This window comes from Eucalyptus grandis, chromosome 7 (genome assembly GCF_016545825.1).
Source record: "Eucalyptus grandis isolate ANBG69807.140 chromosome 7, ASM1654582v1, whole genome shotgun sequence".
Lineage (NCBI taxonomy): Eukaryota > Viridiplantae > Streptophyta > Magnoliopsida > Myrtales > Myrtaceae > Eucalyptus > Eucalyptus grandis.
This window is the reverse complement of record NC_052618.1, coordinates 48,450,543-48,591,428: the sequence shown is the minus strand read 5'-3', so window position 1 is coordinate 48,591,428 and position 140,886 is coordinate 48,450,543. Positions and strand designations below refer to the sequence as shown.

At 39.9% G+C, this 140,886-nt stretch overlaps 14 protein-coding genes, 1 long non-coding RNA gene and 2 other non-coding genes across 24 annotated transcripts; 7 read left to right on the top strand and 10 right to left on the bottom strand.

Annotated features, from left to right (window-relative positions):
- Window positions 1-33,096: 33,096 nt before the first annotated feature.
- Window positions 33,097-34,944, top strand: LOC104455752 (probable serine/threonine-protein kinase PBL3). The gene is made up of 5 exons (XM_010070488.2): window positions 33,097-33,336; window positions 33,553-33,688; window positions 33,828-33,964; window positions 34,294-34,417; window positions 34,583-34,944. Exons 1-5 carry the CDS (start codon window positions 33,097-33,099, stop codon window positions 34,942-34,944), a joined length of 999 nt encoding a protein of 332 aa, XP_010068790.2.
- A 763-nt stretch (window positions 34,945-35,707) lies between these two features.
- Window positions 35,708-39,431, top strand: LOC104453967. Its single transcript, XR_727194.3, has 2 exons — window positions 35,708-35,891; window positions 39,095-39,431. It is a non-coding gene; the product is annotated as an uncharacterized LOC104453967 (long non-coding RNA).
- LOC104453968 (transcription factor MYB124) lies at window positions 36,096-41,561 on the bottom strand. 4 transcript variants are annotated; one of them, XM_018859837.2, is made up of 14 exons: window positions 41,343-41,561; window positions 40,898-41,006; window positions 40,275-40,674; window positions 40,108-40,154; window positions 39,962-40,018; window positions 39,773-39,845; window positions 39,578-39,633; window positions 39,322-39,501; window positions 39,105-39,241; window positions 38,751-38,899; window positions 38,260-38,399; window positions 37,956-38,176; window positions 37,701-37,849; window positions 36,096-36,827 (listed from the first exon to the last, which is right to left on the bottom strand). In XM_018859837.2, the coding sequence occupies exons 3-14, from the start codon at window positions 40,359-40,361 to the stop codon at window positions 36,717-36,719; spliced, it is 1,407 nt and encodes a 468-aa protein (XP_018715382.1). In that variant the 5' UTR covers window positions 40,362-40,674; window positions 40,898-41,006; window positions 41,343-41,561; the 3' UTR covers window positions 36,096-36,716. The 4 variants fall into 4 exon arrangements, with proteins under 4 accessions (XP_018715382.1, XP_039174158.1, XP_010066939.1 ...); XM_039318224.1 differs by lacking the exon at window positions 41,343-41,561 and having other exon boundaries at window positions 40,898-41,161; XM_010068637.3 differs by lacking the exon at window positions 41,343-41,561 and having other exon boundaries at window positions 38,751-38,896; window positions 40,898-41,161.
- Window positions 41,562-52,540: 10,979 nt separating this feature from the next.
- LOC104455751 lies at window positions 52,541-53,491 on the bottom strand. Its single transcript, XM_010070487.3, has one exon. It carries the CDS (start codon window positions 53,437-53,439, stop codon window positions 52,822-52,824), a length of 618 nt encoding a protein of 205 aa, XP_010068789.3. The 5' UTR covers window positions 53,440-53,491; the 3' UTR covers window positions 52,541-52,821.
- Window positions 53,492-56,875: 3,384 nt separating this feature from the next.
- LOC104453966 (homeobox-leucine zipper protein ATHB-13) lies at window positions 56,876-59,032 on the bottom strand. The gene is made up of 3 exons (XM_010068631.3): window positions 58,521-59,032; window positions 57,997-58,400; window positions 56,876-57,499 (listed from the first exon to the last, which is right to left on the bottom strand). Exons 1-3 carry the CDS (start codon window positions 58,636-58,638, stop codon window positions 57,140-57,142), a joined length of 882 nt encoding a protein of 293 aa, XP_010066933.1. The 5' UTR covers window positions 58,639-59,032; the 3' UTR covers window positions 56,876-57,139.
- A 10,295-nt stretch (window positions 59,033-69,327) lies between these two features.
- Window positions 69,328-70,492, bottom strand: LOC104453965 (transcription factor PRE6). The gene is made up of 2 exons (XM_010068630.3): window positions 70,361-70,492; window positions 69,328-69,480 (listed from the first exon to the last, which is right to left on the bottom strand). The coding sequence occupies exons 1-2, from the start codon at window positions 70,490-70,492 to the stop codon at window positions 69,328-69,330; spliced, it is 285 nt and encodes a 94-aa protein (XP_010066932.1).
- Window positions 70,493-79,440: 8,948 nt separating this feature from the next.
- On the bottom strand, window positions 79,441-83,903 carry LOC104453964 (peptidyl-prolyl cis-trans isomerase CYP23). Its single transcript, XM_010068629.3, has 8 exons — window positions 83,749-83,903; window positions 83,535-83,648; window positions 83,264-83,412; window positions 82,074-82,146; window positions 81,885-81,974; window positions 81,200-81,239; window positions 79,939-80,021; window positions 79,441-79,856 (listed from the first exon to the last, which is right to left on the bottom strand). Exons 1-8 carry the CDS (start codon window positions 83,860-83,862, stop codon window positions 79,836-79,838), a joined length of 684 nt encoding a protein of 227 aa, XP_010066931.2. The 5' UTR covers window positions 83,863-83,903; the 3' UTR covers window positions 79,441-79,835.
- A 5,347-nt stretch (window positions 83,904-89,250) lies between these two features.
- Window positions 89,251-92,062, top strand: LOC104453963 (F-box/kelch-repeat protein SKIP11). 4 transcript variants are annotated; one of them, XM_010068626.2, is made up of 2 exons: window positions 89,251-89,508; window positions 90,115-92,062. In XM_010068626.2, exon 2 carries the CDS (start codon window positions 90,127-90,129, stop codon window positions 91,654-91,656), a length of 1,530 nt encoding a protein of 509 aa, XP_010066928.2. In that variant the 5' UTR covers window positions 89,251-89,508; window positions 90,115-90,126; the 3' UTR covers window positions 91,657-92,062. The 4 variants fall into 4 exon arrangements, with proteins under 4 accessions (XP_010066928.2, XP_010066930.2, XP_010066929.2 ...); XM_010068628.2 differs by having other exon boundaries at window positions 89,251-89,744; XM_010068627.2 differs by having other exon boundaries at window positions 89,251-89,757.
- An 8,449-nt stretch (window positions 92,063-100,511) lies between these two features.
- Window positions 100,512-106,645, top strand: LOC104455750. Its single transcript, XM_039317874.1, has 2 exons — window positions 100,512-101,001; window positions 106,465-106,645. Exons 1-2 carry the CDS (start codon window positions 100,670-100,672, stop codon window positions 106,643-106,645), a joined length of 513 nt encoding a protein of 170 aa, XP_039173808.1. The 5' UTR covers window positions 100,512-100,669.
- A 1,904-nt stretch (window positions 106,646-108,549) lies between these two features.
- Window positions 108,550-108,622, bottom strand: TRNAA-AGC. The gene has a single exon. It is a non-coding gene; the product is annotated as a tRNA-Ala (tRNA).
- A 123-nt stretch (window positions 108,623-108,745) lies between these two features.
- On the bottom strand, window positions 108,746-108,818 carry TRNAA-AGC. The gene has a single exon. It is a non-coding gene; the product is annotated as a tRNA-Ala (tRNA).
- Window positions 108,819-111,319: 2,501 nt separating this feature from the next.
- LOC104453962 (40S ribosomal protein S13-like) lies at window positions 111,320-113,430 on the bottom strand. The gene is made up of 5 exons (XM_010068625.3): window positions 113,286-113,430; window positions 113,113-113,185; window positions 112,881-113,019; window positions 112,298-112,484; window positions 111,320-111,653 (listed from the first exon to the last, which is right to left on the bottom strand). Exons 1-5 carry the CDS (start codon window positions 113,306-113,308, stop codon window positions 111,620-111,622), a joined length of 456 nt encoding a protein of 151 aa, XP_010066927.1. The 5' UTR covers window positions 113,309-113,430; the 3' UTR covers window positions 111,320-111,619.
- Window positions 113,431-115,353: 1,923 nt separating this feature from the next.
- On the bottom strand, window positions 115,354-117,429 carry LOC104453961 (40S ribosomal protein S13). Its single transcript, XM_010068624.3, has 5 exons — window positions 117,281-117,429; window positions 117,114-117,186; window positions 116,875-117,013; window positions 116,271-116,457; window positions 115,354-115,631 (listed from the first exon to the last, which is right to left on the bottom strand). Exons 1-5 carry the CDS (start codon window positions 117,301-117,303, stop codon window positions 115,598-115,600), a joined length of 456 nt encoding a protein of 151 aa, XP_010066926.1. The 5' UTR covers window positions 117,304-117,429; the 3' UTR covers window positions 115,354-115,597.
- An 837-nt stretch (window positions 117,430-118,266) lies between these two features.
- LOC104453959 lies at window positions 118,267-119,146 on the top strand. The gene has a single exon (XM_010068623.3). It carries the CDS (start codon window positions 118,279-118,281, stop codon window positions 118,864-118,866), a length of 588 nt encoding a protein of 195 aa, XP_010066925.2. The 5' UTR covers window positions 118,267-118,278; the 3' UTR covers window positions 118,867-119,146.
- A 3,360-nt stretch (window positions 119,147-122,506) lies between these two features.
- On the top strand, window positions 122,507-125,891 carry LOC104455749 (protein GAMETE CELL DEFECTIVE 1, mitochondrial). The gene is made up of 3 exons (XM_039316450.1): window positions 122,507-123,117; window positions 124,707-124,896; window positions 125,476-125,891. The coding sequence occupies exons 1-3, from the start codon at window positions 122,567-122,569 to the stop codon at window positions 125,683-125,685; spliced, it is 951 nt and encodes a 316-aa protein (XP_039172384.1). The 5' UTR covers window positions 122,507-122,566; the 3' UTR covers window positions 125,686-125,891.
- Window positions 125,892-126,433: 542 nt separating this feature from the next.
- LOC104453957 (pentatricopeptide repeat-containing protein At1g26900, mitochondrial) lies at window positions 126,434-129,015 on the top strand. Its single transcript, XM_010068620.3, has one exon. The coding sequence runs from the start codon at window positions 126,832-126,834 to the stop codon at window positions 128,506-128,508; it is 1,677 nt and encodes a 558-aa protein (XP_010066922.2). The 5' UTR covers window positions 126,434-126,831; the 3' UTR covers window positions 128,509-129,015.
- A 245-nt stretch (window positions 129,016-129,260) lies between these two features.
- Window positions 129,261-139,126, bottom strand: LOC104453958 (PH, RCC1 and FYVE domains-containing protein 1). 2 transcript variants are annotated; one of them, XM_010068621.3, is made up of 9 exons: window positions 138,380-139,126; window positions 137,466-137,552; window positions 136,953-137,042; window positions 136,547-136,627; window positions 136,243-136,401; window positions 134,059-136,158; window positions 131,089-131,235; window positions 130,235-130,524; window positions 129,261-129,662 (listed from the first exon to the last, which is right to left on the bottom strand). In XM_010068621.3, the coding sequence occupies exons 1-9, from the start codon at window positions 138,428-138,430 to the stop codon at window positions 129,572-129,574; spliced, it is 3,096 nt and encodes a 1,031-aa protein (XP_010066923.2). In that variant the 5' UTR covers window positions 138,431-139,126; the 3' UTR covers window positions 129,261-129,571. The 2 variants fall into 2 exon arrangements, with proteins under 2 accessions (XP_010066923.2, XP_039173085.1); XM_039317151.1 differs by having other exon boundaries at window positions 129,638-129,765.
- Window positions 139,127-140,886: the final 1,760 nt, after the last annotated feature.

The following is a 140,886-nucleotide window of genomic DNA, read 5'->3' as shown; positions in this document are numbered from 1 at the left end:
TTGGGATTTGAATCCCATATATATATATAAAGGAAAAGAAACCTGGAAATATTAATGACCAAAATTCAATTTGAGTCCCATGAATGATTGCGATGACGCAATATGATATTCGGTTGCAACGGTTTTGGGAACAATCATCTCGCCAATTAAAATTGAGGAGTATAAGCTTTTTGACAATAAATCTTAAAGCATATTAATGGATTATGAAATGGCAGTGGGATGTGATGACTTTCTAACTGAAAGCATTTCATTTAAAGAGATAACTGTATCAAGGTAACAAAGAGACTCCGGTGAAAAATCAAGTCCATGGCTCACCTTTTGATGATGATGATGATGATTAAAAAAAAAAAAACAGAAAAAATTGAAAGTCCATTCCATCTATATTACATGCATATTAGATATCTAATATTGTTCATCTATGACTTCATGTCATTTGTTTTATTTTGAACCGGTACCCCACCATTTAATTGTAGTTAATCACATCATGGATTTCCTTTTCTTGAGCGATGTCATTGGATTTGTTTCTTTAAATATTAAACTTGCAAAACCATTGATTTTTTACTGTTCCAGTTGCCCATAGTAAGCACAATGGAATTAATGGTTCAAATTGCACCGTCACTCCGTCGTGCAAGCACTACTCGCTTAGTCAATAACGAAACTTGCCCAAGTGGGGGATCTTGCCATTCATAACGGTTTGACTGAGAAGTGGAGCAACTGGACATCGACCGTCCTAAGAAATTTGGTCTCGTGCGTGGCCAACGCCCAATGTTGTGATAGACCTACCACGTCGATGTATCTGAATATCAAGGAGTCAAACTTACCGATTTGTTTGCCTGGATTTTCGACGGGTTAAAATTTAATTCTTTTACTTCCCTGTTGAAGTTGAAAATATAAAATAAATTTAATAAGCCATGAAAGAATTACAAGTAAATGTACGTATTGTTGTAAAATATTGTCTTGCAAATATATAATAGATGGAGATTAAGTAGAGAAAGCAGATAAATACAAAATATAGTAGAGAAAGCCAGATACCAAATATGATAGAGAAAGCTAGAGGAGAAATTTTTATTTTCAATATTTTATTTTCATTTTCTTCACTCTATCACAACTATGACAAAACTAAGCTCCTATTTATAATAAAACAAAAATGCACTTATTATTAACGTCAATGTATTGAATAATACATATAGTGGATAGAGAGATGAACATTCATTGGATAAGAAGATGTACTTAGAATGTATAATACAAATGTACCATAATAGGTATATTAGATAAGATGAATATAATGAATAGACATTCATGTATTTCATAACACATATCAATATAAGACAATTTTTAAAGATTTTTCAAGCACTTAAAATTAGAAAAAAGTCGGTGCGTCTTAAAAAAAAAATGTAAAAGTGACTCTAAACATACCATTCTTACTTTCCAAATATGTTGAAATAAAAAATCGTGCATCTATTTTGGCTAACTGAGTTCATAGAATCTTCCATTGCATTTTTGGGTATGCTAGCCTAGGAGTACAAAAAGTTCATAAAAGGATGGATATAATCATGCCGCATAAACATAATAAACAAGGCACATTGAAAATGGTTCATAAACTTTTATACACTCATTTGGTGGTGCGCATTGTGAACAATTTTTGCATATTGCATAAATCCACAACTCCCCTACCGCTCTCTCCCTCTCCCTTCCTCTCTTAGTTGTAACCTTTCTTGGCTTCTCCAATTACTGGAGGGGAGGGTTTAACCTAAATCTCTCCCTCTCCTCTCTCTTTGGTTTTTTTATCTTCTTTTTTTATCTTGTTTCTTGCTTTACTCTCTTGATCTAAATCTTCGTCTAGGAGCTCTACTCTTCCAATTTTAGATTTGGGAGCTTATCTCTCCCAATTTAATTTTAGATCTAGGAATTCTAATGAATAAGTACTTTGCTTCCAATTTCGAGGTGTTCGCAATAGCTCTAGTATCATATTTGTGCTCGTTTAACACGTTTTTGCTAGAAGTGTTGGCAGATTGCATTCACTAAGGGTCCATTTGTTAACGTTTCTATTCATTTATTTTTCTGTTCTTTTGCTCCTTGAAATAAATAAAACAAAAAACAAAAATCCATTTGGTAATGTTAATTAATTTTTCTATTCCTCAAAATAGAAAAGTAGCTGGGGAATAGATTTAAGACAGAAATAAAAAGTAGAAAAAAGTAATTTGTTTTCGGGAATAATTTGTAGAAATAAATCTATTTTTTCTTTTCTTTCTTTATTTTCTTCTTCTTCCTTGCCACCTACGGCTGCTCACCGTCATCCAAAAATTATTAAAAAAATAAAAGAAATACTAAGTGATAAAATATATATGTATATATATATATTCATACGATTCGTACCAAACACATTCCTATTCTTTTTATATTCCGAAAATAGAAATTTTATATATTTACCAAATACGTTATTTTACTCAGAAATTATTCCAATGAATAGAAATAGAAAAAGAATATTTTTGAAAAGAAATTGTTTCTTGGAATAGAAGTATTACCAAACGGATCATAAAAGGCTAGCTCTCCTAGGTGTTAGATCTGACTTTGTTCAATAAGATTCTATTGTCTCCATATAGTGATGATATTGTGGACGCGAAACCCGAATGCACATTACGGAAAGGTAAAGCCGTAGCTATGGATAAAAAGTCCGACGTATGCTCATCTCTAATGATAAAGTGTGACTTGGTGATCAACCCACCATCTTTTTGCTTGTATGCAATAGTCACGGGCTTGTTCTTAAAGGATGAGCATGTGCTTACCTCTGCCAATCATGCTTCGATAATATACCTTAAATTCTAGATTTTTGTTTGTCTTGCAGCTTTATGGGCTTGCTTTGTTGTGGTGATTTCTGGGATTTTTTTATGGATCTTTTCATGTATCATTTTAATAATAATGAAATTTTCCTTCTTTTTTTTTTTTTTTATTGATCCTATTTACTCCTACTCTAACTCTCACTTTTAGACTTTGGCCATATCCTATTGTAAGATATAAGAGTCGAAACCCACACCTAATGCTAAATCGTCTCCACACTTACCCCCTAAGAAGTTAGGGATTTGAATCCCCCACCTCCCCCCTTCTCACATGGGAAGGGTAACCACTAAGACAAATTCCGAGGTGAGGACACTTGGAGTGCCATAACTTGGCACGGAGGGACACTTAAGTGCCATAACTTTAAAATGGTACACTTAAGTGCCATCATCGGAGTAAAATAGAACACTTAAGTGCCAATCCGGCCAAAATGCAAACGTGGCATTTTCCAGCGACATGCTTAACTGATGTGGCAATTTTTTTTTTTTTAAAAGCACACGTGGAGGAGGAAAACGACGTCGCCCATCCACTGTGCATTTGGCCAAACTAAACGACATCGTTTTTTCTTAGTGTTAAACGACGTCATTTGGTTTATTTGGATTTTAACCTTTCGTCAGTTCACACTAGGTCTGACGTCCTCTCCATCCATCGCCGTTCACAGCTCGCCGCTCGCAAGTGATCGCTCGCCGTCGTCACTCGCCATCATCAATTTGCTCAGGTTTTTTCTCTTCTTCCTCTCCCCGTGGTGAAATTAGGGCTCCGACTCGTTTATTAGGGCTCGGACTTCAAATTTGGGGGTCGGCTGGGAAAGGTCAAGCTTGATGTGAGATTTATGGCTCAGATGTGGTGCTACAATCCTATTGGGGGGTTCGGATTGACAGTTTAGGAGCGGCATTGAAATATAGGCTCGGTGTAGGGCTCGGCGGGGGGAAAATTAGGGCTCGGTGTAGGGCTCGACGTCGCCTCATCCACTGTGATGTGTGATTCATTCAGGGTGTTGAATTGTGATGTGCGAAAGTAATTTGTAGTGGTCGGATGTGAAATGTGCGATGATTGGTGATTGTTAGGGTTCAGAGTATTGGACTTTGGACATGTTTGAATCGAAGGTTATGGGGATGGGGACTTCTGGATATTTTTTTAATAAATTGCATTGTTGAGGACCCATGCTGAGGAATCTTTCCATATTTTAAAGGAATGCGACGGCATAATCAAAGCAATTGTCGGGTCCCATCTTTATTTTTATTTGTCCTTATCCTGAGGCCTCTTGTTTTCAAGCTGCAGTTGTCATCTGACCGCATCTTCCCTCTCTCTTCTTCTTTTCTTTTCTTTAATAAAGAGTGTAGGGACCTCCACTTGCAATTGTCTATTCTTTGTGAATGTGGTCCCAAAATTTAATTGTATATTTGTCATCTTTTGTTGCAAAAATGGCGCATAAAGACTATGTTGCTATCATCGTTTACTACGGTGGAGATTTTGTGATTGGGGAGGATGAGTGGGAGTATGAGGGGGAATGAGGGTACTATCTTTGTAGATATAAAGAAGGCATCTTATATTGGATTTGTTAGGGATATAGTGACATTTTTGCCTTGTAGAGTACAAAAGTTCTTTGTCTTGTGTTCTGGAAAGGCTTGAGAGATGGTTTGAGAGTTTTGGAAGATGATAATGGTTTTAGGGATGTCTTATATCATTATCTTCATGGCGAAGAGGCGAAAGTGTTTGTTGAAAACAATAGTGATAGTGAGGACGAAGATGATGATAGAGATAACACCCAAGTAGGAGAAGGAGGAGATGGTATTCAAGCTAGTACTGAGATTAGGGATGAAGTAGGTCATGATGGACAGGATGGGGAGGAGAGGGGCGCAGATGCTGTTCACCAGAGCAATTGTGACATGGGTGATGTCACCATCACTGAATTAGATTGGGAAGTAGCTGAATCCAGTGACGGTGATGATGACAATGACGATGAAGGGTTGGCTGCTGAAGCTGAAAATTTGTTAATCTTAAGTGACACCGACGATGAGGAGCTTACACGAGTCAAGGAAAAACAAAGGGACTTTTTGTCGAGATAGATTTGCAACTTTGCATGTAACTGTTCATCCAAACAGACGAAGGCCCCGCAGATGTTGGTGTTGCTGGCCAAGTCCGGAGACAGATTATGAAGAAAGCATCGACACCGCAACTTCCCAGGACGAAGTTGAAGAAGATCAACGAGCTGTGCGTAAAAGGAAAAGTAAGTTTCCTTCCTATGATCCATCTATTGCGTCTCCTACTTTGTCGGTAGGTATGAAATTCCATGATGCGATACAATTTAGGGAAGCTATCTTGAAGAACTCCATTGCTGCACAAAGAAATGTTGATTTCATTAGAAATACCAAGAAATTTGTAAGAGCTAGGTGTTCGCAGCAAAACTGTCCATGGAAGATTTACGGTGCGTTTGTTAAGAAGAGTGGGTCTTTTCAGATTAGAGCCTACCAAGAGGAACACACTTGTTCCATTAATTTTCAAAACAAAAGGGTAACAAGTGCATGGTTGTCCAAGCACTTCTTCGATCTGATCAAGGTGATGCCCAACTTGAAACTTACTAACTTTAGGATGCTGGTGAAGGAGCGTGTAGGCATCAATGTATCTAGGAATTAGTGCAAAAGAGCAAAGCAAAAGGTGATAAAGATACTTATTGGTTAGTATGCTAAGGAATATGGGCAGGTGTGGGAGTATGCTTGGGAGTGTAGGCTGCAAAACCCTACAAGTAGTGTATGTAGAGGTGATTGAGAGACCTCTTCCTGATCATGGGACCAAGTTTGATAAGTTCTATGTGTGCTTTGATGCATGTAGACGAGGATTTTAGCTGGTTGTAGACGGATTATAGGATTGGACGGCTGTTTCTTGAAGGGCTTGTGCAAGGGAGAATTGTTGGCAGCGATTGGAAGAGATGCAAATAACCAAATGTTCCCACTAGCTTGGGCTATTGTAAAGATTGAGAACAAGGACAATTGGTCCTGGTTCTTGAAAAATCTGATGGCTGACTTGGAGATAACAAATGGGGAAGGGTGGGCATTCATGAGCGACCAACAAAAGGTAATGCTTGCTTTTTGAAAAATTTAGTCAATAGTTTGCTTTGCTTTGTAATATGAACATGTAATTTGCTCTAGTATTTCTTACTTTGAATTATTACGGGGATTGGTTCGCAAGTAGCCGAGTTGTTGCCCCATGCTGAACATCGAATGTGTGCGCGGCACATATACGGAAATTGGGCAAAGAACTATAAAGGGGATAAGCTGCAATTGCAATTTTGGCAATTAGCAAAGAGTGCAAACATGGCTGACTTTAGAATAGCCAAAGAAGGACTGCTTCAGTTGACAAAGGAAGGTTGTGCTACCCTATTTCAACTAGAACCGAAGCATTGGTGCAGGGCATTCTTCAGTGAGGAGTTCAAGTGCGATAACGTTGACAACAACATTTGTGAAGTATTTAATTCAAAGATAATAGATGCCAGATGCAAACCAATCATCTCAATGCTTGAAGATATACGAGTTGCGGTTATGACTCGGCTGCAGAAACAAAGAGATGAGGCTGCAAAGTGGACAAGACAATATGGTCCTAGGATTGTGAAGAAATTGGATGAGAACTTGGCTACAAGTACGCATTGTCATCCCATTTGGAATGGAGATGACGAATATGAGATAATGAAGGGTGCAGATAAGTATGTTATCAATCTAGGAAGTAAGAAGTGTTCATGTAGAGCATGGCAAATAAGTGGAATTCCATGTGCACATGCCATATGTGCCATCCAGTTGAAGGGCGACAATACAGATGATTACATCGATGATTGGTACCATAAATCAAAATATCTTACTTCCTATCAGTTCATGATGCAGCCAATTAGAAGTAGCAAGTTTTGGGAGCCCACGGATCATGAAGCACCTCAACCTTTGCCACTGAAGAAGAAAATTGGAAGGACAAAACGAAGACGAAGAATGGCGGAGGGAGAGGTCTCGGGTCGCAAAAGAATGAGCGGGCGGGGTGCAAAGATCATGTGCTCTTATTGTCGCCTAATAGGCCACAATATTAAAGGTTGTCAATTGAGGAAGCAACAACAACCATTGAGGCAAGGTGAAGGGCCTAGTGAAGAGACAGTTCGAGAAATGCACACAGCAGGGCCAAGTGAGTCGACTGTTCTTCAATCAACAAGTAGAACCCCAGTAAGTCATGAAATTTATTTTATGTTTATGTTGCTTTCTTGTTGTTTATCATAAAAATGTACATAATATTCTATTTGGCCTTGTATGTAATGTGTTTGTTAGGTCACAAGAAGAACCTCAGTAAGTCATGAAACTGAATAGCCTGTTCGAAGAAGGCAAGGTAGAACACGGCCCGGGTGAAGGATTGGCCCAAGCAGCATCTCGGCCAGCTGAAGGATTGACCCAAGCAGCATCAGGGCCAGCTGAAGGATTGACCCAAGCAGCATCAGGGCCAGCTGAAGGATTAGCCCAAGTAGCATCACGGCCAGTGCAGTCGACTGTTCTTTAGCGGCGAAAGAATTACCCATGAAACTGAACAGCCTGTTCGAAGAAGGCAAGGTAGAACACAGCCAGGTGAAGGATTGGCCCAAGCAGCATCACGGCCAGCTGAAGGATTGACCCAAGCAGCATCACGGCCAGCTGAAGGATTAGCCCAAGCAGCATCACGGCCAGCTGAAGGATTAGCCCAAGCAGCATCACGCCGGCCGGTGCGAGTGTTGTTCTTCAAGAAACGAAAGAAATACCCAGTGGAAAATTCAACCAATTTGTATTCAGTTTTTATTATTATATGTCTCGATATTATATTTATGGTATCTTTTGGCCTCTTTCTCAGGTTCGAAGAAAGCAAGTTGGAACTCAATGCCAAGCGAAGGGCCATCACGAGAGCCACCTCAAGGATCATCACGGGAGCCACCGGAAGAATCACCGCAAGGGGCACCACAATTACCACCACCGTACCACCGAAGGCCCAACGAGAATGAGGTGTCACTTTGAAGTTGAAGGGCTACACGAAGGACAACTAGAACAAGGCCAGGTGAAGGGGCGGTACACAAAGGCCATCTAGAAGACGCCTAGCACAATTGGTCGAAGAAGCCCATTTTTTGTAGTTAAAGGGCCCAAGAAAGCAATAAAAAGGGGCAACAAATCATAAGTTCTGAAAGTGACGCCCCTATTCAAACAAGAGGGGCACTTGGGAAGAGGTTAAGACAATATGGCTATGGCCTTTATACAGATTAGCGTCTTTGGAGCAGTCATTCTCAATGTAAGTTTTATTGGCTGCATTTAATTTAATTTATGCTGTAGATTTTTGCTAACAATTTATTATTTTTTGTAGCTGGGAGAAGTTCGAAGTTCTTATCTCGGGCCCAACTCAAGAATCGACGGCTGCACCAACAAAAAAGAAAACATCAACATCAACTGTGCCAACAAAAAATAAGAGAAAGAACCCGGCTCCGGCTCCGGTTGCACGTCCGGTTAGAAAGAGTGCCGAATTATGAATCAAGTGAAAGGCCCATCGAAAGGAGCACGAACAGGGGGTGTCGTGCATATTGATTGATGAGATGAGATGTGATAGGATTTGTGGAGCTTAGGAGTCAAAACATTATGTAAACGTTGATGTTGTCGTGCATATAGAAAGTCTATGGATGGTTATCTTTTTTTTTTTTTTTTTTTTTTCTTTAGTTTGTCATTCATTGATGTTGTCGGACTCGAGACTTGATGAAATATCAATGAAATGATCTTGCGCTGCTTGTCAATTTATGTTAGTGTTTATCATGGATTCTGCTTTTACTTGTTCTTCTTCTTTGTTGGTGTTTGTGGTGATAGCCGGAGTGCTTTGGTGTATCCGGTGATGGTGGATGGTGATGTTTGGTGGTAGTCAGTTTGTTGTTGGGGTGCTAATGTGGTGGATGGGGTGCTGGTGTGGCTGGTGGTGATGCCTGGTGATTATCGGTTTATGGTGGGGGTTATAGGCTTAAGCAGCTGCACCTACACCTGGTACAAGTGTGCAGTTTGTACATCTTACACCATGTGTACTGGTGCAAACTAGTGCAAAGCTCAGCTTGCACTAGTATCTTGTGCAACAACACCACCAGCATGGTGGTGGCTGGAGCACCTAGTGTGTAGTGTGGCTAGTGGTGATGGTTGGTGGTGCCGCCGGTCTGGTGGCTGGCGCAATTTTTACAGAAAACCCACAAAAATTTTGGCACGTAATGGCGATCCTATTCTAAAAAAAAACTTGGCACTTAACTGTTCACTTTTAACTACAAGTAACACTTAACCGATCACTTTAACAATAACTTGACACTTAAGTGATCCTTTTTTCATCGCGACTAGCACTTACGTAATTACTAAATACAACTTATGGCACTCGAGTAATCACTCATATTTGTCTTGTGTATATGTTGGTCTGCATCAAAACAAAGAAGATGATTCTGCATCAAAACAGAGAATATGATGGTAAACTTATGGCAAGTCCATACGACAGCACAAACAACAACAAAGCCACAATGATCTTGTGGAACAACACAAACTTCTTTGCATCTTTCAAAAGAAAAAACCCTACGTTTAATCCAGAACAACACCATTTTTAACTATGGCAGTCGGAGAAACTTTTTCTCATTTTCAAGTACTTTACATTTCATTATAAAGTACAATAGACAACAAAACAACACCATAATACACGCTTGGTAACACTTTCGTTCAATTTTCATCATTGAAACTTCATTCTTGAAAGGTTTAGTTGAAGATGCTTGAGCGTGCATTGAGACTTCATTCTTGAAAAGTTTAACTGAAGACACTTGAGCTTGCATTGAGTCAACATTGTCCAAGTCGTCCACGAACACAGATGGAGATTGCTGTCTTTTATGAAGTAGATCCAATATCACCTCGTGGCTCGGTCGAGAACTTCTCATCGATCCATTTGAAGTATTTGCACTTCGACGCTTCTTTATATCGGGCGCATCCATAAAATCTTCTCCCAGGATTGATTTGAGTCCATGATGTTCTTCTTGGACTCGGTAACCCACAAAAACAGAAACGCTGGCCTTCTCCTTCGCTTCGGTGAGAGGAAATTGTGCGCCGCTGCGAGTCCTGCTCTCCATTTCCAAGATTCGACGAAGGAATTTTGGGCAAATGAAAATTAGGGTTCGAGACTTCAATTCGAGCACTTCAATAGGGATTTTGGCCGATTTAGGGTTTTAGATTTGGGGCATTTGGGGAGACGACGTCGTTTTTGTAAGATTTGGGGCTTTTATTATGCAAACGACGTCGTTTCTGGTGAGTTAGAGCCGACTCAGCTCTCCGGCGAGCCACGTAGGCAAAAAATAATAATAAAATATTGCCACGTAGGATTTCCGGCAAGGGTCGCCGGAGGTGGCACTTAAGTGTCCCACTAGAAAAAAAAAGTGGCACTTAAGTGTACCGTTTTGAAGTTATGGCACTTAAGTGTCCCCCCGTGCCAAGTTATGGCACTTGTGCTGGACTTCTGCCGACAAATTCCAGTGGTTAATGGAAATTTCCTTTGACCAAATAATGTTTACACACATCTTTAGCATTTCTCTCAATTTTCTTAAAGTTTTGGAGGATCTTACTCCTATCTTACTTGAGAAAGTAAGCGTAAGCTAGTTTATTGTTGAAACTTCAAAGGAATTGAATCATATCAAATATACAAATGAGAGAATAGGTCTCACATAAGGCGAGTAGTTCCAAGTTCCGTCCAAGTTACATCTAAAACCTAAAACCTACTCATTAAAATAGGCTCCTTAATTTTTGCAACTCGAAACCTATTCTACATATGCAAAAACATGGAATCTACCATGTCACAGGTTTCAAGATCATTTTTAGGGTTTACCCAAGTTCCACATGTGCTCTTAATTAACTATTGTAGTAAATCATCACATATGATTACTACCATTTGCTAAAATCTACTGATCATAGCTTATATTTAAATACACAAAGATTATGAAATATTAATAAATTAAAAGTCTCAATCATTGATATCGCCAGAAATAGAAGCTCAGATTAGTGGTTTCAAGACATCATGGAATGCTGCAGAATCACTCGAAGACATAAAACAAAAAATTTGTTCCAAGTCACCTATCCGTGGAAACAAGTTCCCCAATTTTTGGAACTTATAACCTACCACACATATCCTAAATTTTGGAAGGGGACCGGTTTCTACCAGCCCAGTTCTCAAATTTCTAGTTCTACCCTAAAACCATCGTCATCCCTAGGCGCGCATGACAAAATTTTTGTTTCTCGATTTCTCTATTTCTGTTCCTCGAACAGGTTTGGAACAGAAATCCATTTGGTAACGCAATTTGATTTCTCTATTTCTAAAACAGATTTATATTCCAGAAATAGAGAAATTGAAGAAATCAAAAGCTGAAATTGAAGAAATCGAAGCTGAAATTTTTAACTTCTCGGTTTTTGAAATAGAAATCAGAAACTAAAATCAAACTATATAAAAGAATCTTGCGCTTTCTTGCTAACTTAATTCACTCATAACCACAACTTCACAAACTAATTTTCTTTTTCTTATATTTGCTTGTGTTTTTTTTTTTTTTTTTGCATTTTTTTTTAATAACTTCCTCTTTAGGACGAAAGGCAATCGAATGGGTCCCCAATTTTCAAAAACAACCAAAGTTCTTAAATGCCTACTTAAAAACAATGGGGCTCTTTCCTCCTAGAAAAGGCACGCGCATGGCCAGTTGAAGAAAAAATTCTTACGTAATAGATAAATAAAAAACATGCCTAGAAATTTAACCTTATTTTTTTACGGATTCAAAATTCTTGCAAAATCAAAATAATTAGATTGTTACACAATCTTGAATTTTAATTCAAAGGCAATAGATTCAAGAGAATATCTCTCTTTGCTATGCAAGGGCCATTAAAGGTTCATTGAGCAACAATAAAGAAATTAGGGATGAGCAACTGGACTGATTCAATTCGAGAATCAAAATAAACCGACCTTCCCCCAATTGGTTCCTAACCATAAACGTTACTTTAAGGTAGAATTCTTATATATTCCTTTACACCATTAATTTTATTTTGTTGATAATCTTGTATAATACTAGTTTTTGATAAAATGACAAGGCTGTATAGGCGCCATTGATGGCACCCATATTCATGCTTCCACAGTACTTGTCTGAACCTATGCAGGATGAGCTTGCAAACGATACATTGACCGAGGAAGAAAACCAAATAAGTACGCTTAGGAAAATAATTGCTAATAAAATGGCAAGGGATAATAATATACCGGAAATTCCATAAAATTGCATTTTCAGCTTTTGTAATGTATTAGTATTATTTCGACTATTATTTTGTATTTGAGGATTTCCTATGTTGTTATCTAATTAATTTCTATTCCTAGAAATAGAAATTTTGTTCTGTTATCAAACGGATTTTGTTTCAGAAATAGAAATTTTGAGTCATTATCAAACGGGTTTCTTTGCTCAGAAACTTGTCCGGGAATAGAAATTAAAAAATTAATTTCTAGCCATAAATCAATTTCTATTTTAGAAATTTTGTTATGCGCAGCCCTAGTCTCACATCCTACCAAATCATATATACACACTATTTCGGCTAATATATGGTGGACCCACCCACTCAATTTCAGATGCACCCTCCACTCAGAATTTGACACTTGTGCAGACGTCATCAACTAAATAAGAAAATATTCTCACTTCGACCCACGAACCATTTCGGAAATGTAATGTCAAAATGGAAGAATTTGCCTATCGTAAAAGCAGGCAAGTTTTTGCCTCAAACTATCAATTGGAAAGCTTGTACTGAAAGTGTAAAGGGCATCGCCTAAGGGAGAGGGGGGGCTTCTTACCCCAATGGAAGTGGTAAGAGGAACTCCAAGTATCTCCAAGTGACAGGGATACCGCGAGGCCTTTGCAAAAAAAAAGAAAAAAGGACCTTACAGAGGGGGGAAAAATAAGCAAAAAAAGCTACGAGAACCAGACAAACGTCCATGAAGTGATCAATGCCAAAGCATAACGAACCTGGTCAAGTTCAATGGGAAGGTGAAAGGAGAAGAATATGGTATCCTGGCGTGAGATGTGGACATCAACCATCCCTTTATGTTTGTGTCCTTTTTCTTTTTTCTCTCTTCTCGATACGACCTGTCCTCTTGAGTTCTCGTTTTTCTCGGTTGCCAACAGTTCAAGAAACCAGCTTAGAGGTACTTGTGGATTGTGCAATAATTTCTACGCCCGTGCACATGTTGATTTTAACCTTGATCATAGAGCCGGCATTGCTCTAGGTAATAAGAAAGTCTAAAGAAGTACATATCAATTTGAATCCATACACTTTGTATCGATAAGTGACCCATGTCTATACGGAAGGGCATGATTCGAACTTTTCTTCCTCAGCTTCCAAGTACAGTAAAAAAAGATGTATATATTAGGTGCACTGGCTCATGGGCTCATTTAGCATCATACACACTAGCTTTTAGATTTGGCAGGCTTCACGTGGGGCTAGTTTGATCTAATAGCTCGCATGCATTCGGCTCATAAATTGAGCCATGTATATTAATATGTAAGTGTTCCGACATTGTTGTCCACCTTCATGTGGTGAATATGGAAACTCATTGGCAGAACAGTTCATGTATAAACCAGGGAAAAGGTTACTAACAGAGCATCCCACTTGAAAAGTTCTTCAAAGTTAAGCCTGGATTTGAAAATCCCCTAGCTATCATCATAAGCAGTGTTGAAGATAAATTAAAAGACTTACTGTGCTGTGCAATATTGTTTACTAAACTATAGAGCTAGCTAAACATCTTCAATATAAATCAGAATCTCCTTTAGAAGTTCTAACAAAGTTCGTGATGCTTTTGTGGTCACAAGAAAAGCTGAAAAAGAAGGTATGAGGTCAAAGCATATAACCGACATTGCCGCTCTCGTGCCCACAATGCCCACAATAATTATTCTCTGAGGAGTCATCTGGCACAGAAATGAGGCTAGGTTCGAGGTCGAGGTGCGGGTGACTGAGCTTTCAAGCCTTTGCCGGTGATTATTCTGAAAGCTTCTAAAGTAGAAAATCAACTTATATATAAATATAGTAGGAAGTTGGTTGCTTAGCCCACCAGACCAAGCACACAAAAGGAAATTGAAGTTTTGAAGCTGGTTCAATTTCTTTCGAGGCCAAACAAGGCCACGCACTCATCAAGTGTCCCCTAGAATTCTCCTGAACACTTCAATGGGGATTTGAAAATGAAAGAAGAAAATACAAGCCAAGCTCCTACTGAAGTGTTTGGGGGAACTCCTGGTGCCACATGATATATATCTTCACAATAATGCGGCCTTCAAGTGCTTGAGTATGTACTAACTTTGTAATGAGGTTTGTTCTTTTTTGCCGTGTATGCCCATTGGAACACCAAGTTATATATGACTTACTTATGTAGAATTTCGTGAGTTTCGAGTGAATTAATTTCATAGACGGCCATCACATTTCACGATAATTAGGAACTAATACTTTGACATTTCAATAAGCAATACGAATCGCCCTGATGGATAGCATTCAACTTCTGAGGAACCAATTTTTTATTTCTTGATACTTGAATAGATTCATTTTGGCTTGAGAATGAAATGAAACATTTACTGTATAACCAACTTATTTCTATATAGTTTGTGACCCAAGAAACTAACTATTATCTCCCTTACTTGACACACAGAGCATAAAGGTCAGTCCCTCCGATCCAAGTTGGATGCAACTGGGCCACTGCTCCCAACTTATACCCATTCCCATGATAAATGCACCCATAACTTATTGATATCCCTCCATACACTGTGGCTCCTGAATTGTATGACCACATTGCCCGTCTCGGCGTCCATTGCATACACGGGCCCTCCAGAGCCACCGAACCCGCGAACACAACCCCACTCGCCACAGAAACCAGCGTAGGTGCGGTTTCATTGCTCGGGTTAGCCGTGGACCATAGTATTTCTCTGGAACGCACATCCAGGGCGACCCATGCGCCTGCTGTCGTCATTCGGGTCGAGGGAGCAAGGGTGAAGTTCTCTCGATTGCCATTGGCAATGTTAGTGTAGACCTTTTAGTGTAGACCTTTTGCCATCTGTGGTCGTGCCCCATGTGCCTCCCCCTTCAATGCTACCAGGTCCTGCCAGCTATCACATCAAGAAGAATTATATTTGAAAAGAAAAATAGTGAACTTCTCTGTTAAATTTGTTTCACTTAGTTCATTGATTGGGCTAAAAAATTTCTTCCCGCAATTTCTTGATAGAAAAGAATGAAAACCGTAATACTTACTCTTAACTATACTATATCCCCAGAGTCACGGTCCACAACCCAAGCAAACCCACTCTTTTGTACGGCGACTGCAATGTCACGCTCAGTTCCATTTGTGGAGATCGTGATCAGCATCGGAGCCTCCCTGAAATTGGCATCTAAGTTAGGCCCTGTCGGGCAGCCGAGACTATTGGGCACCAAACTGAGAGTGCTAGTATGAACACCTAGAGGGGGTGAATAGGTGTTTAAAATAAACCTTGGCAAATATATGCGGAATAAAATAAACTTCAAGTAAAATAAAGGAGTTAAGGAAGAGAATAAAAACACGAGATTTATAGTGGTTCGGCTTAATCCAAGCCTACGTCCACTCTCCCACGATAACAGCCTTCTTGGCTGGATTCCACTATGCAATCAACAAGAGATTACAACTTCGAGTGCAAACACTTAGTAGTAGATCACATTATCTCACTAAGTCACTCTCTTGGTATTTCTCTCACGATTACAAACGTTTAAGCTCTCAAGAGACAAGTATATGATCAAAAGTCGCTTAGACTTTGGAATTATAAATTCTACGCTCCGTCTCTTACTTGCTCATCGGTCCATGATCTCCTTAAATACTCCTCCACTTCCAAACTACCCGTTGGACAGTATCCCGGAGAATCGTCTTCCAATATACCCATTGGACAGCTTTGTATCTAGAAGATTTGGTAGCCGTTGAGTGACAAAGGTAAAATCCCAAATTGATTCCGATCGCCCATACAAACGAAATCTTGGTTTCCATAAGTAAAGCTTCTTCGTATAGAAAGATCTTGTCTTCAACATCCAATTGTCAATCAATTAGATTGAATCAATCAAATCAATCTTGATGTGGAATCCAAACCAGATCACTAGTTGTTATATGATTGGGCTTGAGTTACGTCCTGTCGAATCTGGATGTAAAGTCTGAGAGCAATAGACTTTACAATCTAAGTCTTGAGTTTGGCAGTCTTCAGACTTTGAGTCTTGAGTCTGGCAGTCTTCAGACTTTGACAATATCCTTTACATATTCTATTATCTGCATGGTCTATTATTCAACCATTAAACATGTTAGTAGCCTTTGATTTATTCTGTCATCTTCAAAACATCATAAGGGATTTCCCTAACACAAACAAGCCAGGTACCACACGTCGTACCCTCCTAACTGCCACGCCTACCTGATCCTTCCTGACTCCATCTCGAATGCTATGATCGAATTGAAGTTAACATTAGGCCCGATGCACTGGTCGGGCTCGGTTGGCGGGGTCGTCTGATTGTTTTGCCTCTCTTGGCATTCTTCCGCTTCGGGCGGGGCTGTGTAGAGGCCGTAGCTGCGTAAGCGAGCCTCCTCTTGGGGTCTATCGCGGGGCTACTGCCCCATATGGCGGCTCCAGCATAGCCTCCCGTCCACCACCATTATCGGGGGAGCTTGTGTGGTTTGCCATAGGATCGGTCCGGACAGAATATTTAGCTTAACCAAACTGCCTCTAAAGGTGCAACATTGCTCAGCAGGCAAGGTCTCTTCTAGCGACGATACTCCAACGTAAAATGCCATCTGAAGAGAGAGAGAGAGAGAGAGAGAGAGAGAGAGAGAGAGAGAGAGAGAGTCAAATGGAAGAGATATGAGACCACTGACCACCAAATTGCACGCAAGTCAAATCCGTACATGAATATATTGGATTATTCGAGTTTTGTGATAAATATTGACTTGGATTCGTCCACTCTGCCTGCATTTTCTGATTAAATAGTCATGAATAATTATTTCTTGGGACGTGCCAAAATATGGAGCACAATACGGTACACTATGTAGAGTCGAGACTCATCCAATCAATTAAGCAAATCATAATAAAAAAGAATAGTATGATCCATTCTAGACTTCTCATTAACGATTCACAAAACATCTATCGCTGATGATTAATCTTTCTCCAATGGCCATGAACAAGCACATGAAAAGATTCAATATGGTGTAAGATGCTTGTGTAAAATTTCTCTCTCCATCAACGGTGAACCTATGTTTCTTGGTTAGAAAGTTCAGCCTAAAAGATTAAATTAATAGATGGAGATAGACTAAATGTAAATAAAAAGCATATAAATCATATAGTAAAGTGATGTGACATTTTGCAACACCTATCTTATGTGCAAGTCAGATTAGGAACAGGTGTGAAATTTGATTGACGAAATATACGCACAAGCGAAATCAACTTGAGCAAAACTAACTCTAATACTATATTAGAAATTCCAACCCAAACACTTAAGCTAATAGGTAAAAGGAAATCACACGTATGTAAAAAGTATATAAATCACATAATCAAACAATGTAGGATATTTCAATATTTTTTATTAAATGACCAACTCAAAATAACGTCCTATCAAATTCAAATAAATTTACTAAATGATATTTCTTTAAGAAGCATTGGACTAACCCCGAGTAAGCTGTGCCGGAGGCTGTGATCACAGCTAGAGGATTCGAATCAAGTCGGGTCAACCAAACTAGCCCCCCATTTGATCGGTTCACGGCAATCACGGCCGCCGGTCCATAAATCTGGACAATCAGGAGCTTCCCAGCAATCGTCAGGACCAACCTTGACATCTCACATTCACTAGAGTCCCCGTGCCTATGAGTCCCGTCAGCTTGCTCAAGTTCTGCTTCCAAATCAGAACGCTGCCGAACGTGTTCACTGCGTACAACTAACCGTTCCACGAGGGGAAATACACCACCGCGTCAGCCACCACCGTCGTGGCCGATATGTCTCATGTTGCTTGGGTCGCTTCCATGATTTAACCACTACATGGCACCATTAAATTTAAGCTCATGGAACTAGTGATAGAACAAGGCATACGCAACCTTTCGTATATATTGGATGTGCTTGCCAAGGCGTCTGATTTTGGTCCAACATATTTTATATCTCATCCTATAAGGAGTAAGTTAAACTTCGGAATAATAACTTTTCAAATATGTGATGATATCTAATGTGTTTAATGACAAATGAAAAGAGTATTGAGTAAACATCTTCAAGTAACTTGAGAGGATATATTCAACAATCTTAGACTTCTTCGAATATCAAATACTCATAAGAAATCATTCAATTCAAATAGTTATTGAATTGCACATGTTCACATACTCGAATTTGTTATCTCTGGCTACTGGAGAGGGTATGTGCTCTACATATGAACTATGAAGAATCGTGCGTTGGAGCTACAGCTTACCTCTGCAACAGCAATGTTTAGTAAACAGACGGTTACAAGGACGACAAAGATGCCGTGACTAATTCTCTGGATATGGAGGCGATGAGCCATGCGTATATATGGGGATTGAAGCTCACATCTCTTTTCCTTTGTGTTGGGCATGTTTGAGTAAATCCTAGAACAGATTGTGCTATATATATATGCACACTAATGCCCTCTTGGTTTGCCGCAAAGATGAAAAGAAAAAAATCTGTTGGTTTGACTTTGGAGTTGGGATAACCAATTCAGTTTCAGTCAACAAACAAGATGAGAAGCCAAGTCGCATGTTGATTGGTGGCATGACGATATACAATTGACAACCAAAATTGAATGGATTAAAATAATAATTTTAGATGGATCAATTTGGTGGGATTTTCATGTTCACTAATGGAAAATTTAAATGTGTATCGCTACGTAAGAGTATATATTCTTCATAGAAAACATTAAGCAAAATGGAAAATTGCAAAAACCATCCTGAGATAGCGCTCGCGTGTAAGGGACCATCGTCACTTCTAAATACATCTCCGGACGGAGACTGCATGGACTAGGCTAGGCTAGGGGTGGTAGTCGGCGGCGATTGGGTAGGAGAGAGAAGCGCGTGTTAGAGTTTGGGGGTTTTCTAGCAAGGCGATTTGGGAATGAGAAATGAATTTTTTTTTTTTAAATAAGTGGAGGTGTCAGGATGCAAATTAATATGAAAGTGATAAAAATTAAATGAAATTTCCACATTTCCAAAGTGAATTTGACCACTGAAGAATTGAAAGATCCATATAACTAAAATATAATTATTTTTGTATTCGATTTTAGGCTTTTTTTTTAATATAAACAGACTTATATTTCTTTATACAGAAAGGAGGGACCCTGTTGGAGGAGGCAAAAGCCAGGACGTGGTCAGATTTTAGCCACTGAATATATAATATGTTTTCTATTTGGCATCCACCTTTAGCCGTGACATTGGCCGGTAAAAGAATTAACAAATTCTAATTTTTATTTAAAGCAAATCCCCCAAATGACTATGATAGAGGAAAGCTAATAAAATATTTGAACTTCTCACGCTAAAGTCAACTCAATCTAGATCTTTAAGCGGGGCCCTATAAAACATTAGCATCTAAAACTTGGAAAAAAAAAAAGGAAAGAAAAAAAATCCAGGTCGTGGACATTCTGAGATGGTTAACTTCATTCATTTTTTTCTGGCAAAAAAAAAGGCAATGAAATCAAACCGTTGTCTCGATTTTGAGTTTGATCACAATCATTCGCGCAAATCCTTTTCAAGCCAAGTTAGGCTAACATAATTTTAATTTGGCCCATTTACTCTATTTTAGATCTCCTCCCGAAAAAGAAAAGCAATAGCAATAGCGCCCCAATTGCTAATAATAGATTTAATCGTCTGAATTTCTAATCAAGATAGGACGGTATATCATAGGATATGAAATTTAAAGGATTTTGTCATATCTTATTTATTATTTGGTAATTACAATAATAATGTTGGATATATTCACATCATATTATGTATATTATTTAGTATAAATGTTTATATGAATCACAAATTTTACAAATGGAGATAATAAAAATCTCTTGCGACAATCTTGTCTACTTTATTTTTATTTATTTTCCCCTCTTTTTAATTAATTTCTTTTTTTATTTCTTTCTTCCCCTTCCATCGTTCTCTAATAAAATTTTATTAAATAGAAAATTATACTAATATACCTAAAATACTAAAACACCTAAAAATATGTAATAAATATGTATTTATATATTGAATTTACATTATAAGATAGAATTAAATTCGAATATATAAATAAAAATTAAATTAAATTAAAAATAAATTTTATTTTTTGTTATTTTGAATTTTTATATGAGAATTCAAATATTATTTATATTGAAATATAATTTTAATTTGTTAATTTAATAAAAATTTTATTTGAGAAAAAAAAAAAACTTTCATATTATGGATATTTAAAATCCTATCCGTCTTTATCACAACTCTCTCGTGAGATCATTTTATCTAGACTATATCTCGTTTATATATAAATTTATCCTATCTTGAGCAGACACCAAATATAAGATAGAATAAATTTTATTCAATTATAAATTTTATCATAACCACCAAACGCTACCTAAGTATTCACAAGATAGAGTTAGCAATTGACTAAGGCCCGTTTTGCAAAAAATGTGACAATTTTGAAAAATGTTTTTCAAGAAACTATTTTTCAAGAAAATGACAATATTTCAGGTCATCAATTGAAGAAAAAAGATAAAGAAAGAAAGGAAATAATAATTAATTGTTGGATTTTTAAAATGAAAATAATTAAAAATTTTGATTTTTTAAGAAAACAAAAAACAATTGAATTTTCGAATTTAAACAAATATGTTTATAAAAAAAAAAAAATTGTTCCATTAATCAAGGACTTGAGCCTAAGCACCGACAACTCATGCATGGCCTTTGTGGACCAGAACCTAAGTGCAGGGGACTTGAGCTCGAGTGTTGGGGCCCAAGCTTGACCTTATGAATGTGGGAATAAGCACCAGGGGCTTAGGCCTAGGCACCAAGGGCTAGAACCCGACCTCAACAGGTCCGGTCTTAATGGACCCATGCCTAGGCATCAAAAACCTAGTCCCAACCTTAATGGACCCAACTTGGGAATTGGAGACTCAGGAAGCAACTTTGGGATTCCTATATTCAAACATAGAATTTTAAGTCCAAGCGCCAATACTTAATCATATTTTGAAATATACTTTCTGAATTTTTCAAAGAAGAAATCAATTTTTTGAATTTAAGCATAGCTTTCAGTTGGCTCGTTTTTTTAAGGTAATCAAATACCGGAAAATAGGGCAAATGTTTTCCCAAAAAAAATTTCCTTCACGAAAAAAATCCAAATATCCAATTATTCAACCCATAAAATAAGTTGGACTCAAGGAGAGCATATTATCAAGACTTTATTTCACTGGTTTGTCAGGTCAAATGAACATCATATCATGTGGCTTAGATTTTTTGTAAAAAAATGTAAAAAAGTATTGCACAAGTAATCGTAGACACTTATGATGAAAGATTGGGTAGTCATAATCCTGAAATTAAGGGTAGATAGGGAGGAAAAATTTTAATAGTAGCGGTACTTACAATGATTTTCCTCGGTATATTGGATGTGATTGCGTTTATTTTCTATTTCTTTCCTTGGTTATAGAAAAAGCTGACTTTTTGTGTGTATCGAACTACAGCTATACGCCAATAATAGTTTCTCCAACAAGTATCCCTTGTGTCTTTTTCTTCTTTTTTTTCAATGTAAGGAAAAGAAAAAGATCAAAAGGTTTATTGATGTTGATCAGGTACACCGACCGTGAAAAGGAACATTAAAAAAAAAATTAATAATAACAACAACAACAACGTCCATGGAGTATACTTGCGCTTACCATTGACGCAACTTTTTCAATTGATGCGCTGCACAAAAAAAAAAAAAAATTATGGGACAATTACTAAAATAAAATTTTGAAATCTTATATATACATATTAATTTAGTTCGAAATCTTTTAATTTGATCAATTTAGTTCTCAACTTTTTGACAATTTGTCAATTTAGCTATTCTAGCCAATTTGGTTGGAAATCCCTGCCATGGATATCGATCGTCTTATATAACATAGCAGGTGCTAACGTGGATGATTTTTGCAATTTTTATTTTTTTTCATTTTCTTTTTTTAACAGCTAAAAAAATGCAAATATTGTCCGCATTAGTATCGGCTGTACCCCATAAGATGCCAACTCTCACATTAATGATTTCCAACAAATGTTGATTAGAAAAACTATATTAGCAAATTGTCGTAAAGAATATTAGTAAATTTGCCAAATTTGGAAATTTTAATATTGAAATGACATATGTATAATAAAGTTAAAATATTTTCATAGTTTTCTTTATAAATGATCTAATCTTTTTATAGCAGGCGGTTGGTTTTGAGATTTGTGATGGTTGATTGATAATGAATATAATTTCTCATCTCCAAAAATAAAACAAAAACAAAAAAAAGAAAACAAAGATTTTTTTTTTCAGAGGGAATGATTTATGAAAAGATGAAATGTAGATAGATAGTGAACCTAGCCTGAATTGTGGGTGTATTAAAATGGGCTGACGAGAGAATCTTTGTGGTGAGTGGATGAAAATTCTCCTTTGCTCTTCTTCTCAAATGTCCCAAGCCCTATCCCTCCACATCCTCTTCAATCCACATCCTCTTCGATCTTTTTCGGGGATGCTTTCTCACTCTCTTTTTGAGCACCCAATGTAGGCATGGTATCTCAGGCTTCATTGTTTTGCAAAAATTGGATGGTTTAGAAAATATTTTATCAAAAATGACCACTTGTATTGCTTGAAATGATTAATTAATGAAAAATATTTTCATTATCCACAATAATTTATGTCTAAACATTTTCATGAATGATAAAAATATTTTTCATTAATTAATTTTTATAGATGATGCAAAGGATCATTTTTAAGAAATTTGTTTTCCAAAGCATTCATCTTCCATGAAATAAATATGCCCTTAAAATTACTACATGATAGTTCAAATGTAATTTGTACCGTGTGGTCTAGTTCTTGACATCATTACAAGTGTTTTGCTCTTGCTGTACAAGGCTTCTTGATGCCTTATGCTATTAGGCATGATTATTTGAAATAGTACGAGATCAATGTTCTTTCGCTCGCCTGTTCACTATGCGCATGGAAGTCTAACCTTCTATTGCCTTTGTCAAATACAAAGGATTGAATAGGATTCGCGTGAAATATGTAGGTCTTTTCTTTTATGTATACGTCAAGCATTCGAAGTGAATAATCAAACACATCTTTAAGTAGGAAAACTCAATTTTATCATACAAATGGCGCATAAGCACAAGAATTTATTAGGACCAAGTAAGAGGTTTGATTTGTATCTACGAGGAAAATATTGAAAGCGAAAGGACCAGAGAGAGAGACGTATCAAAGGGCGATACGTTCACTTCATCAAAACCTCCCACTTAGCCTATAGTTGCGTCCATGTTCATTTGCCCTCGCACAATTTTCTTTTTCTTTTCTTTTTTTTTTTGGTAAAAGGTAAGAAATATATTGAGGAAAGGCCAAGTATACAAAAGATCTCATCACCAGAAACTTACATCCTAAATATAGGAACAAAAGGAGTGGAAGGGTGACGAGATGAAAAAGCCGCAAAATGCAGCACAAACACTACCTCGCACAATTTTCTTTTTCTCCATAAAAAGTAATATGAGATATCCGAAATCCGGTGGTCTCTACCATCATAAGCATTTAAAAAATGTATCATATTCTTCATCAATCAACAAAATTTTGTTGTATCACTAGTATGTAAATTAATATTACAGCCTTTTTTTTCTCTAAAATAGTGTTAGATGTACTAAGGCGATCTTCACAATTAGTACATGACAGATTATAAGCAAGGAAGTTACCTCGTGTTCTTCAACAATCAACCAAAAATTTATCACATCACTCATACACCGATTTCATAGGCCAATCTTAGTGCATCTAGCATTTATAATTGTAGCATCAACAACAACAATAATTTAAATCATTACTATTGCCATTATTATTAGTAGTATTGTTATTTCTATTAGTAGTAGAAGAAGAAAGATTTCGTCTTGTCACTTTCACACCACTTGCACATTGATACAGGAAGCAGACGAAGGCATCCACGCGAGGGGAAGGAAAGAATAAAGGAGAGCCCTCTATAAATAGTAGGGCAAGAAACCCTAAGATGAGCAAGCAACAGATGATTGAAAGAGCAAAAACAGTGGAAAAGAAAAAAGAGGTCAAGTCGCCTCTAGAGTTCTCCTGAGCACTTCACTGGGGAGTCTTTGAGAATTTTCTCTCATTGGCTTATTCATAAGTTTCCTACTGAAGTGTTTGGGGGAACTCCGGATGCTGCTTGACAATAAACTTCACCTCCGTCGATGCCTGCAACTCAAGGCAGAGCTAATACAAGGGAGGTAACCGTTGGTTCATGGGTTGCTATTACGTGAACGCAATTCTTGAATATGTTCTTGGTGTGTGACATCTGATTGTTCACATTGCCCGCATAGGTTTTATGAAGGGCTTGGTGTCCGGTTGGTAGGGCGCTCTGGAAACATATACCATACTCTATTGCGAGAAGGGTTTAATCAGCTCATCTTAATTCATTGTTACCCTCAGAAGCACTAGCCCTTAATTGGTTAGAGCAGGAACCCTCTAATTCCCATCTGGTCTACATGGCGATACTCGACTCCCGAGCATGCAGCAAAATCATCTGCTTCATTGGAAGCGTCAAGTGAATCCTAATATTATTATCATTAATTTTACGTGGTTTCACCATTTCCTCGCTTTTTTCAACTCACAAGTGTCATAGCTTGCTATACTTGTCAAGCTAATCTAGCCTTACCCATCGAATGGAAGAAGTTTGGTAGTCGTTGAAGCTAGACAAACTCTGAATATTTAGTGTCACTCTATCTGTTTAAGTTAATTTAGGGAAACCCTAGATGGCAAAGGCAAGAATCATCAAGTTGGAGTTCATCATTATGGTTAAAGAAAGTTGGTTTGCTGACAACAAATCATCTTTATTCTCTTTCGACTGTCGCAGGATGATCTTCATTGACTGAAGTTAGAGAAATGGCGGTACCGCACGGGAAATTGCTAAGGCGGAGGATGAATTCTACTTTTGTCTATTTAAATTAACGCCATGGGACAGTCCACAGCTTCAGATCACTTGCTAATCTAAGATAATGTTATATCTATCCATTTGTTCAATTCGCTCAATTTATTTTGGCAGCAGAAAGGTCACCCGACATATTTAATATGTTCATTTCTCTTTGTTTTTGTCATTCTAACAGGCTTCTTTCATAGCCTTTGACGGAGCTGCAAATCGATAATTGTTCGGATATGCTGATTGAAGATTGAATGTAGTCTTGGATCAATCGTTGCAATTGATATGGATGTACCTTAGGTCTTCGCACATTTTATGGCAACATGTTTAAGCAATTTATTCATTCATGCCCGCTACTTTGTACGCTCGAGCAGTGGAATCACGTCCTCGATAATTAATTTTATTGATTCTCCTCATCTTCTGGTTCACTATTATTTTAGAGTATGAACATACATTGACTCTAATTCCCCTAAAGTTTAGTTGTATATCACATTATATGACTTGTACGAGAAGATTTTTGAAAAATTAAACTAATGAGAGGAAAGGCACATACCAGAAATTTTTACAACACCCCTTTGGAAACGGAGTCTAATTAATGAAGGGTAAAAGCAAAAATTGAACTTTCATTTGTTCTTATTTATAGAAGTAAAAATGTATGGTAAAACCCTTATTTATATATTGTTAAGAATCATGTGGAAGCAGAGCTCATGGAAGCAGAGTCTGCACAAGCACACTCTGTTGATGTTGTTGTTTTATCAAAGAAAAGGAAGGAAGATGCTGTTGCTACAACGAAGATCAGAAGAAGGGAAGTGAGCAATGAGTCGTCAGCTATGTTAGCCACACGTGTACATGATGTCACTAGTTCGACTAGGAAGAATGGAGTCTGTGGCACAACTTCTAGCTCCACATGTCCAATTACGAATGGAGCTTTATTACTGAAGAATCGTTATTCTGTTTTGCAGAATTAACAGAATAAGCAACGGATTGTTCTTTCTGTTAGTTCTGTTTTCTTCTTCGTTTAGATCATGTAACATAAATAAGAGAAGCAGAGAAAATATGGATAGGGCTCTAAGATGAATGTTTCTTCTTTCGTTGATTGAATACAGAGAAGAGAGAATCCAAAACTCTTCATTCATCTTCATCCTTCTCTTCTGTTCATTCTACTTTTCTTCACATGGTATCAGAGCCTACCTAAGAGCACAAATCATCTTTGCTAGCTATTCCATTCTAGCGACTAATCACTCGGAAATCCAATCGAAGATGCTGAAGTCGTGGCAGATCGAAGCCACTCCCGAGCTTCACTGATTGCATCTCTCTGTTCTACTCTGTTGGTTGTTCGGAGATCTCGCAGTGCCTTGCACTTGCTTAATCCTTCTTAGTCAAATCCAATCATCATCGGTGATGCGCCTAGGACTCCGTCTTGTAAGTTCAACAAGTGATCGCGACTGCAATCGCACATCATCAAGGCCCTAAGAGCATGAAAATGGCAGCAAGAACACAGAAATACAATTTCCCAATCCATGTTAATATTTCCAACTTTATCACGATAAAGTTATTTGAAGACAACTTCCTTCTTTGGCAAGCACAATTCCACAGATTCTTGCGAAGTTAAGAGCTCTTTGGCTTCATCAATTGTGAAACACCACCACCTACTCAAACATTGCAGATTGAGGTTGAAGGTCATGAAGTTGAAACTGTGAATCCCGATTATACAGATTGGGTAAGAACTGATCAACTTGTATCATCATGGATCAGTGGAGCCGTATCTGAGAACATCTTGAGTTTGATCATCGGGTTGGAAACTTCACATGAGGTATGACAAACGCTACTTAATCGTTTCACACAAAAATCAATAGCTAGAGAATTTGAACTAAGAGGGAAGTTACAAGCTTGCCAGAACGAGATCGAACATTATCTGTTTACCTCAGGGAATATAAATCAATTTGCGATCAGCTTAATGCGATTGGGAAGCTTGTAGATGAGATAACTAAGATGTTTGGTGTTCTAGAGAGGTTAGGATCAGAATATGAAAGTTTTAGAATTACTGTGTATTGCTTGAAACCTCAACCAAAATATGATGAAGTAATCTCTCAACTTGAAAGGTTTGAAACAAGGTTGCAAACCTATTCTTCAAGCCAATACAATCCTAATCTAGCCTACTATGGACGAAGAAAGTCTGAGGTTCTGCAGAATTCAAGTTTCAGAAGTCAAAAAGATAGTAATCGCGGGGGACGCGGTTATGGCAAAGGACGTGCAATGAACAATAGGAATCGTGGTTATGGTTATTCTAGAAGAAGTCAAAATTACAGGCTAAATAACTTGAACCAAAATCAAGAGGATCAACGTTTTAAGCAGTCAAATAATTGGTCTAGCTCTGGACGGGGATTTTGACCATATGCAAGTTCTTCCCAAAGGTATCAAGCTACCAAATCATATCCATCCCAAAGCTTAACATCTAACAAATATGTGCAGGATGAGAAAACAACAAATAATGTTCCTTTGGAGTGTCAAATTTGTAAACGTCCAGGACATGATGCACTTCGTTGCTGGTATCGCTTCGATAACTCTTATCAAGTTGAAGAGATTCCAATTGCCTTAGCAGCAATGCATCTTGAGGATTCACAAGGCAATGAATGGTATCCAAACACTAGTGTGACAGCTCATATCATTGCAGATTCGGGTATTCTTCATAACTATTCTAAGTACAATGGGACTGATACAGTTATAATAGGAACTGGTTCATGCCTATCCATTGCTTATATTGGTGATGCTTTATTACATACAGAAGTCAATTCTTTACCTCTAAATGATGTGCTGATAGTCCCTGAAATCAAGAAAATCTTCTTTCAGTTTCAAAACTAACAGATGATTATCCTTACTCATTTGTTTTTTATAAAAATGGGGTCTATATAAAGGACAATCACACCAATACAATAGTGAGGCTTGAAAGGAAAGTAAGAGGACTCTACCGAGTGGATCCACAAACCACAAAAGCCTTCTCCACTCAAATATAGAAAGTTGTAGGAGAAGATGTGTAGCACCAGCGGTTAGCTCACACCAACTTAAAAATGTTGAAGTATTTGCAGAATTAGCACTTAATTCACTGCAATACAAGAACTCAAACTATATGTAGAAGCTATCAAATTGTGAAGAGTTCTGCATTACCATTTCCCTAATCAAAATCTGCATCTACTATTCCTTTAGAAAAGATACATTGTGATGTCTAGGGTCCTTCACCAGTTAAGTCATTTCAGAATTTTAAATACTATGTCATCTTTGTGGACAACTTTTCTCGTTACAGTTGGATATATCCAATGAAATTGAAGTCAAACCTTTATGACATCTTTGTCACATTTCAAAAACAAGTAGAGAATCAATTTGATCGTAGAATCAAAAATTTTCAATGTGATGGTGGAGGAGAATTTTCTAGCAATAAGTTTTAGAGTCACTTACAGCAGTGTGGCATCAAACAATATGTTTCCTATCCCTATACACCAGAACAAAATGGGATCTTTGAAAAGGAAACATCGCCATGTGGTTGAGTTAGGCCTAGCTATGCTCTATCATGCTAGAGTTCCACTAAAGTATTGGGTGGATGCCTTCATGACAGCCAACTACATTGTCAATTTACTTCTCACACCAAAGTTACACATGCACTCACCATACAACAAAATTTATCAACATAAGCCAAGTTATGAACATCTAAGGGTCTTTGATTGTGCATGTTACCCCTGTTTCAGACCATATGCACAACATAAATTTAATCAACGATCACTCACATGTGTATTTTTGAGATACAATGAATGCCATAAAGGATATCGTTGTCTTCTGCCTACTAATGGTCATATATATATTAGTCAACATGTGGTGTTTGATGAAAGTTTCTTTCCTTTCACTAAGAAACTAACAACAGAGTACAATCAGTTTACTGCTTTGTATCAATAGTGGATAGAAGAAGTTAATCTTCCAGACTCCACAAGTGCAGAACAAGTGAGGTATCACTCAAATGAACATATAGGACATTTACAAGATAGTGGAATTTTGGAAGCTGCCTACACCAATACATCATATCCTATTATAATGTCACAAAATTCATCTCTCTTACAATCGCAATCTAACTCAGCTTCTGGAGAACAAGCAAATCTTATTCAAACAACTGAAACACCAACTAAAATCACTACTAATCAAACACAGCTAAATTCTCCACCTAATACACAAGGTACACTCTTTGTTCACCCTATGCAAACACGACTAAAATCTGGGATTATGAAGCCAAATCCTAGATATGCATGTTTGGCTTAATATAAGGTTCCTCTTGAACCACAATCAGTTAAGTCGGCCTTAGCAGATGAAGGCTAGTATAAAGCAATGCAGGATTAAATGAATGCTCTGTATAAAAACCAAACTTGGGTATTAGTTCCCCGAACTAATAAAATGAATGTCATAGGCTGTAAATGGGTGTTTAAACTAAGCTAGCACCTGATGGGAGTCTTGACAAATTAAAGACTTGGTTAGTGGCTAAAGGGTTTCATCAAGAAGAGAGAGTTGATTTCACAGAAACATTCAGTTCTATTGTTAAACATGCCACTATTCGCATAGTACTCTCTGTGGCAATGATGAAGCATTGGTCAATACATCAACTTAATGTAAAAAATGCCTTCCCACATGGAACATTAAATGAGATAGTGTATATGGAGCAGCCACCTAGTTTTACACATCCTCAAAAATCTCAATATGTGTGTCTTCTCAAGAAATCCTTATATGGTCTTTGTTAAGTACCGCATGCTTGGTTTGACAAGTTTAGCAATTTTCTTCTTGAAACCGGTTTCTTCTACAGTACAACTGATCCTTCACTCTTTGTACTTCATAATGGATCAGATACAGTGCTTTTGCTACTCTATGTAGATGATATTGTGTTGATTGGCAGCTCAAATCGGCTACTAGCTAAACTGATCAAGTCCCTAAGTCTTCACTTCCACATGAAATACATTAGGTGCCTTCATTATTTCTTAGGTATTGAAGCCAAATGCACCTCTCGAGATCTTTTTATATGTCAAACCAAGTATGCTCTTGATCTTCTTACCATAGCTAATATGAAAGAGTGTAAACCTATCTTAACTCCTCTATCTCTGAGATCAGCCAACATGACAAATGATGACATACTCTTGGCCAACCCACTTGAGTACAAAAGCCTAGTTGATGGTCTCCAATATCTAATAATGATCTTGCTTATGCAACAAATCTGTTATGTCAGAAAATGTAGCAGCCAACACTTAGAGATCTTCATAGGCTGAAAAGGGTTCTTAGCTATGTTAAAGGAACTATTAATCTTGGTATTTTTATTCATTCTAACAACTCAATGACCTTATATGGATTTTCCGATGTTGATTGGCTGGATGTGTCGCCACCGGGCATTCAACTACTGGTTTCTGCACTTATCTTGGTTCTAATCTCATTTCCTGGTCAGCTAAGAGACAACCTATTGTGTCTCGTTCCTCCACAGAAGCTGAATATTGAGCACTTGCATCTACTACTGCTAATCTTACATGGATCAGCTTTGTTCTCCGTGACATTAGTATATGTCTGTCCACACAAACACTTGTTTTGTGACAATCAGTCTGCTATTTCTCTTACTGCCAATCCTATCCTACATGCTCGCACTAAACATATTGAAGCGGACTTCCATTTTGTTCGGGAAAAAGTTTCCTCAAGCTCTCTAGTTGTTCGTTATGTTCCCAGTACTCATCAACTTGATGATATCTTTACTAAATCATTATCCTGTTTAGCACACTCTGCTCTTAGAACCAAATTGGGTATGGGCTATTGACCCCTTCCCAATTTGCGGGGGATGTTAAGAATCATGGGGAAGCAGAGCTCGTGGAAACAGAGCCTGCACAAGCACACTCTGTTAATATTGTTGTTTTAACAAAGAAAAGGAAGGAAGATGCTGCTGCTACAACGAAGATCAAAAGAAGGGAAGTGAGCAGTGAGTCGTCAGCTATGTTAGCCACACGTGTACATGATGTCACTGGTTCAACTAGGAAGAATGGAGTCGGTGGCACAACTTCCAGCTCCACATGTCCAATTACGAATGGAGCTTTATTACTGAAGAATCATTATTCTATTTTGCAGAATTAGTAGAATAAGCAATAGATTGTTCTTTTTGTTAGTTCTGTTTTCTTCTTCATTTAGATCATGTAACATAAATAAGAGAAGCAGAGAAAACGTGGATAGGGCTCTCAGACGAATGTTTCTTCTTTCGTTCATTGAATATAGAGAAGAGAGAATCCAAAACTCGAATCCTTCTCTTCTGTTCATTCTACTTTTCTTCACATAGATATGCATGAATTAGACGTTCCTATCAATTACAAAATGCCTCAATTGCGGGCACTCACATGACCATAAAATGACGTGCCATCTAGGGCTTAAACTACAATTTAAAGAAACGAAACGAGGAAAATTAGAAGGTTTTGATGTTAACTCAATGAGTAATAGAAGTATAATTTAGATACACATACCATGCTAATTATTATTAGCTTAGACTAATTAAATGAAACGACACCAATTTCCTATTAGCATATAGTCAAGAGTAAATTATTTCGCCCCCGAAAAGATAGTAGATTATTCTTTCAAGTAGGAGTTTGAAGATGGATATGCTTATTGTCGAAATATGTTTATGGAACAATAGCTTTCCGATAATTGGTCGATATTTCGACTGCGAATGCACATGTCGGTCTCCTCTTACGCGCTACTCGTCAAAAATTAATTTTTTTTTCTTTTTTAATGTTGACAGCGTAATAGAAACAATGGGAAGGACTCTTAGCAGAACCCAGACTTTGGGCAATCAATCGGACGACAAATCAATCTCCTAGTTTGCAACTCTCAATTTCCTCAACATTTTGTCGTTTCTTGTTGTACTTCTTCGAACTACGGTAACAAGCAACACAAACAAAGTAGCCATCTGTTGCTTCATACCCAGAGAAGAAGCGTAGCTGATCATTTTGATACACGTCTACTCAAAATTCTTGGAATGACGTGAGGAAATTCCCACAACGCAGCCTCGAATGATTGCGAATATATCATAAAATTAATCTCGATCCATTCCTTCCTTCACAAGATTCCGGGATTCATTCGTTTCTTTGGTATGGTCGTCCATAACACCCGCAGCTCAATGCCTTTGTGCGCTCTACTAAGCTCCACATAGTCGGTTTCGCAGAATCATTTGTCACCAAAGCTCTGGATATCAATCTTTCCGATGTCTGTTCATTCACCAGATATTGAGTTGCACGTTTGCTGGCTTTTGAGTTTAATCAACAACAGGAGATTTTAATGGGGGATTGTTTCAGCAAAGCCTCGAATCGAGACCCAAACCAGCCTATAAACATCACTCAGCCTCCCGCTGGTTTGCTTTCATTCTTCTTTTATTTTATTTCTAAAGCAAATTTCCATTCCAAAGTTGAAATTTCATTAGCTGAAATTCATCTCATATTTGATATGTTTTGGTACTTTATTACATTAAATCAGAGTGCACACCGCAAACTTCATGTCCCGATGAAAAATCTAAATCGAAACAAAGAACTTCATCGGTTTCATCAAAAGCTCAAAAGGGTATTGCTTCTTCTTATTCTTTTTCGTAAAGTTGAATTTGAATTTACTTACTGGATCTCTTCTTTATCTATTCATGAACATTGAAGATGCAATTTAACTATCTTGTTGAAGGAAAGAGCAGCAAGAATGAACCACATGATTTGCCGCTTCAAGATCACAGAAAGCCGGTCATTTATTCTCAGCAGCCGCTCAAAGGCAAGTCTATATCTTTTCTTGATGACAGTTTCATCACTTGCTAATTGTTTGCATTCCTCATTAATCTTTGCTTGACTCGCGCATTCAAGAGCTTGCAAAATAATACTAAACACCTTTCTGATGAAATGAAGTGCACACGTGCCATTGGTGACTGGCCGGCTTTGGCAATTCTAGTTTTATCTTGCCTCGAACTCAATTTGCATTTCATATTTCAAAAACAGAAATAGATGGAAATCAGTATGCCTACTCACGAGGCCGGCAACGAGACGAGGATTGCTCGATGAACAAGAAGGATGAGGTGTTCCATCCATATAGGCTTCACTGCTTTGGCTATGATGTGTTGAAGGACGCCACGAACGAGTTCAGTGGCAACAACTTCATTGGCGAAGGTGGTTTCGGTGATGTTTACAAGGGCTGGATCAGCTATCGCACCATGAACGCGACTAAACCGAACAAGGGCCTGGCCATCGCTGTCAAGAGGCTCCGGGACAAGGGATCACAAGGTCAAGATGAATGGCTGGTTAGATTGATTCTCTCTCTCTCTCTCTCTCTCTCTCTCTCTCTCTCTCTCTCTCTCTCTCTCTCTCTCTCTCTCTCTCTCTCTAATTTTACATGAAAGCTATGAATATTTTAAAAGTTCAAACTGTTGATGAAGATATTCTTTGGTAATGTTTAAATGCTTTGACACACACATGCACACTCTCTTTCTCTAATCAGATCAATGTTGTGCTTGCAGAATGAACTGAGGTTCCTCAGCAAATTGAATCACCCAAATATCGTGAAGCTCATAGGATATTGCAGCAAGAACAACCACCGAATTGTGGTTTACGAGTTTTTGGCTAAGGGAAACTTAGAAAATCAGTTATTAAGAGGTAAGGACCAATCAATGAGGACTCTCTGAATGAGAGGAAGGTGAATGAAATTTAATAAAGCCAGTATGTATTTGCAATTCCGGGCATTATTTCAAACCTAAAGAACCCAATTTGACTACATGCTTTACCGGAATAACAGAAAAGCGCAAGGAGCTAAGTTGGAGAACAAGAATCAAAATCGCGATTGGGGCTGCTAGAGGTTTGGATCATCTTCATTCACAATACAAGCCAATCATTCATCGTGATGTCAAAGCCTCCAATGTTTTGCTTACCTCCGTATGTTTCGCTTTTTCCTCTATATTTGTGGTACAATCTAAACCTCTAGCAGCCCCAATTGTGATTTTGATTCTTGTTCTCCAACTTAGCTCCTTGCGCTTTTCACACATGAGAGAAAATAAATAGATTGCAAGTTTACGACACCTTAAACAATAAGTGTGCACATAGATGATAGTGTTGTTTAAATTGTAGGAAGTTCGATGATTTATTTTCTGTCATGTGTGAGAACTATTATTGCCGATGCGTACTCTACAACTGCGAATGAATGAGCATGAAATGCTATTCAGCTGGCTCACATAATCAGTCAGTCATCCTCTATGATATTGCAGCACTTTGATGCCAAGATATCGGACTTTGGCCTCGCCAAATTTGGACCTCAAGGCGATCAGTCCCATGTCTCGTCCAGAGTTCTTGGCACGAGAGGATACTTTGCGCCTGAATATATCATCTCGGGTATCCTCCCCATGTATTTCTTTATATTTCTAATAATGTTAGGTTTTATCAATTCAAATTCATTTTGATGGGTCAAGCTAATCATGCTTCGAGACAATATTTCGATCCATTGTCGACCCTGCCAAATCCACAAGGCTCACATTCTTTTTCCATTGTAATCGGCAGGTCATCTGACCCTCAAAACAGATGTTTACAGTTTTGGGGTTGTTCTCCTGGAGATCTTCACGGGCTCTAGGGCGATGAGGAAACATTCCAATGGGACCGTCGGAAACCTCGCACAATGGGCGGAGCCCTACTTGAGGGACAAAGTGAAGCTGCACCATGTCATGGACGGAAAGCTCAAGCGGAACTTCCCCGCGCAAGAAGCCCACCAGTTTGCAGAAATCATCCTCAGGTGCCTTCATCTGGACCCGAAGAGTCGACCGACAATGGCCGAGGTTGTAGCTAGACTCGAAGAAATCCAGAGCGCAAGCAACCATGACCAGCCGAACTCCGGCATCTCTACGCACCCTATATGGGGCCTCTAATAGTAAGGACGTGTTCAGAAAGCCACAAAAAGAAGCAGCAGTAGCAGCAACTCGAGATGGAAATAAATAGGCAAGCCGATGTAAATCGAGGAGACCGCTTCGTATAAGATTGTTTGAATTCAACACACTTGTTAAAATGTTGGCGTAATTTTGCCGAGTTTTTGGGGCTCGATTTCTTCCCGAATCTGTCGTTTCGGAGTTTGGACCGAAGCCCAAGATTGTGTCATATACAAGAGAGAAATTGTCCCGAGAATGTCTCGAATTAAGGGTCAGTCCGGCAACCCGGCCATCCTAATTGCCAGACATCGGCCCAGAAAGTACGAAAGCTTTTCGGGCATTGTCACTATGTCCACCGAAGTCTCCGCAAAGGAAATTGGCAATAACGATTAACGCATGTAGAAGAAGTTCGCCAATTGTAACTGGTGACCCGACCCATAACTTCTATGGAGAAGAGCAAAAGGTAAAATTTCCAATTATCATTGATCGAGACCTTGTAAAATTCGTTGTAATGAGCGAGATTAGTAACTCTTCTAAGCCTGACGAACTTAAAAAGGTGGATCTCAGCCGTTGGATGATGTCGTTTATGTCCATGTTGTTCAGCGGTTTGATCCATTAGGCTTACGAAGGTGGGGAGCATCTGATAAATTTGTCTGACCCGCTTGGTTGGCGGTCAATTTGATCTTTAGTGGAAAAAAAAAATCAGGGAGCTCTTATTTGATGAAGTCCTGTCGGGTTTTTACCGGGCCGAACCCGCCCAACTGAGAACGGGCCTTCTCGATCCATCGGGTCCACCACCGCCACTTCTTTCTCCCCCTCCTCCTTCAATTTGCGCTCAGATTACTTGAAGTTCTTCCCAACTTCCCGACAATTATGCATCAGCCGTCGGAAGATCGGACGGTGAAGAAACGCATGGGAACGCAGCCGTGACGAGGCTGTTTCGATCCGACGTAGGTTCATGTTTTGTCCTGCTTTTTTGCTTTTCGAAGGACGTAAATTGTTATCCATGCGCATTCGTTTGCGATGTTTTGCTGCGCTTGGGCATGTGCGTTCGTTCCTGATCTCTGCTCTCGTTTGTTATTGGTTTCGCGAAATGGGTCGAGTTGATTCTCGAGCGTAGATATAGCGTGTGAGAATACACGAAAGGAGAGGCATTTTGCACACCGAAAACAAAACCCATTTCCATTGGATATCAGTGAAGTCGGATTACAATCTGGAACTGGGAGTAACATAATATTTCTATACTTCTATGCACACCCATTGACCCTCTCTCTCTCTCTCTCTCTCTCTCTCTCTCTTCGTAATGGAATAATTGGGCAAGCTGTAGGCCAGGAGGAGGAGCCGACGTATAACTACACTGTCGGCGAGAAGCCGCAGTTTCTGTACAGACACGACACACCAAAATTGCACTGGAGTAGAAAACACCGAAGATGAAAATCGGGGAAGAGTAAGACGAACGAAAGAATGGAACCCGGAATAGGTGTATTGAATTTCACTTTGAGTGATGGGCTTGTGACTCATTTAGGACGGAAGGAGATGGAATCATGACTTATGGATGAACTAGTGTTCCATAATGCTTCAAATCTGGATTTACCGAACGGCAGATCCAGATTCAATACTGGCAGTTTAGAACAATAAAATGGAAGGGAAAAAGAATGCGGAACATGTCTAAGGGCCGCAGAAAGGAAGGGCTAGATACATGCTAGATCTTTTAGAATAAAGACTAGAATTTGTTGACATTGTGATTTATGGATTGTGGATTTTAGGTTGGTGGTTTAGGGGTTTTGGAGGAGGGCTCTTTTGCATGCTGGGGGATGAGAAGGATTGATGCTGGGGATTGGACAAGGGGACTCCATTCCCAGTGTTTTCATTATGAAGTTCTTTTCCTGAACAAAAAACAAAAAAACAAAAGAGGAAATTCCAGTCAGATGTGCATGTCATTTTGTCACTGCTACTTATTAAGAGTCATCGCAAATGTTTAATTATGACGAAAGAAACCCCCAATTCTCTTTACACTTGCCATCTAGAAGCAAAAGTTTATCCTTTGCTTCTGACAGTCCTAGATAGATGCAATTAGTCTATGAAGATTGCAGAAGTCCCATTTAAGTCTATAATGTATGCTCTGCTCTTAGAGGGTTCAACAAGTTATACAGCCAATCTTATCATCACCTGAAGTTGGTCAGCAGGACCCTTTCGTATTAGCATGTGTCAATTATTTCTTGAAATCTAAGCTATGTTTTGAACGAATAAAGGATTTTGCTCTTGCTAACATGGCCAGAGATGCTGGCAGATGATGCCATTACTGCATCAACATTGCTAATAGAATGGACAATTCTTTTTTTCCCTCTTTTTTTTTCCCCTTTTTCGGTTTGATGCTAATAATGTGGCCTAAGAGCTGTCTTACAAGGATTTTACCAGGGGTGTCTGCTATAAACAGCTAATTATAATCACAACCTCTACGGAGAGATAATGATAATTTCCTATTAAATTTCTCCTAAGAGCTGAAGTTTGATGATAGAAGGCTGGAATTAGCAAATTGCCATCAGTTCAATGATTAGTGAGATAGTCTGGCCAATTGGTACGACTTTAAGAGATTCATTGTTTTCTTGGCTAGGTACTTACTCTTTCGGGATCGGGATTTGTACATCAGTATGACATGTATGTAGATGTATGATGCTCGTTGTTCTTTTAGAAAGTAAAAAAAGATGGGACTACTAAGTTTGTGCCTTTAACATAATTAGGTTGATCAGATTACTTACACTCTCTGAAAACTTTGGGCTGGGAATTCCTGCTGCTAATGATCCGAAAAGTGGGGTTACTTCAAGAGGGGAGCCAAACTCTGTATGTGATGGGGCAGGACCAACTCCGCTTTCATTTATTTGTTCATCGATGGATTGGAGATTTTCTGCTGCCAAGAGATCTAACTTTTGTCAGTTCGATCTACTTTGCTGATCTACTTTTATAAAATATAGAAGTATTCTGTATGCCTTTTTTTGTGAGTAGAAGTTCATAACCTTGATCGGTCGTTGCATGAAATAGCTGTGCCACATTCTGGTCATTGACAAGTTGTTCAGTATGGATTGGTGGAGCTGCAGTTTCAGTTTCAATATATTCATCTAGTATGCCTCCTCTTTGTCGAGTGGGTTCTGTTCCATCTGTAGTTCCATGGAGCAATATTGTGGAACCTGTGCTATAATCGGAGCTGGCTGGAGAAGTTTCACATAGATCAGGTTCCCTGAATTGCAAATGATCTATTAATACTTGCACATGTGGTGAAGCTTATCTAATGTCTAGTCTCATCTCGTAGTGATCTATTACCTCGACGATTGACTTCCGTCAATGCTACTTTCCAACTCCTTGAGTAAGTCCTTGAAATTCTCCTGCTGAAAGTCAATATTGGAGGTCTTATGTTCATGGAGTTCACCTCCTTTGGCTTGACTCAGAAAATCCTCAAGAACCTGAGAGATTTCTCCACTATTAGAGTGAATATATATGTGCCATTGCTGATTGCAGCATCTTAATTATTGCCTGAAGCACTTGATATTGCCATGCATATGCTTTAATATATATAGTGTAACCTTTAATATGCAGGATTTACCCATAACTGAAAAGACATTGGTCTTTGCCACATGAACTGGGGTTTGGGAGGTTTATGGAAGTTCTGGCCAATACCCTTTTGACCCTCCACTCATGAAGCAAAATAAAAAGAAATAACTAAAGTCTTACTGATATTGTAGGAGGAGGGCTCTGTTGCGTTCATGTTGTTTGTGCTAAATGGAGAAACTTATGAGCAAGCATTGAATACGTACCTTCCAAGCATTTTCTAGACTCTGGCATGTGCTTTCTGTGTTCACTTTTAGTGCAAGTGAACCGAGCAATTCTGCTTGCTGCATCAAGGCAGTGGCTTTGGGATCATCTTTACTGAGAAATGTTCTTTCATTTTTGCTATCCTTGGCTGCTGATTTGTCGAAACAAAAGTAGACTGCATGTGAGCAGCTAAATATTTCTGTTTTCTGAATTAGGAATACTAAAGTTTTGATAATTTCATCAACAGTACTGCTCTTTTGTTGGTTAATTATGCTACATATGACCATGCAGTCTGACAATGCACCATCAGAGCTATATCTAACTGATAAAATACAATTTTTTTCAGGCAAACTTACCATAGTTGTTGTGGATGTTCGAAACCACTACAGAGAAGGGAGTTCTTGGCTGCTGAGGAGGAAATGCTACTCTGCATTTCCCATACGATCTCTCTCCAATGTTGCAAGCTTCTATAAGATCAGGAACTTGAGTCCTCCTGCTATACAAAAGAAGTGGTCTTACTATGTAGAACAGTTACTTCATGGAAGTTTCTTCGGAGAGAGACTTGCAGGTTACCTCAGCCTTTTTGTATGTACTGCGCTTTCTGATGTTTCCTCCAAGATGGATGTATTGTAGGAGATGACCCTTTTGTTATTGGTGTTGATGAATGCAAAGTTATTTTCTTTCGTCAAGGCTTCATATTTTGCTCTCTTCTTGCATAAGGTGGTGAACCGATTCTTCACAGCATTGTCCGTCCTGCAAGTGATGATGAGTCATATGGTGCACGAGTCGTTTTCGGAAGGGGAAGATGCAGAGCAAGAGTTAAATATACCTGCCTGCAACCACCTTTGATATTTCTGTCCATCTATTTCCGAATATCTTCTGAGCCTGCCGCCACCAAATTTTTATTTGTTTGAAACCGTAAGTAATTTATGGATATAAGATATATCAAAAGATTTCTCTCTCTCTCTCTCTCTCTCTCTCTCTCTCTCTCTCGCTGCACAGAAGAACACAGGGCAACGACTACCTCACATAAGAGCGTGTCCTCCTCCGGCGACCATCCACCCTTTTTGAAATCAGAATTCAAATATGTATACCATCTGCAACACATATTTTACTTTTCATCAACATCAAGCCATACACAACACTGAGAATTGCTGGAAGAGACAGAGTATCACGTAAGACGAATAGTTCGATTAGTAGCAGGAAAACGAACCTTCTCCTGCATTGCCTCGCCGTCTTATCCTTGAACTTAGATGCGATAATCACCCAGCTGCAAATAAGAACACATTTTAAGAACTTAAACGCAACTGACTACGTTTGCTGGGTTGAGAGAGAGAGAGAGAGAGAGAGGGCTCATACTTGTCTGTTCCATGAATTGTAATCTGTTCACGTAGTATATCATCCTCCTACATATCAATTCCATTTAATCAAATTTTAAAAAACAAACCAAACTCTAGAGAAGGAAATGATAATATCATGTTCCTGAAGCTAAATGAGTAGGTGCGAAGAGAGGTAAGAAATGGAACCTGTTGAGACCAAGTGACAATATGCCTCTCCTTCTTGACATCTCCATTGTTGCCACTACCATCAACCTTCCTCTTCATTTCCTGCATATCTTTATCCTCCACTTCTATGTCTTTCCTCTCTTGCTCCTTTCGACTATGAAAAAGCTGACCCAATTCAGCTCGTGGTACAGAAGCCGAGCCCTCACCGAGCAGTCTTATAATAAATAAGAAGCTGCACCCACAAAAGGGAACCAACTCTCCCTTCTCTCTCTCTCTCTCCCCACAGTCACTTCTCACTGTTTGGTTCAAACGGGACTTTGTAGACGAAATCAAAAGGTTCACTATGCCCTTTCTTCATCCCAACTCGCAGACGCCTCGGATTCTTTGTCTTTCCAAGCTCGCTTTGATCAAAGACACTCCTCTGCATTCAACCAAAAAGTCATCATAAAAATAAGGATTTCCAACAAAAAGTGGGAAGGACAAAGGCTTTGCCACAAAGTCTCGACACTGGAAGAGCTCACTTAACCACAGTGCATCGGATCGCTTATATTCTTTGGGATTCGCGAATACTCCGCATGCTTATGCGCGTTTTCTGTCCGACAGAATGTTACCATTAGTAAGAGCACAAACGCGTAGCGCTTTACCTGGTGAGCTGCATTGAATGGATCTTGAGATCGCTTATATACACTCATTGTTTATTTTTGAAGTGCTCGAATACACATTCTGCAGCTCTTTGAGGATGACTAGCTTTCTCTGCAGAGAGGGAAACTATATTAATACAAATCAAGGGATTCTTGCTCTAGTGCGCGGGCATGAGAGGGTGTTTGAAAAAAAGCTCTGAAACCCACGAGAGAATATTAATGAATGGTGGTATAGAATAACGCCAAGCATGCACATTTGTATAAGAAGAATATATCTACTTGTACAGAGCAGAGCAGAGAGAGATGTGAAATATATTGGGTATAAAAGTGATGGGTCAATTTCACTTGCCAAAAAAATTCATCTTTATTTTTATATATTCATCGATGTGCTGCTATCTTTAATGAGGGCATGATGTTCTTCATGACCTAAACCCTCTCGTGCACTTACGTTTTTTGAACTTTTGGGACATTTTGAAAAAATCGCCAGTGCTGCTTCTTCTTCTGGCACAGAATCGCTGTTCATGCCGGATGAGCAAGCTCCATTATTATCTTGCTTACACTCGGCGCGTGAGGAGAACGTCGGTTCGCCATTGGAGGCAGATGCTAAGCGGCTTCTGCCAACCAACCGCATTATTCATTCTTCTTCTTTCGAAGTTCTAATTGGAGAGGGAATGAGATTTACATCTCGTGTGCAGACAGGCACTTGTCTTCTTCCAGATGCATCTTGCCTTTTCGAAATCCTATTTATGTTTTGGCTCGTGTCTCTCGACTACCCAATTAGCATTACATAATTACGATCAATGAGCAAGTTAATTCGAAAAACAGAGTCGGTCTCATGAGCGACACGATCTAACTCTTGTAGATCCGGTTCGGACATGAATCAAATATTGTTGGATCAAAAGTTTCTATAACGGAATGTATCGATTGCCATTTTCTTCTTTCTTTTTTTGGTTTTTGCTAAATGAAAGCTCTTGTTTGGTGCATGCGTTGCTAGTGGTGTGATGCTTTCCTTTTGTCTTCTCTCGTATTGGGTTCATCTTCACCTTCCCAAACAATTGGCCGCAAGTGCTTGGGAATATTCGTGTAGATAATTTCTCTTAATTATTGCCCACATGTAGAAACTTGGACCGACCTTGTGGTCCACGATTTTTAACCTTTGTATTCGATGATACATAATTTGAACACTATGTAAGTACACACATTAAGAAAATCGTGCAACATATTGAGTTAATTTCTAAACTTGATATATTATCACATGCATTAGGACACAAGACCTTACGAAAAGTACCAAAATGATTGTAAACTTATTGCACTTATACCAATTTAGTTATAAACCTTTCAATCGTGTTAATTTAGGCTCTGCATGATAACTTGTCAATTTCTCTATTCTTTTGTTCTTTTATTCTCCGGAACAAAAAAAAAAAAAAAAGAACGAAAATCCATTTGATAACACCAATTAATTTTTTATTCTCTGTAATAGAAAAATAGCCAGAGAATAAATTTAGAATAAAAACAATAAGTAGACAAAAATAGTTTCATGTTCTTGAGAACAATTTCAAAAATAAGTTATTTTCTTTCTTTTTTTTTTTCTTTTTCTTCCTCTCCCCCCCTCCCCCCCTGTCGTCCCCCACCGTCGCCGCCGCCCTTTGCCAACTAGAGAAAGAGCAAGAAGAAGAAGAGAGGGAAAAAAATCTTAAAAAATTATTAAAAAATAAAACAAAATTTTGCATTACAAAAAAAATTTGTGGGTCGCACAAAATGTATTCTAATTCTTTTTCTATTCTAAGAATAGAAAATTTGTGTAGTTACAAATGCTTTTTTTTTACTCAAAAATTGTTCTAGGAAATAAAAATAGAAAAAATTATTTCTGAAAAAAAAATTGTTCTCCGAAACATGAATGTTACTAAACGTGCCTTAAACATTTTCACGTTATACCAATTGGGTCTATCTGACCAATTTAAGCTCAAAATTGCTGACGTCATCAGTTATCTTATGTGACATAGCCGATATTGACATGGGCATTTTTTATATTTTTCTTTTTCTTCCATTTTCTTTTTGCCAATGACCAATCGCTACTTGGGTGAAAGCCCCCTTGTTAGATTTGGTGAGGCTGACCCTTGCTCAAGCCAAGGTAGCCTTGCCAAGTAGGGGTGAGCATATCGAATTGATCAGATCAAGAATCACTCTGACGAGACTAGATCGACCAGTTTGGTTTGATTCCCAGAGGCGTCAGTCTAGTTCAATGTTCCATAAAAATAGAATTGGTAATTTTGGGTCCGATTCTCGGTCCGAAGGGGAATCAAACTGGATTGAATTGACTCTTTTTTTCTTAAAAGATATATTTTCAAATTTCTTAAAAATAGCAATAAACCCTAAAATAATAAAAACTACTAATATTTTTAAAAATTTTAATTTTTTTTTTGCTAAGTGACCGATTCCATTATATTGGATCGAATAGGACTACATCGATTGGTCTAGTCCAGTTCCCGATCCTAGGACCATCTGATTCGATCCCCAATCTCAAAAAAATGGGAACCAATCCTCCCAGTTGGGTTTCTAGTTCCACATAGGAATCGCACCGGATTAGGAACTTATCACCCCTATCGCCAAGCATCACTTGGGCAAGGGGGACCCTTGCTGGCACTTGCCCTTGCCCTCATCAGCCACTAGCAAAAAGAGAAAGGAAAGGGAAAGAAAGGGAGAAAAAAAGAACAAAAAATCAAAAAATATTAAAAATTATATTAAAAAATATCCACGTTAACGTTAGCAGTGTAACGTAAGATTGCCTACATTCACGTCAGCAATTTTCAGTCTAAATTGGCCGATGGACACAACTGACAAAATATGAATAGGTTTAGAATTAAATTAGCACAATAAAAAAGTTAATAATTGAATTTACACAAACACGATAAATTTGGAACTTTTTTAGTTCTTTTCCTCAAGATTTTAGGTAAGTGGAGGACTAATCAAGAGAAAAAAATAAAAAAACGAGACTTCATGAGTTTGCTTTAAGTTTGGATAAGTTACTAATTAACAAAAGTGGAATTGCCTCTCTTTCCAGCAAGCTACTCTAGACCTGAGGAAAGGCTTGATTTAACGGTGAAAATATTTATCAGATTTATGAATTTTTTAACATAGTTATTAATATAAGGGTCGAGATTGATAGCCCGTAAGCCTCATCAACACATCAAACTGTCATTGCCGTTGTTGCATGGTAGCAGCTTGTTCACACACTTTAAAATTACGTATAAGCAGTGCCACCCAATGGACAGCAACAACTAGCCAGCCACTGCTGGACAGCTGATCATATCTCATTCGAGATATCATGATGTTGACTGCGAAGTGGATATCACACGCGATAGATGGAAGAAACACGAATTCCCAGTTTCAACAAGAAAATTCTCCACCCCAATCAAAACTTTCTTATGAAGTAAAAGAGAGGACTTAGAAAGGCATGGAATGGGGGAATGGTGGAGATTAGGTGAGGACTTACGGAGGGTTTGGTAATATTTGTCCCACCATAAGCCATCAAAGCAAGCCGACCCTCTAAAAAGGCCGATCTTGTGGAACCCTGAACAAAAGTTTACACGATACACGTCACCATCAAAGCTTTTAAAAGTTTCAAGAGACAGTAATAAATCAAAGGAATCCCCACGTACCCTAATTTTCAAAAGCAAGAAATATGTCCCTCCCTCCCTCCCTCCCTCCCTCCCTCTCTCTCTCTCTCTCTCTCTCTCTCTCCTCTCCCACCACCCATTCATTTGCCTCAATTCTTGTCACGTTTCGTCTAGCTTTTGAACATTGTTGATAGACGATATGCTTTCAAAAATAAAATAAGATAAAGATGATGGTGCTGCCCCCCTCAAACATAGGGGTAATTATATGCTTGAGCTCATAAATGAATAGGGGCATTAATTAAATGATGTGGAAAACTGAGTCCGTGATATATTTAAGTAATCTTTAGAGACGTTCCATCGGTTGGAAAAATGGATTCATGATGTGCTTGAACGCGGGTCCTTGATTTCCAATTTTCCTTAAATTTTGCGTTTTCACGGACCAACTTTAGCTGACGAACAGGGTTAGATTAGACCGTGTTGATATAAAGAGATGTGAGGAGAGTGACTTAAAGTTGATCAATTGGACAGACGAAACATCACGAAGGAACTTTCCACGAAGTCCCAATCCCAAGCATTGCACTTCAGATCGAATCATTTTGGACTTATTGAAGATTAGCCATCAAAATCAAAGTCAATGTGGAGGGATTTATCCCTTAGTTTTATAATAGGCCATAAAACGAATCCGAAAGAGAAGGGGAACAAAAAGGGCTAGGTGAACGTACGCTGCATTCAGATCTAACTGCCTATTCTTCCATGCAAGAGGAGAAAGCCATCTTATGCACTTTGTAAGAAATCCTCAAACCATTTTGATTCGCGTGGATTTCACATCATCTAAGGATTTATGTGTTTTGGCTTTGGCTCATACAAAGCGGTAGGCACGATTAGTAATTAAGTTCCATTGGTGCAATTTCAAATCATATAACATGATGCAAATCGATCGGTCCGGCACTTGCATATCCTCAGGCTTAAAGGGTATCTTTTCAATTAGAAATGATAAGCAAGGCACTTGATATCGGAGCATTATAGCTGAGGCCCAAGTTCCAAAAGAGATAGATGGATTGATGAGGTTGGAGTGGGACTATCTAAATCATAGCGCGTCTTCTTTTCATGAACTCGAAATCATGCCTGAGCAGAGCGTCCTCTCAATCGATTACAAGGCGCCATGTCTCTTTAACCTTTTTGCTCTCTCTCTCTCAATCTTTCTTCGCTTTAAGGACTAAAGGAATTTAAGTCCAAAGCAAGAAAAACTAAAGGAAGGAAAAGAAAACGTGGCCCTTTTTTGGGCTTTTTAGTCTCGAGAAAGAGCTCTAAATTAGAGAGTGATTATGATTAGTGTGTCAAAAACACGTTCAACGACCTCATCATAGGGTAAAATTGGGAAATTTCCATTTCAAACTTTGTACTTTCAAGAAAATGCTGGGGCTCTGGGACTTCATCGATTTGTATTAACTCCTCCTCCTGTTATGATTGTTTCGATCTGTTACAAGCCTACTCGTGTATGAAACCATCTACGTGCCTGGAAAACCATAAGTAATTGTATACTCGAACGGACGCTCTTAGATGAAGTTGACTTTATTGTTTTCAGGTAGTGGGTAGTCTTCCGTTTTTTACGGTTTTATAATTTTACTTTTTGAAAAAGCCTTTTGATGAGAAAAAATAAAGTAAAGAGGAGAACAGAAAAGAGATATTTCTTTTGAAAAGATAACAGATAATGTGAAGGTAAGTTTTTTGAAAGTCAAAAGTGACTCGCATTCAGCTTAAATATATAGAATAGATGTAGAAGGTGATTGTAAATCAAGCATATTGGAGAGGACGCTTATCAAGGTTGACCTGGTTGTGAGGAGCCGATCAAGTGTGCCAGGTCACCGGGTCATAATAAATATTTTCGGTACTCCGAGCTCGGTCTTGATGAGGAATCTTATTTTGGTCTATGAATTCTCCGATTAGTCACGACGTACCTAAAACATGTAGTCCATCTCAATCTCTTGTGTAAAGAGACTAATTTCCATGAGCATTCATTCTATTTACATCAGTGTACCTTCAAAGGGATTAATCTATAATTAAGACCAACCACATATTATTTTCTTTTCTTTTTTGGTTTAAGCAAGGAGTACCTTTTACCTAGGGTTCCCTGATTGACCGATGGTCAATCTGACGCGGGGGTCACTTTGACTCATCTTGGTGACCTTGAAGATGAGATCCAATGATCAATTACTACTTCCCCATTCAAAATTACATGGTCGTCTACACCGACTAAGGACTAATTATTAGAAGCTATCAAAAGACAAGAATCTATAAGTAGCTCCCGGTCTCTCTAGAATTTCAAAACTCATGATTGAACCGGCAATATAGCCATATATGCCTTTTTAATCCCCTTCGACCGCCAAAAGTTGTTTCTTTAGAGAATTCACCACATGTCGCGGGACTAAAGGGGAGAATTCTGATGAATTTTTGCAACTATTTGTTGGAATAACATATGTGAACTCACTCCAAAAAAAAAAAGGATGGAAATTAGGGTTGAAAAAACGCAAAAATTAATCTCACCACACAAAAGAGAGTATCGGTCTTAAACTTAGTATGGTTGAATATTTAAAGTCCGGGATACGAATCAAGAAATTGAATTTCGATTGTTTGGCGGAGCTGGAGTGGATATAGCGAAGTTGAAATAGTGAAGATGCTCGTGATGCAAAAATGAATATATTCAAGCCAAATATCTTTTCACAACCACCCACTTTATGTCAAACGTCTCCCTCGCTCTCTCTGTGGGAAAGAAAAACAACTTTGGATAGGACAACTTTATGTGTTGGACCGCCTTTTCCATAGCATACGATGCAAAAGCCTGCTCAATTTGATGCTCACTAAGAACCCATGATCATCAGTCTTTTGTCTTGTTGTTTGTGCACGTCCTCTTTCCATACTAGTTACAAAATCCAGGTGCTCCATTCGGTTGCGAGGTGTCCCCCCCAACTTAAAAATGTGTTGACGCTCCCTAATGATTTCCATTTCACTTAGATGAAGGACTGAAAATGGAGTGGGGACATGACAAGAGCGAGCTAGGTCGAAAAAGAGGAGGAAAAGGAGAGTTTGATTTTTTTACCCCACAAAGAAAGTTTGATCTTTGATGCGCGACACATGATACAAAAACCAATTCGGGACCTGATGCTTTAAGCTCCACCTCATCTCCTTTTAGATCATTGATTTTGTCCCAAGGTTTTGTGACAGCTTTACTACTGTCACATGTCGAAAGCTTGTGCTATATACCATTTTCCCTCGATGATGAGTAAGGAAGAGAGCTTGAGAGAACGTGAGATGTGCAAAAGAAATTGGAGATGAGAAGTTAGGGATCCGAAAAATTGTTTACAAAAAGATGATGCATATGGAAATTTTATTCATCATGAACACTAAAGATTTCATGAGGCACAGAAAGGGGCTGTCGACCCAACACCACATGACGTTCTTTTGCAAGCCCTCTTATACCGGCTCGTGACATCGAACATATTCTCCAATCCAATGGGAAAGAAAGGGAAAAAGGAACATATAGGACCCATTTTGTGGTACAACAATTTGGACCATATGTGGTAACGTTGTATCGATCTCTTTAGATTTATGCAAAAGTTGGGTTTGTGCTGCTTGGGATTCTCACATGCCTTTGGTTCCTCTTTCTCAGATACTATCGAGTATAGTGGTGGATCTTGCATTTTCGCTGTTCCCTTTTTCCTGTCCTATTTCCTTGACTACAAACTAGGAATCCTATGCTCCTTTTACTTTGTTTCTGCTTCATATTGGTCTGTTTAGGTCCACGCATTGTTTTTGAGAGCCAGGTTTTCCTGCATAGACTGAATGGACTGACATTACAATTAGACTTCCAAAATCGAACTAATGTATGAAAGACCGTGAATTTCACAAGTTCACGAGATTAGTAGATTAACATGGTCCAGTCTAATGTCAAAGTGGATTTTCAAACACAAATTTCACAAATTATGCGGGATCTACAATGGGTTTCCCAAAAAAATTAGGGTTTATGTAACAGATATCAAATTGCTAGGATCTTTCAATTATATGAACATGAGATCAAATTAATAAATATAGCGTACTTGAATCAAAAAAAAAAAAAAAAAAAAGCCATTATTGATCCAATGAAAGGAGATGTGTTCATGTGGGTATGAATGTATTTTTCTCTCAATAATTTTGTGAAAAATAGTGGAGCCGTGATAATTGACTGCAAACATTCTCCATAAAAGAGAAACCTTATATAGAGGGAGTGATGGGATCAATACTAGAGCCGCTAACTCTCAACCTTCCATCAAGGTTTAATATATGAATTCTACATGCTTAATTGGATGACATAAATATATGACCCATAATATATTTAATTAAAGTGGGCTCATGTCAAATATTATATAATAGACCTAATAAGCCACATAAAATGGTTTAGACCTCTTCAAGTCCAACAAGAGACACTCAGTGACATATCATTTAGTAAAAATCGTACACCGTTCTTAAAATCTATAGCATCGTTAAAAGAATATGTAGGCTTCACACTGTTTATGCACCATCTATGCTAGCGCCAATCACAACAAGACCCGAACAGAGTGATGAGATGTAACTTCTCTGATTCCATATTTTTTTTTTTCAATTTCTGATTTGAATGTGATCGTGCAGCTGTTGTACAAGTCATCGAATGAGCTCAGTTATGAAGAGTTTCGCTAAAGACAGACGTACACTTCTGCTAATGCTGTGATAAGGAACCGGCTGCAAACTGTGATTTCATCTGTTCTCTTGAAAAGCTTCCCTTTTCGCAAATGAGAAACTTCGAGGAAGGTGATGGCTGCAATCCAGCTTGTCGAGAAACAGGATTGTGCTCATATGTCCTTATCGTCCTATGAGGTGCGAATCTTGAGGAATTTCGAGTATGAAAACGAGGCGGTTTGATGGTCCAATTCGGCAAGTATACCAAATTCTTGTAAACCGACAGAATTGGCATTCACACATCGAAATGTCTTCACTCCTTTTTTCCTAAATCTAGGCTGAACGAAAGATCAGACCAACGTGGAGGAAAATACCAAAAGAGTCTTAATCATATTGCATTGGTACAAATTTTCAGTCATAAACTTTTCAATTGAACCAATTCAGTCCTAAAAATTTTCATATTTGTACTAATTCAATCCATCCGACTAATTTTGGCCGGCAGGCACTGACGTGGACTCCGGATGTGGTCCAACACTAACGCAAAATACCGGTCGGTGGCCAAGCGTTGACATGGAAATTTTTTAATTATTTTTTTATTTTTTTCAAAAACAATTATTAATTTTTATTAATTTTTTTCTTTTTTTCCTTTTTTTTTTCTTTTTTTCTTTTTCTTTTCTTTTTCCTTTTCTTTTCTCCCTTCTTCCATCTTGGATTGTCCCCGCAATGGCCGGCAAGGCATATCAGCCAATGGGCGAGGGCCACGAAGCCCTCACCAGCCATCAGTGAGGATCGCGGCCCTCACCCAGCCTCGCCCAAGGCCGCGGGCAAGGCGGGTTCTCCCAGATCTAGGTGAGGCTAGCCTCATCCTGGCCTTGCCACGAGGCTGCGGACAAAGACAACCTCACCCACATTTGGTGAGGCAATGGCGGCTATCGCCGGGCCGAAAGCTCGGCCATTGGGCAAGGGCCACGAAGCCCTCATCGACCGCCAGCAAGGGTTGTGGCCCTCACCCAACCTCGCCCAAAGCGGCGAGCAAGGCATCTTCTCCCAAATCTAGGCAAGGCTAGCATTGCTATGACAAGGCCACCTGCGCCCGTAGCCTTGGGGAAGGCTGGGCAAGGGTCGTGACCCTTGCCAAAGGCTTGCCACCCACCACAAGGACAATCCAAGGAAAATAAGGGAGAAAAGAAAAGGAAAAGGAAAAAAAATTAAAAAAATTAATTAAAAAATTAATTAAAAAATCATTAAATGCCACATCCATGTCCACATCAATGCCAGCCAGCCAAAATTGGCTAAATAAACTGAATCGGTACAAATGTGAAAATATTTAGGACTGAATTAGTTCAATTAAAAAATTTATGACTGAATTGATATCAATGCAATAGGTTTAGGAATTTTTGGTATTTTCCCAACCAACATGCATGCAAAAATTTAGTGACTTCCAGCTTGGTCCGCGTTTCCGAACCATTCGCTCCTTCTGGCAACGATGGACTAATTCCATCAAATTAATTGTTGATTTCTGAAAGTGTCGATGGAACCCCAAGTTCCTCATAATAATTAGGACTTTATGCGCGCACGTTTCCATGTTACTTAGCAAAACTTCAATATGATGAACGAGAAGCGGAAAAGAATGTCAATTGCAAGAACTCCATCTCTCAGTTAAGCAGGGAAAATTATTTAAAAAATCTAAACCTATTGCAATTGTGCTAATTTAAACCTAAACTTTATTTTTGTCAATTTATTTCTAAATATTTTACATTTGTGCCAATAATCGATGTCCATAACAAACAGCCAACCAAAACTAGCCAAATGAACTTAATTGGCACAAACACAAAATGTTTATAATTGAATTAGTATAATTACAATAAATTTAGGAATTTTATAGTAATTTTCTCCACTTAAGCAGCTCCAATCGTAAAAATAAAGGAAGGGGAACCCAAGAAAAACTTGAACTTCTTTATTGACAAATTGGATGATGAGAAAGGGCCCAATATGCTTGTGTAAAGATAAATATCGATTCATTTATCCAGTAACTAAGAGAGAAATAGTGACTTAGTAGAAGAACAGGTCAAATGACTCACTGGGCTTGAGAAGCCCATTTTATCGATATTGATCTAGAAAATGTTTTCAACATGCAGTCTTATCGATATGCTATCTTTAAATCTTATCATTTTCCTTAGAAAAGGTTGAAGATGTGTTTGTTTAGGGAAAAATTCTTAATAAAAGAAAATGCTTTTGGGAAGACTACGATTTCCACTTTCCAGGTTAGGAAATTAAAAGTTCGAGTATGAATATTTTATTTTTTTTACTATAAACAGTTTTTCATTAACTGATCATTATAAGCAAACCAAACATGTAAATATTTGGGAAATTAATTTGCAAAAAATTATTTCACCTTAAAAAAATTCATCCTACAAGCGCCATTAAACCAAAGTCGGTTCCCGATGTCAGATAAAAGGAATATGTTTTCATTAATCGATTGCCAATTTTATGATTAATGGAAAATAAGCATATGCCTGTAGCAGGTAGAATAGGCAAGCAAGTTAACTAATAGAAGAGAATTGCACAAGACAACCTAGGCCCATGTTAGGAATGGCTTTTAGCTTTTGTTTCACGGCCATCGTTGTTTGACACAAGTTGGGGTGAACTAGGAGCATGTCGTACTTAAGTGATTATTCATAACCAGTTCTTACTAGATTTGTCATGACTAGGTCAGGTCGAGTTTGGATCAAGTCAAAATAGATCCGGCCCATATTGACATATTTTCATATAATATAATTCTTATGACTCATATCCAACCCAACCCACATTATCTTCTCCTCTTTATTTCTAATTTTTCATTCATCTTGTTCTCATAGTTAGGTGAGCCTACATCGAGCTCCCTGTAATCTAGCTTGCTCATCTCGTGAAACGCATCACGAGCGAGTCAATGCTGGTGTCTTCCCCTGCCGCCTTACCAATGCTCAACATCCCTGCTGCAGCTCAAGCTTTAAGAATCGCCAGTCACTTCGCTTTGCTGCATCTCGCTAGATGTTATCGCCTCGTGATGGTTTTCGAGCAATGTGAGACGTCATGAACTAACCCAACACCACACAAAATTTATCAATCCAATCCACTAATCAAAACCCAACTCACCTAAATCGAACACAACAATAAATCGCGATTTCAACCCTATATTAGAGCTTCAACTAACCGTTTTCCATCCAGTTCATTCAATGTGACTTAAAATACAGGTCATTGTTCCATTTGGCAACCCCTAATTCTTACTCAAACGATACGATTAGTTCAATAAGATTGTAAATTCTCTGACTAGAGTCAACAAGTTTCTTGAAACTTCATGGAAATAAATTTGTTCCTCCAATAATCCCGCTGTAACAATAGCAAAAGCCGTCTCGGTGCAAAGACCAAGCAACACAAATGTTACATGTCGATTTACAAGAAAGGGAGGGAAAAACAATTCGGTCACATAGAAGGTAGCAATCACATGATCATCAGCCGGACTAGGCAATGAAAAAAATAGAAAGAAAATTCCTTTTATCTACGTATTATAATGGCCAAAAAAGTCTACATACTTCGAATAAAACGAGATAAAAGGTCAATTTATATATATCGAGTTAAACCTCAAAAGCCCTTAGGGCCCTCCTCCTTCAAGACGACGGCCTTCTCGGCCATGGCCAAGCAGTACTTGGCGATCTCCCGGAACTTGGGCACGCTCCGGAGGTCGACCTTGGTGCCGTCCTTCAGCGTGATGACGATGTCGCCCCACTCGCCGATGAACCGCGGCACCACCTGGACGTCCTCGATCACCTTGTACGAGAAGTCGCTCCGGTCCTGCCCCGTCAGCCCCGACACCACCGTCACCCGCAGGTTCGTGAACCGGTACCGGAGGTAGAACGCCCGCGACACCGCCGCCAGCGTCAGCGGCAGCCACAGCAGCGTGAACCCCAGCAGGAGGTTCACCGCCAGGTCGCCGTAGTGGGCCCCGCCGTCGAAGAAGACGGTCTCCTCCTTCGGCTGGGCGGCGGCGGCGGTGGTGGCTGCGGCTGCGGCGGTTTCGGAGGAGGAGGAGGAGACGTGGAGCTTAGTCACTGGCCTGTTGGAGCTGGTTCTCGGCCGCGTAACCGTGACGGGAAGGCTGTAGGGAGGGGGCTTGGCGGAGGGTAGGTGGCGGCCTGCGGCGGAGGTTGCGGCGGCGGCGGCGGCGGCGGCGGTGGAGGGGGAGAGAGGAGTGGTAGCCATTGAATTATCCGAAGCGGGATTCGATCGAGCAAAGGGAGAGAAAATGTGGCGGTGGATAAGTGAATTTAATTTTGAATTTTTCTTGGACTACTTTTTTTGTGGTGCGGATTTTTCTGTGTTTCTATTGGTCGGAGGGTGGATGTGTGGGACCCAGAGATTAGGCTACCCTTTAGCCGGCCGATCTCGCCACGTGTCATCATCTCAGCTTCAAAGTATGCATATGGGCCGAGAAGGGGCAAGGGTTAAGATTCTGGATTGGCTTCTGTGGGCCAAGACCAGGCCCATCTTCGAGTCCAAATATGTGGTGAGTCCAGCGAAGAGCAGATTGAAACTCAGGGGTATAAATGGTTCGGTTCATTAGTTTATATAAATGAATGAATGTTCTAAACAACAAGTTAACGGCTAGCTAAAATTGAATTCAAATTAAAGGGTGAGGTATTTTTTAAGTAAGGTATAATTTGAATATTGAAATAGAAGACATGTTCAGATTCTTTTATTGGATAGTAGGCCACAGAAGCGAAGATGGTTTTCAATAAGATGAGTAAAACTTACGCTGTGCAATGTTCCTTCATGTCGCATAAGAGGACGACATGGTCTTGGACACCGTATCAGATTTCACCGTTTCCGATTCGACAATTGATAATAAAACCTATCACCAAGAAATCAGAGCACGGTGCATATTTCAAACTCCGTGTGATTTCATAATAATCGAACTTTATTACTAAGAGATCCACTTCAAAGGTCAAGGGGGAAGTCCCCATCATTCATCATTTGCTCGATGGTTATAAACTTGGTTTTCTTGTCTAGCATCAAAACCTTGATCACATCAAGAAAATTCTTCCATCTTTGTCATCAAGAACTTTCCATGTCAGTGAGACTCTACGCCAGCGACCGAACCAAAAACAAAAGAAAACCATGCGCCCAAGAAACAATAATTCATCCGAATCAACCTCGAATGCGGCCACCGCACAAATGCATGAAACATGGACCCATCTTTAAAGAATATCAAATCAACTTTCCTATTCTAGATAATCTCTTAGCATCTTCTAGGGATCGCCAACGAATTGCAAAAAGCAAAGGAGAAATAAATCATTAGTTTATCAAGGTACGAAAGGGCAAATGACGAAGCAATCATTTCCGATATTGCCCGTCACATGATTTCTTCATCATAGGGTCGCAGCAACCGATGACAAACGTGTTGGGCGATTTCCGGGGGATTCTTTGTCAGTGCATGTTGCGCTTTGTTTGTGCCGCCATGCACGTGGCCACTCTGCGAGCTCTCCTCGTTAATTAATCTCGATTCGTCATTAGTTTATGGGGGAGACTCATGAAAAAGAAAGACGTTAGGTGGAAGAACAACATGCGTTGGGATCTGAGGAGAATGCGATCTTGCGCCATAGTTCCAGCCTTGATGCCAGAGATTGCTTATTCGCCGGGCACATGATCCCATGAACAAGATAACGCATGCAACTGCCCAGTTTAGATTAATCGTTTTAAGGTTTGTCGTGTCGGGCTTATTTTCTAGCTTGTCTTGTGAGGGCGTGAGCAGTAGAATCTAGTGATCTGGGTGCCTGCCAAAACGTCTGCTTTTAGGTTTTGAATGGCAGGTGCCGTGGCCGCCGAGTGGGCGGGGGTCGAGGTTTGTGTCCTGCTGATTAGTGTTCGGATGTAGGGCAGGCGCGAGAAGTTGTACAATGGCACTTTTCGAAAGATAGGGCGTGTTTTTCTTTTTCTTTTTTTAATCATGAGGTGAAAACTGGTGTATATTTTTTATGTTTTTTCCCGTCTTGTTTACGTCGGTCAAGAACCACAAAGTGGGCAAGGAATTAGTGGATGTTTAAGCGACGCTAATTACGTTCTAAATACTGTTATGATCATGAGCACACCTCCATTTCGAGCGGTTGGCAAAATGTGGATACAAACCAGAGAGGGATATACAACCATTCACTCCACGTCCGGTCTGCAATGAATGGATGCGGACAAGGAGGGAATTCAATTTTCCCTTGGATTCAATTATATCTTAGTAATGTCGGCGTTCTCCACGGCTGGCATTGATGGCTTGGCTCGTGTCAGCACCGGTGGCTGCATCAAAAGAGAGCAATGCCAGCATGCTGATAAATTAGTGAACAGTGAAGTACTGTGAAAACGGACGTAGCGTCTGACGAACATGTAGTCCAACAGTAGATTTTGTACACATGTGAGGTTCCCTTTGAAGGAAGGGATTCATTTTCTTTGGACATATTCGACCTGCAGTAAAAAAATTTCGTTTACGCGGACGGGTCTACATGATCATCCGTCTTCAAATTTAGATGTGAAGATGCTGTGCATCATCGGAAATTTTACAAGCCGGCCGTGCCTATAGTGCACAACAACTATGTGTTCTCTCGAAGCTCGGTTCTCAAAATGATATGCAGTGACGGAATTCGGAGTTTCTAGTACTCGTTGGTCAGTGAAAGTCAATCTCTGTTGTGTTACATACATGATAACAATCTATACAATTAATGTAAACTTCACATATCTCGTACATTATGATTAGCTTTGTCTATAACAACTTCACCACCGATGCGAGCCTCATTCATGAGCAAGGACGATGCAACTAGCTTTGTCTAGTACTCCACTGATACGGGCCTCGTGCATGAACGAGGACATTTCCTTCTCTTCCGACATATGAGAAGAGAGAGAAAGAGGGAGAGGGGATAGCGAGGTGACAATGGGGTCACATGAAAGTCTTGCTTTTGGCAAAACAGATTGCAGAGGAGTCAAGCACCGAGTCGAGTGAGTGCCAAAAAGAGGTTGGGTAAGCGAGTCGCTGGTGCGTCTTGTTGTGTTTTTTCATGGTTTTTTCTCCCTCAAAGTCTCTTTCACGAGAGAACGACCCCTTTCCCCCATCTTTCGCTCTTTCGTTTTCTTCCACGCTTCCATCTCCTTGTCTTCTTCCCTTCTCGGAATTTGTGCTTTGATTCTCTCTCTCTCTCTCTCTCTCTCTCTCTCTCTCTCACACACACACACACACACACACAGGATGTACACCCCCCAAAAAACAATTGTTTCTTTATCATCCTTCTGATAAAAAGCTGTGTGCTTTCGCTAACTCCGAGTAGATTTTATTCGGTTAAAATAATTTGTAGTGGCGATTGATTGATGAAATCATCGGCACAAATCATTACCGCTTTCTTCCACTCCCAACCTTTCTTCTCTCTCTCCCCCCTTTAGAACTGACATCTACCTACAAGATCTCATTTGATTAAGCGGGTGAAATATAGTAAGGAAAAAAAAAATGATGGAACTGCTGTTATTTTATGTCCCATGCGAGGACCGCAATTGTTAGCTATCAACTCATACAGGTCTCAAGTTTCGATTTTCTTAAGAATCAATCAAATCCCATGATCCAAACTTTAGCTTCACGCATTCTCTAACTATGCTCTAGGCAGGCCGCTACGAAACATGAAGTGTCCTTTTATTTCTAAACGGAAGGAAAGAAGAAAGGAAGGAGGAGAAGATCTTGAGAGATTGACCTCAAAATTCCCAAATTATCATATGCGTTGCTATTTTTTTACACCAAAATTTAAGCAAGAAAAATGGGGATCTTCCTCTTCCCTTCCTTCTTATAAGTTATCTCGTGGAGAATAACATATTAATGTACTTCCCACAGCTTGGCTCCAAGTAGGAATTGATTTCGATTTGGCTCCTTGATTTCCTTTCAATAATGCTGTTGCTCCAACCATGGCCAAAACCCAGAGTGATCCTCGATGCCACAGAACATGTTGGTGATGCTGCTTTCTTCCTTGACTATCATCGGAAGATCAGGCCTCGAAGGGTTTTGGAACAGCTGCGCCACCGATCCTCCGGAGGCGGCAGGCCTCATCGAGGCAGGGAACAGCTGCCGGCCAGCTGCCGGCAGCGCGTGGCCTGAGACCGGGCTCTCAACCGGCGGCGTCCGCGTCATGTCGAGCCTGATCTCGGAGCTGTTCTCGCTCCGGTTGCTGCAAGAGCCCTGGTCGGTTTCTTTGTTGAGGTTGATGGATTCGGCTGGTTCTCTGGTATTCTTGAGTGCCAGTATCTGCATATTGCATATTCCATGAAAAAAGGAAAAGACTAAAAAATACCCATCAAGATTAATGCCATGAAACGCTGGCCAGACTTCTCAATTTGGATTGAGAAAACAACGTCGAACTATGATTTGCTCCCCCAGATTATATACGAATCGAGCAGGAGTCACTTTGACCAAGAGCACAAACTAGTAGCAAGAGGGTCTTTTATTCTTTTGCTTCTTTGTAAGAAGGTTTTGCATTAGTTTATGAAGTCATTCAATGAGAACCCTCTTTTGCCTTTGCCCAAACAGAACAAAAATGAAAACCCATTTTCAGAAAAAAGTCAACAATAAGAGCATTCATCCTTTGGCCAGATCATAAAAGCATAAAGGAGAAAAAGCAGTACACTGCACACAATTCGATCCCCGTGAAAATTCCGACAATTTCAAACGTATATAAACTAACCACAAGCAACTATTAGCTCAAGTTTAGTACTTTAGTTTCTGCAATAAATTTTCATACATACCTCAGTCTGAAGCTTCTGGTTCTGAGCTTGGAGGGTTTCGTTGTCAGCCTTCACGGCATCGAACTGTCTCTTGAGCAGATCATAGTCCTTCTCCAGCTGCTTCGTCTTCCACCTCGCCCTCCTGTTCTGGAACCAAATGGCTATCTGTCTGGGTTGCAGATTAAGTGCTCTCGCGAGCTGCATTTTCCTTTCGGGCTCAAGCTTGTTGCCAAGCTCAAAGTTCTTCTCCAATGTCTTCACCTGTTCCATGTTGAGCCTCCTCTTCTTCTCTCCCCCTGGCTGCGACCCATCATCTTCGGACAGATCTTCCTCCCCATTAACGTTGCCGTTGTTGATGTTGGGGTCGTCGCCCACGTCAATGCCCGTGAAGGACATGGATCTCTTGCCCAGTAGGGAGGCAACACCTGTGGGTGCACCAGCGGGAAAAGGAAAACAAAAGGAAAGAATTTCAAGCACACTTGACTAACATAAAAGTGGCAAGAATGAAGAAAAAGAACGACGCCCTGTAGAGTCTTCTTAAGTACCATGGAAGTCCTGAGGCGTGCAAGAGGAGAGGATCTGGTGCTGATGCTGGTGATGAGGGTGTTCATGATCTTGATCGTGCGGGCTTTGAAGCATGAAATTTGGTGAAAAGAAGGCCATCAGTCCAATCCCTCGCTAGTTGCAAGTCATGTCCTGAGCCTTATGCACGCACTCCTCCTGTTGGAATCTTTGAGACTCCACAGTTTAGCCTGACAGTCTTGCTGAAGCTCCGAGAGAGAGAGAGAGAAAGAGAGAGAGAGAGAGAGAAATAGAGAGAGGAAAAGGGAGGGCGATCGTGATGATGACTATATTTGATAAAATGGGGGAAAAAGAACGCTAGAAGCTAAAATTGAGAGGGAATAAATTCTCTTGAGGTACGAAGGGAAGATGCACAAATTGGTGAAATGTTGGCAGCTTATATATCTTGCAAGCTCCTGCGATGAGTTGTTCTTCCCAAAAACTAAAAATAAATAGGAATTAGGAAAAAAGAAACAAAAAAGAAGAAGAATATGAAAAGGCGGTACTAGCAACGCGAAGAAGAGTTCATGTCCTCCTAAATTTTATGTGAATTTCCTCGTTCGTTTTAATTTTTTTAATAACACTTGATACCTGTACTTCTTTATTCTATTTTAATATTTCAGATGATAGAGAAAGAAAAAAAGGGGGGTTATCTGGCGAGGAAATTAAGGGGGAAAAAACCTTAGTGGGCGAACGGTCATGTTCATCATCTCTCTTTATTTAGGCTGATGGGAATGTGAAGTGAAAACAATGTCGATCTCATCCAGCGAGAGAAAATACCCTGTACTAGCTAGGCAGGAAAAATCAATTTACGTCGGTTCCTGTTCTCGAGTGTAAAGGAACAGAAAAGGGCAGAGAAAGCAAGAGGACACCATCTGGTGCATTCAGAAGTCAAACAGTGCCACTTTTGTTGCCAATGGACAGTTGTACTCTACTTCCCTTGGAGCTTCTTCGTTCCAGCAAGCAGATTTCATTAGAGCATCAAAACCCTCTTTTCAATTTTAGGGTGCGAGTGTTCAAGCGAATGGAATTTCCCATGAATTAGTTTTCTAGGCTTTAATCGGTCGATGGGAAAATCCATTGACAGTCGAAGAAAACATGCCTGCTTAAAGTCGGGAAAATAAAGTTTCTCCCGAAATAAAAATGCCCTTAAAGATTATTAATCTTCATTGTTGTGCAGCAGGTGAAAGAAGTACCTCTTCCACGAGAGAGAGGGCTTGGGTTCTTTCATGAACAAAAGGCAAACGTGCATATGTATGTGTGTGATATTTTAGGCACAGAGAGAGAGAGAGAGAGAGGGGAGAGAGAGATTGCTTGAGAAAGGAGAGATGAGTTGGCCCCCCCAATATTTTTCCGCCTTTAGGAGTTGAAAAGGGGGGGGAGAGAGAAAAGAATCTAAGGAGGGGGAGAAGAGAATGGGGTCCAATGGAAGGGCAGGGTTTGCTACCTAAACCACCAACAAGCAATGTGCAATCGGACGGACCCTCTTTCCCATCATCCTCCTCCCCCTTTTATCCTTTTCCTTCCTCCTCCTCCTCCTCCCTTTCAAAGATAATCCCTCTCTCTCTCTCTCTCTCTCTCTCTCTCTCTCTCTCTCTGCGTGTCTACAGCCAAGATATGCGAGTGATGGAGTGGAAGGGAAAGGAGATTATAATATTCGACCATTGGAGCTGTTCGTTTTTGTCTCGGAGCAACCTACGTATGGGTTAAATGTGTCCCCCTCTCTCTCTCTCTTCTCTCCCCCCGCCCTACCCCCTGGCTCGATACCATACACACAATCACACATATTCTCACATCTTAGACTTTTCGATCCATTTTTCATTATTGAATTGGAATCCTCCCGATTCGAATTAGATAGATTGGTTCGTTTTACACCCCTCATACTACTCCATAGACCATCCGTCATCCTTTGTGAATCAACAAATGAATGAAATAAGATGCATTTTGCAATTGCATGATTTGTCAAGAGCCGATACATTTACCTTGATTGATTCTCTTCACAAAAATGCATCAGACTCTAACCCTAGTAGTTACGGTGAAATTCCTAATCCCGCATAAATTTAGGCTTCTCGCGCTGAAAACGGTCTAGACACATTAAAACCACAAAAAAAAATGAAAATGAAAATGTAAAGCAAAACCCTAGTTCGCGTTTTCGCCATCAGCCTCTTTCTTTAATCCATGGAGTTGCACCCGCAGACCTTTGAAAATTGGGTTTTAGTTGAAGCTTTCTTTTTACTTGTGGAATTGGGTTGTCAGACGACGAGGTCCCCAAAAGAAAAGGAACCGCCAAAAAAGCACTCTGAGTTTAAATATGAAAAGGGCAACTAATTTTATACTCATTGATAATTAACCCGTGAATCTTTATAATCTTGACTTTTTGGCCCAAGACAAATTAAATAGCTCTCTCAAGTTTATTGAAACCCTCGTGAATTTTCTATCTATTCCCTATAGGCCGCTCGGTTTCATGTTGAGTATAAACCACATACCTAAAAGAGCAACACAGCATAACACTCAAGAAAAGTATAAGACATTTGAGGGGGATAATTATCAAAAAAAAGTTACATACATGTTACACAGATACCAATTCGATCATAAACCTTTCAATTTGAATAATTCAGCTCTAAACCTTTGGATGTTTGATCAATATAGCACTTCCAATCAATTTTGACCGGCAACCGATAACATGAACATCAACCACCTTAACTGCATAGATGAGCTTCTTGCAATCTCTTTATATGTTTGTTCTTTGACCTCTTAATTAGCTTCACACGTGCATTCTTTCATCTAATCTACTTCAAAGATTTGAGTGATCAAGTCAAGTTTCGCCTGCGAAAAATAGTATGTCTTCCTTGGCACGTCTTAAGGGTAAGTATGGTACCGGTATATATGTCCTCAACTAGACTATAGCCGTAAACTCGTCATGGCAATTGACAGAACACCCACCAATCCATCTTTCGTAATTGGCTTTCCACACTGCTTTTTTACCATATTCAAACACATTGGACCCATCGGTGGAATCGAAACACCCAACCCAGCACATGGTCCCGGAAATTCTAACATTAGCCAAAAGTTTGCGGGCTGATTTAACGGCGTCCCCCTTTTTCTTTTCTTTTGCCCTCAACAGACGCATCGAGCCGATGAGATCGTTCGATTTGAAAGCGCGACTTGGACCGCCCCCCCGGGAGAGAAGCTACTGTTGGAATTACCCCACGCATAGTTCGCGTGTTCGGCCGTCACTTTTAGCGACCATGTTCACGCTTGAGACATCAAAGTTGGACACACATGGGGAAGGAGAGACCACCCCGGAATCGACAGCCGGAACAGTTTTTCCGTACTGTGCCGACGGAGTTGAGAGAGATTTGGAATACGAACTTTGTCGGACATGTCTGTAGTAACTAGGAATTTATTCTACGGCATACCATTCTTGACAGAGTTTTCTTTGCTTTTGGGCTGCGCTACGTGCATGGCCAAACCTAAATAGCTCTCCTAAGGTTAAAGTAAGACTATATTTGAATTATAGAATAGATTAAGGTCTTATGTCAAAATATTCGTTTGTCGTTGTCAATTAGCCGGCATCAGTATCACCCTTATGGCCACCGCCGTCAATTGTCCAGTAGGAGCACCAGCAACCATCTTGCATCCTCCTCTGCTGCCGCCACCACCTTCTTCCACCTGAATATATTCTCATTATCTGCCAATATAGGGCTCAAACACACGTCATTTGAAACTTCCATAGTCAAACTCCAATCACCCACAAGGTCCCAAATCTAACAAAAAGTTTGATTATTAGGAGGGAGAAAGGAGGATTCATAATTAATTTTGACCTTGATTCTAGGCAACTTTTTAGAAACAACATTTCACCCGGCAAGCTTCTTAAATGTGGTGGAAACGGTTCCGTTGCACGAAAAGACTTTGCCCTCTCTTCAATCAAATCCCTCCGGGAAAAGGCACGAGATTCGGCCCGACTTTCGTGGCCGCAGATGAAACCCCCGAATTCGAAATGTGACTCGAGAAAATCTTGGACATGCACGGAGAGAGGGCATCTCCCAAGTAATCAATTCAGGAGCCGACGGACCCGCCTGTCTGAAAATAAGCAAAAGGAGGACCCAGCAAGTACTATTTTGGCCACAGAAATAAAACAATACACATGCCCACATGTTATCCGAACTCATTTTGTACATGCCCTGGCGGAGATAATCCATGGCGGGGTAAAAATCGTAACAAAAATTCGTGTCTTCCCATGAGACATAACATGAGATTTCACGCTATACGTAACTAAGGATATGTTTGCTTTAGGGAAAACTTTCATGATATAGGAAAAAATGCTTTTATGTGAGAGTCCTGAAAACCAATTCGTGAAAAATCCTTTCACCCAGTCAAACAAGCTTCTAAGTCTTTCTTATTTATTAATCTATTTATATGGGACAAAGTGGGTATGATAAGAGTGGCCCGGACAATGACATGTCGCTCCGAGAAGAGCTGACCTGAACACCATCACATGAATTCATTAGTTGGAAGATGAAGGGGTACCCCATTGGAATGGGGTGGATCCATGTTCGTTTAGGTTCTTTCCCCATTTTCCAAAGCCTTATTTAACTAGTGAAAATCCCCACAAGCTCCCATTTAAGAAATTGGAGAGAAAAGGAGGAGGAGGAGGAGAAGTTGCTGAATCTTCTCTTCCACATGCGCCCTCTTTGCTTCTGGCGCGCTCAGCTGAACGCTGAACCCATGTGCGTTCCGCTCGTTGTCGTCACGCCCTCCTTTCTTTCAGGCTTTTTAAAATACTATTTCCTCGGCTGGGATTTTAGAAAAGGATGCGTTGACAGTGATTTGCCAACCACTGGGTGTCCTGTTGGCTCTTTTCCTTTCCTTTTTTTTCTCTCTGCTCGATTTAGGAATGCTTTTCTTCGGGGGTCTCTTTGGTTGTTTACCTCGAGAGCGGTGGCCCCGCGATCAGAACCCTTTCCAATCAACTGGGCTCCATCCTCTGCATTGGCTCAGCAAGTTTTGAACTGTGTACACACACACACACAGGGTATGTATGTGCTTCGGGCACAGGAGAACTTTAGTCACTATTGAACTCACCAAAGGTGCTCCGCTATCTTATTGTGACAATCCGAGTACTTGAATGGAGTCCTCGAATGGGCAATTGGGTATAATATGAGCCTCATCATTGATACGAGTCATGAAGCCAAGTCCAAAGAGCCAAAAAGTTTTGTCTAGACAAGTAGAATCAACATATATAACCTGCAATTCGGAGCTAGCATGTGCTTTTGGGATATTCATTGGAGACAATCCAGCCTAATCAATGTGGGTTCAACCCCTAGAAGGAACACTGATGTGATATTCTTGTGGATTGGGGAGGATCCCTACTTAAGTTATAGCAACCCGGCCCAATATGCATGGACCAAACTCTCAAAAGGAGTGCTCTGAGTAACCACAAAAGGTGACGACCATTTGAGTGTAGACGTTGATTTATAAATTACTCAATAGAGCCTCTTATAGTCAATGTAAGACTTGGGATGTCACAAACTCCTCCACTTAAAGAACCAACATCCTCATCAATGTTAGCCTGTATCGTCCAACAACACTTCCCCTATTTGATGTGTTATCCCATCCATTCTTCTCCTCTCTACAATCTTGAAAGATTGCCAAGAGCACCATATTATCTAAGCCATCTCACCCCAACAATTGCTCACTGCCATTGTTGGATCAATTATGGGTCTAGTATGTCCACAAACCATACATATATTAAAGGAAGCCATGCTTTCATACTAGCTTGTATGATTACTCAAAATACTCCTTTATGGGACATTAGCTCAAATGAAATAAGTTAGTCTATTACAAATGGTATCAGAACAACTCCCTCGAGTAAATGTGGGGTTTCACGTTTTTTATAATAAAGTCCCTTCACTTTTAATTAGTTTAATCAAGTCCTAATACTTTCACAAATTTTCTAATCAAATCCGTCTGACATACATTCCAACCAAATTCAGCTATTATAACCGTCGGTAGCACCAAATTACAATACGAACCAAATATCCAATTCTCCAATTCCCCACATGGACGTGTATGGAAAAACTCTGTTAATAGAGATAACCTTGAAGTGCAATGTGTGAAAAATTTAGCCGATGCAAACGTCCACGAAGACATCCACATTGGACGCATTTTATCCAAGTCATACGATGACATTGTTGGACAGCCACCCCAGCTGGATTTAGTCGGATCTAGTTTTGAAGGGACTTGATTAGAACTAGCTCATTACAAAACAGCCGGTAATATCTCAATTTCGAAATAATACTTGCCTGTTTCTTCTAGAGCTTAATTTATATTAAATCGAATTGATCCAGGTTCAGGACATAGTAACACGGCAATGAAGTGTTACAAGTTGCATGCCTCATCAGGTGACGCGACTTTACAAAAGTTAAATCAAAGGACAGATTGCCCAAGTTGCAAGAATCAGCTAGCTAACAAAAAAACAAGACCCCATACTCCTATCTCTAATTTATGATGATGGGCAAAGATCGGAGGCGATGCTGTTGGATCCCATTGAGGAAAATGAGGTGAATGTCTTTGTCTCGTCACCTTCTCATGTCTGCACAAATCCCATCAGCTCCCGCAGCAAACTTCGACAGCCCAATCGATCTCGTTCCGTCGTTCATGGGTTGGTTAATATGCCGAATTTCGAGATCTGTTCGGGCAGCTCCATGATCCATCGAACGACGAATCCTTCCTTCTTCTTTTTCATTAATCCCTAAACAAAATGTCGTGAAACACTAAAACCTAAAAGGCTTTACGATCCACGGACAAGATTTACTCTTTTTCTATCCGGCGGTCGTTGAAGGGTTAGGGATCTGTTCCTAAAGATCCTTAGAAGCGCACCGCTTTGATCTTGGTTGCTCTGCCTTTCACGACATCGGCCTATCGAATACAGAAACTATTTAGGGATGAAGGGAGTTTTAAGTGCTCTGAAATATTAGCACAACATTCTCATATATTGGGGGTAAGAACACTAGAAGTGCCAAAAGTTATGTACGATACTCACTTTAGTGTCAAAAGTTTTTTTTTTTATCACTTAAATGCTACTTTTTTTTTAAAAACAATCATTTAAGTCCCAACTCCGGTTGGGATTACCGGAAGTTCAACGTCGTTATATTTTATTAATTTTTCAGTCCTACGTGGCTCGCCAACATGCTTAGTCAACATATAATCCCTAAACGACATCATCCAAAAGTTGAAAATAGTGATCATTTAAATGTCAAATTTTATTAAAAATAATCATTTGAGTGTCAAAATTTATTTAAAGTGATCACTTCAACGTCGGTCACTATTAAAAATGATCACTTTAGTACTAAGCATACTATGTGAAAATGCCACATGGACTGAATTTTTTAAAAAAGTTGTCAAGTCATATTATAATTTTAATTATAAATGAGACGTAATTAATTTGACCAGAATTTTTCGTCATTAGCATTAAAGTAATTTTTTTTCTCCGATTTAGCACTTAAGTGAGCCGGCAAAAAAATTTGACATTAAAGTAAGTGCCATACATAACTTTTAGCGCTTTTAGTGTATTTAGCCCCATATAATCATATATCTAAATGAGTCATCAACTGCATAGTGATCTCATTTGCAAAGAAAGTAATATCTACATTTGACAGATGGTCACGCAACATAAAATCGTACTCTTGTGCAGTTGAGATGAGATAACTCTAATTATGCACACTTTGGTTTTTGGGCCTAAACCATCTCATTGATGAGCTCTTTAGCATCGATTAATGTTGCTAAAAAAAGGGATTAAGCATGGATAAATGATAAAGAGACTTGTACTGGGCCGTGATTGGTGGGCTTCCAGTTCCAGTTGTTCATTTTAGGCCCAACAGAAAAAAGGAAAAAAAAAAAGAAAAAAAAAAGGGTTTCAGTTCCAGAGGTTTGAACTCGAACATAAAAAAATTAATTTCCACCTTGCCCGACAGTTTTTCAAGTGGGGTAAAATATAATATCTACAATCCCACATAAATTAATAATGTATATCATCTCCAACTTTCTCTTATTACACACTTCGCGACCATCGTGACCTATAGTTTAAGAATGCACTTTTCATCCCAAGCTTAAAAAAAAAAAAATGCGATTTACCCCATGGACTCTAAAGAAGCTATAGAAAGTTAAGAAAGTGCAAAGTGTACCTATTTTTCAAGCTTTAGGGTCAAGTATAGAACTTCAAGATTAACGGCTGCAAAGTATAAATTTTGAAACTAGAGTGAGATATGATTAGGTACACACCTAACAATAATAGATTCATTGGCAATCGTGTATGGCTCGAATGTACGAATCGTGGACCGGCTATAATTTCCACAGTCCAATTTGATTTGGGACAAATACTATTAGTACTAATAAAAAAGACTATTGATGAAAAAATAGCATTTATCAAATATTGAAAGGACGAAAGTTCTTTTTTCCTGTTCAGAAATAGATGAAAACTTGATTTTAAAGCATTCATAAATTTGTTTCATGGAAAACACCAACATCGACACTATCTTTCTATAAAATGATCGCTTGTATTGTTCATAAAAAATTACCGAAAAAGTCATAAATATATTGTGTGAATGCCAATTAAGTCATAAACATTTTAACGATTTACTAATTTAGCCCGTTCAATCAATTTTGGCTAACAACTGCTAACAAAGATACTGACTGTCCTACTTGGCATAATCGATGCTAATATGGACAATTTTATAATTTTTTTTTTTTTTTTTTTTTTCTTTTTTTCCCCTCTAGTATTGGCAACCTGACTTAGTAGAAGAAAAAAGGAAATGAGACCAAGGAAAGAAAAGAATACAAAAGTATATAAAATCTAAAGGAAATTAAAATTTCATAGAAATTATTCACGTTAATGTTAGTCGTGCTGTGTAGGACAGTCAGCATTGACATCATCAATTTTTCTATCCATAATTAACTAAAATGACTGTATTGACAAATCATTAAAAGGTTTAGAACTTAATTGGCAAAATTAAAAACTTAAAATTAAATTATCATACGTATAATAAGTTTACGATTATCACCTTATAAAAATGAATCGACAACAAGCTATTTTCATTGACATATATTAATACAGATAATGAAAATGTCCTTCGCTGCGCTAATCTCGAAAAAACATAAAAACTTGAGCCGTTTGAACTTTTGCGAAATGGACGCATAATCCTGTCCGCGAAGAGGAGGCAGGAGGCATCTTCAAGTAGAGAGTGGAAATTTTCGTCCGCAGGGAAGCTCTGAAACCTGAAAAAGTGCCATCCAACGGTCAAATCATGGAAAATGGCGACAAGAAATGCGTTGAATTTGACTAGGAAATAGCAAAGAGTCGAGGTCCTATCATTCATTTCCATCCATCCATCCATCCTCGTACGCAAGAACCGTGCATAAGATTTATGCCTCGCGTCGCGTGTGTCTTCGGGTCGGGGATCCCATAGATTCTGCATCCGAGGGTGTGAAAACAAATGTTTAAGGCATGAATTGGCCGACCAGCCAGCCATCCTGCATGGCAGATCAAACACCTCCGACCATCCTACATGACATATTATCATGTCAGCAACCTTTTTACGGAAATCAAGCCGACAATATTATATTGAAACTTCACGAAAAAGTTACAAATTAAATTAGTAAAATTTGAAAAGTTTAATATTAAACCGACACCTATATATAATTCTAGAACTAATCAGGCAATGTTCCCCGAAAGTGAAGAGATCAATGCCATAATGAAGAAAAATTGGCATGGTTAGAGAAATAGATGAAATTTGGACCATTTAACTTAAGTAGATTGATATGTCATTCTTCGATGGCACGTTCAGCTCCCATATGTTCCCAATTTGTTCTAGGCAAGGACGTCGCAGTCCTTGCCAGTCATATGTGAGGGCCTGCACGCCCTCTTGCCTGTCAGCTGGCGTGGGTCGCGACACCCTCGCCTATAGCCGACGACCTTTAGCTACGATTGTAAAAAGGAAAATATAATAAAAATGATAAAGAAAATAAAAAATTGGAAAATATATTAAAATTATTGTTAAAAATTGTCACATTAGCACTAGTCGTGCCACGAAAGATGATCGGTATCGATGTTTGTAATTCCCGATTAAAATTAGTCAAATAAACTCAATTATAAAAATGTGAAAATATTTAAGACTCAATTGGTACAATTAAAATGTTTTTAATTGAATTGGTAAAAATGTAATAGGTATAGAATTTTTTAGACAATTTTTCTCCTATTTCTTTATTTTTCTCCCACCATCCAGCTTGCTGCGCCACGTCAAAATTTATCAGAAAATCCTTTCATCGAATGATGTTAGATTCCATCACTGTGCATAGGACCAATTTGACTTGGAGATTGGAGATCGTTCACGTATCAAAGTTCATGCCAAAGAAAGGCCCCACATCTCTGCGTATCGCGAGAGATTTGAAGAAGATTTACAAATCTAGAAGAAACGTCACCTCCATGCAGATATGGATTCCTAGAGTTGTCACCATCCGCGGTAGACGATAATCTCGAACCTTGTCTCTTCAGGAAATTTGCAGAAAAGTGAATTATTATGCCTTCCGGCAGATGCCCAAAACATAGACATACAACATCAAATGCTGCCCGACAGTATACAGATAGAACCAGCAACCCTCTTATTGGATGTCTTAGTTCGTATAGCATCGCAGCAAGCGACCGAACCTTTAGCTATATAAACCAATCGACTAGGGCGAGACGCAACTAACGATAGTAATGGAACGGCGAGGCTGGTGTTTATAATTGATGTATCATAGAAGTAGACTCCTGATGATGGCCGCTTGATCGCTGTCTCTGTCGGTCGAAGCCAAAAGCTGCGAGAGCTGGTCGCTCAGATCATCCACTTCTCTGTGCAAGCTTCTGATGTAGTTGCATGTCTCTTGCAGCAGCTTTGATGCTGATACCTGTTAGATAAGTACGCGATGCTTATGAAATATGTGCTTCTTAACCCTAATAAAATACCCGACCAAAAAAAAACCCTAATGAAATAATGGAAGTATAAAGAACTGTGTCACAACAGGTTCTGACATAAGGACGACACCTAACCAACATCGCGTATCTCGCATGCATGCGTGCGTGCGTGCGCTAACCTAGCAAAATGTGGGTAGGGATGTAAAACTCAAAAAGTCTCACAAATTTTATAGAGTAGAGTTTGCAATGATAATATCTTTAATTTTGAAAGCTTAACGTGTATGGCTGATTGTATGGATAAACATTCCTTCAGCCGGCTTGTAAGTCATAATACTGAAGTGACACTATGTAGGAGAAAAGGATGCATTAAGAGTTTATATACGCCATACCAGAAAAAGACAGATGCAAAATCCTCTCTAAATTTCATCTACGTGATGTGTGGTAATGTAACGGTGTAGATAATTGACGTATTCATCTATATAACCTACTTGTAATACGATATCCAGATGAATTTAATGAAGATGTCATAAAATTTCAAGAAAAATTACCACTTTACTTGGTAAGAGAACTTCAAAAACATGAGGCCACATAGTTAGAAGTATACGTGTATTCTCCCTACACACCCTCCGGCTCAAGTCGAAGGCTATGCATGGACCAAAAAGATGACGACGAAAGATGGTACGACTAAGTGCAAAGATTATCCATTTGCCTAAGCTAGGTGCATACAAGGAAACCAGATGGTAACACCTGATTTTATGGAGGATGTGGCCAACGAAGCTAATGAACTTCATATGTGATCGGGTCGAAAATTTAGGTCTCTGTGTATCTTAATACATGATTGTCTGCGACAATAATCTTTCTGGATATCGATACCTTATCTGTGTGGTTGGTGCGGAGCTGAGGAATGAGCTGTCGTAACTTGGACAAGAGGTCAGATATCTGTTCATCGCTCATACCGGCAACACTTGATGGCTGCGAAGAACGCGATGCTCTCCTGGTGGACATTGTACAAAACAGTCGAAGCAAAGATGAGAAGCAGATTTGTGAAGGAACAAATGGAAGGACGGACTCTAGTAATCAAGTAGCAAATGGTAGAAAGTAGAAGCTTCGAGCAAAAGGAGAACACGGAGAGAGAGAGAGAGAGAGAGAGAGTAGTGAAGGAGGTTTTGGGTTTGAAAGAAGGCAAGTAAATAATAAGCAGCTATATCTAGGGTCGTTCTTTATATAGGAGTCTTCTCTTGTTTTGTAATGGAAAGAGACTCATCAGCCTGATATTTACCTCTTGTTCGAAAATAGGACACTCTGCGTTTTTCATATTAAAAAGTGCATAGTAAAATTTAGAGGAAAGCACATGGAGTTTCCAGAGTCTACTTGAAAATTTTCTGCGGAACATATGATTATTGGCATCAATACTAGCCATGAATCTGCTCGTCCAACTATGGCTTCCGTGGGAAATTTCGAGGAGACGTCGCGACTTGATTAGAGCGATGTACCATGAGACGTCTTCCAGTTTCATGAAATTCACGGACTCTAGCAAGGTGACGAATCTGTAGCGCCTTTACTTTTTGAACTTTTATGCAGGCATAGGAGCAATAAATTAGCAAAATCAAAAGGTTCTAAATCTATTGTACTTTTATCAATTCATTCCTAAAACTTTTAATTTTATCAATTGAGTCATAAATATTTTCACTTCTTACCAATTAAGTCAATAAAGCTAATTTTGACCAAAATTTGCTGGCGTGACATTTTAAAATATTTTTTAATAAATTTTTGAATTTTTATGATTTTTCTTTTCTTTTCATTTTTTTTTTTTGGGGGGGGGGTTTTGGAGAGGACCAGCAAGGGCGTCACGCCACTCGCCAACTCTAGGCCAGGGTGTCATGCTACTTGCCAACTCTGGGCAAGGGTGGCGATGCCCTCGCCAGAGAAAGCAAGGGCTTGGCCAAGAATCGGTGAGGGCCGCGATGCCCTCAGCAAATCTAGCCAGGCGAAGGTTTGGCCCTTGTTGGTCCCAAGCAAAGTCATTGCAGCTCCTTATCTATCACCAAGCCGGCCACCAACCCTCTCCCCCCCCAAAAAAAGTAGCAACGAATAGGGAAAAAAAAAAAAAAAAAAATTTTAAAATTATTTTAAAATGTTAACATCAGATCTTGGCCGTGTCAAATGATATGACTGACATCCACATCAACGAATTCTTATCAAAATTGGTCAAATTGACTTAATTGGTAAGATGTGAAAAGGTTTAAGACTCAATTTATAAAATTGAAAGGTTTAGTAATAAATTGGTAAAAGCGTAATAAGTTTAGGATTTTTTGAAAAAAATTCTTGTAATAAATCTAGCTTATCTATATTAAAATCGTGAGGCATATTCACTTTCTTTTGAGAGCTGGGGCATTGATTGATTAGGCAAACGTATGGACAATAGTAACAGGAAAAAGATTGAATGGTAGTCTTTAATCTACAGTACAAGCAAAGAAAGAAACAAGAGTGATTGAATAAACACGTGTTTCTGAAAATCTGGCAATGAATAGGGAACCTTACAATGAGTAGTCGTATTCGCACTAAGAAATGAAAGTCATGCGCGATGGGGAGAGAGAGAGAAAATCTGTGCATTTTGGTGTGTGATCTCTATAAGTAAAAATATGTATATTTTTTTATCTTTTGGAAAATGTTCGAGAGCATTTTGATGATTGCAAAATTTCCGCTGTGCAGAGGCTCGTGCATTTAAACCGTGCAGAGGGTACGTTCTGATTCTACAAGCACTTCAAGAAAATTTCACTATGTCTAGAAGTTGGTGAAAAAAGGGATGTAGAACCAACATGTTAGGTTATGCAAAACAGTCAGATTTGATTGCAGAGTAATCCCTCCCTCCCTCCCTCTCTCTCTCTCTCTCCAGGGAAAATTTCAATTAAGGACCTAAAGTGAAACCATTTTCTCAAAAAATGGCCTAAAGTGGACATTGTATTAAATAAGAGCCCGAAGTGGTCGATTTAGTCGGGTTTCAACTGAAAGCCAGTCAAATCTTATTTGCAGCTAGGGGTATTTTCGTCTAAAGACTTTTTTTCTTTTCTTTTTTTCATCTTGATCACCTCCTTCTTGACAAATGCATCAAACTCCTTACGCATGAGCTTGCATAGGTGCAGACCAATTTGAACAATTTAGGAAAATAAGAAAACGAAAAGATATTCGAGAAGTTATGCAATTTTGCAAAACGCAAATTGCGTGCTTTAGTTATGCGACCTCCTCATCAGCAAACTTCAAAGCACACACTCTCTACATTATGCAATTTTGCATCCTCACCCAAGAACTCATCGATTTTGGCATAAGCCGGTTTTTAAGTTATTCGCCACCACTCACCTTCTTCGATGACGATAATGAACTTGAGAATCAAGAAACATCCATAAGTGGATTTTGTTTTTATTTAATTTGCTTGTAAAAACTTATTATGGCAATTAAAGTAACAATTTCATGCTCTCCCCACCAATGAAATTGCCTACGCCATGATAACTTTCACTCGTAGCTTCTTGGGAATGTTTTATTGGGTCCGGATTGGATTATTCATAACATTCATCCAGCTTGCATTGAGGTGGAATATGTGGCTTCTTGAGAGGGTCCAATTGTGTCGTGCATGTTGGTTACTTTCAAAAGCCGCTGAATCATTTTGACCCGTGATTGAAGATACCCGTTTTTGGTGGTGATTCAAATCAGACATCACTCAATCTAAAAAGCAAATGACTCTGGTCTACACATTTTCAAACAAATTTTCCTCTCTAACCTTGAAATATTATCTACACATATTTGAGAGAGAATAACAAGATAAAAAAAAAGTGCAAAATCGCTCAGAAATTTCCAAAACCACATATTTCACTAAACAAATCAATGCACATGAGTATCACGAGAGATTCCTTAAAAACCTCTAATAAATTTGGCTTAGGCACTTCAATCTGGCTTCTCCTCACTAAGATCGATCATAACCTATGTGAGCACCGATTTGAATTCAAGCATCAATGACAACGAGGACAACAAGCTAATGGGTTACACCTCATCATGCATCGTGCTTGACCACGACCACGAGATATGGGGATTGAATCGAGCTGAGTGTCACATTTTGGTCCACTCGTGCTCGATCTAGGGCTTGGATTAACCTCCATCTTTCAACAAAGGTACTGGAATTGTCGTTGAGGGCAATGACAAATGAGGTTGAGGGCGTTGATGGCTAATTCGGCAAGGAAGATAGAGATGGACTTTGGAGAACCCGATCTAAAGAGTGAAAAAGGCGAAAGCACGATGATGATGAAGAAAAGAAAGAGAATGAGAAAATAAATTTTAAAAAAAAAAAAAAAAAGAAGGAAAAAATAGTCTTTAGACAAAAATACCCCTAGATGCAAAAAAGATTTGGTTGGCTTTTAAGTTGAGGCCCTTATTTGAAACTAAGTTGGTCACTTCAGATCATTTTTTAAGACAATGTCCAATTTGGGTCATTTTTTGAGAAAACGGTTCCACTTTAGGCCCTTAATTGAAATATATATATATATATAACTAAAGACCCAGCTTATAGCATTAAAGGATGAGATTCCACGATTGTATATATCAAAAACACGGACCAATTGGCTCAAGAGAAAGACCATTAATAAAAGATTATTTGCCATCAAAAGAAAATTTCGGTGACAGCCCAGATTGAGAAAAGGTTGCACTCGGGTTTTTAAAGGAATTTGCCAAGATCTTTTTATAAGATTAGATGGATATCACAACTGCATGATCCATGTGTACATTTGGATCTTTAAGTTGTAGAAAACGTAGCCAAAAAGTTGTAGAAAACTAAGCCAAAACTTGTAGAGTCAGAGAGGGCAACAAGAAGAGAAATTGCACATTCTAAAGGGGTTTTTGAGTCCGTCTCTATTTAAACTTGAAATTTCACATAAAAAAAATTATGACTCAATTGATTTTAGGATTAATTTGACATCCATACAAAAATTTAAAACTGGTCGGACAAAGTGACAAAACCATTTATAAACACATGAGAGAAGTGGTTGTACTTAGAGTCAAGGGATTGGTCTAGTGAGAGGCAAAGTGTGCCAGGGGACTTTTATTTACACTTAAAGGTGATTTATAATGTAGGAAGAGTATCTTATGTACCATGTGTAAAAGATGTGGGAACTACCGTTTGCGGTACTGCAAATAGTTAGTTTATAATGGGTTGTTGTAGAAAGAAATCGAGTTCTATGCGATAGTAGGTTTTACACTTTTAAAAAGTCAATATTTGTACTTTTGGAGTAACTATTAGAATTCAACCCATTTAGACTCCTAAAACTGGAAGAGAGGATTAAACGTACCCAAGCTGAACCTTATAAATTTAGTCAGCAAAAAGTTTAAAATTAAATTGATCATAGTATAATAGGTTTAGGACGTTTTGAATAATTTCCCGAACATTCAATCATATTTCCTCACACAAGGGGACAGGAAGTAAGAGGCTAAGAGCGCATGGAAGCTTTCCCAGTCGTTGCGCAAGATTCTTCTAGGACATGTGTATTTGCATTCCCCAACCACTTCAGCTTTTGGACAAACTGTCATTTAATATAGCATCGATGAATTGGTCGGGAGTTCTACACCGAGCATTCTCTCTTGTTGGTATTTCACATGTTGATGAGCATGTCTACTATTGTTAATTGATCGTTTGCACTGTCCTATGATCACGTCAACATGATAGACTATATTTCTGTGTAGGGCTTAAGCTAATATGTGAGAATAAGTATCCAGAAATATGTTTGAAATCTCCATCTTTGCCCGACCTAGTTTGGCAGAGACGTTGAGAAAAGGAACGACATCCGTGCTTCGGATTTTATGTCAATCGCCTTGGCCAAAAGCCAAGTGTGGCCAGAAGGAGGAAATCATCTACCACCTCGATTATGGATTCTCACATGAGATTCCTTCCTTGAGGCATTCATCAATCACCAACCCCCATTATAATTTGCTACTGACTCTAATACCACTTATTGGGTTGATAAAGCAAAAATTCAATACCTTTACATGAGAAGATCACCGAAAGGGAATCCAAATCTAAGCCTATTAATATATGCAATTAAATGTTCACTTAAAAATTAAGATCAAGAGTTAGAAGTCGATTACAAGGTATTTACTACTCCACGTTGTACCACATCCCCAATGTAGAACTTCTTTCACCTAAAACCCCCGTATGTGGCTCATCTTCAAACTGTCCTAAAGACTAAGTAACATCGACACCAACACCAACATGCGACACACAACAAAGAACAACATACTAACACGTTATTTTTAAAAAAGAAAAGAATTTCAACACGTTGAGACACGTTGTATGTTAAATGTATATTAATAATAAATCATCACAAGAAGTGAGAGTTAGAAAGAATAGAAGACTGGATTTTTCTTCTTTCCTTCTTTATTATTGTTATTATATTTTTTTTTTTATTCAGGTGTCAAGAGAGTTGAACATGTGTATGATTCTCCGACCCCTATTGACCGCGCATCTGATTTTCCAACACATGTTGATCACGTGTCAGACACAATACGAAAACTCCCAAAGAGTGTCAATGCTTCCTAAACTAACGATTAGACATTGAAATCTGTTGGCTAGTCTTCAAGCTCCCGGTCCATCAGTCGAAGAGAGAATTCTTTTTCAAGGTTAACCGAAGATTGAAGACGAGGAATTCGAGCAAAGAAATTTACAGAGACTTACTGAGTAAAAGGAATGAATTCCAGGAGCTTCGTAGGTTAAGGACACGTTTCGTAGGTTAAATACGCGAAGGGAGTAAGGCACGACCCCCCGTCGTGACCCCAACAGGCTCTTTTAATGCATGCCCAGAGAGTACCATATGGAGACTTAGGTCTCTCTGGACCACACGTTTCTGACCTAGAAATGTCATGGAAGAGTTTGTAATTTACTGATCTTATTTTTCAGGAGCAATGTCGATAAATTGCCATTTATACGTGATATCGGAGCTCGATTTGAAAGTTCAAATCGGTCACGCTCTTTTCCCTCAATCGATTTCGACTGTCAACTGATGTTATTTCTTGAACATGGAAACAAAGACGCGTAAACCCAACAAGAGCCTCTCTCGATCCTTGCCTCGAGCGAACAAGTTCGAGATCTTGTCCAAGATTTTGTTCGAGCCCGCCAAAAAGTCATATTCCCTGGCTACATAACCAAACGGGGAGAACTTAAAAACAAGGCTCGTGAATTGGGAACAGGGTCGTGACCAATGATGAGAAGAAAGATTTTTAAAGCGTGGTCTTGAGGTGACATTCAAATCGAAAGAAAGTCGGTTGAAAACGACCAAACAATGAGATGCCATCGTAGTTTCAACCCATGCGAGTCTTAAGATGCCTTTCCGAACCCGACATCGAAGTCCCGTGGCCTAGATCCAAACCGCAATGTGCATTAATAGAGATGACCTTTATAGAATCATTTGGTGGATATCATCGGTGACATGGTCTAACGATATCCAACTTTAACTCGTGTCCCACAGCGAACGGCTTATTTTCACCACACTAACAGCAGAACATCGTTCGTTCTTAGCACAGATCTGGTTCGCTGGGAATCCATTCGAGCAAATTTGCTTCAAATAGACAAGAAGAGCCACATCATCTCGAATCTTTTCGGCAACCACCATGTCTTGAAGTTTCTGAGCAGCCGTTGGCAACGACAAACCAACGGATAGGATAGTCCATGCGCCTGTGCGGCCAAAAATGAAAAAACGCTAACCCTCTATTGTAGTTTTGAAGTAGTTGGACCGTAGACCTCGTTAGAGAACCGTAAATGATAGGATTTATTTGCAATGCCGACGCTCGATGCCTATGAGAAAGTATCTTTTGCAGCGGCAACGCCGCATTGAAGGATTTTTTTATGTCAGTTTCTTAATCTTGTCTCGTTATATCGTAAGCTGGAATTAACAACAGGAAGATCTACTTTGGTTCAAAAGTGAATAAATGTATAAGGACAATGCGTTCGGTTTCGTCAGTAGGTTCTCGTCCCTGTTGATGCTACAGTTGACTCTTTGGATGAACATGGGAACACCCCCACCCCAAAATCAGCTTGCGTACATGTTTTGTTCTTATGTGAGTACAACCACGCGAGGCTTCGAGAGAAGCATTGATTTCTACAAGCATCCGACAGCATGTGGGGTTTGGAATTGAATTTGATGATCCCCACTTGATGCCTCGTTTTGGACATAACCTTGAAGTCCTGTGGCAGCATGGTAGAAGTCGGTAGATTAGTCATTATCCCAATCCAATTCAGCGATGAGACACTTGCGAGATCTGTCGTTTACCCTATTGGTGCTAGGTTTATTCATAGTTGATGGCATGGCAAATTTTATCCAAGCATTAGGAGTAATCAATTTCAAGATGTGTCGGTTTCCACCATAGAACACAGCCCGCAATCAGAAACCGGACTAGACAGGGTTGGTTTTCAGTTTGTGGAATTAGAAACTAAACTTGTCCACCCAAGAACCGATAGTGTCTTCTTTCTTGTTTTTCTTTGGCTTAAGTGAATTTAACCCAATCAACCGAGCGATGTTGGAATGGAATCTCATACATTCCTTAGGTTTCTTCATGTTACTTTTATGTTTTCTATGACAAGGTCCAAAAGGCCCATATGTCCCAACATATCCGTCCCTCATGCCCTTTTGTTGCTCTCAGTCGAGATGAATATTACATGAATCTCCTTATCCATATCACATGGAGCATATGACAATTACATGGACTATGAGCTTCCCTTTGACTTGAAGGCACCTTGCTGGGGTTTTCTTTTGACCGCACCACTGATGCAGCTTCAGCTTTACTTTAGAAAATATAAAAAGAAAAATATATATATAAGAAGAAGAAAATTAAGGCATACCAATCCAATCCAGGCAATTCAGCCAGTCCAGTTCCTTGTACAGAACTTAAACTAAATGGCCGTTCCCCAATTTTGGGAAATGGGAACCGGTTGGACTAGGACCGTGCTCACCCCTCCTAAGTGCATGCCCGTACCGATTAAATCCACAAACGGTGAGAATGGGAGAACGCTCTTGAGGTAGGTTTAACATGTATATACTCAGTCTCATATGATAGGGAATCAAAACTGCACACACATATACAATATGCCCATGTCGAATCCACATCAACCGCAGTGGGTTGTCCTCGCCTTGTCATAAAAGCCGGCCACAAGTACAGCCATGCCCCCTCGAGAAAAGGCTCAAGAGCCTCAAACATTAACCGGGTACGCTACTCAGCCTGCTAACTTCCACCCCAGGAAAAAGTGGGTACTGTGATGCAAAACTTAGATTTTTGCATAGCCTTGTAATCGTCCGTGCTGTTGCCAGTAGTTTGGCCTGTTACGAGGTTGAATGACCAACCTTGTGCACGAAGTCCTCACGCCGGTTCCCCTTACAACAGGCAGCACACAAGTGAGGTTTCCCTAACAACAGGCAGCACACATCTCACTTGTCATGTTCTTGAAAAGCTGACAATGGATATGCCTCTTGAAGCCCTTGCTGATTAGGGTGTGTCTCTGAGTAACACAGGCATGTGATGCTGAAGCATCTTTCGCTGTAGTTTCTTGTCTTTCTGTGTTTTTTCATTCTCTGGCGAAGTCCTCGAATTCCGAGCTTGTGATAAAGCATTATGTGAATACTAGAAAGTCTTAAGTGCATAACCATATTAAAAAGAGAACAGATGTCAGAACAACCATAGCTTGGTTTTACAAAATCCTTAGCTTTATTGTACATCTCTTATATAATCAATGTTTGTTTTGCTTTCCTAACGACAACTTCATATCAGAGTTGCCACCACAAAGAGAGTATTCAGACCAAAGAAAGGACATGGAACATACTGCACATGATCTATTTACCTTGCTCTCCCCAAGTAAATCCATTCATCAACCATTGAGGAGATGGAAACGGAGACTTTCCATTAAAAATTTGCTATAGACTTCTTCTAAAGAAACAATACCAAACAAAACACTCAAGCATTATAACAATGCTTTGTAGTGGCTGAAAAAACAGCATTCAGGAACAATATATATATGGATAAATGGCTTGAGTTCCCAACTTTGGAAGTGAAAATGTATATGATCTTCATTTCTCACCTCTTAAGTAAATCCACTAACAATGTCAGCTTAGTGGACAAGAATGTTCTCACAAAGTAACCTCCATCTTCATGCTTTCTGTTAAACTTACAGAATCAATGGAACAGTTGAATCTTCCTTCCCCATATCTTCAATAAGTTGACTTGATCTATACATAGCTAAAAGCAGTACACTGAGGATACATCAAAGCACAATGGATGAATGATAAGGAAATCAGACCACTTCCTTCCAATGATCTAGAAAGCATCACGGGAAGCATTTCATCCTCTGGAAAATGAAACACGGGGTCCGCATTACCGCAAAGAACAAAAAAAAATGTCATGGAAGCTGCATTTAGACTTTTGTTTACCTGTCTCTCTACCTCAACAGCTGAAGCAGCAAGCCTGCGCCTCAAAGTTGAATTCTCCTCTTCACAACTCTCAGCCCCAGTATCTGAATGGCAAAATACACACGGAGTATATTAGACTGGTCAATCAAAAACTGTTGAGCGTCTTATGGTTGTAGCGATTACCAGCAAAACCAGTGAGCTTCTGACATTGGTCTGAAATACTTATTCTAACAGATAGCAAACTTCACTGATAAACCATTGCTAATAAAACACAAAGATCATTTGCTTGCTCTTATGTGCAAAGTGCTATTTAGGTGGTTGAGATAATGCCACCTTCTCTTTCATACATTAGAAAGCACCTAAATGGAAGACTAATGAGCAACATAACCGGACATTGTGATTATCTTGGCACACTGGATATAAAAAACCTTAAAGGAGAGGAGAATAGCTATGATGATATAAAGTGTGTCTGGATAGAGTTTTGCTTTTGCTTGTTGCACAATTTAAATCTTGCAGCAGACATCCTTTGACCTTTTTTAACCCTAAACTGTCACACCATGCAAATGTTGACACTTATATTCCCATTTTTTTTTCATTTTTTTTTTAAATTTGGATAATATTTTTAGTTTTGGCAGGAAAGCAAAAGAATAAGTTTTACTTAAATCAAAAAAAAAAAAAAGCAAATAAACTGTACATATATAATTTGTTCACAGAAATATTGCAAGGGCTACACACTGAAGGAGCATCAAGAAATAAAATTCTAAGACCATTCAAAGGCATATGTAAGAGTAAAGATGGTAGAAGTGATGCTACCTAGATCACGCGATAGCTATCCCCACATGAGCAGAAATAGCAGGACAAAGTTTAGTTGGGACTGAGATCAAACCCAGCAAACCAAAAGAAATAAAACAACCACTCCACCTAGCATAGACTGAGGCCCAAATGAAAGTTCTACTGTGAGAATGTAAAGGCGAGAGCCAAAAAAACAATCTCTACATACATAGGTAGTAGGTACACATAGACCATGAAAATCACAAATTGCCACAAGCAAACCACCTCCAATTGTTATGATGGTATCATATGCAGAGATTGCCACCTAAATACATGTTTGCACAAACGCAAAGCCATATGGCTCTTTCTGCAACCAAAACTCAATAGCATATCACTCATCTTACTTCCTATACAAAGATAAGTGAAACTTAATGAAAGTGAGTGATGTAAAAGCAGGGAGTATTCATAATTAGCAAAATTAAGTGAACAGTCACAAATTTATTGCTCTTACCATAATAATATGATGATAGAATTGTGATGCGTTCAGTTGGCTGGAAAAGGAAAACAATAAGAACATCAGAGACAGCTTGACAACAATTATATTATAGAGAGCAATTACTATGTATCTCTAGGGGGCATCATAATACCAAGAGAATAAATTGACAATTACATAAGGTTCCAGTAAAGAAGTATAATACCAAAATTCATCTATGAAATGATGTTCACTACTTTACCAAAAATTTATATTGGAGGCATAAAGATAGAATTTAAAAATGGTGGTGCACAAAATGCTCTAGCTATGATTCATATATGCACGTGACACTTGATAGAGGGCCAGTTCTATCATGAGATTACCGCACCTATTATGCTAAAAAGCCGTTAAATGTCTCTAAGAACAGAATCGTTATGGTGTGATGCACTGTTTGCAAACAAATGCACTCTAAGAAATTATTTGGCTCTACATTAACATGCCCTATTGCAATTGTAACAGTGAAAGAGACTATGCAAGGGAAGGAGTGTTGAAATGGATGTGCCCAGTAATTGAGTATGTGCTTTTTACGGCCATAAGTTCCATTACATCTTCAGGACATTTCCTAGTGTCCTGTTCCAACATATTCATCGTATGGACTATGACCTCTCAATTAGTAAATGCAAAGTTTATTATTGAATAGGAGGCAAGAAGAGTAGGAAGATACCATTACAAACATCCCTTCACGGCGAGTAGGTAGCTGCTCAAGCTTTTTCAATGTCTCGTCACCTTTGGTAACTCTACCAAATATAGCATACTGAAGTTCATCCACACCAGCATAACAGAAATGATCCTTAGTCAATTTGCAAAAATTCTCACGCAATAAGGTTAATCATTTGAACTAGCATTGGCATACCTTGCCATCAAGATGCGAAGCATCTCCGAGAAGTATTGAGAAAGAGGATTGTGCACTGTCTGGATCGTCATATCTACAAACAAATTTGACTTAACAACCTTTGATACAAGTTTATCAAGTTTCCTGTGTTTTAAACATTAAACAAAAATAATCCGTAAAAGTACCAAGAAAGTTCCACCCCAAAAATGTGGACTTTAATATGAGTTAAGAGAGGAAGTTTTCATAAGGTTTTAAGTTGAATGTAACCCCCAGAAGATAACTAAAAGAAAATGTCAGAATTTGTCACTAGGAAAGTTCATGCATCAAAATATGGACATAGCCAAGAGAAGAAAACTATCAACCTCAACAAGAATTAGTCAGGGTCAACCTAAGTTTCTCCCAAACTTCTTGTAATCCCTGCGAGCAAAGGATTCATGGGAGCAAACAATGAATGTTGATGCGATCCAGCAATTAGATTGTCCGTTGTAGAGAAGACAAATCCATGTCTTTAGATATCTGACCTCTCGATTCTCCAAGATCCTTGTTAATCTAACTCTCACCTCTTAGATAATTAGCTCTTTTCTAAACCATCTGAACTTCTTAAGACCCTCATCCTGAGTTCTTGGCCAATGCAAAATATCCAAGGAAAAATGACATACTCAAACAGCTCAATCTAACGCCTTTTTGTTCTTAGACATATTCAATTGATAAATTTATTGGGTTGAATACAGCAATCAGAGATTTCATCTATATCATTTGATTTGGAGGATCTCATGTGTTCAGCAAATTATACTTTAAGCTTCACAAAACCTAGTCATATATTACTCTTAGTTAAATGTATGTCCACCACTCTACACCTTCAAGGGACTTTATCAGTTTCTACAGAAACAGAATATGTAGAAGCATGAAATGTCTCGTATCGGTGGAGTTCAACATCCACTGGGCGATCTCAAAATCATATAGCAGCAGACCCCGTTGAAACCCAGAATGCTATGTACCAAGAACCATAAACACTTCGCAAAAGCACATTCCATGAGTCTATAGCTACCACAGCAGAAAAACTTAATCAGAGAACTCAATTTTACTGCACTGTTACAGTACACGAGTCCCGCATTGAAGAATTTCTTAAGCAATAGCGAGCCATTTGACCGGAATCCTCATTGGAGAGTAAAGTGTACCGTACCCATCAAAAAGGAAACATTTTTCTTTACCTCCCCATGGAAAGAATGCCCCTAACATGCTTGACATTACTGAACTCCCCAACGATAGTTTTCTCGGCTTCCGTTCTCTGCTCATCATTCATGGGCGCGGTTCTCCCGTTGGCAACATCAGCGACTTGGGCAACAAAACCTTTATCCACCTATTTCATTTCCATCACGCGCATCATCTTCATCAGTACCACGAACTGCATCGAGCCCAAGACATCCCAACAAAAAAAAAAAAAAGATTGGGTCGCGGCCTGCGAGCTTTCGGAGAGCATACCCGGAAGAAGTGATTGGTGTTATAGCACCCGAGGCGGACGAGCTTGAAGATGTGATCCACCGTCCTCGGAGCGACGCCCGGAAAGAACCCGAACTCGATGTCCCCGTAATTAGTCTACAGGCGGACAGAACGAAAGCGGTCACCGTCAATTCCGGAACCAAAAACTTTTGCCCGGACATGCCGCGAATCGATCGAGGAACGGGGAACAAGAAACCTGGAAAACGACGCGAGCCGATCCGAGGTGGGGCCCTTGCGACTCGGCCAGCGCGCCGGCGGCGATCACCAGGACGAGGCAAGCGATGGAGGATCCGCCATTGAAAGGCCTCATGCTCGCTGCTCGGTCTGGTTCCGCGAGTCGACGACGACGACGAGATCCGCCGGGTTGCCTGGACCGAATTGAGACGCCGAGGAGGTCTCCAACGGGCCGGGCCGGGATGGGCCGTCCTGGGCCGGGCTTTAAAAGAACTGGATCGGGCCTAACATTTCGGGCTCCAGCTTCGAGGCCCGGTTGCCGGTCAAAAGCGATGATGGTAAACGCTGTAGCCACTCTTGTCAATGCGCCACTCACTCGAACTTGGAATATAATTCTCATATTTTTTAGGTTTTTCGGGAAAACAGTACTGAATTTATCGGGCATTCTCGCGGCGTAATTCTTCGCTATTAAGGCACTTGTACGTGTAATTTTGTCTTTCATTTTAAGATTTAGGGTTAAGATTACGAAAAATTTCAAATTAATATACATGTGATGAATTTACTTCAAACTAATTTTTTTTATTACGAAAAACTCTAAATTGATACTCTTATGATAAATTTACCAAAAATAACTATAAAAAACCTCCAAAATGATACAAATGTGATAAATTTATATCAAACTAATCAAAAAAAAAACCCAAATTGATACTTTTGTGATAAATATATTCTCCGTAAATTGAATTGATACCTTTGTTTTTTTGGTCGAAAAATTGATGCCATAAAAAACCATGAAATTGTTACAACCATGACAAATATAAAATAAAATCACAAACCGATATACCAATTAACTATCATGTCATTCAACTTAACAATTTAATGATAAAATTATTTAGAAATTAGTACAGGATAAATTTGTTTTAAAGGTGTACCGATTTGGAGCTTTTATGATTAAAATATTAGTTTCAAGTAAATTTGTTACGGATATATGGTTTATAATTTTTTGTGGTATTAATCTTAAAATTTTTGCTTCTTTTCATATTTTGAAAATAAAAAGATTAATTTGCACTACTTTTAATTAGAGATGGCAAAATAGGTCTTAGACCCATATATAACCCATTTAAACATAAATTGGTCATATATAAGTCATTTATTTTTTAAATAAACTAGTTAAATAGGTTTAAAAATTAAAGATATAAAATAAATGAATCTTAAATGGGTTGGACTTAGAACTCATTTTCAACTAAAGCCTCACAATCTCTCTTTTCCCTCTTTAACTTTATAAAGATATTATTTTATAAAAATTGAAATTATAATTATTTTTAAAATTTTAAATTTTCTTTCTTTTCTTTTTCTTTCTTTTTCCTCTTTCCTTAGCCAGTGGCCAACATGACGATAGTCGGCGAGACTTGAGCTTGCTAGCGTCAAGCAAGCCTAGTGAGTTAGAGGCTCACCTATGGTCGATCATTGGCCCATTGAAGAAGAAGAAAAAGAAAAAAGAAAAAAACAGAGAAAAATCACATTCTTAAAAAATAAAAATTCAATTTAAAAAAATTATAAAATTGTCTATTAAATTCGTATTGCATAAAACTATTTTAGTAATACCATTTTTTTAAACGATAAGAAATAAGTTTTCTTAGATTTAATTAAATGAGTAGAGTATAGATCAGATTTGGTTTGAGTAAAAAAATTTATACTACGATAAATGAATCATAAATCGATTAAATGGGTTGATTTGGATCAGATCATTTATGAGCCAACCTAAACTCGACCCGACCCATCCATTTAACATATCTACTTTTAATACTCGAGAATCAATTTTTTTCTTGAGTTTTTCCATTAAAAATTAATGTAATTCTCGAAGATGCCAGGCTCGAGACACGGCCATGGCTCGGTGGATTGGCCATCTCGGCTGCCGAGCGATTGCTAACTCAATTTCCAAAAGTGACACGGCAATGGCGAGCCCAATTTAGTAAAATAGCCGGTGGAGCGAGGTATTTTCGGAATTAAATAAAAAGAAAGAGAGATTTATTTGGGAATGAAAGTCCATAACTTTTTAAATTTTTATTCGATTAAATAGCCGACCCCACACGCATGATCGGACATGTCACATGGGTGCGAGGTTGAAACCTGCCAATCCTCCTCCTCTCAGCGCAGATTTGGAAAACCACTAGTGCAAAACTATCATTTCAATAATTTTATTAGTATTAATTGAAATCATTTGCTCTTCTCTGTCCTTTTCCTACTCTCCTTTTCTTAATACTTTTTTTTATTTTTTATTTTTTTTGGTCAGACCTTCTTTTCTTTTTTCTGGAGTCGAGAGCTTTCGCTCAATATGTGGGCCAGAGATGTCTCCAGCTTTGCTTTCGATTCTCCAAAAAAACACTTGATTATCACCCCCACCCCCATATTTTTTATTATCTTTTTTTAAATTTTGGTGGAGAATCAGCATCCCTATAAAGTTGCACTTTCAATTGTACTCTTATTCTCGGTCCCTTCTCAGGCAGTTATTAAATAAACCCTTTCCTTTTTGGAAAATTAAAAAAAAAAAAAAGATAGAAATACGAGGGAGTTCAGAGCAGTAAACATAGCACATCGCCTTGTCTACGGAGTTCAGATGTATATTGACTCCATTTGTTTTGCTGAAAAATGAATAAATAATTATTTTTTTATATTATTTATAAAAATCGAACGAATGAAATATATTTTTATTAGCTATAAAAGTAAAGAAAACTTTTCATTAACCAATTATCTAAATGATAGAAACGATCAATTTTAAATTCATTTTTTATAAAATAAATGGAGCCGTAATATTCATCTACCCGTCAGTTTTAGAGTCGAATCTCCCTTCAATTATCAGCTTTAAAAATGATTCTTTATTATTTTTTGCTTTTTTTTATTGTAGAGATTATTCTAATCGTATCGTGCCAAAAGAGAAATGCCGAGTGGTGCGGTGCACTTGTTGCGAATTCCGCCATTTTTCTTTTCAACACCTTTTGCGCCGTCCAATAACGCTCCACATGACGACACGTCTTTACACGAGCGATCGCCACGTGGGCTCGCGCCATTGGAGGGGGCGTTGACTCGTCCTTTGAGGAGGAATATTACATGAATCATGTGAGGACGCTCGATTAGTTTAATACATAAAACCAAAAAAAAACAAACAGAATTCGATTCTTAATGGACAAGTACAGTGGAATTTCGCGATGAAAATCGATGTCGAACTGTTCTATTTCAGAATATAAGTACAACCGTCATTAAAAAAAAAATGGAAGTCTCCTTTTTGCCACTTTGATTTTATGTTAACCTAGGACGAAAGCTCGTGCATTGTGCAGAATTAATACACTTAAAAAAAAAATTATCGAGGAGATCGTTTGGAAAAAAAAAAAAAAAAAAAAATAAGTTGAAAAATTATTTAAGTCGCGGTGTTAAAAAAAATTGGCTTCTATTCTTTATTTTCTTATACGAATCATAATGCTTGTATGAAATACAGAAAATTTATTTTACAAAATCTTTTTCCCCCATATAGCCTTCTTTGGACCACGGAGATAGCTAAAAAAAGAAAAGAGTTGAAAACGAAAATTGTAAAACTAAAGAAGAAAACTATAATTCAAAGCGAATCTGAAAAGAGTTGAAAACAAAAATTGAAAAAAAGAAAAAAAGAAAAATATAATTCAAAGCGAATCCTCCTACGTTCTAAAAAAAAAAGTAAACCAAAATGAAAACATCAAAATTGTAGCGAATTCATATAATTGCCATAACGTAGGGTAAAAATTTATAGGTATTAAATAAGAGAGCTCAGCTAAAACATTATACTTTTCAAGCAAATGTCGCTAAACAGTTAAAAAAACCCAAAATTATATCCATTGCGATAAAAATACTTCAAACCTTTAAAGAAGTTTAGCATACTCGTATCATAATAGGTAAGTTTAGATTCTTTTGCAACACAGAAAAATAATAATAATAATATTGGAACATCTATATCACAATTGAAGGTTTTTTTTTTTTTGGTAGTATTATTCTCATTTTTTTATGATTGGCAATTGCAGAATGATGCAAGACCTGAGTCTGAAGACACCGGTTGATTCTAATTTTTTTTTTTTTAGTCTTTTTTTTTTTTTTAATGTAAACTAGATATGGTCAGGATCGACAGTATGCCAAAAACCTCATTGGAGGCCCACCGGGGAGATTTAATTAAAAATTAAAATTGGTCGATTCCCCACTCTGATTAAAGAGCGGGGACGCGTGCTTAGCTGGGGGTGGTGGAGGGCGTCGTTAGAAACGCGGCGCTCTCTTATCTCTTTTCCTTCGCGGGGCCCCGCTTTCTGGGCATTTAGAAAACGCCGACTAAATTATGACTTTCATTCTGACCCAAAAGAAAAAAAAATAAAGAAAATCACGACTTTCGTGGACCGTGGATAAAATATAATTTTAACGAGCCGCTTCGTCCACCGTTGATCCAATAATTATTCGGAAAAAAAAAAAGGGTGGTTAAAACCTTCGGATAAATAGTGGACCGTTCACGTAAAAGTTCCCTTTTTCTTTTTCGAAAAAGAATTAAGGTTTCTTATGGTCTAAGTACTTCTTGATGGGGGTAAAGAAAGGGCCAAATCACGAGTCAAGTGACAACTATAAGACATTAATTATGGAAAAAGCTCGTTATCTTTTAGAGATAGAGAGAGAGAGAGAAGGGAGGAGAGATCATTTTCCTTGTAAAGAGATGTGCTATTAGTGGATCCTTTGATTTGACTTGAGGTTACTTTCGGTCCGACCGGTCTTCCTTTTTTTTTCTTTTTCTTTTTTAATTCTCGAGCTAGTTGGCAATGCCGATATAATGTCACGTTGGTTTACTGTTGATTTTCTAAACCTTTAGACAAGTAATCTTATGATATCAAAAGGATATTTTGATCAAGTTGCCAGTAATAATATGATATTTTGATGGTGGGTAGTTTTGAATCGAGAGGCTAATACCATATAATAATAATAATAATAGGATAAAAGATTGCAAAGTGAAGAAATGATAGACTCGATGAGGGTTTGGCTTTGCTCTATAATCCAACCTAATTTCCATTTAAAAATTATATCGATTTTTTTATTCTTAAAGTCAATTGAGTCAAACTATATGTTTGTAATTAGGTTAATGTGCAAAAAAAAAACGCAGGATGTATGATGCAGTTAAATATAAATAAATTTCAGCGACGACAAAGTCAAAATGTACATTTATGTAAGTTTTTCATTATCGAAATTAAAGATACCGCCGCTCAAATTTAACCTTGACTCGTCTTGCACTCTCAATTTCGATTTATTTATGGATCGGACCCCGTTGTTCTCCATTTTTTCTCAGGCGAAGGACTGAACTCGACCCGCTCGAAGGGGATAAAACGCAATTAGGCGAAAGTGGAGGGGGGCAATCCATATTGCTAATAACAATGAATCGATACACCTGTCGACGTGTAAATAAAACAGAAAGCTCGATATCCTTTTTTTTTTTTTTTTTTCCTTTTCCTTTTTCTTTTAAATCATATTTTTCCGTCTTTGGGCAAAATCCGAGCTCCACGGCCGCATCTGAAGCTGCTCTGATTTGCAGAGAAAATCTAGAGGACGACTAGAAAGAGAAAGTAGAGAGAGAGAGAGAGAACGCGAAGAACAGAAGCTGCGCAGCGAAGAGGGGAAGAAGGAGAGATAGCTGGAGGTGGAGGAAGAGGAGGAGGAGGAGGAGGAGGGTTAGGAGGGTTGAAGGCGATCCAATCAAGGCCCCTCCCTTCATCTCTCCCGCAACCAATCAGTAAGCCGCCGAGTCTCTCCCTGTCGATCCCTCCCGTCTCTCCCGTCTCCGTCTTCTCCCTCCCACTCTCCCTCTCGTGCTTCCGGGCGCCGTCGTGCTCGGCCGTCGGATCTCCGATTCGCGGTTGCGGGCGGGTTCGATCGAATCGGCTGGATCTCCCGGTCGCGCGCTCGATTTCTCGGCTCGGATTACCTTTCTGCGGCGAGGGCTTTTTCTAGTTTTGCGGTGGTGTTTTGGTATCGATGCTTGGTGAATTTTTTTTTTTTTTCTTTTTTGGGTTTGTTTGCGGTTTGTTTTAGTTCGAATCGGTTACTTGTTTGGTTCGGGGGCGATGAATCGATTGATTTCTTAATTAAAAGGGCGGTTTTTTCGGGAGTTAATTTGAGGTAGATGGACGAGAAATCGATTCTTGAATGCTCGCTGTTTCGAGGACATTTGCGGTTTCTCCTGCCTCGAAGGTAGAGTTGACTCTCGAGTTAATTCGGAGTCTGCGCAGGGTCGGGTCGTTTTTTTTTTTCGTTTGCCGGTTGCGACTGTAACGGATAGAGTAGCCTTTGGATTGACTGGGGTTCTGTGAGTGACTTCGGTTACCCTGCTTGTTGATAGATACAAGGAGACATGTTGGAGGGGCGTTCCTGTCTGGTTCCGAGGATGTTCTCGAGCTCCTGCCAGCCGGAGACCAACTGGTCTCGCCAGACTTGTAGGCTTGAGGTGGAAATCTGCGGCGGCAGCGGCGGCGGCGGCACTGGGGGCTGTGGCAAGCGCCGGCGCGATGCTGACATGGATGATTATCGGCGAAGGTTCAAGCAGTTCGATTCTCCAGATGGAACTTCTTGGGATTGGCATGGAAAGGATCTCCTATATGAAGAAGGGAAGTCTGATGGTAGGAGTGTTTCTGACATTGTTGATGTTGAAGAGGGTCTCCTGTATGATGATAGGAAAGAAGATTGCAGACAAGAAGATGGAAAGTCCGATGATAGGAGTGTTTTCGACACTGGTAATGTGGAAGAGGGTGTCCTATGTGATTATACAAAAGAAGATCTCAGACAAGAGGAAGGCAGTGTACATCAGGCTTTTTTGTGTGAAGAATCCGATAATCAACGTCACGCTGGGGATTCTTCACATTCAAATTCCCTTATCAACTCCATTGGCAGGGATATGTCAATTAACTGTCTTATTCGTTGCACAAGATCTGATTATGGTTCCATTGCCTCATTGAATAAGAGTTTTCAATCATTGGTTAAAACCGGTGAGCTCTATAAAATGAGGAGACAGAATGGTATTGTCGAGCACTGGATTTATTTTTCTTGCAACTTGCTCGAATGGGATGCTTACGACCCAATACGTGGTCGATGGATGCACCTTCCAAGAATGATGTCAGACGAATTATGCATTTTTTCTGACAAAGAGTCCTTGGCAGTGGGCACCGAGCTTCTTGTATTTACTACGTACAGGATATACAGATATAGCATTCTAACAAATTCTTGGTCCTCTGGAGGCAGGATGAATGCTCCGAGATGCCTGTTTGGATCTGCCAGTCTCGGAGAGATAGCAATCGTAGCTGGTGGGCAGGATCCTGATAATAACATACTGAGCTCTGCGGAGATGTACAACTCCGAAACTCATAAATGGCATCCCCTTCCAAGCATGCACAAAGCAAGGAAGAAGTGTTCTGGAGTGTTTATGGATGGCAAGTTCTACGTAATTGGTGGGATTGGTGGTAGTGAAGGGAAGGTTCTCACATGTGGGGAGGAATATGATTTAAAGACGGGACGATGGACTGAAATCCCTGATATGTCCCCCGGAAGAGAGACTGACATACCTGCTACAGCCGAAGCACCTCCTTTGGTTGCGGTCGTGAACAATGAACTGTACTCCGCTGATTATGCAAACATGGAAGTGAGAAAGTACAGTAAGGTGCGACGGATGTGGTTTCCGGTGGGCAGACTTCCTGAAAGCGCAGCCTCAACATATGGATGGGGCCTTGCTTTCCGAGCTTGTGGAGACAGCCTCATTGTCATTGGCGGACCTCAAAATTTCATCGAGCTCAACTCTTGGGTTCCAAGTGAAGGCCCTCCAAGGTGGAACTTGCTTGCCAGGAAGCGATCAAGTAACTTTGTCTATAATTGTGCTGTCATGGGATGCTGAGTCGCCGGATAGTCCTATGCCACGCCCTGTAGCGCTTCCTTACACGATGAGTTGAGCAAGGGTATAAGGTTCGTTGCAAGAGTTGCTTGTGGCGGTACTATCCCCTTCTTTCAGTCTGGATTGGGAGAGAAGAAGCTAGGAGTTTCTGGTTTTTCTTGATTTTATAGATGTTCTCTTAACAAGGGGTCTTGATTGTCTTTCACAGGCTTTTTTTAATCACAATGCTTTTGCAAATTTGGAGTTGGTGCCTAGTGCCTCCTCCTTTGCAGCGACGTGCAGTATTTCAGGGAATGGTCTCTCACATCGATGGAGTCAAATAATACATAGTACCAATTGCTCCACTCGGGGCGATGCCCGCATTTTCTTCTCTTTTATCTGATATTCAAAGCCACTCGTCCGGATCTAATCCTTTATCTTCTCGTTTGTTTTCTTCAAATGATCAAATTCAATCTCGAAACTGGAAGTTCTCATAGGCTGGCTTCTACTTCAGTTGACCAGAATGGGTTCAGCTCTTAAACCCGCGGTCCCGTCTGAGCTGGTCCTTTTGTTTTCTGGGGCCGGTCATGGGCCCTTTCGGCTGAGCTTTTATGGGTTTTCTTAACCAGGTAAAAGCTGTAACGAATGATGGGCTTGAAGTCGCTTCGGTGCAGAGTTGGTACATTCCCTGAAAATTCCACATCTGCCCCGAAGCAGAGCCAATCCCTTTTAAGCGACTTAGATAGGATGCTCGGTTATTCATGACATCGATCCGATTCAGTTGGCCAGAGCTAGCGACCCTGGAGCCCCGTATGGAAGGGCTCTCGGATAGTGGGGTTCCAAATGGTTTCGTGTTCTTCGATAGGTTTCGTTTCAGAGAAAGATCTAAGCACCGAGAGGGTAATGGAGCTCTCTTCACCTTATCATGCGAGACAGAGGAACCTAACTTGACAGATACGGGGAAACATAACTTTATCGCACCTAAGACAAGAAGAGTTCGTAATTTGAAAAGACTAGATTCCCATCGTGATGAAGTTACGTAGATAAAAAGTTGACAATCCAATGCCTCGATGTCGAGTTTGAAACTCACGAGTGAACTCATTCTAAAGTACGTTCAAGAATGTTTCGTTGGCTCGAATAAATTGCTCCTGGTCAACGTTTGTACATAGGTTGAACTGAACCACGCGAAGCCAAAACGACGCTGTATTTCGTGCTTATGGATACTAAGTTCGTCGCTTTGACAGCGAAACCGCATTTGATAGCTTGGCTACAAGTGTCTTACACATTTGGAGAGGATTGCGTTGTTGCGATGTTTACATCTTGCCATGGTCTGTTTAGGGTAAGTCTTATCTAAAGAATGCTTTAGAAATTGGATGGTCAAATACCAGGTTGATCGGTTAACAATTACTAAGTTATCATTTTACTTAGTGTCGAGTGACTGTGTCTTCCATGAGTTTTGTTGCGAGAGTCCTAACTTGTCTGTGATCGTTGCATCTCGTCAAAGTTCCACTTAAAAATTAGATGAATTTCATTGATTAGGTAAATCAACACTAAAAGTTTATACGAGAGTCTACACTTTGGTGCTACATTTTGGTACGATATGTGTCATACTGTTGTGAGGGAACTTGCTCGCTAATGTTTGATACGGTAAAACCACTGTTTTATTTTTTTTTTGTTTTCTTTCTCTTTACCAAATGATTGTTTTTTTAAAGTTGGCATTTTTTTTTTTTTTGTGATGTGTTTTTTGGGCCCAATATCCACTTGGTTGCCAAAAAAGTTAGCCAGCCAACAAGAAACTGACAGGCGTATCGTTTCCTAAATTTGATCCACTTGTCATTTATTTTTTCCTCCTTCTGTCCTTTGGGCCCAATATCCACCTTGTTGCCAGAAAAGAAGATCGCAAAATCTCTCTCTCTCTCTCTCAAATCAAGGAGGAACAGGCAAACAGTGTTGTTACCAGAAATTGTCAGTGATCGAACGTGGCCTCCACTGCTACTTATTCTCGGCACGTGAAGCTTCGCCATCCCTTTTGGCTCCCTTTTTCTCCGACCCCGTGTCATCATAGTTGGTTCTGAAGTGATATCTTACCTGCGAAATCTCTCCTAGTCACCCACTAACCTCATTCCCATCCCTGTCTCTGTCTGTCTGCCTGTCCTGCTTCTTTTCGAGTCCAAATGGCAGAACTGTGTCCGGCACCTGACCCTTTTCCTTGATTTATGAACTCTGCTTGGATTCTGCTGTCCGATGTGAAACTCGCCATTGCTTTCTTCAGCTTGATGATGGAGCATAAAGCGACGCTTCCCCACCAGCCGTGGAGTGGGCAGCCCATGATAGAAAAGTCCCCGCTCTCTTTCTCGTTTGTTTTTTCGCTCCTTGTTCCTTTTAGGTGACAATCCTGGCCTGCGAAGTCCATCTGACAAGACAACGCATTTCAGACTTGATTGACATGCTTCGATATATCAGGATTGCAAAAAGAGAGCAGCCAGCAAGATTTGAGATAATGTGTATTTTAATCGACATTTTACCTTTTATATCTCAAAGAATCTTATCCGCGATTGATTTGTTCTATCTAAATGTCCTTAATGCATTTGATACATAAAATATAAGAGGGAACACATTACAAGTAAAGCACTAGCTGATAAGGTGGGGGTGAAGTTGCCTCCATCGTTAGATATTCTCTATACAAGATATTATTTTTGTTTAAAGCGAAAAAAGCACGAAAAATTCGAAAAAAGAAATAAAAAATCAAAACACTGATTGTTCGCTCAAAACATATATCATCCATTTTTACAAGAACTTGAAATTCGAGTGGGTCACTACTCTTCGAGTCCAAACTTGGGCATTTGCTTATGAGGGATTACTTCTGAAAATAGCGATGATCAATGAACATCTTGCCAATATCATCACGATAAAAGAAAGGTGAACTTTGTGCAATTTCTTCAGCTTGTTCTACACTCAACTCTTGTTTAAATGCCAACTTTCTCCAATTGAAAAATGAAAAGTGAAAATTTTTGCATTTGAGTTTGAGAATCTGAAATTTAAGTCATCGAAATTTAAGTCACAAACATAGCGTACTGATGCTAATTCAATTTTCAACTTTTTAATTTAACCAATTTAATTTTAATCCTTTTAACAAATTGCAAATGTAGTCCATTCAACCACTTTTAGACAGAAATTGATGTCATGGACTTTGATTATCCTACATGGCATGACAACGCTGATGTGGAAATTTTCAAATTTTTTTAATTTTTCAATTCTTTTATTTTCTTTATTTTAATGTTAAGAGTTGGCCTTCACCTAGTGGCGGTGAGGGTCACTAGGCCTTGGCTAGTGACAGGTAACCATTAACAATAATTAAAAAAATTAATAAAAAATAAAATAAAAAATCAGAAATTTTCCACATTGGCGTCATTTGTGCCATGTAGGATTACTAGCTTCCATGTCATTATTTTTTGGCCAAAATTGGCTAGATGAACAATATTGATAAATTGTTAAAATGTTTAAAACTAATATGGTTAAATTGAAAAGTTTTGAACTAATTTAGCACAAGTGTAATAAATTTATAACTTTTTTTTTTTTTTTTTATGATTTTCCCGTGGCTCGACACTCCACAAACAGCTCCATCCTCGCATTTGCAATTCTTTTATTCATATGCCTTTACTTTGGTTATGATGCCAGTGGAAAACCTGATATTGGTTAATCTATGATTAATGCGTCTTGGAATGAGGCTTAACATGGGTTCCTTTTGCACGACGATTGGTATAAGTCACAAGCCACTTAGATCATGAATCCAATAGTAAATTATACGGTTAATGGTCTTGGGCACATACTCCTTGACATTGCATGTGACTAGATCCTTGAATCAATGCCGAATATGCTATAATCAAAGTTATATACTATTGTTTATTCCATCAGTGGAAAACTTTCCCTTATGATGCCAGCACTAGACAGTTCGCTGAGAAGCTATTCTATACTATTTCATAAATATTTTCTTTAGATACGATCAGGATTCGGGAAGCACTTATCGGACCGCGAAGATATCTTTAATCAAGTAAAATAACAAAAGGCCAAAAATTAAAAAAGTCAGTGAGTCGTTTGCAAGAAAGCCAATACTTTTTTAGGTAACGCATCAGAAATGCACATAAATTTTCACCGAAATACCACTTATATGACTCTATTTATAAAAATGCTCTACTTTCATACCTCTATATAAAATCACCAACCGAAAAGATTACCTCATCGTTACACCACCACCATTACCCGTGGCCACCGCCTCTGGTTTGCGCTCCCTATGGGGGATGCACCCACCGCCGGCACAAGGGACCACCATAAAAGATGGCACATTGCTGCATCTCCTCGGCCTTGATCCGAGTTCAGCCATGGCATCATGACCATGTTGAGGTTGGCCATGGCCTCAGCGACCTCAATCCACCACTAATGATGTTATGACCTCAAAGGAAGGTCAAATGGTCACAGTGGCCAGCGTCTAACTTGCCATGACTCATTAGGGTTTGAGTTGTGTCCATTGATTTTGAGTAGGTTGAGGAATTTGGGATTCACATAGTGATATTCTCAAAAAGATAATGACAATTTTGTAAATTAAGAAACCTTAGTAGAGGTGCAGTATGAAGTGGTACGTACAGCCAAAGTTTGAGGTGCAGTTCGATTGTCTTGAAGATACTTCTTAAGCATCCAAATACAGAGAATTTGTCTTCCTCAAAACATTATTTTTCTCGTTGTTGTGCCAAATAAGTGCATCGAAAATGTATATATTTCTTTATTAGGCATGGTTAATAAGTGTGGCATATTTTTAAAATTTTCTGTTCTTTTCGTTAGTCTAGCTTTGTGGGGTTCAATGGGCGTGGGGCGTTGCCCTAATGACGCAGTTCCTAGGGAGTTCAATCACTTAAAACGGTCTTCAGCGAAATTAAGAAAAGAAAAATAATGGCAGGAAAAGTCAAATACCCGGTCAGCGTAGTCCTTTGGTCAATCTCGAGAGCACCTAGCAAAGTGAAAAAAAGTGGAAATCATAACATAATCACTTCCCTGTAAATTATAATATATGACACGCTTAATTAGCCTATCGCTGGAAGATTTTTTTCCTTTGTTCGAGGAGCTCATCTTGGATTTTCTTTATTTTCTTAATAAATTCTCTCGAACATTTCCTTCCGAGAGATTATTGATGAGCCGACCAATCTCGAACATGGCTTGCATGCATTTCAACCTGTACCATTATCTGACTCCACTCCGTTTGTCGCCCGACAATAATGACCTACTCTTTTTTCGAATCTAATCCTTGTAAGATGGTTTATCCTATGGTGTCCTTCAAAGATAAATGAATAAGCTCTCGCACAAAAAAATAAAAAATAAAAATCGACTTCTGTTCCCGCTAGAGGAAAACGAGCTTACCTTTTTAGGAACTTTCCTTTTCAACGAGGTTTAAAAGTCTTTTTTTTTTATATTGTTAATGGGTAATTACTCGTAAGTTCCCATCAATAATATTCTCTTCCACGTTAATAAGTGTTGCCGCCCCATCACTTTTTCTTATTTTATCTCCATTTTCAATGATGGTGGCGCAAATAGTGCCCCCCATCTTGTCTGTGAAGTCACAAGTTTACCTACCCTTAATCATTAAGAGAAAATTTTATGTCAAGGGTATATAGGATAATTCGGGTGGTGGACACTAAGTTCAAAATCTGACTTTATATAGTTAGATAAACCACTTTGTTTTATATGACTTCTTCAACATCTACACATAGCTCCCATTGATGGAGTAACCCTAGGTAGTGCACATATTGCCCCCCATTTTGTCTATTAAGTTACAATTTTACCCTACCCTTAATCATTAAGAGAATCTCATATGTCAAGGGTATATAGGATAATTTGGGTGGTGGACACTAAATTCAAAATCTAACTTTATATAGTTAGACCACTTTTTCTTATACATGACTTCTTCAACATCTACACGCAGCTCCCATCGATGGCGTAGCCCTAGCAGTACGAGATCAATAATTCAATCAAAGATGTTAAGAATTTGAACTTGCTTATGGCAGTAGTGCACAATTTTTCATATCGGGTGTATGGACTTCCGAACTTCAAAAGCTTTTGTGGTGCTAAGTAACAAGCCCTTGCACAGTGGGGGGAATATTATAACTCAATTCAAATGTTCCATAATAAAAAGTGTAATCATTGTGATAAAACTCACAAAGATTGCTTAGGTGGTTACCTATTCTCGGTCTTTCTCTTGCCAAACTATTAAAGTTACATTTAATATGGCAAAATGGAATGAAATAGAATGGAATGCGAGTCTTGATTCTTTAATTTGATTCAAGTAACAAAATGCAGCGGAACAAATTTTCGATTGTAAGAATGGAATGAAATGGAAATTTCAAGAAATTTAATTTAATCAAATTACTTTACACTAGATAACTCTCAAAACACAAAAATTATGGAAAACTTATTAAAAACATTAAATGTTGTTATAAATCGGTGTCCATAACATCATTAGGAACAAATTAATATTGAATTCCATTAAGAAATAACCAATATTATGCACAAATATAAATATACATGATTCGATAGATTAACTAATTAATTTAATGTGCATGATAACCATTAGTAACTAACTTATTTTAACTATCAATCTAGTTACTAGTAAATCTTATTAATAATTCCCACCAAAAAAATCTTATCAATAATTAATCTACTTTAATTAACAATGTAATCGTTTGTTGGTAATTATTAAAGCCTTAGAAGGGAATGGCGACTCCATAGTTTTGGCTATGGAACAATAATTGGTAAAAGAAGCACCTGTTTCAAAATTGCAGCACCTCAAAGATACACGAAACATCTTTTTTTTGAAAACTGGTGCAAATGCAAAAATGAAAATACCTTATGAAAATTGCGACCATCGTCTCACAGTAGATTATTTATTAAAGTAGATTAGTTATGTGAAAAAGGGTCGAAATTCCTCATGATCATACTAGTTATCCTCGTTGGAGATTCGAACATCAAATATCGATCCTTATCCGAAGCCGTCGGCCGAAAAAGAAGAAAGAAAATTTTATCCAAAGTCGGTTCGAGTCTTTTCACGTGCTCCCTTTTGCCTCGAGCCCTTTCACATCACCAGGATAAACGCATGGAATGGGCAAGGAATCGAGTTGCCTTGGAGATTTGGAAACCCTTTTTTTTTATCTTCGATGCTAACCGCCATTCAAAGATGTCGGATTCCTTGCGCTCTGTTATGACTAAAACTCCCTTTATTTTACAAAAATAAAAAATGAATAATCTGAAAATGTTTTCTTAAAAAAAAAAATTACTTGTATCTTCTAAAATAATTAATCGACTAATTTTTTATTATTATCAATAATAATTAAACATTTTTTATTCATTGATTTTTAGGGTGAGCGGTTCTAGGTTCTACTTCGAATTTGGAACCTACCAATTGAAATGGATTCACCATTTTCTAGAACTTAAAACATGTCGTGCATGCTCTAAAATCTGGAATCTATCATAGCACAAAGGTTATCATAGTCTACTTAGGTTCATCCTATTAATTATTATATTTAATGATCACCTTATTCCTGCAATCCACTGATTACAATTTATATTTAAATACACGACAAATATAAAACATTAACAAAGTAAAATTCACAATCATAAAGTTGAAGCTTAGGTTAGTGGTTTCACATTATACACTCATCATGGGATGCCATAGAATAGGACCACATGAAGAAATAGTCCAAAAAAGACACAAAAATTTGTTTAGAGTTCTAGGTTCCAAGTTCCATCTATCACCTATTGAAATAATTTCATTAATTTTGGAACCTAAAACTTACCCTACATATTTTGGAACATGGAATCAGATAAGTTTCCACAGGTTCGATTCTTTAGTTCCAAATTATATCTTAGAACTATACCGATCCCCAATATAAATTATCGTTTTTAAGAAAATATTTTTCACATCACTGTCATTTTATGCGAACCAAACACACTCTAAATAAATAAATAACATTAGGTTAAAATTTCTTTTTTATATGTCTAAATGATGTATAATGTTGAACAATTCTTATTGGGCACCGTTAAACAAATACTTTTGAGAGATTCATCGGTATCATCTCCTGTAAGCTAATCTTTTGTCCCTTTCTTATTCGCTATATTCAATTTGAATGATGCCATGTATGCTAAGTTTCTTATACAAGATCAATGTATCCAGTCATGCGACGTCACGTTTTGACGGGCTCACATATTTTATTTACAATTTGTCGTTATCCCTTTCTTATTCGCTATATTCAATTCGAATGATGCCATGTATGCTAAGTTTGTTATATAGGATCAATGTATCCAGTCACGCAACATCGCGTTTTGACAGGCTTGGATATGCTATTTACAATTTGTCATTTTAATGGGCCGACTATAATGACTACTTTGAATATATCCAAAATAATTATGTAACTATTTAAGATTTCTTTATTGTCAAACACCAAAGGAAGAAGGGTTCTTATTCTTAACGTATAGCCTGTGTCATGCGTTAGAAATCTAAATTATTTCTTTATATTTATATCTACTTTGTCGACATCTCCCAAGCATCAGATATCTTCCTTCCTTCCGTGGCACCATCTTGGCACCATCTTCATCGATCGGTAGCCGTCGATTTCTCAAATCTCCGGAAGATTTCGTATCCAACGGTGCAGACCAACGCATGGCGTGACTCGACCAATGAGATTTCGAGAACTGCACCTTTTGCTCCTTCGCTTTTGCCTTTTTCTTTTCCACCACCCGTGCACTAAATTTATATTAAATTGAACTAAATATTCTCTTTCTTAACTGGTCGAAATTAAATTAAATACCCTTTGCCTCCTCTTTTCCCTCAATTTTGACCGACCCTCCTCCTCCCGTTCCTCGTCTATATAACTGTCTTTCACTCCGGCCCTGACATGCACTTTCACCACCTTATCTCTCTCCCTCTTTCCTCTCTCGCTCGTCCACAGGAAAAAGCTCAAAGGAAGAAGGAAGAAGGAAGAAGGAGCCTTCTCCAATGGCGGAAACGTCGCCACTGAAGCGCCAGAGAGAGGCGACCCCCGATGAAGAAGAGGAGGAGAAGCGGCAGAAGTCGTACAAGGACATTCTCTCCCTCCTCGAGGAAGAGGAAGACTTGCCGGGCCAGGACCTGTCATCCCTCATCACGAGCCTCCAGCAAGAGCTCGCCTCCGTCTCCTCCGACCCTTTGGCTGCCTCCGCCGAGGAAGCCGGCCCGGAAGCCACTTCTTCGTCTGCTTCGCCTGCGGGCGAAGGCGGAGGCGAAGGAGGAGACGAGAGGGAGAGGGTGATGAGGCGCTTGCTCGAGGCCTCCGACGACGAGCTCGGCCTGCCCAGCAGAGATAGCAGCGAGGTTGGAGACGGTGTTGGCACCGAAGAAGGCGACGATGGGCTGTGCGGTAGCGTTGGTGGAGGCCAAGGGTCGATCGATCTGTGGGAGGGGTTGGTGTGGGAGCTCGAGGACGAGGCTACTAATCATTGCGCTCTTCTGCAGTCCGAGCCCAATTCCCCATTAGAGTGGTGGGTTAACTAGTGGTCGATTTAGACTTTTAGCGTTAGTGAAAGTAAAGAAACGGACGGTTCAGGGGTTCCAAAGAGAAAAAACGAGAAGGACTGTAAGATAAGATAAAAGGACGAAAAAGAAAGTTGGAAATGGAGATTGGTATTCGAGTGATTCACTTTCCCTTCACTCTTTTTTATCCTCTCTCTTCTTTTGTGAATTCGCCAGATGTTCCCCTGTAGCTTTTTAGATTACAAAGATGAAGGTAGACAGATGATTTTCATTCTTTTTCTCGCTCATGTCTTTCCCGCTTGATGCCCTTGATTAATTTCAATTTAAAGTATCGCAACAAAAGGGTCAGTTGCATTTAGTTTCGATACCAACCGAGGTTCGAAACATGTGGAGTACACCATACGATTGTAGCGTAATAACTACGACTTCGTAGGGAATGTGAAGAGCGCATCTTGTGGTCCATCCCCATAATAGAAAACGCAACATCTTGATAGGCGCTTCTGCGCTCGTGTGGGGTACCCGCGGACATCACCCATCGTCGGATAAACCAATCCGCATGTCGGCCGTCGGGTGAAGGTGCATTCTCCACGGTCTGATAGAGATGTCCACCCGTTGTGCTTGGCCCCATCCGAAGAAGAGAAACGGGTAAGGATCGAGGTCAACATCACATCCCAAAACCAAACGCAAATAAAGGGACGAGAGCACGTGTACGACGGCGCTTTTTAGGATCGAGAACGCGTGAGGGCTATCTTCCTCGTGTCTCGACTGGGACTTCTAACGTTCTCCGTTTCTTTCCGGCCATTTCCTCCACCGTCCGTGACTCAATCCAAACCAGTGTCGCTGGCAGTTGCTCCGTCGAGCTCGTGATCTTCTCGATACCTCTTCTTGATCGGAAAATGATCTCTGCACTCTTTTAAAAAGAGCTTAGCGTTGATGTTTATCAAATCTCTCATGTGCATCAGGTAGGCGTTACCATGGATGGGTCTTGCTTTACGATTCCTATGATTCCTATGGATAACGTTCTTTTCTCTTTGGAGCCTTAGAAGTTGCTCCAGAACGTGTAATCCTTTAGAAGCTTTATGAAGTGGAGGATATATGTAAACTGACGTGGAATGACTTTAGCATCACTGACTTTAATCATAGCGTTAGAATCCTGATCAATTTTTGTCTAGGAAAATCTAGACATTAACTAGGTTCTAGAGAAATAGGTGGTAGTTATGGATTGTGGTGTACAAAGGAGAGTCGTAGTGTTTGGCTAATAGAAAGTATGAGAAATTGGTAGAATCAGAGATAGATTAAAGTCCATGTTGAAGTTGAACTTGTCTAGAGCATAGATGAAAGTCAAAGAGTATAGGTTGAAAAGGAAGGCACGCAGCATGTATCTATACCTCTTATACAAAGAGTATGGCGGAGAAAGAGGGCTATAAACAGCCATCCCTTCTTCACTTGAAGGTCACGTCCAAGCACAAGAAAAACTAAGTCCCGTGTTACTCTTCCTTTCTTTGCTCCCTACTTGTCTTCCTCTATCTTCCATCCCCAAAAGTCGTCGTCCTATTGTTGCTCCAAGTCCACGCACCTATACTTGTGCCAACTGAATTACTCACCCACTCACTTTCAAAATTGCCCCGTATCTTAACAGTGGTATCAGAGCCTCGTCCGGTTGATCTTGGGCATTTATCCTAATTTTCCTCTACGAAAATCACCCATCAAAATTTTTCAACACCACATTCATGGCTGAAACTACCTCATCCTCACTTCCCAGTCCTATTTTCAATGAGAATGACTATGATTGTTGGAGCATTAGAATGGCTACTGATAGCCCAAGATTTATGGAACGTCATAAGAAGGGGTTATGCGCCTCCGTAAGAAGGTGTAACTGAGTGCCCCAAAGGAACAACTTGCAGAAGAATGCAAGGGCGCTATGTGTTATTTAACAATCACTTAATAATTGGAGCGAAGACTGTGAACAGAACGAGAAAGATTCCACGGATCGGAAAAGGTACGGTTCGACTTCAAATTCTAAGAACAGTATCATAATATGAAGACTGTACAAGGGACCTAGTTTTTCATGTGCTTGGGCGTGACCTTCAATGAAGAGGGGTTGCTAATTTATAGCCCTCTATCACTGCCATACTCTTTGTACAAGAAGTAAAGATACAAGCTATGGAACGCGTCTTCCTTTTCAACATACACTCTTTGACTATTGTCTATGCTCTAGACAACTTCAACGTAGACACTCCCATCTGTCTCTAATTCTACTAACTCCTCGTACTTTCTATTAGTAATACAATACAACTATCACTTGTCCACCACAATCCATAACTACCACCTATTCCTTTAGTTGGTGTCTAGATTTTTCTAGACAAATATTGATCAGGATTTTGCCACTCCTCCTTGATCAATTTTTGTGAAACTCCAATCATGCTTTATAGCGTCTTGAACTTGGTTGACGGTAGTGATTGAGTGTGAAGGTTTGCAACTTAATCATTTGTCTTGCAATATTTTAGCTCGATTTTAATAAGTTTATTTCTTCCAAAAAAAACTGGATTTATTGATATAGCGATTGTAGACATATTGTCACAAAATATCGATGTTGGTTTTGGCTATGCTTCTTTAATGTCTTCTAGTACTCGTCAAAACCATAGTGCTTGATTGGCGTCCTTAGCAACACACAAAAAATTAAAAATAAAAATAAAAATGGAAGATATATCAACTAGATGTGAAGACAAAATTTCTAAATAAAAATCTTCAAAAAATAAAATATATTTGTAACAACCACGTGGCTTTATTGGCAAATACCAAGAAGAAAAAGTGCTAAAACGCAAGAAAATCCTCTACTGATTAAAGCAAGCTCCACAAGCAAGGCATAGTGGAATTGACGAGAACTTTGTCAAGCAAAGATTGAAGAGGAGTATGAGCAAGCCAACGCTCTAAATCAAAACCCAAGGTAAGTGGGTAATTGTTGTTGTCTCTTTGTATGTGGATGATATCATAAATACAAGAAAAAATGAAAAGGTGATTCAAGATTTGGGGTAAGAACATTAAAAGTGTCAAAAGTTATAAATAGTGCGCACTTTAATACCAAAAAAAAATTTCTGGATCACTTACGTGCTACTTTTTTGAAAAAGAAGAAGAAGATCATTTAAATGTCAACTCCAGTCCGAGTTGCCAAAAGTTTGACATGTTTATATTTTATTAATTTCTTAGTCATACGTGGCTCGCCGGCATGCTTAGTCAGCATATAACTCCTGAACGGCATCATCCAAAAGTTGTAAATAATAATCATTTAAGTGTCAAATTTTATTAAAAGTGATCATTTGAGTGCCAAATTTTATTTAAAGTGATCACTTCAGTGCTAGTCGTTGTTAAAAAAAAATTACTTTAGTGCTAAGCATACCATATGGAAATGCCACGTGGACTGGATTTTTTAAAATTTTTGCCAAGTCATATTATAATTTTAATTATAAATGACACGAAATCACTTTGGCTAGAATTTATCTCCATTAGCACAAAAGTGATCGTTTTTCCTTTGATTTAATACTTAAGTGAACCGGCAAAAGTTTTGGTATTAAAGTGAGCGCCGTACACAACTTTTGGCACTTCTAGTATATTTATCCCTTCAAGATTTCAAAGCGGAAATGATGAAAACATTTGAATGACCTACTTCCTCGGTGACAAAATTGATCAATACGAAGAAGGTTGTATCTCGCAGAAAAAATACACCGAGAGTCATCTTGAGTAAATTGAAGATGAATTATTAAAAAGCAATTGCAACATCGCTTGTGACAAATAAAATGCTACTAAAGGAAGATGTAGTAGAAAAAGCTAACGCCCCCTCTAAAAAATGCCTGATTGTTAGTGTACTATATCTTATAGATACAGGATCGAATATCATGTTCGACAAGTCTACTATCATAATTCATGCAAATTCTGAGTCAGATTCTCTTTGAAGCTGCCAAGAGAATTTTAAGCCACTTACAAGAAGCTTGGAGTTGTCCAAGTGCAATGTCTAAACTCATTGGTCACACCAAAAGTGATGGGGCAAGTTAAGCTGATGATATGGAGAGTACTATGCCAATACATTCACATTGGGCTTTAGAATATTCCCATGGGCATCTAAAAAACAAGATTAGAGGCAAAACCTACTGTGGAAACCGAGTACATCGCAGCTAACATGACCACCTGTCAAACACTGGCTCTAGAGAATTTTAGAAGACATGGGAAAAGTATAGACAAAACTAAAACCGATTTTTTGTGATAACAAGTCCGTGATCGCTATCTCAAGAAATCTAATTTTTTTTCATGGAAGAACTAAACATATTGATATCAATTTGATTCGAGAAGTGCAAAAATAATGGAGAGATTGAGCTAAAAAATTGCAAGATGGCTGATGAAGTTTCACCCATGTTCACGAAAACACAACCACTAATCAACTTTGAGGTGCTAAGAAACATGCGTGGAGTGTCACAAAAATTGATCAAGGAGGAATGTAGAAATCCTGATCAATTTTTGTTTAGAAAAATCTAGACATCGACTAGGTTCAAGAGAAATAAGTGGCAGCTATAGGTAGTGGTGTACAAGTGATAGTTCTATTGTATGGCTGCTAATAAAGAATATGAGAAGTTGGTAGAATTAGAGATAGGCGAAAGCGTTCACATTGTAGTTGTCTAGAGCGTAGATTAAATTCAAAGAATGTAGGTTGAAAAGGAAGACACGTAGCATTGCTTGCATCTTTACTTCTCGTACAAGGAGAGTATGGCCGTGAAAGAGGGCTATGAATAGCCAACTCCACTTCACTTGAAGGTCACGCCCACGTACAATAAAAAACTAAGTCCCTCGTACAGCCTTCAAAACATAACACTCTTCTTATCTTATCTTATTTGGTTCCTACTTGTCTTCCTCTATCTTCAATCTCCGAAAGTCATCGTCCTATTGTTACTCCAACTCCACGCACCTATACTTGCACATGTTGAAATATTTAAATAATAAATCATACCTTCATCTAAAAGTTCAAACTTTTACAACAATTAGTAATGATTTTATAAAATTTTACATAATGACAGTGAGTTTTAGAATTTTTAAATAATAAATCACGCTTTTATCTAAAATGTTAATCCTTTAAAAAAGTTAGCAGTGATTTCACAAAATTTCACAGCATCAACTAAATTACTCACTCACCGAATTACAAAATTGTACAAGCTTCCGTATCTTAGCACTTAGAAGTCTCGAGATACCATTATTGCCATGCTGAGAAAGAATTTCCGAATAGCATGATTGAACAGCCCCTATCCCCCTGCCGACCTACTTGTGCCCCTAGCTCGATCGAAGGTCAAGAGTGTGATCTGGTGGAAAAACATAAGTTGTCCATATCAAGTGATACGTGAAATGCTCAGCAGTAGCTTAATGGTAGAGCTGAGGTTGAGGGTTCAAGTCCCTCCTTTTACTCCTGGCTTTGACACTTAGTGGTAACGAGTGGAGTGCACAAGACCTTATAAAGATAAGGGCCCTGCCCTTAAAGCACCTCCTGTAGGGTTCCTAACCTATCCACCTAATAGTGGAAATGGGCAAGTCAAAACCTACTCCTAACAAGTTGCTGGCTTTTCAGCCCTCGTGCATCAGCGCACTTCCGATTTTTCAGCAGGTTTCTTCAAGTATCCCGACAATACAATAAAGTAGGGGTTATACTTGCTAGCTTTTTCCACGGGGCTGCTAGTTGTAGCGTGCTGTGTACTAGTGATCAGGAAAAGTGAATTGAGATTACTAGTGATGGATGGAGGTTGAGAATAGAACATGTTCGGTGCCTTACCCTTGTCTCCTTCGTCGGAAACTGCAAATAATGGGATAGAACATGTTCGGAACATTACGTGTATTGTTCCCCCAACAGATCAAACTCTGATTATCATAAGCATTACTTTAAGCCCCTCAAGTATCTTAGAAAAAAGCAAGGTTCTGTACCCTCAAATTTTCTTGCCCTCCATAGTCAAAAGGCTAATCAGTTCTCCCAGTTCCTTGACTCAAATGCTGCCATAACAATTCCTATCGAGAATGTCCATAATAATTGGCAGCATCCTGTTCATGACTGTGAATCACCAGAAATTGATGATTCCATTGCTGTTTTGATAAATTCCCCGAGGCTGACTTTAACCAGTCGAGGCAATGCCAAGGTCATTGTTTCATCATCCCTAAACCAATACACCCTCAGCAGAAAAAGAATATCCTCCCCCATTTTTGCTTTTTATGAACCATGAGGAGGGTTCAGAATTGCAGAGCACTCAGACATAAACTACTTACACAACCCTTACCAAAAAAATACTACTTACACAATTGAGAGACTGTCGCCGATAGTACATGGTTAACCCGAAAATCTGTAAGTGTAAATTATAGTCGAAATGTAATCAACTCATCTGTCTATCCCATCTCTGAGTACAATAAAAGAAAATTCTTTGATCCAGACAAATGGAAAATCTCGTGGAGAGAGATAGGATCGATGACAACACTGATCAAGAACTACATCAAAACTGATCTAGGGTCCATACCCAGCTTAAGCCCCAAGAGAGTTAGCAGTGGAAGACTCGTCGCGACAAAGATATGGAGCAAGATGTGCATCAGCTAAAGAAACGCAGCATCATGAATAATTGACAGGATAACAGCATATGCATTACAAGGCAGACTTGACAGAAAATTCCAACCAGTCTGCTACAAGAGGGAAACGATAACGACTGAAGGGTATGAGTGACCTGCACTACAACTCTACCACCCTACGTGCAGAGTCATTCGATCCAACATTATGAACTGTCACGTCACGAGGGACGGAATCAAAACATCCTTCAACATCAAGAAAATATTATCTCTTAAGTTGCAGCCCATTCAAGTAGACATTAAAATGCAAACCACGAGTCTTGGAACTAAAACTTCTGCAATGCCTAAGTTTTTGCAACATTGAGAATCTACCAGGGGCATAAAATAGTATTGTAGCGCAAGCTAGCAGGCCTACTTACAAAAGCATCGACCTTTTTTAGGTTCATAGGTTCATATAATGGAAAGGAAAGTGACAGAGTCTAATACTATCTAAAATCCAAGGGAGTTGATTTGCTGAAAACCTCGGTGCCTAAGTGCAAGTTCAAACCTACCAGAAGAGTGAGTGCGAGTCCAGACGGAAGCGGGTCGTGATAAAGTAAAAGCTGCAATGAAGGGATGCTAGTGAGGCACTAACTCAACCGAATTCGGGCCACCCAACGACCCAACAATGAGTCTTTAACTGACCCGCTTGATCCTCCTGATTGATTTTCTGCATCTAAAGATATTGGTATTGCAGTTGGCCAAGGCAAAAGAAAATAGAAAGATAAAACAAAAAGAATTTCACAGGATGGAGATGCGGGGTATCGATCCCCGTACCTCTCGCATGCTAAGCGAGCGCTCTACCATCTGAGCTACATCCCCTTGATGCATCTTCAATGACCCACTCAATATTGCAACTTGATTTTCTGCATCCAATTAGTTTCGAATTGCAATTGGCCAAGGCAAAAGAAAGTGAAAAGAGGAAACGAAAAGTACATCTCGAGATGGAGATGCGGGGTATCGATCCCCGTACCTCTCGCATGCTAAGCGAGCGCTCTACCATCTGAGCTACATCCCCCTGACGGAATCTCTCCATGTGTTGTCGAAATTTATATTGTGAAAATTATTTGGCAATTTCCCAAATGCTGCAAACGACGTAAGACTCAACTACACCGGTATGGAAGGCTTGTTGACTGCACCTTGCCACACGCTCTTCCTCAGTGGAAATTCAAATTATCTTTTATTGTCGGAAAAAAAAACTCACAATGCTAAATCTACTGATTGACATTTTTCAAATTGACCAATGAACGAGTGGGTTTGGCATTTCAGTGATCACTATCCATTTTGATGTATGAGGCGCTGAAAAATGGTTTTTAGTGGGTTTATCTTCGATCACTCAAATGTTTGTCTTTCCAACAGCTCAGTGGTGGGCACTGTGCCATTTGGGGTCTGTACAGTACCGTGAGCAAGATGCTATGGTGTTAACTAATGCTTGAGGTTCAGTTTTTGGCAATTAATCATGCAATGAACGGATGCCCTCAATTTCCTTCCGAGTTAATGTTAATGCCTGACTCTCACTTTGCATGCCCTGGAGAGTTAATGCATTGTCTCATCTGTCTGCTTATGTAATCCTTCCACTGAACTCTTACTTATCCACAGCCAAATCTTTTTCCTCATTGATTCGCACTCCTCCGTCTCCTACTCGTGTCGCCCATGGGCCGCGATAAGTTGGCGGTGCAGAAAATGGATAATTCTTCCGGACGGCTAGTAACCTATAGAAAGTGCAAGGATGGACTTGTCCAGAACGCCGCTGAGTTACAATATATCGAAACAAGATGTTTCTCGCAGTGTCGGGGATGTCTTGCTACGATATCTCAACCTGCCTGATGTATCACGAGGAGAGTATGTTTGATCTCTTATCTTTCTTGTATGATCAATCTAAATTTGATTTGTCCTCACGATATTTATCTCAAATCGCAAGTTGGTTGAAAACCAAGAGGCAAGTAAAAGTTCTCTCTTCAGGAGCCGCATATTAGCTTCGCGATTTGCATTAATCAGCAACAAGTTGAAGCACGGGATAAGATCAAGTTTATAAAGTGTAATCATGTCCTCAAAGTTGTATAGTCAGCTGTGGCTTGGTATGAATTGATCGAATGTAACTAATCCACTTTGGTGAGATGCATGGTGATAGATCTTACGATCCAGAGCCGGAGAAATTAAATTGGTTCAAAGCTGAAGTGCGCATGAAGTTACTGATGATGCTATCAGGCGTATAGAACATCTGAAGTGAGTTTTTTCACTAGTCGCACTCGTTCTTACATATGTACTGGACTTGGCAATGACAGTGTTTATTTACCAGCAAGCAAAATTGTCTGAGAACCAAATTCTGCTTCAAGAAGCTGCCCGTTTTGAGGTATCATAAATCAAGTACACGACGCTCGACACTGATCAGGCACAACTAAGTCGAAATTTTGACTCTTTGAGAGCCAAAATAGAGACCTCAGCGCAGGCATTCACCAATAATACCAATTTTATATTGATTTCCTTGTAATAAAAACAATTTTGGTGTTTTTTGTTTCCATGTACCAGCTACATTAGTCAGGGGTTCAAACAGGGCAACTGGCAATTCTACATATTTTATCCTGAAGAGGAGTTGCACTTCAATTGATTCCGCAGGCGTTCTTTAATATTGAATCCGTCTGTGCACTTGCATTTTCCTCAGTCACATACTGATCATTTTCACCTTAAGCACTTCTAGCACTTCAGATAGACTAGGGACATCTTTTCAAGCTAGATAGAATGCGAAATCCATGCATTATCCATTTGACGGCTTGTCTGGAAGATGTTGGATCTCACCCGTTTGATGGCTTGTCGACAATTGAACCTTCGGTGTACTCGCAAGGAAATAAAGGAAAAGGTTCCAAATGCTAAATAAAGTCGATTATCTATCGGCCTTGTCGTTCTTGGGTTCAAGGAAAACATTTTCCTGGTCAAGGATTTGATAATGGAGGTGTTTGACTTGCTTCTTCTACAGCTCGAGTGACAACACCGAACCTAAACCTAAGTTCACCCAACTTCAGCAGTAAGAACTTACAACCGCTAGAAGACCATTTCGGATCTGCCTCGATTTTGATTCTCTCAAACATACATTCAACTATAAATCACAAACTAGAGAAGCGACATTCACACCAAATAACACTGTTTAATCCTCTCTCAGATTCTGCTGTAACACTAACTACCATCAATCCAACCAGTTGTGTTATAACACTGTTTAATCCTCTCTCAGATTCTGCTGTAACACTAACTACCATCAATCCAACTAAGGAAAGAGATGGAAAGCAGTTGTGTTATAACACTGTTTAATCCTCTCTCAGATTCTGCTATAACACTAACTACCATCAATCCAACTAAGGAAAGAGATGGAAAGCAGTTGTGTTACATTACATTGCATTAGCCAACAGAATACATGATCATCGACAGCATCTCGTTCCTTATTTTGTTCGGCAGATAATTTGTAATTAGTCCCCAGCATGAGATCATCATTGAATTACCACTAAACATCATCTTTTTTTTTTTTTAAAATGAACCAAGAGGAGAGCTCAAACTTGTGGAGCAGTTGGAAGTAAGCTATATCCAAATTAAACCAATACCACCGAAACAACGCTACAGGTCAACTTCAAAATCGATAAAAATGAAGATGACAGTCAAAAAGATAACATAACTCATCTCTCTATCCTCACCCAAAGTACAATAACAAGTATACTTTCATCCAAACTAAATGAAATTCTCAAGAGCAAGAGCGAGTGAGTGACAGAGAGCATCAATGACCATCAGCAATCAAAAGCTACATCAAAACTGGTTCATGGTCCACGATGCAGCCTAAGCCACAAGAGTGCTAGCAGTTGTAGACTCGCTGCAACACAGACATAAACCAAGGGATAATTAAAATCATATAAACTTATAGAAGACAGGATAATGAAGAATGCACAAGACAAAAGATGAAGTCTGAAAGAAATTTTCAACCAATCCGCCCTTAACTCAGATAACTAGAAACTGGAAAACACCAAGACCAGCAGGAAAGTATATCTATACTAAAAAGAGTAACCAGGCATGAAAGAATAGTTGGTAATGACTCTGTTCTGACATGATGACATCTAAAGCTTAAAAGTTCAATGTCAAGATAAATTAACCACCGTTAAGTTGCAGACCATTTTGGTTTATCTATTCTATTTACAACCATGAGCCATGGACCACTCAGACATCTGTAACAGACTAATAGGGCGAGCTGGCACTCCAAGTCACGAAGCTATTAAGGCCTTAGATTCACATTAGGGAAAAAAGAGTCCATTGGTCTAGCAAGGGAGTTGTCATTTCGATTCCCCTGCCTACATGCAGGTCAAAAACTACTAAAGACTAACTCCCATTGTTTCAGTCAGAATTGCTAGGTCGTGACAAAGAATCATTAAATACACAGAACAGAACTTGATATATTATGCTTACTATCATGCAACATAAAGGTTTCAACAAAAAGAGCCAAACATCAGCAAGAGAGCTTACTATTTCCAGACAGGAGGGAGCTTCTTGGTCTTCTTGTAGTAGCGCGCGAGCCTGTGGATCCTGCTCTCGACAAGAATGAGCCTAAACTTGGAATCTTTGTCCTTCCTGTTCCTCTCCAAATGCTTCCTGATGGACACTGCCTTCTTGATGAGGTGGTAGAGATCCTCAGGAATCTCGGGCGCAAGGGCTGTTGGAAAAGCAAAACCGAAAATCATCAGAAAAAGCGGAGACTTTCCTGTGCCAAACGACTCGTGCCGTTTAGTTAGAAGCAGTAGCAGCCGATGCTTTCTCCAACAATCTATACCAACTTTTACGCAAGACAAAAACACGCATTGGATTCCAGAAATGACTTCTTGTCAATCCGATCCGACAGTTTTCAGTATGATTTTGGGACCACAACAACATAACAAGCTCCAAAAAACTAACTAATCTCCTCTTAAAGCAGTGATTTAACTGGTTTCAGCCGCCAAAGTCATCAAGCTTACAACTTTAAGTACTCCATAGCTAGCATATAGACAGCATCCATATATTAACAGACAAAATTCACTTCACGAATACAATGAAAATGGAAAGTATAACGTACCGTGTGCCTTGAGGATACGCAAGATCTTGCTACCGGTGACGCTCCTCACCTGGGCAATCCCGTGAGAGTCACGAAGAATGACACCAATCTGCGACGGCGTCAAGCCTTTCTTCGCGAACTTGCAGATGTTCTCCTCCACCTACAGCAGATATCGAATCGAATCGAATCAATCCCACGAGATACGCCCGCCTCACACGAAACCGAAAACCAAATGAAGAGAGATTCCACTCACGTCCTGAGAGGAGATCTTGAGCCAGCTCGGAGAAGTCCTCTTGTAAGGAAGCGCCGAGGCTGAGATGCCCTTACTGCAAAAAAGAAAAATTTCACACGCACGAGCTATGACGAATCCGGCCACTCGCTCATCCGAACAGACAATCGGAGAAGCGATAGAAAGCAGGAACGTACCCGCGACTGTGCATGCGACCCATGGCGACGAGCTTGTGGAGGACGGCTTCCGCTGCGACTCGCCGCCTGCTGAGGAGGTGCTTCTTCTTCTTCTTCTTCTTCTTCCGACGACGGGGAGGGGATCCAGGCGAGTATCTAGGGTTTTGTATTAGAACTCCTTACAGAAGCCCTCTAATGGGCTTGGGCCCAGAAGAAAATGCAGAATGGGCTTGAGAGGGATAGGCACTCCTCTTTTTCTCAGGCTCTCTTAATCAAGTTTTTTTCAAGTTTAATGAGGTCTAAAATGGAGGGAAAAATACCATTCTTGCGATGAGCTTACTCGGACAAGAATAATCAGAAGAACTCGAATTTTTTATCCTTCATTTGATTATGATAAAACTTATTGGTGACGGTCCAACTGCCTTACGAATGCGGGTATATCAATTGATCTATGACTGCTATTCTTGCCCGTCGTTGACCTGCTAATCAATCAAAAGATTATTGACTTTGATGTTAATATTTTCTGTAGGCTCCTGAGGAAGAACTCGCGGTGCTTAATCAGCAACGAGCGGAAGCAAGGGATAAGATCGGGTTTGTAAAGTCCTCAGAGTTGTATAGTCAGTTGTGGATTTGGTTTGAATGTACCTCATTTACTTATTTTGCTGTGATGCATAGTGAAATAGATCTGACAATCCAGCGATGGGAGAAATTTGATAGGTTTGAGAAGTTGAATTGCTCATAGGATTCCCTAACGATGCTATCAAGCGTATAGAACATTTCAAAGTGAGTATTCATTGATCGCATTCTTTCTTACATATACATTGGCGTTGGAAATAACAGGGATTGTTCGCTTACTAGCATGCAAAATTATCAAGGAACCAACTTTTGCCTCAAGAATCTGCCAGTTTTGAGGTATCATTATATAAGTATACCGTGCTAACCACAGATCAGGCACAACTTAGTCAAAATTTTGACTCTTTTGAGAACGAAAAATACAGGCTTAGGCGCAAGCATTCATCTTGTATCATCTGTTAATTGAATTAGTTACAACCTGTTATCAAAGGGTGTTCTAATTATTAACTATAATCTCACTCATAATAAAGTAACGCCAGCTCATTCCCCCGATAGCTAACTCTGACAAGAGAAATCGAAAGAACTTGACAACACCAAATAACTCCGATTCATAATCTTTCTTATCGAATTCCTGTTCTTCCTCTCCTCTAAAAGCCATTTGGCGTTTTTCGTTTCCAGGTACCGGCTGCATTAGTCAGGTCAGGGGTTTAAATCAGGCAACTAACAGTTCTGCAAATTCTGTCGTGAAGAGGTACCGCTCTTTGATTGACTCCGTAGGCATCCTTGAATTATGGGTCGGTGTACTTGCATTTTCATCTCATGATGTCGGACCTCACTCCTGTTTTATGCAGGGACTGTTCTGATGATTAGCATCGAGAAGAAGCAGGACAACACCAAAGCATTGGCTTCTCGAAGCCGCAAGCCAAGTGGAACATTTAAAAGAGTGCGAGGACTGAACCTTAAGTTGCTATCAAGGAAATTAAGGAAAAGGTTTCAAATACCAAATAAAGCCGATTGAGTCCATCAGCCCTGTCGTTCTTGCTTTCAAACAAACATTTTCCTGGTCAAGAATTTGATAATAAATCTGTTAGATTTGCTGCTTCTACAGCTCGAGTCACAACACCGTACCTAAACCTAAATTCACCCAACTTCAGCAGTTAGAACTTACAACCGCGAGAAGACCATTCAGACCTGCCTCAAATTGACTCTCTCAAGCATACATTCAACTATGAATCACGAACTAGAGAGGCCACATTCGGAACAAGACGTCCTCAATCCAACAAAGGAAAAAGATGGAAAGCAGTTGTTTTACTTTGGATCAACCAACATCATACGTTATCATCGACAGCATCTTGCTCCTTATCGTGTTTGGCTGGTAATTTGTAATCGGTCCCCAGCACGAGATCGTCATTGAATTACCACTAAATTAAGATGTCCTCAAAAGAGGATATCCTCATCTTTTTTTCAAATGACCGAGAGGAGAGCTCCAACTTGTGGAGCAATTGGAAGTAAAAGCTATTTCCAAATTGAACCATTAGCACCAAGACGACGCTACATAGGTCAACTTCAAAATCAATAAATGAAAATGATAGTCCAAACGCAACAAATCTCATCTCTCTATCCTCACCTAGAGTACAATAAAAAATATACTTTCATCCAAACTACATGAAATTCTCAAGAGCAATAGTGAGTGAGAGAGCATCAATGACCACCAGCAATCAAATGCTACATCAAAACTGGTTTATGATCCAAAATGCTGCTTAAGCCACAAGAGTGCTAGCAGTTGTAGACTCGCTGCAACACAGACAAAAAACAAGGGATAATTAAAATCATAAAATTTAATAAATCTATAGAAGACAGGATAATGGAGAATGCACATTACTAGACAAAAGATGAAGTTTGAAGGATATTTTCAACCAATCTGCCCTTAACAGGAGACAACTAGAAACAGGAAAACACCAAGACCAGCAGGAAAGTATATCTATACCAAAAAGAGTAACCAGCCATGAGACAATAGTACGTTATGACTCTGTTCTGACATCCAAAACTTAAAAGTTCGATGTCAAGATAAGTTAACCACTGCTAAGCTGCAGACCATATTGGTTTATCTATTACATTTACAACCATGAGTCATGGAAGACTCAGACATCTGAAACAGACTCATAGGTCGAGCTACCACTCCAAGTCAGGTAGTAAGGCCTTAGATTCATATTAGGGAAGAAAGAGTCGATTGGTCTAGCAAGGGAGTTGTCTTTTGGACTCCCCTGCTCATGTGCAGGTCAAAAACTACTGAAGACTAATTCCCATAGTTTCAGTTGAAGTTGCTAGATGGTGACAAATTAGAGAATCATTAAATACACAGAACAGAACTTGATATTGTGCTTACTACTGTGCAACATAAAGATTTCAACAAACATCAGCATGAGAGCTTACTATTTCCAGACAGGGGGAAGCTTCTTGGTCTTCTTGTAGTAGCGTGCGAGCCTATGGATCCTGCTTTCGACAAGAATGAGCCTAAACTTGGAATCTTTGTCCTTCCTATTCCTCTCCAAGTGCTTCCTGATGGACACTGCCTTCTTGATGAGGTGGTAGAGATCCTCAGGAATTTCGGGCGCAAGACCTGTTGGATAAGCAAAACCAAATCATCAGAAAAGAGGAGATCTTTCCGGCTATCCAAATCAGAGAAATGAACCCGTGTGCCAAACAACTTGTGCTGTTTAGTTAGAAGCAGTTGCAGCCAAAGCCTTACGAAAAACATGCATTAGATTCCAAATACGACACTTTTAATCCGATTGAAAAGTTTTCAGGATGATTTGAGGACTACAATAACATAAGAAATACCAATCCAAAAACTAACTTATATTCTCTTAAAGCTGTACCTAACGGGTTACAGCCCCCAAAGTCATCAAGCTTTACAACTTTAAGTACTACATAGCATTGCATATAGAGAATTACCTCCGCACATCTGAAATCCATTTCATATATTACCAGGCAAATTCGCTTCGCAAATACAATGAAGATGGAAAGTAAAACGTACCGTGAGCCTTGAGGATACGCAGAATCTTGCTCCCGGTGACGCTCTTCACCTGGGCAATCCCGTGGGAGTCACGAAGAATGACACCAATCTGCGACGGCGTCAGGCCTTTCTTCGCGAACTTGCAGATGTTCTCCTCGACCTACAGCAGCAATCGAGTCGAATCATCAGTCCCACGACACACGCCCGCCTCACGCGAAACCTCCAACTCACGCACACAGATGAAGAGAGATTCGACTCACGTCCTGAGATGAGATCTTGAGCCAGCTCGGAGGAGTCCTCTTGTACGGAAGCGCCGAGGCCGAGATGCCCTTACTGCAAAAAAATCACACGCACGAGCTATGACGAATCAGCCACTTGTTCATCCGATCAGATAATCGGAGAAACGATGGAGGACGCAGGAACGTACCCGCGACTGTGCATGCGACCCATGGCGACGAGCTTGTGGACGACGGCTTCCGCTGCGACGAGCCGCCTGCTGAGGAGGCGCTTCTTCTTCTTTCTTCTTTCGCTTCGCCGCGAGGGGAGAGGGGATTCAGGAAAGAATCGTATCTAGGGTTTTCTCCTTTACTTATTCTGGACAGGCATCAGAACTCCTGAACAGTAAACCTCTAAATGGGCTTGGGCCCAGAGGAAAAATGCAGAGTGGGCTTACTTAAGAGGGACAGGGGCTCCTCTTTTCTCGGCCCTCTTAATTAAGTCTTTTAAAAATTTAATGACGGCTTGGTGGTACCAAATGGTTAAAAATGGAGGAACAAAAATCATTCTTGCGATTTAGCTTTACTCGGACGAGAATAATCAGAAGAAAGTCGACAGTGACAATGGATCCGAATCAAGGACACCGTTAATACTTCCAAATAGATTTTAGGCTCCTCTTTTGGCAAGAACCATTCTAGCGATGGGGTGTCAAATGAAGCTAAATACAAAGTCCCTGAAACATTTAATTTATATTCAAGGGATAATGACATAAATAATTCTTAAATGTTGGCATGATGTGTAATGTGATTCTTGAATTTTTAATCTGTTCAATATAATTCTTAAACTTTTAGTATGTGTTCAATATAGTTATTAAATCATATGAAAATATTAAATGTAATTTATTTTATTAATGTAAGATCAGAGATAATATTGAACATAATTTATAAACTAAATTGAACATGCTCATCAAGACTACATCAAACAAATTAAAAATTTAGAGACTATATTGTAAATTGGGCTAAAGTTTATTGAACAAGATAAAAGTCCAAAAACTATATTGGACTAAAGTTCAATGATTATTTGTGTTGTTTTTTCTATATTAAGTTTTGAACCAAACTTTTTTTTTCCTGGTTGAAATTTAATTAAACATTCTTTGCCTCCTCCTCCTCTATATAAATGTCTTCACTTCCTCCTTCTCCCTCTCCTGGTATGCACTCTCACCACCTTATCTCTCTCCCTCCCAGTCCCATCCTCTCTCGCTCGTCCACAGAAAGGGCTCAAAGGAAAAAGGACCCCTCTCCAATGGCGGAAACGTCACCACTGAAGCGCCGGAGAGAGGCGAACCCCGATGAAGAAGAGGAGGAGAAGCGGCAAAGGTCGTACAGGGACATTCTCTCCCTCCTCGAGGAAGAGGAAGACGTGGCGGGCCAAGACCTGTCGTCCCTCATCACGAGCCTCCAGCGAGAACTCGCCTCTGGCTCCTCCGACCCTTTGACTGCCTCCGCCGAAGAAGCCCCTCCTTCGCCTGCGGGGGAAGCTGGAGACGAAGGAGGAGACGAGAGGGAGAGGGTGATGAGGCGCTTGCTCGAGGCCTCCGACGACGAGCTCGGGCTGCCCAGCAGAGAGAGCAGCGAGGTTGGACACGGCGTTGGCATCGGAGAAGGTCACGATGTGCTGTGCGGCAGCGTTGGTGAAGGCCAAGGGTCGATCGATTTGTGCGAGGGGTTGGTGTGGGAGCTCGAGGACGAGGCTACTAATCATAACGCTCTTCTGCAGTCCGAGCTTAATGCCCCATGAGAGCGTCGGGTTAATTAGAGGTTGATTTAGACTTTAACGTTAGTGAAAGAGAAGAAACAGACAGTTTAGGGGTTCCGAAGAGAGAACAGGAGGAGGACTGTAAGATGAAATAGGGGAAAAAGGAGAAAAAAGAAGCTGCAAATGGAGAAGGGTTTTCGAGCGATACGCTTTTGCCACTCTTTCATCCTCTCTCTTCTTTAGTAAATTCGCCGGATGTTCACCCGTAGCTTTTTAGATTATGAAAATAGAAGGAAGACAGATTATTTTTCTTTCATTGTAACTATCGAAACAAAACGATCAGTTCCATTTAGTTTTCGATACCAACCGAAGTTTAAAACATGTGGAGTACACAAGTGCAACAACTGTCGCTTCATAGGGAATGGGCAAGAGAGCATCTTGCGAACTCCAGTGGCTCACGAAACATCGATGGATAGGGTCTCCGGTGCACGGAGCATTCGGCCTCAGTGGCCGCGGACGTCGTCCGTCGGTCAGCGGGTAAACCAATCTAAACGTCAGCCGCCGGGCGAAGGAGCATTCTCCACCGTCTGATGGAGCTGTCCCCCGTTTTTCTCCCCCCGTCCGAAGAAGATAAATGCGTAGGGTTCGAGGTCGACATCATTATCCCTTTTCTCGAATGAAGGGACAAAAAGTACGTGTACGACGCCCCTTTGCACGATCAAGTAAGCGTGAGGCTTATCTTCTTCCCCTTCCTCGTGTCTCGTGACTTGTGACCAGCCTGGCTCGACTGCGACCGCGATCTAACATTCTCCGTTTCTTTCTCTTTCTGGCCATTTCCTCCGCCGCTGTCCGTAACTCGTCCACGTGAAAAAAAAAAAACCCTAATCCGTCAATCCAAACCAGTGTCGTCGGCGGTTGCTCCGTCAACTTCACGATCTTCTCGATGCCTCTTCCCGATCGAAAATGATGTCTGCGCTCTCTTTTTGAAAATAGCTTAGTGCTGATGATTCTCAAATTTTCTTATGTGCATGAGGTAGGCGTGCGTAGGCCTTACCGTGGTCTTGCTTTGCGACTTCTGTGGATAACGTTGTTTTCTCTTTTTGAGCCTTAAAAGTCGCTCAACAACTTGTAGATTTTTAAAGGCTTTAAGAAGTGAAGGATGTATATAAACCGAGTCAGCAAGACTTTAGCATCGCTTACTTTAATCATGGGAGACTCGAGATTGTTATTACCACACGGAGAAAGTATCTCCAAATAGGATGACTAGGTTTCTCGATGAAAACAACCTTTCCTGAGAAGCCGACCGTGCGACCTTGGATTTGAGGTCGTTTGTGGTTGCGCGAAGTTTGCCACCTTCATTGTGGTGGTCGTGAGTTGCATGAGGGAGAGAGACGACAAGCTAGGCTCGTAGCTAGGACGGCCATGGTTCATGAGCGGCGTGATGACATGTCGAGGACTTGGAGTTGGCGACACAGTGGCTCGGCATGGCCGCTAAAAAAGATGTCATGCGCCACTAAACCTGGCCAGAGCCCGGATAAAAAAAATGACATGGTTCAGCTAGAAATAGAAATGAGGAAGCTCTCGGGGGATGGGGTGGGGACGCGTAAGTTTCGGGAGTGGGTTTTATTGTAGGCGGAAAAAAATCGAAGCGTAGTATAGGAATAAAGTACTCCGACAAAAAAAACTCCCAGCGGCACTCCTCTAGATCATTACTATATATGTACAAACCAAAGGTCCGGCTTTAGCCAATTTATGGGCTTATAAGGTATCATAGGGTGCGTTTGGGAGAAGCTTTGAAGGGGCTTTGGGCATCAAAAGCCTCTTGGGCCAAAATAATGAGTGTTTGGGAAAAACTTTGGAAGTCTCTTAATAGCAAAACTGGCATTTGTAAGGCTAAAGCTCAAGGCAGGTGAGGACCTGCCTTGGGCTTTAAGGGTGTGCATGGAAACACTCCAAAAAAAGTGTTCGAACGGAGCATTTACGGAAAGTGTTCAGGAACAAAAAAACGAAACGCGTTTGGTTGCGTTTACATTCTTTTGTTCGAACGAAATAAGAACAAAAAAAAGAAACAACAATTTGTTGTTTCTTGCTAAAACATTTCTTGAAGAAACATTTCTCTTTCTCTCTTCTTCTTCTCTTCTTCTTTTCTTCTTTTTTTCTTCTTTTTCTTTCGCCGGCCCTCGGCCATGGCCGCGCCGAGCCCGTCGAGGCTCGGCCTCGCCAGATCAGGCGAGGCCGGCGGCGTTGCCGCGCGGCGGCCGAGCTCCCGGCCATGGCGAGGCCGAGCTCGCCTAGCCAAGGCGAGGCTCGGCATCGCCCGTGCGGCGACGCCAGGAGCCTCGCCCAACCATGGCGAGCCTCGCCGTGGTGGGCGAGGCTGTCGGCCCCCCCTTCGACGGTCGCCGGAGGCAGGTGGCCGAGAAAAGAAAAAAGAAAAATAAATTAAAACATGAAAAATAAAATAAAAATGTTTAAAAAATTAAAAGAAACAAAAAAGAATAAAATTTACCAAACGTGTTTATTTTGTTCATTTTTTATTCTCGGACCAAACGTTACCAAACGCGTTCTTTTGTTCAAAAATTGTTCCTAAAGAAACACTTTTGTTTGTTCCCGTTTTAATAGAAAAGAAAACGAAATGATTCCATGCGCGCCCTTAGCTTTCTCAGCATGGCCACACAATACTATTCATTCTTTTTATTTTTCCCGAAATTATCCTCACGAATTTTTTGTTTTTTCGTTTTTTGCTCTTGTATGAGACATTGTTCATCTTCTCCGGGCCGATTTGGTTCTACCTGACTGCGAGAGGCCGGCGATTGCTAAAGGGACGCCGGCGTGGTCGCGACAAACTAGGCAATCGTTGTAAGAGAGTCGGGTGATCTCCGCGAGTTGCAATGTTGCGTGACCCTTCATGAGTCGCGGTGACTCAACGACCATGGCAAGGGGCCGCCTCGATGAGTCGCAACGGCCCAGATCAGGGTCGCCCAACCCCTGGCAAGCTGCGGTGGCCTAGATCTAGGCCGTAGTAGCTCAGATTTGAGTCGTTGTGACCCAGATCCTCACCAATATGGGTCGCGTGACCCTAGCAAGATATTAGGTCGCAAATCTGGTTGCGACCAGATGCGGTTGCCAGTGACCGTGACCTGCTGCATCGCGACCTCCACATGGAGGTCACCAGGGTCGCTCGACCCATCTAGTCGCAGGTCTGGTCACAACCAAATCTGGAGTTGGAGGCTCGAGCGGCGACCAAATCTACAACCAGATGGGTCGCGACCTTAGATTTGGTCGCTTGCGATCCTTCGGCAAGCATCGCGCAACCCTCGTCGGACTGCCTACCTCTACCGGACGGCTTGCATTGGATTGCTCGCCCTTTCCGGGCCGTCTGCTCTTTGCCAGTGACTACTTATTTTTGTAGCCAACTCTCATTTTTTTTTTTTTTAATAACAAAAGTCTTTTGTAAACATAATTTTTCCAAATATCATTTTACTCAAAAGTACTTCACAATAAACTTTTAAATATAATTCACCAAACATAGTTTGCATTTTGAAAATCTCTTTTAATGCCGTACCTTTGGATCGTCGAAAAGAAAAGAAAAGAGTTGGGCTACGAACATGGGACGGGCCGTGATGGGCCGGGCCGACACTTCTGTGAGAATGCTTCCGTCTTCTCCATCATCGTCTTCCTCCTCCCACGTCTCGTCCCTTCGCCTGCTAAAACCTTCTAAAGGCTCTGCTAAAACCTAACCATGCACGCTCTTCAACGACTAGCGAAACCGACGCTAGGATCGTCGAATCCTGCTCAATTCCTCGCCCTCCGGTCGGCCCTCGGCTCCATTTCCGCCGCCGCCAGAGCGCTCTCCACCAAGAACGGCGGCCGCGGCGGCGACGAATGGAACGACGCGTGGGAGACGGCGTGGTTGCCGGACGACCTGTCGTCCGGGAACCGAGCGCCGTGGGAGAGCGACGTGAACTTCCCGTCGTCGGACCCTTCCCCGGCCGTCGTCCTGCCGTCGGACGCGGACGCCGAGACGAAGGCGTTCGTGGAGGACATGAACGAGAACTGGGGCGAGAGGAGCAAGGTGTCGAAGGGCAAGGAGCTGAGGCAGCGGGAGAAGCAGAGGAGCGAGGGGGGGAGCGCGGATTCTTCGCTGTACAGCTTGGAGAATATTAAGAAGGATTATAGGTTGAAGAAGCAGAGGATCCACGCGGGGCTGTGGACGAAGGAGATCGAGAAGCAGGAGGAGGCCAAGCTCGGTGCTGGAGATGACATCGAGAGATTGCTTCATACCGCTTCCGAGTATGTTCTCAGCTCTTTTTCCAAGTTTCCATTCGGTCTCTGATTTGTCTCTCTCTTATCTGTGTTGGCTTTTAGTGCATTGGATTGTGCTTTTGGTATGATTGGTTCATTGAAGTGTGAGGGGATCTTTAACTAGTTGCATTGACTTGTTAATAGTTGAAAATGTATGAATTTGCTGGCACAAGCGATGGAGGCTATGTTAGAGGCTGCCTTTAGTTTATTCCTAAGAACTTTCGGATTTGAGGTAGACATCAGTGCTAGCTTGGAATTAGCTCAAGAGATGGCCGAGGAAAATGACGTTTTGGGAGGAAGCGGTTCTCTCTTTTGCGGGTTTCATTTGTACTTCAATTGGATATAAGCATTCTCTGCATATGTCCTTGTTAGTGAAAATCAACGTGGTATCCTGTCATCTCTGAGAATCCAGCTGCTAATGTGACAAGTAGGCGAATCTCTCTCAAGTCCATGAGGATGCTCAAAGGCCATGGGATTAAGTTTTGAAACGTGTTTTTGGGATGGCGTGTAAACACTCTAGCACTAGCCCTGTGTCTTGTCCGCTCAAGGGTTGCATCTGTCTTTGATAGATTTATTCTTTATTTTTGGCGTATTGGCTTCAGGGATGTTAGCATCGCATCTTTGGTAAGTTTAATGTTTTGAAAATATGGTTGATGCATCTGGGATGGGGTTCTTTTATTAGATGTTTTTCACGACTGTTGTCTAAGAGATTTTGACTTTTTCCAAATAGGAGGATCATCTTTTGTCCCAGTTTGTAACTCATGCTTTTGAAGTTGCCACTTTTCAAAGAACAATATGCATGAAAGCCGATTCAGATTATCTGGTGAAATTGATTTGAGGCTTACATTTACTGAACCTTATATGGTTTTATGGCTGTGAATGAAAGATATATTGTTTTATTTATACCCTGATGTGAGGTCTTCTCTGGCCTTTACTGTGATTTTTGGTCCCTGTCGGTAATTATCTGATCGATCATGTAGCTGCTAAAGAAAGTACGAAGAAATGGCGAGAATCATATTCACTGTACTTCATGCTGAATCCTAGCATATAAAATCCTGAAGTTTTATAGAGCATAAACTTTGTTTTTGGTCATAATTTGTCACTAGGAAGATAACCTCTTGCTTATTAGATTGCATTCTGTCGAAAGATTGATGCCTGGTTATCAAAATGTGAACCCCTTGTCCTTCCATTTGCTATTGGGAACTGACGGTTTGCTTTACCAAATGATGTCTTTTCCACTGATTATCCTGGCAATAGAGAATATAATGCTAGAGAACTAAACAATATAATACTAGAGAACTGCCACAAAAATTCTCTAGTATTATATTGTTTAGTTCTTTCTCCACGTTTTAATTTGTTTCTTTCCACATGAAGATGATTTGAGGTTTTTGTCCTGGACGAAAAGACTATCATCATGACTTCAGTCTGTTATGATCATGCCAAGGGAAAGTGCATTACTGTGTTTTGATGGTTGCTGTCTCGCAATTTTACTCTGGTACTTAGAAGCCCTGCAGTGAGATGTGAATTCCCAGAGATACACACTTAACTACTTTTTGTGCACTTAAAATGAATTGCAGGATTTTTGACTCTCCTAGTTCTGATTGGAATTCAACAAACTTATCGGGATCTTCTGAGTTTAAAAATAAGCCTGATGGTTGGGAAACAACATCCAAGTCTCAAGATGACAATGTGTGGGAAATGTCACAGAGGGAGGAAGATATTTTACTCCAAGAATTTGAGCGCCGTATTGCATACAGCAAATTTCAGGTTTGTCCATTTGTCAGTGTCATATAACTGTCAATTCAAGTTTGAAACCTGTCAATATTGCATGTTAATATGGAAGCATCTGCTGTAAAGTACAAATCCTGTAGGAAAAATAATACTATAGAGACCAGTTGCATAATCATGCAGTAATTCCAAATGCCATCTACCATTCTTTCACATTTCACATTCTGCACCATGGTTTGTTGTAATTTATATATGTGATGACCTTTAAGATTGGTGTGGAGACATATCATACCCATCCCATTACTTTTGGACTTAGACCTGATACTGTCTAAAGATCCTACCAAATCAGGATCTCATCTCATCATTTCTATCATTTCTTAGGCCTAATATTACAGGAAGCATGTACATTTCCCCCCCAAATGAAAGATCTCCAGTCATCAAGCAGTCTGTGCAGGACATGGGCTGCTTCCCCTTGTTAATACGTTGACTGCATTTTATTTCCTCTGACATAAATAATCATATAACATTATGGCTCCCTCCCTACCTCTTCTTCCTCAAAGTTCACTCTTGCTCCTCATTTTCAGTTTCTTTTCACACGGGGTTGAAATTGTTGTGCAGATAGCCAGTTTCATAAAGAGCCACATATTTAGCCGGCGAAGACCAATTGATGGGTGGAAGTATATGATAGAGGTGGTGGGACCTAATGCCCAGAAAGGTAAGGGGAGCGCACCGAGATTACCAAGCCTTGCAGATGCATCAACTCAACCTTTCAGGGAGGAGAAGGCACGAATTGACCGCCCTGTCAAGAATTTCTTGAAAGGAAGGTAGATTTATAGGTTTATGCAATCGGCTGTCCTTTTGTTGTTGGGGGTACCACTTGTAGCATCTGGTTTGACGCTCTAGAAAAATTTTGGTTCCTCAATGTATGACAATGATGGTGAGGATTCGATGTCACTGACCTTTGGAAGAAGTCGTTGTATATACAGTTTTCCGATATTTAAGATTCACACTTTCAACTGGTCTGTTATATTTCATTTTTGGCTGTTTTGTGCGATAATTCTGTTGCCCGAGGTTGCACTCGAGGTGTGAATGTCTGATTTGATGCCCGGCTTGAACAGCTTGCCACCCAGCTGAGTTGTAAAGACTTGAATGTCCCTGCTCTTCTGGATGTGTGCAGTTGATCCAGCGCTTGGCCCAAGAGGCCTAGAAATGAGACAGGACACTAATCAGTTCTCAGGAGTCACGAAACTTAAAAGGAGTCCTATTGGCTCAGTGCCAGACCGTTTACGTGGGTATCATGCCGTCACACCCTAGTGACACCAAATATTAGCATAAACAATCTGCGGTGTTTCATCATGAGTCGCGGATGTTTCTAGGGCGGAGTATAGACCCCAACTGAATCCGATTTTGGGACATGCTTATGCATAGATATGTGGTGGATTAAGCACCCAAAGGCAGATTGTACAGTAAGATTAATTCATGGAGCAACAATGTTCCATGTCGCCAGTCACGGCAACGACCTGAACCTACTATTATGAAACAAAATAACCGAGTCGAGTCTAGGCTTCAATGCCAACGACGGTTTCTAAGAACTGTTCCTCAAAGTTCAAAGTTCAAACTTGGGTTCTGTTTCTAAGAACTGTTCTTCAAAGTCAAAACCTTGGGTTCTGTCAAGAACTAGAAATGATTCATCATCCATAGAAAGAAGATTAGAAGTCGGGAGAACAGTCCCTACTCTCCAGTATCCATTTTCCATCCCAGCTTTTCAATTTCGACTTGTTAAGATTCTTTCATTAAAGATTCAAACTTCGTCTGCTATGAGTATTTTGCCACGCGCGATCAATGTAAACGATCCATCTCAAAGCTTATTCCAACAGCTTTTCGCTTTTGGTGCCTCTTGTCTTTAAGCTGGTTCATGATCTTCATTGGCTAACACCACTCGACTAAGGCAAAGACCCAAACTCTCGCCCATTTATGATTAACGCTAGACGATTGAGCTCCATCTTCGGCTCGGATCATTCGCTCGTTTCTCTGCTTAAATCTTGCAATACCCTTTCTGAGATCTCTCAAATCCATGGCTATATGGTCAAAACCGGCCTCGACAGAGACCGTTTCAGCTTGAGCAAGCTCCTCGCGTCTTCCGTCGCGCACACGGGATATGCGGCCTCCATTTTCAACTCCTCGCAATCCCCGAACCTCTTCATGTTCGATACCATCATCAGGGGTTACTCCATTGGCGACGACCCACAACGTGCTTTGGCCATGTTCAATGACTTGAGGACGCAGGGGATTTTACTCGATCGGTTCTCTTTCGTAACGACCCTCAAAGCTTGTTCGCGAGTGGAGGCTCTTGGGTTCGGCCGAGGGGTTCACGGCATCGTCCTTAGGTCTGGGCACGGATCTTTTGTCGAGGTGAAGAACAGCCTCTTGCAATTTTATGGCGTTTGCAGCAGAATCGGTGATGCACGCCAGTTGTTCGATGAATTCCCCCAAGAAAATGACTTGGTTTCCTGGAACACTTTAATGGGTGGCTATATTACGGCATTTAAGCCGAGTTTGGCAATCGAATTGTTCCGGCGAATGATTTGGAGTGGTTTGAGAGGAAGTGCCACCACAATGCTGAACGTTTTGAATGCCAGCAGTGATGTTGGGAATCTCCCAGGAGTCGAGACTATCCATGGGCATTGTATTAAAACTGGCTTCTCCTTGAAACTGAATGTTGCCACTGCTTTGATCGATACATATGCAAAAGTCGGGAATATCCATGCGGGACGTAAAATCTTCAATGAAATGGATCAAAAGGACGCTGCCGTGTGGAACTGTTTGATACAGCGGTATGCTAGGTATGGTCTAGTAGAAGAATCGGTAGAGTTGTTGAACTTAATGAAGCTCGAAAATGTGGTACCAAATTCATCAACCTTGGCAGGGTTGTTCTCTGCTTGCGATGCCTCAACTGCTTCGAGCATTGGGAAGTACATTTGTGAATCTATTGATGAGGAAGAACTATGCGCAGATGCAGTCATAGGAACAGCTTTGGTGGACATGTATGCTAAATGTGGCCTTTTGGAGAAAGCTGCTGGCATTTTTAATCGGATGAGAGACAAGGATGTGAAATCCTGGACTGCTATAATTTCAGCTCTAGGCAATCATGGGCAGGCGGCTGAATCCCTCAGGCTGTTCCATCAGATGGAGAAAGAGGGACATAAACCAAATGAAGTCACTTTCTTGGCAGTTTTAAGTGCTTGCAGCCATGGCGGGCTTGTGATGGAGGCTATGAACTGCTTCCAAAAAATGGTGTGGGAGTATGGTTTTTCGCCGAAGATCGAACATTACGGCTGCATTGTTGATGTCCTGGGACGAGCAGGAATGCTGAAGGAAGCGCATGATCTCATCAAAAACTTGCCAGTTAAGGCGGACGCCACTGCATGGCGTGCCCTACTGGGTGCTTGCAGAGTGTATGGGAATGTTGAGTTGGGGGAAGATGTGAAGCGAACACTCAGTGAGACATATAGACAGCACCCTGCAGATGCAATCCTTCTGTCAAGTACTTATGCTGCTGCAGGAAGGTTGCCGACGATCGCCACCACAGAGGAGCTGAAAGGGCAGGAGGAAACCGTGAAGGAAGCTGGACGTAGCCATATTGGGGTGTGATTGCTTGGAGAAATTTAAGTGCAACAAGAGCTTTTCTTCCAGCCAGATTAACTGGGAAAATTTCTTCAGAGCCCGAGGAGAATGGGTTCAACTTTTGCCAAAACAGGGTGATTGCCTTAATGAATTACATTGGTTGAAGAAATGCCCACCAAATTGGAGCCCTGGAAGCACAGGGGCTAGTTTTACATCTTCTGCCATTTTCAACCCCTGACGAACCTCTTGATCAACGATTATTTCACATTTTCGACTTTGAAATTCCTTAACAGAATCTTTCGGAGGGCCAGGTTTATATACTGCGCAAAGGACATCAACAATAATCCGAGGCTTGGAGCAAATTCAAGAAGGAAGTATGACTGAGAAACACATGGTTATTCTATCGAAAGAATCGGTGCCAAGACAGTTGTTTGCATCCTTGAGAAAGAGGATCGTAAGAAGTCATTTTTTCTTCTGGAGTTCTGTCTTATGACACTGGTGTTTATACTGAGCTCTCTATAATGACTTTGTTTCTATTGCTGTAACGAGTATGCATGCTCTTCTTTGATTCATCCAAACCGTAGCATTTAACAATACGCTTGGAGTAGGAGGATGTCGATGAGCATTCTGAGAAAATGCCATTTGACCCAGAATTGAAAGGAACTATCAGTTAAGGCTGCTCCTTCATCAAGATTAGAACAAAATGGGATAGAAGCTTTAAAGTGAGGAAAACTTGCTGTATTGGAAAGAAAAGGGACTGTCCTTTGGGCAGATCTGAGTGGAAAAAACTGATATGCTTGATAAGATTGAGAAAGATTAAAATCTATTGACTATATGGAGAAAATTACAGCAGCTCAAATTTGAAAAGAAACATCCCTCATTGAGGATCTTTCCGTCTATTGATTCTCTCTCTACATTTTCATGCTGCAATCTACCTGTCACCATCTACCCATCCTCGAATAAAATTCCACTGAATCACGAAAAAGAAAAAAAATATACAGATTCCAGCAGAGAGGAGGAGGGCCCTGGATACTTCTGTCAAGAAGCTTTGGTTTACTATCGGCAAAACCTCAGTGGGAGCTAGAACAATCTATGTACTCTGTATATTGTGTCGCTCGAGAACCATTGCTGCATTAGCAGCCCACCATTTCTCTGCTTGTTCCTCTGTAAATTGTTTCCGGCTGTCGGAGAAAGAATGCCGTATCAGAAAAAGATGTCCAAACGTGCATGACTTAATTAGTTAGTGCTCCAAGATTTGGACATCCATCCAAGTTAAACAGTTTCCTGAAGTTCAGAATTTGAAGACCAATTTGGAAGGGAATTGGAGCAGAAAAAGGTAATGGATAATCTAATACCAAGAATGCGGGATGCAGGCAGTGGCTGGTTTATGCTTCAAGCTAGAGGAAGAAAGATCCAGAGAAAAGCATAGCATAAAAGTCAGCTTTCTGAAAACTCGTTTACAGAATGATCATTGAGATTTCACATTCTATCCACAATCTATTTTTGTTCATAGGCTGGGCTGGAAACTGGTGTGCAATGAACTTAACTTGGCCTCCAGCACATCATCACAGTGTGAACTTGGGTCATTCTTTCTAGCAGCTTTAAGTTGGGTTCTTTCATGCAGTGTAAATGAACCTCAGACCCATTTTTGCCCAATATATAATAATTATCTATATATTAACATTGGCCCAACTCAAAATTCATCTCTTATCTAATTATGCTACCAAGACAAAGAATGGCAAGGTGCTGATACCTGAAACGTATACGTCTGAGCTCATTACCTCCCCTGGGTAACGAGGCTAATGATATATAGACACCTGGTTCATCCTGCACCACCCATTCTGCCTTCTCAGGTTGCTGCTTCATTCCATTGAACAGAGTTGTGTTTACAGACTTAAAATGGGACTCGTTTTCTAGGAAATTAGATTTTGCTGACTGATTCTCATTATGGATCAAGTTTGGATCACCGGACAATTCTCTGATGACAGAACCAGAACTTTGGGCTCTCTGTCCGACTGGAAGTCTTTCAGCCATTTCTTTCAACTGCAAGATAATTGCAATTTGCACAATTATGGTTAGTAAAGGCTATATTTGAGTATTGAATTCCAGCAACCTACTAGCCTAACCGAGAGTGTGCATGGTATGTGTTTGTGAGCGAGCAGGCAAGCTAGAGAGAGAGAGAGAGAGAGAGAGAGAGAGAGAGAGTCGAATAGTGATAAACTTTTGGAAGATTTTAAGTTTGGGTTCTCAGCTTTCATGCAATTTCACTTGGCTTTACAGTTTACATCATATACATGACACTGAATGGCCACCATGTCAAAGATGGAAACTGCTGCATAGATTCAATTTCTCGCGAAAGAACACTTAAATGACCATGCTTATGGTGAAGTGATGGCCATATATATGACGACCCCCAAATGATTAATCCTTATTGCCATACTGTCAGATTAAGGCATTGACCCCTATTCACCCAAATTAAGGCTTTATATAAATATAGAAAATAATCCTGAAGAGTATTGTTAGAGCAAGATGCTCATCCAAATAGTTTGAAGGAGATGAAGATACTTTGGACGGATCCACAGAGAGAGATTTGACCAGCCAACAAACCTGAGTGGTTAGAGACTTTATAACTTCTTTAGCAGATTTGCACCTCCGAGCTTCATCTTCTGCTATTGCAGTGACCTGCTTCAGCTGCTTTGACGTTTTCTCTAGTTCACTTTGAAGATTACGAGATTTGGAAGTGAGGTCTTCCACCTGCAAAATATTCCAAAGTATTTCAAATGAATATCCATCACTTAAAAAATAACACTAAGAAAAAGAGTCAGGAAAAGAAGCGAAATTGGCTCACTTGTAATTACAATGAAGAATAATCTATAAATTGATGTTGCCTTGGAATTTCTCCACAAAATTGCTGTGGTTGTGACAGATAGTGATTAAAAAGTAGGATACTCCTGAAGGTTTCATATGCCTAAATAAACTCCTTTTACAGCTTTGTACATAGCATGATGACTTCATGTCAAGACTCAGTAAGCATGGCAGATGATCCCCAAGACAGTGGATAATCATAACAAAGACCAAGGCTATTCCTTTTAAAATGCTGACAGTCAAGGCTAGCGCTTGTACCACCCCTTGTTCTTCCCTTCAAGATTTACTTCAGATGAATTGACATGTAATGCGACTGATTCAGAAAACAACAATTTCTGGCTACACATTAAATAGGTTGTCTTATGTATTGGTCCTAACCAGTGGTGGATAGATACCACTGACATGCTGATCTTGGCTTGCACCTTTCATTGTTCTTTAAATAAGTGAATAGTCAAAGAAAGTGACTGAGTAAACTCACTGTAGCAATGGGTCCTGAAAATCTTATATGTAAAAGTACATTTATACAATTAGAAATTATTGAATTGGTCATAGAACAGAATTATCCTTCACTGCTACATGATTCCGAGATCTCTAAGCTGATTAATGGTAGTACTAGAGTATCCCATCACTGGCTTTTGATTTCTAAGAGGCAAGTAAACTCTTGGAACTCAACAATCCAAGTGAAGTCTGCTCTTTGTGCATCTCCTCTTTCTAGACTCCTCGTAGACTCACAGAGATTTCCTGAAGTATATTGTCAAGATGGAAACTGGAAATAATCTCTCAGTTCGTACTGATACCATGCCAACAACATAAAAGCCTGTATGTGGTCTATAGCTTGTTTTATCTCCCTGACAAGAAACTAGTGATGAGGGTTGGTGGTTAATAGGATTCCATATGCATGAGACAAGACACAAGCTGAAGCATCTCTCTGGGGAGTGTCCAATGCACATATAAATGGCATTAAAAAAGGCTCTCTATGCATCACATTGAGTCTGTATTTATGTTGGGGATTTTTCTTTAGTTCCACAGGTATTCAGTGCAGGATATCTTTTCCACTTTGATGGAAGAAAAACGTAATTATTAGTTCTCCAGAAAATTTATTTGGAAATCTGGAAAATCAACCATAATTTCTGTTTTTTGCTTGGGAAGCTTCCTGGGGAAGCATCCTAAATTTGGATAATTTGTACAAAAATGAGTGGGCGAAGTGGTGCTTCCTTTGCAAACAGGCAGCAGATGAATCTGTCAAGCATCTACAGCTCTAACTGTTTTAGTCCAGGAGGATTTGGAATCTGGTCCTCTCAGCCATAGGTATTCAATGGTGAGCACAGAGGTGGTGGAGAGAGCTAAGAGCAAGGGTGGGCATCATTCTTGTGAATAGGAGAAAGATGATTCAACTGATCCCGCGAGCAACTTTTTTTGGCTAATTTCAAGAGAGAGGAACCGGAGTGTTCGATTCCTCAGAGCCATTTTGTCATAAGTTTAGATTCTCGGATTTTCACATTCTGGCCCATAGAATGTAATGCTTTGCTTGTAAATGATTTCGTACAGGGGTTGACATCCCCTTGTTGCCCCTTAATGAAATATTTCTACTGATCCTAAAAAACAATGAAGGATGTCTTCTCTCGAACAGGTAATTCATTTCCTAATCTACAACCAGCCTTACAGCCTTAAAGAGAATACCTGTCATGCATCTAGTACCACCTATGAAAATTTGTCTTTCCATAGGCTAATCTGTCCATAGTCTAAGTACAAAATATCTTCTTTATGTGCAGAAAATAAACCCATGTTAACAGGGCATAACCAATCAGATGTTCGTGGAACTTTTTACCTACTTTCTTGATAATCAATTCGATTAGTTCAAATAATTTTTTGGTAATCGACTTATTACAGAAAACATTTTTCAGAGTAAAATACTATTAACTTTCTAGAGCTCCATTTCAAGTAACTACATATATTGCATCGAAAAATATGAGCAGTAGATTTAAAGAACAATGACATTCATGGAAACTATGATGCTGACAAACTAGAAAGTATTGCGCAGAGGGGAAAAAGAGAGTTTGCAGTTCTGTAATAAGCATAAGATTTTGCAGACATTGATCATTGGATTATACCTGTTCATTTCAGACAAGAAGTTCATGATTTTCCAATCTGTTATTTTCAATTTTTTTCCTCATTCTTATCTATCTCCTTGTATACTCCTCTAATCCCAGCAAGAACTTCTGAATATTGTCGACCCCACAATTGTCTCTCTACCCTCACCCCCACCACAATCCTCATTATAAAACTTATGGGCACCTCTTCTCTAGACTACATCCACAATCAATCTACAGGCCAATTTCTCCATTGGGACAGAGCTCTTACCAATTCCTATTAGTAACTTCAGGAAGATATTTTAACTAATCTCATGTCAGTTGTAACCTGGAAACTGCCCTCTTATATCATTATTCCGATACTTTGCACCCTCGGCAGGCATATCCCTTTGAAAATGAAACGTAATTACAGGGAGGTCATTGGTACTGTATAGGTGATATAACTACAATTTATGGTCATCAAATGATTGAAGCTCAATCTTGCAGAAAAAAGAAGAATCTTCATCAAATTGCAACAATTGTTTCTGATGCAAATGCCACACATAAATGAAAAGGTTCCGAGACTTAAACACCAGCACATGGTAGTATTATTCTTATAACGATGCACAAGTTCAAGAGATACCTGTGCTCGTAAATTGATAATTTCTTGGCTTTGACTGTCACTGCTGTGCTTTGAGTCATCAGTAGTTACTTCAGAGCTCCGAGGTGGACTAGATTTCCTCGAAAGAGGAGATGCTGATCGAGAAGGCATTCTGGAACCAGGTACAGAAAATGAAAACATTTTTGTGGGAGCTCCCACAAGGATAGGTTCTTTTGTTGTATTAAGGCCTCCAGGTTGAAAGTTTCTGTTAAGAAGTGGAAACACGCGGCTACCACGTGATCCTACTTTTGCATCATGTATGGAATGCCTGCTTTCAGCCAAACTAAGAGAGTCTGCAGACAAAAGCCTGCATAGACGCCCCTCTGATGTGGAACACGAACTGTCCTTTTCTCCCACCTCATTATTTTTCAGCCGTAAAGTATCAGTCCTAGCCTTAGGTATGCGCAAAACAGGACCAGATTCAGTGGTTGTCTTTAGTTTAACATAACATTCATCACACACACGATATGGCTTGTTCAGGTTTGGAGCCAAAGAAGCTTTCAGGCTTCTTCTGCTACTGCACGCTTTGCAAAAAACTAGACCGCAATTGTAACAATTGTGGCGTTTTCTCCTGAAACCAAATGGATTCTGACATCCTGAACACATGGAATGGTCAATGCTGGATACCCATTTATGCAGACATATGACAGCCGTGAAGTTAGAACCACATACTACACTCTTCACTTGCTTGTCTTTTAAAAAACCAACAAGTGTAGGTGTACTTCTGTTGTCATATTCTCCATGACCTAACTGTCCATTTGAACCCTTTCCCCAGGTATAAACCTCTCCTTTGGAAGTTAATGCTGCCACATGATAAGTTCCACATGCGATTTCCTCAACAAAACAATCAGCAAGTTTCCCCTCAACACAAGTTAGAGCCTTTCCATCAGCCAAAGGATTCCCAAGCTGGCCATAGGCAGTACTTCCCATAGTAAAAACTCGTCCTGAGGCTGTAAGGGCCACGGTTAAACTATGCCCACAGGCTACTCTGCAAATAGTTTCACCTGACAATGCTGCAACACGCTTGGGAATTAGTCTGGTCTCTTGATCACCATGCCCAAGCCGGTGTTTATCTCCATCGCCCCACGTGAATAGTCTACCAGATGCAGGACTGGTGGAGGCATCCAAAGAAGCACATTCAGTTGTTACTTCAACCACAGCCGCAGTGTGCCAAACACCACAGGCAACTCTTGTTGTACGTAATCCTCGCAAAGCTTCCACTTCCCGAGGAATGCTTACTCTGCTACGATCACCATGTCCTAAAGCACCAAAAGATCCATCTCCAAAAGTAAACAATTGCCCAGTAGATGTCACAACAGCTGTATGCCAAGGTCCACAAGCAATGCAGGTAACATGAAGACCGTCCAAATCACCTCCCACTCTCCTTGGAATCCAGTGACTGGCTTCACTTCCATGCCCAAGCAAACCCACATTATGAGCTCCATCACCCCATGTATAAAGATCTCCAGAAAGAGTGGCTGCGCATGTGTGATACTCACCACATGCTACTGACTCAATGGTCATGCCACTGAGGGAGTCAATAAGCTTGGGGTGGGATATATCTGATTCTATGCCATGCCCAAGCCTACCTCCCAACTCCTCCCCCCAGCTGAAGATTTCCCCTTGCCTGGTAACAAGCACAGCATGCCTGTAACCACAAGCAATATTGAGAACATCAAGAACCACCGTTGATTCCAAAGCCTTTGGCAGAAAAGCATCCGTTTTTGTATTGTATGGACTCCCAAATCTCTGCTGACCACCACCCAGAATTCCGCCGCCAATTCCCTCTCCCCAAATGAAAGCATCACCCAGGGATTCAAAATCTTCACGACAAGAACCTTGGCTAGAAGAACTAACGGCACTTGATAAACTAATACGAAATGTCTCAGCACCAGAATTTCGACCATTCCAGTTATCTCCTCCCCCCGGCGACACTGAGTTAAGAGAATTGGCAATGGGTTCGTTTCGATTGTAACCCGTGTCTGCAGCAGTATAGGATATTATGTCCGAGAATACCTTTCCTAACCTGGTTTGTGAAGTACTTTCAAGAGGAGGCTGAATGCCGTAGATATGTCCGGGATCCTGTGGTCATGAATGGTTAAAAAAGCGTTGTGTAATCCCAATAATTTTAGGAATCATGGAGAACAGAAAGACATAGCTACTGACTAATAGTGTAATGGATGGTGAATTTCTCCGTGCAAGAGGACTTTCTGCAGATGCAGTTTCACTGATTGTATCGCTCCTCCACTTGCGGAAATTGCCCCGTGTGATCAATGCTTTGAGACCAACAAGCCAAACTTCAGCTTCATCCTTGTCTTTACATATCTGTTCATGAATGCAATGGCCTCATGACAAATATCCATAAGGAAAAGCCTATAGATTGTGACAAGTACTCCACAAGATACAAGATGTGATTTATTTTTTCCCCTTCACTAGGTGGCCAAGATAGGGACGTTAAAGACAAACTTACCAAATCCAAGGATCTATCACTGCAGATAAGGGAAAATGACTGATACTCCTTCTCAGGTCGTGGATACCGCTGAAATATTGCCTGAACGAAAAGCCATTTTGATAAGAAATTGGAACCAGGGGATCAGTGACCTCTACAATATATCTGTAATCTTCCAAGAGAACGGAGAACACAAAATATAACTACAATGTAGAAGTACGAATCAAAATTTTATTAGAAACAAAATTGTGACCATGCTTGATTTGCTGAAAATTGTTAAGTGCAGGGGAGGAAGTGATGCCTCCGGGGAAGATAGTGTTGCAACCTCAATTATAGTTGTCCAGAGACTTACAAGTAAACGTTTGACAAGTATATTTTCTAATACCAGAGGTGCCATAACATAAAGCGAGACTAATCTATAACTTACCGTACGCTGTCCAGGTATAATTTTTGATACTTGATTTAGTTTAACCTGTTTTGGTTCTTTGCCAGAGTACCATATCAATGTAGACTCATCCTGACAGAGAAAGCAAATCAAGTAGTCAAGAGAGGAACTTAAAGAAGTTGATAAAGAAAGTTGCAGGTGGAGAGACCAATAACAGCACGGTTCAAAGAGAAAATCGATACGGATAACCATGGGAACCTTTTCTATCGACAGCTTCCTTTGGGCTTTTGGCGTTTATTGGGAAGGAATGCTTCAGTTTACTCTTAAATCAGAGTACATTGAGTTTCTAGCTGATTAAACAACTACACTAACATTAATCACGAGTCTAAATCACAAAATCTGATGATCCCATGAGGCACATGGAAATCCAATGTAACTTAGGTACTGGGTGATCTCAAACTGCTTCTACTGTGCAACTTATAATTTGTAGAGACTAGTTTTATGATCTTTTCTCTAACAGGCTTTCAAACACTTAACTAGCATCGCGGGACTTACACTGGCAAGGTGGAAGGGGCAGAACTTTGGCTTCCCTCTGCGACCATACTTCAATAAGTAAGCGCCTTTTTTTAGTGCTGTAATTGCCTGCAATCAAAATTTTGATTTGAATACCCAGAAATTGTAGCTACAGATATGAAATTCTGAAAGCTTCTAAAATAAGCATTGTCCTGACTGTGTAGCGTAAGAAAATACATCCTCTCATAGATAAAGCAAGATATCAACACTGAAACCAAAAACTGTCAGCCACCTCTGGAACTCTTGACGTTGACGATGGTTCTCCACTGAACAACTAGTTTACAAAGCATTAACGCCTTTTAAAAACTTCAATGGTGGATACAGATGCTGTTCGCAGGAAAACATTGAGAAAATTTTAAACAAGAAAATGGCTTCCAATGGAAAGCTTCATAGAACCCAAGCTGTTTCAAAAAGATGAAAATTTTTTACTTCAAGGTGATGGGACTTGATAATAAGAACAACTGATCGGTGCATGATTGACAAAGGAACGAAGAATGAAGCCTTTCATGCTAGTAATACCGCATGCAGTTTCCCCTAGTCTCCAAAGGTCACTACACAGCACTTCCCCTCTCTGGGTAAAAATCTACATATCAAGTAATTGAATGTTTTTAAACGCTATGGGATGCTATGATGCAGCTTTTGAGTAATCCAAGCGAAGTACTCATGCAATTAATCATTAACAGCTTCCTTGCACTAAAGAAATGTACAATAAGATTCTAAAGTTACGGACCAAATCATGGGACAGAGAGGTTTAACTACCGCACAAGACATGGACACTCTATCAACATCATAAGCCAGCATACACGATTTATCACAGCAATTTGTTAAAGCGTAATTTCTATATCAGTCGGAGGACAAAACAAATCCGAGCTTTAAACAAGAAGTAAGGGGAAAACCTGCTCGATATCCCTCTCCGTAGTGAGACCACTTTTCTGAGGATCAGCCATTCAAGTTTCAATGTCATCCGATGCCCGAACGCACACCAAACACCCATTTGACAACGAACCAGCGCAATATTCAAATTCGGGAGGCGATTTCCAACTCCAACCCATCCACAATAACTCCTGACTCCAAGTCGTCGCTTTACTTTCCAATTCCGGAACGATTCCTTCCGATCAACGGCCGCCGATGAGGTCCAAAAACCAAAATGCAGCTCGAGGAGCCCTGCCTAAGCCATAAGCCTCGGAGATTCCTCACCAGCGTCTCGCAAAAAAGCGACGGAGCAAGGACCTACAGACCCGATTCCGAGCTCCGGAGCAGCTCCAGGCCAATCCCGACCGATTCGCCGAAACCGGAGATTCTTCACCCGGCTACGGGAACGAGACCGATCGGCGGGAGACCGCCACGCGCACGACCGAGGCGACGGCGATCGGTTCTCCCGGACAATGCCAAGCGAATTCACCGGCGGCCTCGCGGCGAATCCCCCGGAGCCGCGGCTTTCGACGATTCCGGGATCGTTTCCGGGGATCTCAGGCGGGAGCGCGGAGGAGGAGGAGGACGGCGGCGGCGCGGCGATTCGATCGAGCGGCGGCGGCGGCGGCGGCGGCGGCAAACCCGGCGCGGCTTCCCGTCCCTTCGATGGGGAAAGAGAGAGTTTGGCGAATTTGCTCCGACGTGCTCGTCTCTCTCTCTCTCTCTCTCTCTCTCTCTCGCTCGCGATGAGGAGGGAATGAATCTTTTTGCATGGACGGTGTTTTTTTTTTTTGGTGCGGGCCGAACGCCACGTCAGCAAACCGAAATGCGGGTGGGAGGAAAATAAAAAACGACGGACCGCCTTCTCGTTGCCGTTGTTAGTTACTAGAATTTGGCGGCTGAGGCGCGCTCCTGACCCACATCTGGCCGCTGACGTGGCAACGGTCGCGCCGAACGGTTGTTGAACGACAACCGCGGACCCGTCTTTGTATCGAAATTATTATATATCAGGACGTGCGAGGTGTGACTATGCTAGAAATTTTCAATTCATTTTCGTATCGGACATGGGGCGCGCGAATTGTGAGACAATACTTTAGATTTGATTTGTTCCCCCTCTCGTTCAATTTAATTTTGTGCCCAGGATTTGTCGAGTTTCGTAGAATCTTATCAAATTATTAGTGCCCAGGCCATTATGATTTGGCATCTAAAGAATAATCAATGTGATTGGCCATATTAGCTGGGAGTGAGCATAGCTCTAGATAGATTTCACATTCGAAAAATTTGGAAACTATTTTGATGGGTACATTTCAAATTCTAGATTGGTAAAACATGGAAACTATAATATGTAACAATTTTTTGTATTTTTCTTGTTTTATATTTTCATGCAGTTCCATGTGATGATGAGTGTATAATCCGAAACAAATAATTTAAAACTTTTGTTTTATGACTAAAACTTTTACTTTGTTTGTGTTTCATATTATTTATAAGTCTAAATATAAGTTATGATTAATGGATTATAACAACTAGTAGTTATTAAAGGTAATGATTTATTTAATTATTCAATTAATAATAGAGATTGAACTTGGGTAGATCCTAAAACATATTAAAAGGTATGTAGATTAGGTTACCAATTCCAAAAAAATAAAGAATATGTTCCAATGAGCATGTTTCAAATAGATACCGTACAAACTTGGAACTATTAACCATGCTATTAGCAATTATTGACAAAAGATAAAATTTCAAATAAGAGTCTGAAGTGCATTTATTTTCTTAAATAAAGGCCTAAAGTGCATTTATTTTCTTAAATAAAGGTCTAAAGTATATATTATTCAAATAAGGGCATCGAGTGGCCAAATCGTCTCAAATAAAAATTCGAAATAAAACTTGTTTTAAATAAAGACTTGAAATAGCCATATTAACTTTAAAGATGGGCCTTACCTTTTAGATCGAATATTATATTTATTTCTTTTTCTTTTTTCCATTTCCTCATTCCCTTCGCCAACCATACTGAAGGTCACTAGACTCAAGCAAGGATAGCCCCAGCCAACATTGGATGAGGGCAACCTTAACCCTTGCATGGCCTCACTAACTCAAGTGAGGGTTGGCGAGGGTAGTCCTAACCCCCTCCCGACGTTAAGTGAGGGCACTCATTGCCAAATCTAGTGAGGGCAACCTTTGCCCGAGAGCGAGTGTCACGTTGCTTAAGGTAGGCAACCTAGGGCAATGGCCGAGGGAGGGTAGAGGCAAAATAAAAATAAAAATAAAAAAAGGAAGATAAAAGTAAAAATATAATTATAATTTTTTGACCAAAATACCCTTTTTTTCAATGATTGGAATAGTTATGGGCCAACTAAAGGCTCTTATTTGATATGATTTGGCTATTTTAAACTTTTATTTGAGATAATTTAATCATACTTCAAGCTTTTATTTGAAACAAGATTCATTTCAAATCCTTATTAAAAAAAACGAGAGCATTTCAGACTCTTGTTAG

Bases quoted from the DNA above. Each gene is read 5' to 3' on its own strand.
- LOC104455752 (XM_010070488.2), top strand. From the start codon at position 33,097: ATGAACAAGAAGGATGAGGTGTTCCATCCATATAGGCTTCACTGCTTT. The intron at 33,337-33,552 runs GTTAGATTGATT...TTGTGCTTGCAG, and splicing joins AAGGTCAAGATGAATGGCTG to AATGAACTGAGGTTCCTCAG. The intron at 33,965-34,293 runs GTATGTTTCGCT...ATGATATTGCAG, and splicing joins CCAATGTTTTGCTTACCTCC to CACTTTGATGCCAAGATATC.
- LOC104453968 (XM_018859837.2), bottom strand. From the start codon at position 40,361: ATGCAGGAAATGAAGAGGAAGGTTGATGGTAGTGGCAACAATGGAGAT. The intron at 40,155-40,274 runs GTTCCATTTCTT...ATTGATATGTAG, and splicing joins TTGTCACTTGGTCTCAACAG to GAGGATGATATACTACGTGA. The intron at 39,502-39,577 runs GTATATTTAACT...CATCACTTGCAG, and splicing joins TCAAAGGTGGTTGCAGGCAG to GACGGACAATGCTGTGAAGA.
- LOC104455751 (XM_010070487.3), bottom strand. From the start codon at position 53,439: ATGGCTACCACTCCTCTCTCCCCCTCCACCGCCGCCGCCGCCGCCGCC.
- LOC104453966 (XM_010068631.3), bottom strand. From the start codon at position 58,638: ATGGCCTTCTTTTCACCAAATTTCATGCTTCAAAGCCCGCACGATCAA. The intron at 58,401-58,520 runs GTACTTAAGAAG...GTGCACCCACAG, and splicing joins CACGCCTCAGGACTTCCATG to GTGTTGCCTCCCTACTGGGC. The intron at 57,500-57,996 runs GTATGTATGAAA...TGCAATATGCAG, and splicing joins ACCAGAAGCTTCAGACTGAG to ATACTGGCACTCAAGAATAC.
- LOC104453965 (XM_010068630.3), bottom strand. From the start codon at position 70,492: ATGTCCACCAGGAGAGCATCGCGTTCTTCGCAGCCATCAAGTGTTGCC. The intron at 69,481-70,360 runs GTATCGATATCC...CTTATCTAACAG, and splicing joins GCACCAACCACACAGATAAG to GTATCAGCATCAAAGCTGCT.
- LOC104453964 (XM_010068629.3), bottom strand. From the start codon at position 83,862: ATGAGGCCTTTCAATGGCGGATCCTCCATCGCTTGCCTCGTCCTGGTG. The intron at 83,649-83,748 runs GTTTCTTGTTCC...GTCCGCCTGTAG, and splicing joins CGGCTCGCGTCGTTTTCCAG to ACTAATTACGGGGACATCGA. The intron at 80,022-81,199 runs GTAAGAGCAATA...TTTGCCATTCAG, and splicing joins TCTATCATCATATTATTATG to ATACTGGGGCTGAGAGTTGT.
- LOC104453963 (XM_039317136.1), top strand. From the start codon at position 89,922: ATGCTCGCTGTTTCGAGGACATTTGCGGTTTCTCCTGCCTCGAAG. The intron at 89,967-90,114 runs GTAGAGTTGACT...GCTTGTTGATAG, and splicing joins CGGTTTCTCCTGCCTCGAAG to ATACAAGGAGACATGTTGGA.
- LOC104455750 (XM_039317874.1), top strand. From the start codon at position 100,670: ATGGCGGAAACGTCGCCACTGAAGCGCCAGAGAGAGGCGACCCCCGAT. The intron at 101,002-106,464 runs GCCCAGCAGAGA...ATGATTGAACAG, and splicing joins TCCGACGACGAGCTCGGCCT to CCCCTATCCCCCTGCCGACC.
- LOC104453962 (XM_010068625.3), bottom strand. From the start codon at position 113,308: ATGGGTCGCATGCACAGTCGCGG. The intron at 113,186-113,285 runs GTACGTTCCTGC...TCTTTTTTGCAG, and splicing joins GGTCGCATGCACAGTCGCGG to TAAGGGCATCTCAGCCTCGG. The intron at 113,020-113,112 runs GTGAGTGGAATC...TATCTGCTGTAG, and splicing joins TCAAGATCTCCTCTCAGGAC to GTGGAGGAGAACATCTGCAA.
- LOC104453961 (XM_010068624.3), bottom strand. From the start codon at position 117,303: ATGGGTCGCATGCACAGTCGCGG. The intron at 116,458-116,874 runs GTACGTTTTACT...CTTATCCAACAG, and splicing joins GCGTATCCTCAAGGCTCACG to GTCTTGCGCCCGAAATTCCT. The intron at 115,632-116,270 runs GTAAGCTCTCAT...TCTGTGTTGCAG, and splicing joins CTTCCCCCTGTCTGGAAATA to CGAGTCTACAACTGCTAGCA.
- LOC104453959 (XM_010068623.3), top strand. From the start codon at position 118,279: ATGCACTCTCACCACCTTATCTCTCTCCCTCCCAGTCCCATCCTCTCT.
- LOC104455749 (XM_039316450.1), top strand. From the start codon at position 122,567: ATGCACGCTCTTCAACGACTAGCGAAACCGACGCTAGGATCGTCGAAT. The intron at 123,118-124,706 runs GTATGTTCTCAG...AATGAATTGCAG, and splicing joins TTGCTTCATACCGCTTCCGA to GATTTTTGACTCTCCTAGTT. The intron at 124,897-125,475 runs GTTTGTCCATTT...ATTGTTGTGCAG, and splicing joins TTGCATACAGCAAATTTCAG to ATAGCCAGTTTCATAAAGAG.
- LOC104453957 (XM_010068620.3), top strand. From the start codon at position 126,832: ATGATTAACGCTAGACGATTGAGCTCCATCTTCGGCTCGGATCATTCG.
- LOC104453958 (XM_010068621.3), bottom strand. From the start codon at position 138,430: ATGGCTGATCCTCAGAAAAGTGGTCTCACTACGGAGAGGGATATCGAG. The intron at 136,402-136,546 runs GTAAGTTTGTCT...ATTCATGAACAG, and splicing joins GTGATAGATCCTTGGATTTG to ATATGTAAAGACAAGGATGA. The intron at 131,236-134,058 runs GTATCTCTTGAA...AATATTTTGCAG, and splicing joins TTATCAATTTACGAGCACAG to GTGGAAGACCTCACTTCCAA.